The sequence below is a fragment of the Oncorhynchus masou genome, chromosome 32 (assembly GCF_036934945.1).
Source record: "Oncorhynchus masou masou isolate Uvic2021 chromosome 32, UVic_Omas_1.1, whole genome shotgun sequence".
NCBI lineage: Eukaryota > Metazoa > Chordata > Actinopteri > Salmoniformes > Salmonidae > Oncorhynchus > Oncorhynchus masou.
Genome location: NC_088243.1, coordinates 12,177,549 through 12,308,917, shown reverse-complemented (window position 1 = coordinate 12,308,917; position 131,369 = coordinate 12,177,549). Strand labels below are relative to the sequence as shown.

The following is a 131,369-nucleotide window of genomic DNA, read 5'->3' as shown; positions in this document are numbered from 1 at the left end:
TAATCATCCCAATATATTAATACAGTCAAGTGTTTGGATTTTGCTGCCTATATAGTCAGTGAGTAATTCATGTGATATGAACACAAAATGATGAAAGTGAAAATAACATCTTACATATTTGATATTCCATTTCCTCAGTTCAAATGGATAGTCTAACGTCCGTAAAGGCTGTCTTCCCTCACCAACCAAAGAAATAACAAGAGACATTGAGAATATTTGCACATCATGAAGTGGCACCCAGAGTAAGGCCAACGAATCTTATGATGTAATATTCATAGGCCTTGACTTTGACTTATAAATACACAAACAAAAACAAACAAAATAAGTTACTGTCGGAGTTGGTCGTTAGGTCATTGCCTATATTGCTCATTCCTGTTAGGCTACTAATACACTTGTATTTCAATGTTTTTTAAATATAAATTATCTTGTGTAAAAAATAGAATTTATATTCCAAAGTAGCCCAGGTCTTTTTTGATTGTTAATTTGTGTATGCTTTAACACATTTTGATTAATCTCTTTCCTCTTGCATAATTTTTCTATAATCGAGATACGAAAAAAAATGAATATTTCTAGGTTGTATGTTGATATTCAACTGAGTGTTTAAAAAAATATAGGTCTAATAAGTAATCTCAGAAAACTTGGCCTAGAGAGCAGACTATATGTTTGCTATTAATAGCTTGAATAAATGGTAGATTTGCATATTCAACACAATGTATTTATAAAATAAAACATGTATTTGAGTTACTTATAATTGCATGTTTCAAATACATTCTCAATTATTATGAAATATTTTATTTAAAAAAGGAATATGAAACAGTAAGCATATGGAGGTTTGCTGTTATGTCATGTTTATTTATTCAACGTATAGATGCTTACCATGAATGCGCTAGACTAACCCTACACCTATATTTCACTCATCTGACAGGCAATATAGAACGCCTTCCACACGTAGGTAATCGGACGCTTTGTTTCCTGTTTACAGGAGAAACTATAGCTCTTAAATTAAAGCGCTCGGTGGTTGGTTGACCTGTGCTCACGGTTCTCTTTCTCTTGTTGCTAAGGGTCACTTCACAACAGTAAGCTTAGTTTGCTCGGCATCTTAGAAACAGATTTCAGGGTATCAACACTAGCCTATATCGTCTATACACACATATACGTCGCTCAAGCTTATTCTGCAATGCATTTAGTCAAGATTGTCTTCGACTCTGTCCATCTTCTAACTGTCCGTTTCTTCCAGGGCCCTCGTATTTTATAGCAGCGATAGATTCCAGGTTAGTGATCACTGTACTCTAAAGTATTTCTCGCTCGTTTTCCAGCTGTTCTATTGGTGCACTTCCATACAGGATTTACCCCAGCGTTTTGCCCCAAAGTCTTAGACTTTTCTCTTTCCATCTATGCGGGCCGTACCCGTGTCTCACTGGGCCATGGCTCCGGCGGAACTGCTCTCACTTGGGTCCAAAGCCTGGCCACCGGTACTTTTCAGCTGACATTTAACCTATATAACAATGGCCAACTGTGAACGTATCACCTTCTCACAAACTGTTTTGATTATGCAGAGGTTCTTGATTCTGCTCTTCACAAGTCCGGACTGTCTGCCTTAGCTATGGAAACACTATGTCCCTAGTATAGCCTAGTGGAACACTGGCTCTAATGCGTAACACTGACGTTACAGTCGAAAAGCAGCATACGCGTGTTCCTGGTGTACGTATTTGTGCGGACCGGGCCGATTCCCCTGGCCCCCTCTGTCGATGGCAGCCACTAATGCCTTCAGGATCATGTTTACCGTTGGAAAACGTGCTCAACTTGTTTCCATTGAGGTGCTTCGGATGTCTGGAATAACAAACAGAAGTCTGAGGGATCAGAGGTCTCCGCTCAGCAATTAGTAGTGTAGATACTTTCATGTGATGGTATTTAAAAAGCCTTTCCCTTACTAACATTATACTTATATTATTTATTCCCATTCGGACCATGCATGGTGCAATGTTGATCAAGATTCGAAGTAAGCTTATTTATGTTTTTTTTTAACTATCCGTTGGTTCACGAGCAGATCCAGCCTCAAGTGCCAATTCAATTCCCCAGGGACGCGCGTGCATTGGGGCCAATCAAGGCATCGAGGGAATTCGCTTGCCGTCCATTCCACCTCCGTAACATTCTAATACGAATGGGTGTCTTGTGATGAGTCCCTCGGCTGTTTAGCTCCATTCTTCTTTCTGTCCACACGTTATCTTATCGTTGTGAGACATACATCTGAAGGGTAAATTGGGCATTGACAGATAAGTGTTAACGATGTGTGTAGAGGAATGTGAAGAGATATATGCGGTCTTTAAGTCTGCCTAAAGAGAGAATAATTATAATAATAATAATAATTCATCAGCGAGATTTAGGCTCAGATTGTATTACAGCCGAAACGATATATTACATCAGATGTTTGTATTGTTATAACTGTGGATCTATTCCTGAAAAATAGTATTATGTGTATAAAGGTGGTAGACCTATAGACCTATTATTAATATGTATTATTATATATTTTGTTATAGCCAAGCATGGTAGGAACTGACCATATAAAACATCGTTGTGTAGTCCATGTGCAGGCCTACTAGGCTACAGTAGACCTACATCCTCCTATATGTATCTCTATGCATTTTCCTGTAACCCAGACTTTTTGCCCCACATTATGCGTTGCGATCACCAAAATAGTTCCATTTGTAAATTCATGAATTCTGTATAACATCGCCTACCACTGAAGAGATTAAAGGTGATGAGTGATGTATCGATGGAGATCACATTAATTAGCATGGCACGTCATCTAATCTATCAGATCAGCAGGGGATCTTTTGATGTCTGTGTTGCCATGATTTGTAGCCTATTATTTAAACACGATATTTTCCAATATATTACACAGTTGACTAAATAGGTAGGCCTATACGTTTTGTGGAAATCTAAAATGCATGACTAACAATGAATTCAACTCTGCTCTCCATGCATGTCCTCAGTTTAGGACGATGTTCCTCGCGCATAGTATAGGCCTAGGTTTAATACTAGCGGTACTCTGCTTATTTGAAATAAAGGAATTTAAAGCATGCATCGTATAGTTGACTAAAACAGGATTAGCCGTGTCGAATGGTCCTAACCGCAAGTCAACGCATCGCATCCTTTCTGATCTGTAAAACACGAGTAACTGGTTTTGGGGGATACGGACCAACGGGACAGTCGACGTAATAACCCAATTTCAATTTTCGTTTCTGTCCATTGAGCTCGCTTGTAACCCATGTGGAAATCCTTAATTTTACGCTTAAAATGGTGCAAACATAATTTCAATTTCACGCACCAAATCCGGATTTTTTTAGGCTAAAAGAATGCAGCCATTAAATTATCAATATTCCGCTGCCAATTGCACATAGACATTAGCTACCTTACCTCTGTTGTAGGCCTATGCCATTTTAAGATAGCCATGCACTGTAAAACATACCTTTTTTTGTAATTATGTTGTTTTTTAAGGTCATTCAGTGGCTGCCAGTTACCTGTAAGTTACTGTAAAAAAAGGTACAGAATGTTACCGTAAATTAAAGTTTACAGTAATGTACTTTTAAACCAACGCTTTACAGTAATTTACAAGTAGCCTAACTGTGATTTATTTACAGGGGGGTTCTCATCATATGGCATGCTTGCTGCATGGTGATAAAATGATTTTATGTTCCTAGGCTACATGTATGAAGTATTCAACACATTGATTTAATTAATGGGTATACCTATGTTAAGATCAGTATTTTTTATTAACAGTTTTTTTTATTTGCACTGTGCAATCAATATGGTCCAAATAGCCTACAGGTTCTCTTTCTGTTGGACCTATTCCAATATTTCGACGAGACAAAAACGTAACAAGCAGTGGACATCTGATGCGCTGTTAGGGTTGGTTGAGCCAAACACAGAGCATATTGGACTGATCTTGGAGTTATTTATATGTGCCCTTATAAGGCAGACTAATGTCCCTTTCGGTAGGTAGACCTACTGTAAATTCAGGAGGATGTACCCGATCAAGGGTGGCTAGGATCGTATCGCCATAAAGGTAAGGATTAACCACTATCTCATTCTAAAACGATATTATTATAAGGCATGCTGATGTAGCCCTCTCGGTGAATCTAAACAGCGCGTGCATGATGTTCCTGGGGTGGCTCGTGACATTATTTTATACCCAAAGAGGAAAGGGATAATGCAGCCTCAGCCGTTCTAAATTCTAAAAGAGAATAGGCCTATGTGTGTTGCTTTTATTCAGGGCGTGAGGTCATGTTGGTTATTCCACTGTATTATAGACTGCATTGTCACCAGAGCAAGCCTACAGTATAGTTTAAACATTTCCTTCACCGCATGGACTATAGGCCAATATTGAGGTTGCCTAAGTGGGACAACACAATACTTTCTGTTCTCAACGGCCATGTTTAGATTTTATTGTCCAATTATTTTCTCAAATATTTCTGAAAAATATCTAGAACTGAATTTTCTACATGGTAATTTGTGGTTGTCTACGGTAAAGCCCTTGTAGAAAACTGTAGAACACGAGGGTTTGCCTGGTTCAGTATTTTTAGAGAGAGCGTAACGCAGCAGCAGCAGCGCCCCCCACCAGATTGATTGGGTATCTCAAGAGATTCTCTCCCCATTTTATTAACCTTTAATCTTGAATTTGACATATTTTGAAAATCCTTGAATTACCCTAGTATCCTCAAAATACCAATAAAGTTGATATCAATAATGGAATGATTATGCTTGACCAATACTCCTTTGACTGGAATTAAGTAAATCACTTCATAGATTATTTTTTAAATCTTTATTTAACTAGGCAAGTCAGTTAAGAACAAATTCTTATTTTCAATGATGGCCTAGGAACAGTGGGTTAACTGCCTGTTCAGGGGCAGAACGAAAGATTTGTACTTTGTCAGATTGGGGATTTGAACTTGCAACCTTCCGGGTTACTAGTCCAACGCTCTAACCACTAGGCTACCCTGCCCCGAAGATCTATTTTGAGGAATAGGCTATTATCGGCTTATGCACTTCATTTGTTTTGTGTTTCACCTATTTCTGAGTGACTCCCTCTATATCACATTCGCCTATATCATTTAGTGTACATGTTGTATGATATTGCACCATTCTAGGCTATGTCACATGATATCTAATTCACGATTTCCCTGCATTGCCCAGTTTATCCTTTATATTCCTGCCTGTATTACATATTTTTCAGACAATATCATTTTTATGTAACAGACTAATCTAATTCAGTGTAGGCCTATTTATGCTGGCTATACATTGCCTATCAGTTCTTAAACTATCAAGCAGTGGGATCCTTTTCATATACAATCTGATAAAGCCTAATGTTATTGCATAATCCGCTATGGGGGAGTCCAGCGGTGCTCGGCCCAGCGCCTCTGTTTTGATATCTCTTTGTGGAGTCTCTGAATTAACTTGAGACGTGCGCAGCAAGCAACATGTGTCCAGGTTGAACGGTTCCAAACAGAAGGCTATTTCATAATGTCCATGGTGAATAGCACTAAAACAACGTTACCACCAGGTCTTACACGTTGTGCTGTACACTTACTGCCTCAATGCTTTTTGTACATATTGATAAAACATATCATAATTCGACCAATTTCTTCAAACGTCAAAATCGTCGCTTCATATTTTCTATTTTGTAGCCTAATGTAATACATTCCTGGTTATTTAATTGCATATTTATTGTTGATAATGTATCTTAACGATATAATCCTTTATTGAAACAATAACAACGTGGACACATCGCCTCTGTTATGGTAAAAAGCTGAGGGATGCGCCTGGAGAAAATAATGTAACCACTCTCAAATGTATACAGAGCTATGGATGCAAGAACTGACCATCCACGACATCACAATTATAGTTTTAACCATGTTTTGAGGCTTTACAGTGTTTGTTTACATTGTTTACAAACATTGGCGTAAAACAAGCTTGGATTTTGGGTTCTGATGGGGGACGACAGTTGAATTGAAGCAAGTTATATCCTTAAAATATCAATGGGTAGCCCATATAGAATTAAATTATATGTCCAAAAATTGATGTAGCATCTAAGGATTTCAGATGTAAGATGGGCTTATGTAATAATATAACATTCATAATAATCAACTTTCCATGACAGTGGCGTTTTGTCCAAATTAAAGCCATTTGACGTTATTATAATGATGTTCTTCAAATTGCGTGTTTTGCGTATTCATAGCATGCCCATTTTATGAACAAGACTACGTGTAGGGATTTTACATTGAATGAACATTGATGTAGTGAATGGAATCTTCATTTGATACAGTATATGACCACTTTTTTAAAGAATAACAATCTCTCAACTAAATGTGAACCAGAGGATGAGGGCGCGAGCGTTCACTTAGAATTCCTCTGAGACTGATCCAAAGAACGTCTGAGAAGAAGTCAATGGAGTGGACTAAAGGCCTTTGCTCATAACAGACAAATGATTCGTCTATCAGCCATTGCGTTTTGGGGTACTGTATTAATAATCAAAGTAATTAGGATTCTCTTCATTTTTCTGTCTCGGGATAGCCTATACTGATCGTTGTTAAATGGATAAGTCCCGGACTCTAATTGTGTCTCTTTGCCAAATCAAACTATCATAGTTGAAATTGTGTGACAATCATTACTACAGTAGATTTAAGGAAGTGTGATAAATCGCCTATAACGTATCTGACGCTAATGGACTACTGGAATCAGCATCGTCTACTAAGAGAGATGGACGTTGGTCATGTTATTGGACAGACAGAAGCAGAAACATCAGAGTTCTGGTGTAAACGGACTTCTTTAGAATTGTTAGGCCTTATTTATAACGGAAGGCCAATCCTTTAATGTGAAATCGTGACGGCATGACGAAGTGGCAATATGAATCGAAGAGAATTCTGGGTGAATTTAAAGGTTGTGCATACAACCAGTGTAGATATAACTTTGTATTTTCTCTATGCTGCCCAGTGGAGAATGCACATGTTAAGACGCAAGGCAATAACTTGATATCAACGAATAATTTGCCCATTGCTAAAATATGATCGTTCCTTTTCAGAGTTTAACATTGATGCAACATAGTATGTAGACTAGGCCACTCTTATGCCATCTCTGTGAAATGTTTATTCCGGTCGAAAGGAAAAAGACTTACCCAAAAGGAAAATGGGTCACGGCAGGCCGTTTAGGCTTCACTACGTTCAGGTATGTGGTGACTGTAATTACCCCAGTAATAATGCCATAATATCAAATGGATCATGTCAAATAACATCCAAATGTACTTGGAGATAGAAAATTGTTGATCCAAAGTCTCATGATGTGAATTGAGCTTTTAGTCTGAAATTGTAGTTGGGATGCAAGGAGGGGATCATTTTAATGTGAATATTAATAGCAATGATTTGGACTAAATATGAATTATGCTATTTAAGTCGGTCTATAATCGAATATTTCTTAATGATCAGAATGTTTTGGGAATGTATAATTTTTCATGTTTAAGATTGCAGTGATAAGACAATTATAATATGTATTATTATGGCTATGATGATTGTGATCAGGCCTACTACTATCGCTATGATGATTGTGATCAGGCATCCTACTATCGCTATGATGATTGTGATCAGGCCTACTAATATCGCTATGATGATTGTGATCAGGCATCCTACTATCGCTATGATTATGGTGATCAGGCCTACTACTATCACTATGATGATTGTGATCAGGCCTACTACTATCGCTATGATTATGGTGATCAGGCCTACTACTATCACTATGATGATTGTGATCAGGCCTACTACTATCACTATGATTATGGTGATCAGGCCTACTACTATCGCTATGATGATTGTGATCAGGCCTACTACTATCGCTATGATTATGGTGATAGCCTACTGTAATTATTGTGATTATTATACGATTCGTATTAATTGTTAAGATAGTCATTATTATTCGTTGGTTGTCATTATAATTTAATATAACATTTGCCAATAATAACAACAACATCAGCAACATATTATTACAGGCTTTCATTGATGTTATCATGCTGTGACTGTGTATTGCTGGGTTATTTATTTGAATAGATGCGATGGTCAAAGGAACCAATTGGGCACAGAAGCCAATTTACATCTATTCCACGTACTTTCATTGAAATGACGTGGAAACAAGGTTGATTTAACCAGTGCGTGCCCAGTGGGAAGTTAGCCTTATTTGATATGCTTCTTGCTTGTAGTACAAGTCTCAGAGGCAAAATAATTGTCAAACTGCAATTTAGTGGGCCTAGTTCAGACAGTGTATTTAGGCTACTGATGTATTGAAGCCAACGACTAGACTAATATATAGTATGAAAAATGTCCTAAAAGTTGTACTCTGTATGGACCACTTTGGTCCTGATTTCTCCCCTGGCTACATGCGAATATTATATTGTACTTTCCCAGTGAAGATGGGGACGTGCATGACGACAGCATCTAAAAGCACGTCATCTGTGTTTTGGGTTGCTTGGGGTGCGAAGAATACTTCCTGGTCCTTGAGATTCTGACAAATCTGCAGAAATGGCAAATGAGTTAGAGTCCACTACAGTTTCCCACTTGCTATAATGACTGGATGGACTCCATTGTGGGAACTCAGCTTTCAACCCTAAATAGACTCTAGAGTCTAGAGGAAGGATAGTGTTTCTGAGTTGTTAGGAACATTTTGGAGCTATTAACATTAGTTTCTAACTAATTTCATGTATCACAGATGTGTTAAATATGAGTTATATTATATTGTATTATATATATATATATTATCTCGGGAGGGGTGTCTCTGCATGGTTTTAGCAAATGTATAATCGCAGCTTGGGACCTTTTTAAAGTGTCCCATTGATGACTCGAACCTCTCTCATCCGACACCATTAAAGCCCTTTACAGGTTAACACTTCTGAAAGGTTCGGAAAGGTTGAGTGCCCTGGAACTTTAGTACGGCCGTAATGAGGACGACTGCAGGTTAACGAGATATAGTCGTGTTTCAGAGGGCTAGGGCTGGATTTCACGTGAGAAGGACAAAAGAAACAATATTTACGACACTTTTAAGCATCCATCATTTTGACATCTGTACGTCTGGCACCTGGTCTTCATTAACATTAAGAGCAGAGCTCGGCCAATCAAAAATATTGGAAAATCTATTTTGCACAAGTCAAATGAGTGGCAATATACCATTTACATAATTTAGCAGATGCTCTTTTTCAGAGCGACTTACAGGAGCAATTAGGCTTAAATGCCTTGCTCAAGGGAACATTGGCTGATTTTTTTCACCTAGTCGGCTCAGGGATTCGAACCAGCACCCTTTCGGTCAGTGGTGCAACGCTATAAACCGCTTCCTGCCCCGAGGTACAGACGTTAGTTCAAGGCCTAGTATTGATTTAAATTTGGTTGAGTTGTCAACTAACGTGAAATCAAGTCATTGGATTTTCATTGGATTTTTGTCATTGGATTTAGGTTCAAAGTTAGCTGGAAAAAAATACGATTTTCCACATTTATTCAATGTAATCACATTTATGTTTTTGTTGAAATGACGTGGAAACGTTAATTCATTCAGTTGTTGCCAGTGGAATGCTTCGTTCATGTTGGGTAATTCTTCAAAACGAATTCATGTAAACATTGGTTCGTTTTAATTCAGCACTGTTGGTGAATTAATGTTGTTTGTTGATAGGCCTTCATTGTAAATAAGAATTTGTTCTTAACTGACTTGTCTAGTTAAATGAAGGTTAAATAAAAATTACTTTAAAAAACAATTACCATAATTTTTATTTTTACTAGGCAAGTACGTTAAGAACTTATTCTTATTTACAATGACGGCCTTATCCCGGCCAAACCCTAAACATGCTGGGCCAATTGTGCGCAGCCCTATGGGACACCCAATCGCGGCCGGATGTGATAAAGTCGGGAATCGAACCAGGGTCTGTAGTGACGCCTCTAGCAGAGAGATACAATGCCGTACACTGCTGCGCCACTCGGGAGCCCAATGTAGAATTGACCTATTGTAAATCCAAACCCATAACCTCAACCAAAACCTATAACCTCAACCAAAACCTATAACCTCAAACAAAACCCATAACCTCAACCTGAATTTTAAAACATTATCCGTTATTTTACCAGGTATATTTAAAACCAAATACTTTTAGACTTACGTAAGTACCGAAATTAAATGTAATTGCCCATGTACTTTTAAGCAACAAAACTAAAAGTATGAATAATTTCAAATTCCTTATATTAAGCAAACCAGGAGGCACAATTATATTGTTTTTAAATGTATGGATTTCCAGGGGCACATTCTAACCCACAGACATAAGCATTTGTGTTTAGTGAGTCAGCCATATCAGAGGCAGTAGGGCAGGGATGTTCTCTTGATAAGTGTGTGAATTGGACAATTTCCCTGTCCTGCTAAGCTTTCATAATGTAATGAGTAATTTTGGGTGTCAGGGAAATGTATGGAGTAAAAAGTACATTATTTTCTTTAGGAATTTAGTAGAGTAAAGTAAAAGTTGTTAAAAATATAAATAGTAAGGTACAGTTAGCCCAAAAAACAACTTAAGTAGTACTTTAAAGTATTTTTACTTAAGGACTTTACACCACTGCCTAAGAACACGTTGGCTAAGTAGGAGGTTGTGAACTAGCAAGATGCACAGGATCAAAGAGCAGCATTGTCGAGTTTATACAAAACATTAAAGGCCTTATGTAGCCTATCTATGGGACGAATATGATGAAGGAAGTGGACTCGTTGATTTCCATAGGTTGCCAAGTTTTCTAAGTAACTTTTTAGTTTTCTTATTCCAAAACCAACAGGAATAGAGGAATTCGTTTCACCAGATCTCCTGCATAGCCTACACCCCATACAAAAGAATAGCAATGGGTTCGATGAAACTCGGGTGCTGTCTTGTTTAGTTGTTTTATTAGCCTGTTAAAGTGCTTGCCACATCAAATGACTTTTTGCACCATCAGATGACAAAGGAAATTTTAAAGAGACATGGCATGTCCTCCACATGGTTTACTTTGCATGCCACCAACTTAGAATGTAGAGAATTATTGATATTCTACACTGGAATTCTATTCCACGATTATGTGGCGCCATCTGGTGGAAACATCCCCTCGCGTACAACTGACCACTAAGGCCTACGTTCTTACGAGTCTTCACAAGTAGGCTACCCCCTGTAGATAGGCCAGGTTCCCCCAGTTTGAGAACCCTTGAACGAGGCCAACTACAGTGTCTTCTTTAATTATTGGGACAGTGATGTTTTTTTCTTTTGGTTCTATACTCCAAAGGGTTGGATTTGAAATCAGCTTGTGACTCTGCAAATTTGTTGAGTGCATTTTCTCTTTGTTTTGGTTGTGTTTCAGATTATTTTGTGCCCGATATAAATTAATGGTAAATAATGCATTGTGTCATTTTAAGGTACTTTTGATTGTAAATAAGAATAGAATATGTTTCTTAACACTTCTACATTAATGTGGATGCTTCTATGATTACGGATAATACTGAATATAATAGTGAATAATAATGACTGAGAAAGTTACAGACGCACAAATATCATACCCCCAAGACGTGGTTGTGTTTCAGATGATTTTGTGCCAAACAGAAGTGAATGATAAATAATGTATTGTGTCATTTTGGAGTCACTTCAACATGAATGTGGATAATACCATGATAATGGATAATACTGAATGAATCGTGAATAATGATGAGTGAGAAAGATACAGACGCATAAATATCATACCACCCCCATTATATTTTTTTAAGTAATTGTACTTTTAATACCTTTTTGGAAAATACATGCAGTCATTTAAAAATAAGCTAAATTAGGTTTTGCATTTGTGTTTCATTATAGGCTGATGACGATATTGTGATATTTATATCATATTTTTATAACTGCCCACCAGATAACGGATATACTCTTTCTGGATTTCAGATTAGGCCTAATTGTTCATTTAGATCTATAGCAAATTAGACCTATAGTAACTAATTCTCCACGCTGCATTCTGGGTCTGGTTGAGACTATGGCCTCAAGAGGGCAGCATGTTACCACGTTGACCTCCAGTCCAATGACGGTGTTGGGAGTTCAACGCTCGTACTCTATTAGTACAAGCAGAGGTCATGGGTGGGCCCGTACAATAGGCCTATAGAAGTAAATGTTGGTGTTCGTTTTCGTTTTCTCGCCATGTTATTTGAAATGGTAAGAATAAGATTGGTTTATTTTATGTATTTAACGTTTATTTATCCAGGTTAGTCTCATTGAGATAAAAAAATACAAAATAAAAAATTCAAGAAAGACCTGGCCCAATCAAGACAGCAGCAGGGAGTAACATGGTTTGAGACAAATATCAACTATCAGACATACAGTATCAACGTACAGACTTAGATACACCATAGCTTGCCCAAGGACAAAACGGGTACACCACTGCCCATGTTATCCAGACTAGCACATTTGTTAATCATTTGTCAACTTGTTGTTTTAAGTAGCCTGTGATATATGGTTTAAATCGATAAATAGGCCCAAAAGAAAAGGGAATAGCACAATTTATTCAAACATTGTAGGCAGCCACGTTGATAATAAGCGTGCCCTCAATTCAGCTTTCATCTCTACACAAAAATAGATCGCCCTACTCTTCACGCAGTACTTAATCAGAGTAGCGGGTTAAGAGCACTTTTCTTTGGACGCTGATATCTTCATTGCAAATGCCCCAACAACACGCGTTGTTCCATTTATCGAATTACTTTACTTTTGGCACGATCTTAACTATGGCCGTGCGTTTTTAAACCGTTTTAGACCTATGGCAAAGAGGGCAATCGAAAGAAATGTACAGTGTAATTAGCGAATGCCAGAGGCATATAAATATGGCTCTAGGTGTAACCATCAATATTTGGGATTCGATTTGCGAATATCGTTGAAGGTTTATGCACACATTTAATTTAAAAAAATACATCGTTGTTTTGTGGTGGTATTTCTTAGATGCTTAGAATGAAATATTTTTTTCTTTACATTATCAACATATTTAGGACAGTTGCAGAGATCAAATCAGATAGGCCTAAATTGAGATTAAATAATATTTTCAACATAATTTGTTTAACTTGTATTATTACACATATCACATCATGTTTGTAATTAGATAGAGTAAGAAATAATATTTATTTTAATTGTCTTACCAAATGTGCCTAAAGGACTATACACTTCAAGTAAGAATATCTCAATTTTGTTGAGAAGATTTGGAACCAACCGAGAGTCTAACAAGCAAAGTAAATATTTGTCCGTAAAGAGCTCCAGTGGCCTCTCCTGTCCTCTCCTGTCCTGTCTGGCTGAAGCTGAGGTCTGAGGGCTCGCGAGGTCATTGTGGATAGAAACATTCCCGTTATCATGAACATGACTTATCTTTGCCTTACGATGTTTTGCACTTAAATAGAGAGTCCTTTTCAAACGCACCACTTGAGCCACCGTAGTAGGCCTACTTGCTTTCAGTAATCTGTTAGTTCTTGCGACCTGGCTGTAGTGTTTGTCAACATTATTTGAGCAGTTGTTCACTGAGTACCTTGATGCACAGATCTGCGTTTTCCCCTGTTTTTTTATAGGAGGACAATCCCTGTTTTTTATAGGAGGATAATCCCTGTTTTTATATGAGGATAATCCCTGTTTTTACAGGAGGATAATCGCTTTTTTATAGGAGGATAATCACTGTTTTTATAGGAGGATAATCCCTGTTTTTAATAGGAGGATTATCCCTGTTTTTATAGGAGGATAATCCCTATTTTAATAGGAGGATAATCGCTTTTTATATGAGGATTATCTCTATTTTTTAATAGGATGATAATCACTTTTTATAGGAGGATTATCCCTGTTTTTTATAGGAGGATAATCCCTGTTTTTTATAGGAGGATTATCCCTGTTTTTTATAGGAGGATTATCCCTATTTTTATAGGAGGATTATCCCTGTTTTTTATAGGAGGATTATCCCTATTTTGTATAGGAGGATTATCCCTGTTTTTTATAGGAGGATTATCCCTGTTTTTTATAGGAGGATTATCCCTATTTTTTATAGGAGGATAATCCCTATTTTTAATAGGAGGATAATCCATGTTTTTTATAGGAGGATAATCCCTGTTTTTTATAGGAGGATAATCCATGTTTTTTATAGGAGGATAATCCCTGTTTTTTATAGGAGGATAATCCCTGTTTTTTATAGGAGGATAATCCCTGTTTTTTATAGGAGGATAATCCCTGTTTTTTATAGGAGGATAATCCCTGTTTTTTATAGGAGGATAATCCATGTTTTTTATAGGAGGATAATCGCTTTTTATAGGAGGATAATCCCTGTTTTTTATAGGAGGATAATCCCTGTTTTTTATAGGAGGATAATCCCTGTTTTTTATAGGAGGATAATCCCTGTTTTTTATAGGAGGATTATCCATGTTTTTTATAGGATGAATATCAAACTATGATTAAACAAAAGTAGCCTTTCTCTTGATGTCTCTAGGGTGTGTTTTAGATCTAAATGAGTCTACATTTAGTGTTGTCGATTCTGTTTTTGTTACCAGGCTTGTTTTTAGAGTTGTATTCAGTGCATAAAGTTGCAATATCTTGGTGCGTAAAGATTAAAGCGAAATGAAAGGCCACTATTTTGATAAGCCATATGATCCAAATCATCTAGGTCAGCGACTCCGTTTGTGTGGTGGAAACTAAAAGGCTTTTTAATTCGTTTGGAAATGCATAAGTAATATTTCTGCTCACTATGAACTTGGCGGGTGTTCGACGTAGAGCAGCAGAAGATAGTACTGCACGCATCCCACTCCATTCAAAACCATGACAACAAGGAACAAGCTCGGATTTATTCTGGAAAGTTAAAGGACATTGTTGCAGGGCGTCAATCACCGTATTGCAGGACTGAACAAATGCAAAATCTCGAATGGAACAAATGCTTCCAACGGGTCTCGGACGCAGAGCTACATTTCCCTCCTTTGTTCTCGGCCTCTGGTTGGCGTGTATTTGTGTTCCCCCTCGGCCGACCACCCAGGACGACTTGAGATGGGAGGCCGATGCTTGTCCACTCTCCTCGCTAGGGTAGGCTCTGTCACCAAGGCAAGGTGCGCGGAGCAGAGCAGAGATGAGAGGGGCTGGCATGGGAACTAGATGGAACTCCACTGACTTGCCTGTGCAAGTATATCTGAAGTGTGGGACAAGAGCCAATATTAGACCTCTCTTCAGTCTGAAGTACAGTTTAACACACACTCCAAAAACGAACGGAAAAACGCAAACATGCATTATACGTTTATGCCTCATCTTCCCCTTACAGCACTCCTTACAGGTGCCCCAGAATATGAATGCGTCTTCTGGTGATTCTTGAACACCTTTATCAGCTGCCTCATTACTTCCTATTTATATCCCTTTATAAAACATGTGTTTTGACTGGGGGTGAAGGACACTTGTTCCGCCTTAGCGATATAGCATTTGACCCATCCAAGAAGGGCGTGCCATATCTTGGAATCAAAAGCACTCCTTTAATTCAAGTGTCATCTCTAAAATAACACTAATACTAAAATACTAACATATTTGTCTCAATTTATTTCACACTGTCCTTATGGCTAGCCTCTTAGAATTCACGTCTGTCACAAAATAAATAGCCATAATACGATTCTGTCTTCTCATTAGAAATTGTCATCTCTCCATTTTAGAGTGGTGCTCTATGTGTACCCTATACAGAAAAACGTCTTTTCCTCGGGGAAATAGAATGAGATTGATAGCGGAATAAATCAAATCAAAATCAAAGCGCAAGTTAAAGAAAAATAACCTAATATTGCATTATTTGAAGATGAAGACAATCCAAACAAAGTGTCCTTTAGAGGAGTTTTATTTTTATTGACCTGTATTGTTTTTATCTCGGGGACATTATTTACAACATGATTGTTCAAGTCTTTTCAAAATACCTGTAATGACTACGGGCTGCACACCCATAAATAAATTAGTTAAACCAACTCAGGGACATCTCACACTAATTGCTCACTTTGTATGCAAATATTGGACATGTTATTTCGACGGGGGGGAGTGACGGGGCTGGGCTCTGTTGTCACTTGCCACCCAAGATGTGATTCAGCTGCAACAATCACCATTATCTGGTCACCACTTTTAACGATACGGGACGAATCTGTAATGATGACGAGTGTTTCCTTCCGCCATTGTTGAGGCAACGGTGTTATTCTTCTGTGCGGGTTCACACCTACCATCATTGGATAACGGCACTCGAATCATTCAGGTACTTAGCATCCTGGAGGAGGATATATAAGCGGGCGAAGTACTGTTTATACAAACACTGCACTACCTCGTGTCCACACACAGACAGGGTATTCTAGGTCGTCTGTGACTCTGACAGCGCACGCTTAGCCATTTTTTGATACGTCGCTTTTACTCCTATATCAACGGTCTCTCTCCTTTGGATAGTTTTCACGCACAAGGATTCCGTTTTTTTCCGGAAGCAATGGCTGGTGCTGCAAAGTTCAGTTTTTCCGTGAGGAGCATCCTGGATTTGCCTGAAAATGACGCAGAGACAGTGCAGCCCTCCCCCGGTAACTCCTGCTCCAGCTCCCCTTACTCCTCCTGGATGGACAGCGACCGGACCCCTTGTCTCTGTAAGTCCCCCTGGTTGATACCTGAGCATAGAAACAGATAACACACATAACACATACTATCTTTCTATCTTGACTATCATACTATCTTGACTTTGTTGATAGCTATTTTATTGAAGAAAAATGTACTTAATATGACTGTGATATGTGGTTGTCCCACCTAGCTATTTTAAGATTAATGCACCAACCGTAACTCGCTGTGGCTTAAGAGCTTTTGCTAAATGTAAACATGTAAATATGGGTCTTGCCTAAATTGACACAATTTCATATAATCAATTACTGCGATTTCCAACATAGCTGTTTTATGAAATCCAAATTGGTATACAATTAATTAAGACTTATTGTATTTATTGGATACATTTTATAAGGAGACGTGTAGTCTATTAAAGCCTTCTATTATTTAAACATCTCTATATTCTGATATTTCTGGTGATATTGTATATCGTGAGTTGTTTATATGGTTTCTTGATCAGTGTAATAACATCATTTGTAATTCCTCAGCTTCAGATGAGAGCAGCCTGGAGACTGCCCCAGACTCAACCAAGTCAGATGAGTCTTCTCTGGACTCAGAGGCCGAGAAGAAGAAGTGCCGCGTGCTCTTCTCCAAGGCCCAGACCTTCGAGCTCGAGAGGCGCTTCTGTCAGCAGCGCTATCTGTCAGCTCCAGAGCGCGAGCAGATTGCCCATATTCTCCGCCTGACGCCGACGCAGATTAAGATCTGGTTCCAGAACCACCGGTACAAAATGAAGAGGTCACGAGCGGAGGGAAAGTCACAAGACATAAACCAACCGTCTATGTTGCGCAGAGTAGTGGTACCCATCCTAGTTCGGGATGGCAAGCCGTATCAGACCTGTTTCATTGACACGGAGAAAGGAGGCTGTCTTGGACCGACCACATTCCCGGGTACACCCTTCAATTTTGGGTACAAGTCTTTCCAGCATCCGTCGCCGTTCGCTCTACCTCAACAATACCAGCACTTTGCCAGCCCGGCAGCATCCAGACACACCTTTGCTTGGAGAGACTTTCTGAACGACTCAGCTCAATTCAGTGCTTTTACGTGACTATAAAATATAGTAGAGGAACACTTACAACCACTTTAAATGTTTTCTGAATTCTCTTATTTTTCGAGGTACTTAAAAGTGTACTAATAAGTACAGTAATATTTTGTTATGAGAAGTATTTTGCACATATTTTATTTTTGGTATTTTATTAAATGAATTGAATGATATTCTCGAAAGATTAGAGTCGTTAGTAGTTTCTTGTAATCTGATGGTAGGCCTATGGACATTCTACTCCTAGATTCGACCCCCCAATTCGATAATGTGGTGTGTGATTTGTGTGTAGGCTATATTTTATCAGTATTTTCAATGTTCATTTATTTGTATGAATTTCAAATCTACACAATGATATTTATCAAATGTACTAGGAAAGTAAAGGATTTCATTGATTTCAATATTCCGTTTCACTGTTGTCTGAAAATGTTATTGAACAAAATCGTTGTGTTGTTTGAATAACATGTTTTGTGTTTTTATAGAATTACGAATAAATAGTTTCTTTTATACATTTTTGCACATATTGTCAAGTATTTTTAATGTCATCATGCAATGAAATGTATTCCAATAAAACTATTTGGGGTATGAGAGGTACACCATCCGATAGGATAGATATAGGCCTGACACTATTTAGGATTATAGCCAAAACATAGTTGCATCTTACCAGTGCATGTTATTTTTTATTATTTTAGTAAAAATAGGAGAAAGTCTTATCTTAGAGGTACCCATAGGAATAAGAAATAAACACCAAGAAATGTGAGCTTTTATCATGTAAAAAGTCCCGAAACCTTAAAGCTGAGCAAACATAATCACTGTCTAAAGACTGGACGTCACTGAGCATAACAATACCTGGTATACATGCGACTATTTAGCTCATCTCCTTCTTGTTTCAAGAGAGAGCGAAAGTGCCATATGACTCGAAATAAACGCTAAAACTGAAAGTTGTTTTGGTCTAGCATACAAACGTGCAAGCAACGTGAAGCATAAATTGATCACATCCATAACTCTGCAACAATAGTTTATAACGAAGTTTGCAAACCGTTTTTGCAATGTTATATGTAAGTTATTAGAAAATAATAGACAATTTAACCGAAGAAGGTCTAGACTGGATGGCGACGGGCCTATTTAAAGAAGAACATGTCACTAATAATATGAACAATTTATATAGTAGACTTTTTCAGGGTATTGCACTTTTATTTCATAATTGGTTATTGGTTGGTAGACATTCACATAAATATGAAATTATGATGGTCACTTTAATTGGTCCTTCTCATTGGGAATTAGATGCACAATTTCATTGCTCCATAAAAAAATATAATTTTAGGAGGAGAAATCTCATGCTTTTAGGATTGGACCATTACACTGAAATATCAGATTTAAATTTCTTGATTCTAGAATCCATATATGTATGTAGTCAAAGGTCCCGAATACTTGTGAGGGGTAAAACACTTCACTTCATTCTCCCTCCCTATTTTCTTATTCCATTGATGGAAGTGAAATATAGCTGAGGGGTTGACTGGAATATGCGTTATTCTGTGGTAACATGGGTTCTTTTTCCACACTTTCACGACCCCATGATGTTGTTTTCTCGTCCTCCGCCCCAGTAGTGCATCGTCCCTGTCGCCAGGTCTATTGTCACTGGCGATCGGGCCACCTTGCCTCACATATGGAGGGGACTGGCCGAACCCCTCCGCGCGATACATCTCCCCTTAAACACTCTTTTTGTGCGGTTGTCTCCAGCTGAATGGACCATTGTCTGTCTTCCAAAAGGGACCCAGACAAAATCCTTAGTGTTTCAATTCGCGTGATGTTTAATCAGTGCCCGCGACAAATTTATGAGGTTTAACTGCACAATGGTGTTTAAGAACATGGCGGGTTTTAAGGCTGACAAAGACTGGCATTTAGGATGAGGTTGCCATTGGTTTTTAGAATTGGGTAGAAGAACGACTTCTTTGAGTAGGATGCTTGGTTAGATATTCCCCATACATCTGTCCTTGTCTTCTCCCCTCTTGACGAGAATGTCCATTTTTGAATACAAGTTAGTTCAAAATATAAGAACATTGACAATGGTAAACAAATGTAAATCGTAACTCAAAATATTGGATATCTTACCCTTGATTCTGTACTTTAAATATGAGACTCGTTTGAAATCCATAATTCAATTGCTGGCAGAATATCCTCTTTCATTAAATATTACAATAATAGATTTTTCGATCACAAGGATATTCATACATGTTCTATTGTTTTCTTTCGCGTTTTTCAGAAGATGATAGAAACACTCAAGCTCTTCTTGGCTCTTATTTAAACTACATTTGTGCAATGTTTCTCTATGGAGAAACAAATCTGCAAAATGTTGTGCGAGAAATTACAGGCCTAAGTATCTGCACCTACGTGTGTTGCACAACTGCACCCAAGCTTCTAATCTTAGTAATGCTTCTTATTCCGAAGATTCTAGTGTTTTATTTGGGAACCCTCGTGTCTATCATCAGAGATCATTTGAGGGTCATAAGGGTCATGTGACACTGATGGGCACATCTCACACAACAGAGGCAATCAGAGGAGAAAGTCAGGGATGCCAAGCTAAAGTGGTAGTAAATTGAATGCAGCTAACCGATATCTTGATGATGGGTTTATTGAATCAGGTGTTTTAGTGTGGACATGCAGGGTTCGAATTACATGCTGCACGCACATAAGACACTTGACATTCTCAAAATGTAACTATTAGAATATTTATGAAATAAACATGATATTATTATTTTTAAATATACGAGGACAAGAATGTAACACTAACATTCGATTAGGGATGAGGATTGCCATTTTATGACCCTTCGTGGAGTTCAGCAGGAGCCCCAGAGGTTCCCAAAGGCTTTTGGTCTGGGCTTTGGTGTAGCATGTCGTTATTCGCATCAAGGACCCCATCTTGAAGGGGTGAACTGATTCAGAGAGACGTTGCCCACTGAAATGCATGCAACCATTCAAGCCATTGGTGGTGTCACAGTCACTTGTTCTGACGGTATGATTACAGCTGGGGGCTTGTTGATGGGTCTTTCTACGCGGGATCCTTGGGACGTCCCAACTCTGACGTTGCCCCTTTGACGTTGACATTCAAAACGGTTAGGGTTATGGTCAGGGTTAATGTTGTGGTTAAGGTTGGGGTTAGGATTTAAGGTACGGATGTCCCAAGGAACTCGGATAGCGTTAACATTGTCGATGTGCGACGGCTATACCACCGCTAGATGGCAGGATAACACATGATATAGATTTCTCCATCCAGCTGACGTTCTCCTTCATCACGTGTATGAGGAGCGTCATCACTAATTTAAGAATGCGGTATTATGTGTGTATAGGCTGATGTTAGAGACCTTTTGAAAATACATGTTATTCACTCTGTAGACTTCACTGATGTGTATTGTGAAAGCAGGTTAAAACTGTTTGGAAAATGGAAAAAGGAAAGGTTGATTAGGTTGATCATTTACATTACACACACCTTTGGTATCCCGCTCATGAGTATCCCTGTATCCTTGAATAAACATAATATTTTCCTAATTTCAGTATGGGTTAAATGGAATAGTAACAGAAATATGGACACTGGCTGTAGGCATAGCCGCACGAAGATGTTTCCGGGTGGGGGTGCTGCAGATTTTCTAGCAGATATATCCTTCTGTAGCCCGGCTTTTCCCGCAGATATATATTTCTGTAACCCGTATGTAGCCAGCCTTTATCGCAGATTTATTACTCTGTAGCTCACCCTTTCCGCAGATATATCCTACTGTTGCTTACAGAAGGTTTTATTGGACAGCTAATACAGAACTAATAAAGGCCCTTTTGTGACGGTTTTTTCTTCCTCCCCCTAAAAATAAAATATATATACAGTGCATTCCTAAAGTATTCTGACCCCTTGACTTTTTCCACATTTTGTTAAGTTACAGCCTTACTCTAAAATGGATTAAATTGTTTTTTCCACTCATAAATCTACACACAATACCCCCATAATGACAAAGCAAAAACCTGTTTGTTTAAAAGTTAGAACATTTGTTAAAAATAAAAAACTGAAACATCACATTTACATAAGTATTCAGACCATTTACTCAGTACTTTGTTGAAGCACCTTTGGGAGCGATTTACAGCCTTGTGTCTTCTTGGGTATGATGCTACAAAATTGGCACATCTGTATTTGGGGAGTTTCTCCCATTCCTCTCTTCAGATCATCTCAAGCTCTGTCAGGTTGGATAGGGAGAGTTCCTGCACAGCAATTTTCAGGTCTCTCCAGATATGTTCGATTAGGTTCAAGTCCGGGCTCTGGCTGGGCCACTCAAGTACATTCAGAGACTTGTCCCGAAGCCACTCCTGCGTTGTCTTGACTGTGTGTTTAGGGTTGTTGTCCTGTTGGAAGGTGAACCTTCAACCTAGTGAGGTCCTGAGGTCCTGAGTGCTCTGGATCAGGTTTTCATCAAGGATCTCGCTGTACTTTTCTCCGTTCATCTTTCCCTCAGTCCCTGCTGCTAAAAAAACATCCCCACAGCACAGCATGATGCTGCCACCACCATGTTTCACTGTAGGGATAGTGCCAGGTTTCCTCCAGATGTGACTCTTGGCATTCAGACCAAAGTGTTCAATCTTGGTTTCTTCAGACCAGAGAATCTTGTTTTTTTATGGTCTGAGAGTCTTTAGCTTTAGCCTTTTGGCAAACTCCAAGCGGGCTGTTATGTGCATTCTACTGAGGAGTGGCTTCCTTCTGGCTACTCTACCATGAAGGCCTGATTGGTGGAGTGTTGCAGAGATGGTTGTCCTTCTGGAAGGTGCTCCTATCTCCACAGATGAGCTCTAGAGCTCTGTCAGAGTGACCATCGGGTTCCCGGTCACCTCCCCGACCAAGGCCCTTCTCCCCCGATTGCTCAGTTTGGCCAGGCGGCCAGCTCTTGGAAGAGCCTTGGTGATTCCAAATTTCTTCCATTTAAGAATGATGGAGGCCACTGTACTCTTAGGGACCTTCAATGCTGCAGCCTTTTTTGGTACCCTTCCCCAGATCTGTGCCACGACACAATCCTATCTCGGCGCTCTACGGACAATTCCTTCGACCTCATGACTTGGTTTTTGCTCTGACATGCACTGTCAACTGTGGGATGTTATATAGACAGGTGTGTGCCTTTCCAAATTAAATTCAATCAATTGAATTTGCCACAGGTGGACTCCATCATCATTGAGATGTTTCTACAACCTGATTGGAGTCCACCTGTGGTGAATTCAATTGATTGGATATTATTTGGAAAGGCACACACCTGTCTATATAAGGTCCCACAGTTGACAGGGCATGTCAGAGCAAAAACCAAGCCATGAGTTTGAAGGAATTGTCCGTGGAGCTCCGAGACAGGATTGTGTCGAGGCACAGATCTGGGGAAGGGTACCAAAAAAGGTATTTCAGTTTTTTATTAGTAATAAATTGGCAAAAAATGGTGTGGTATTGTTTGTAGATTGATGAGAATTTAAAAAAAAAATCAATTTTAGGTAACAAAATGTGGAAAATGTCAAGGGGTCTGAATGCTTTCCGAAGGCACTGTATATAATTGTTTTATTACGATTTTTCAGAGGGTGCTGCTACTTCCCCCAGCTATGCCTGTATCTATAACCTCTCATATATATCTTACTGTCATATTTACTCCTGCAGAATTAGACTATGCATTTCTTGCAGTTAAAATATACAACAAATGTTAAATTTGAGACATATTTATTTAACTGGGCATGTCAGTTAAGAACAAATTCTTATCTACAATGAGTTATATAAAAAAAATATAATTCTAGTGAGCGCTATATTTTGTCTTCTGGGCAACAAGGCAACAAGTTATGACAGCAGAGAAGCCACATGTAACAAACTACACTTGACAAACAAATGGCATACCAAATGTCGGAAATTATAAGCATAAACGTGTCTAATTTAGGGGTGAAAGTCGCCAGTAGTAAATTATAGTTGTCTAAATTATGTAATTATTATGGTGGATGGACCTGCACAGGTAGCCACTTTTTGAAGTGATTCGCTTGACAATCAGAAGAAACCATCATCACACAACACCCATGATATGTGAAATTGAGCTTGAGCACACCGCAAAAACAGTGAAAGGGATAATATGTTTACATGCCACAGTATCCCATCCTACATCAGTATATCCCAGGCATTTTATCCGGGTTGCTCATAACCGGGATACAAGCTTTTTTCGGGTTATTGTAAACGGGATATGATGTTTAAAAACAGAATAATTGAGTATCCCGAATAATAACGGGATATTGGTGTGCATGTAAAGGTTGTCAATGATCTGCAATCGTGATATGTGGGTATATAGGCCTATATGCTATTTCCCTTCTTGATACTGTTTTCAGTAGTATGACACCCCATGAACGATCAGTTCCAAAACAACAATGTGAACCAGGAACAAAGGTTTGGTGCCCCCTCCACGCCCCACTTCAAAGTCTGCTCATTATTCCAGAGGAATTAGCGCGAGCATTTGGACTAATTAACGTTAATTGACCATAATAGCCGTGTTCCAGAACAGAAAAGAGGTCCTGATTTAGATAATTAAGAAATGCTTTTGGAATTCAGCAATTAGTGACGGCATATATCCCAGAGGAAACGCGTTATGATGCTAATTTAGGGTAATTGCATGTAGGCCTCCTACGTGGAGCAGCTGAAGTATCACCGTAAAGTGCGCTCACCTGTCTATGATAAATTATTTATTGAGAGCACCTACGGGATATGAGATTATTGATTATATTAAAATGCGGTTCTCCTTGATAATAATTGTGAAGACGTACGCCATGACAATGGATGTTGTGGCCTACAGTGCCATTGCGGAGATGTTGATATTGGGATGAATTTGAAGAATGCATGATATACCTCTAGATTAGTTATGTATCCAATTGCTGTGGTGCACTTTGGGTAGAATCCTCACTTGATATGTGTGTGATTAATTAGTTTGTTAGGCATTGATATCAATGAGCGATTTGTGAGCGAAAGTGGTATTATGCACAATTCTCTTCACTTTGCAGCAAGCAAACCAAGAGGGAGAATCAACATAATTCAGCCTTGTTTCCTTTATTGTGATATTTTATTATTTACATTCAACAGTACACGTGATGTAGGCTCAATGCAATGCAACAAACTTTGAAATAGATGCGACCATGTTTTTCAAAATTGTGATTAAAAACTAGACTAAACTGTCTAAAGTTGACATGATGAGAATCACTGATAAGACATTCAATACTTAGTCCTATTTTGCATCATCGCCACCAGAAGACGCTGTCTTGCTGTCTTTCTTAAATCCAATGCATGTCCTGGACCACGATATCCAACATATACAGGCTTGCGTTCTAATCAACAAGACTGTACTGCTTTCCTGCATTTAACGATGTGTTCTGTTCGACATGACATCAAGGAACATTTTGTTGTCGTTTTATAATGACGGAGATTTAACTCCAGACTTCACTGCAGTAAGGACTGAGTGGCGCAGCAGTCTAAGGCACTGCATCGCAGTGCTAGAGGCGACACTACTGTCATGGGTTCGATCCCGGGCTGTATCACAACCGGCCGTGATCGGGAGTCCCATAGGGCGGTGCACAAATGGCCCTGCGTCCTCCGGGCTAGGGGAGGGTTTGTCCGGGGTAGGCTGTCATTGTAAATAAGAATGTGTTCTTAATTGCCTTGCCTGGTTAAATAAAAGGACAAAGCACTGACACGATGACTGCAATATCAAATTTACCACATCTGTCATCCTAAATATCTCGGAAATTAGTTTGTATCTAGTATTTATAAGGTAGGCATAAATAGCTAAATGAGATTTATTTTGCACTCTTAAATGTGCACCTACAAAGTGTACATCCATCCAACATTATATCATATCATAACATATTTCATATTTATCCTAAACTGCAGGCTTAAGCTGGGTCAACGGATAAATCTATAGGCCATGCACGCCCTTACTGACTGTCGACCAATTCAGGTTGAAAAGCCTATAGGAGAGTAATGATAACTAAAAAACGTTACAGTAATGACAATGACGTTATTAGCCTATAGTAAAAGTAGGTAATATATTAGTAATAATGATAACCGTATTTTTACTATTAGTAATGTTATTGATGTATACAGTAAAGTAGGATACTTGTTCAAAGAATTTGATAATTGTTATAAAAGTAAATAATAATAATTATTATAAGTATTCATAGTGGGTGATTTAGGTGAGTTGTGTATATTGTAGCGTGTCAAGTGATAAAAGTATCTACTCCTTGTAGCTATATACTTTAGTTATTCTACTTTCGTTTATCATTTTGTTTTTCCTTACTTAAATAATAAATATGAAAACATGTATTTGTTCATCTTACTAGCATAATAAAGAGGCAACCAAAAGCAGAGACATTACTTACAGTCCCAACAAAAGCTAAAAAAACAGTCTGTTTTTATTATTATTATTATCATTATAATTATTATTAGAATTCGTGGTGTTATATTCCATCTACATGTTCAATGTCCTTAACAATGCAAAATTAGCTACAATTAGCCTTTCTTTCAATAAATGTTGCTATAACATTTATGTCATGCTCCTTGAATAAAGCGAGCAAAATACTGACCTGTATAAAAGCGCGTGTAACTGGAACTATAGCAAATAGCAAATATTCCTTCCTTTGACATGAAAATCGTTTACCAAAATTCAAATTACGAGCAAATACGTTTAGGTCATGCCAGGATTGTGTTATAATAAAATTTAATTGGAAAGGTGAAGAGAAAACAAAGCGCATTTGACTTTTACGAGGCCAAGAGAAACCTGATTGAGTTAGAATATTATGTCTCCTTGAGCATCAGGGCGAGAGGCTGAGGAGGGTTACTTGGCCTGGTGTGGTTCTCCCTCCCTGCCTGACTTCTGTTGCAGAAGGAGAGTAGGCCTAGAGGTAGGCTACTTCAGTTGAGCGCCGTTAACTTTACCTTAGGGTCTCTCCTGAAAAGCATTATATTTTGACTGGCTCATGGGTTTCTGATCTGAGACGACAAGTGGAGCATCTGAATTTGGATTTGGGACGACACGCTGCTCTCACAGCTCTCTCTCTCTCCTCGAGCCCAAACAATGATATAAAATAGAAAAGGGGGTAATCATTCACGCGCTGCCACTTAACACGCGGATGTGTATTTATTTACTTATCCGTCAATTTTCCTCCCAAGTGCACTTTTACATGTCTGAGTACGATGCGAGCATAATGCAAAAACACGTCTGCAATCAACCAGAAGCCTCTTACGCCCATTAAAAGTCACTAGTTCAAGCTTTTCTCAGAGAACAGAGGCCGTGTCCTAAATGGCACGAACACTCCCTATATAGTGCATTACTTTTGACCAGCAACAGTGAAACATTATCAAAAGTAGTGCACCAAATAGGGAATAGAATGACATTTGGTAAGCATGCAGAGTGGGTTCTCCAGCTCTGAGACTCAAGTCCGTCTAGGCCCCTTTTCATCAAGAGGTCCTAGTAAACACCACTACAGTTAATAAAATGCATTGTGGTGCCTGTGCCCACTGCTACCATTATACTGTCAACGACAACACACGCACGACAGTATATATAACCCACCGACCTAATGCTATTACAGTAGCCTGATATCAATAGCCTAGCCTATAATACACATTAATAGCCTATGAGACACATGCATATACATGCAAGTTGGTTATGGTATTGTGGGAGGCTAGCTGCAGAGCTCATGTTGTACCTTGCCCAACACGTAAGTCAAATTATGACTTGGATGCAATGAGGAGGATAGAGCTGCGTTGTATTGTTGCCCTAGTTGGTGATGCCCCGCCTCTGGCTTAAACCTGGCACCCTGCTAAAACAAACGAAAGCCAGCAGCACCAAGCTCAGCCCAGCTCAACTCAGCTCCCACTCAATGCAATTAAGGCGGACTTCAGGCGACTCTCCTACCTACGTGTTCATCTAGCAAGGATCGACGTTGAGACAACAGGAACCAGAGAGAAAGAGGGGCTTTGGTCCAACAAAAAAAACAGGAGAGATTGCCTAGCCTTCTAATTTCTCCCCTCTCCAACAGCCCAAGAACAATGTCGATGAGCCCTAGGCATACGACTCCTTTTTCTGTTTCCGATATCTTGAGTCCTCTTGAGGAGAGCTACAAGAAAGTAAGTATGGAGAATAACAACTTGGGGTCACCTCTCGCGTCGTACCGGCAGCCGCAGGTGTCTCAGGCGATGATGCAGCAGCACCACATGGGCCATAACGGGACGGTGTCCGCGGCATACCATATGACTGCGACGGGGGTGTCCCAGCTGTCACACACCGCAATGGGGGGCTACTGTAACGGCAACCTGGGGAACATGAGCGACCTGACGCCCTACCAGGACGGCATGAGAGGCAGCGCCACGGCCGCTGGCTGGTACGGAGCCAACACAGACCCGCGATTCTCCACGAGTAAGTAGGCTATACCTTTGAGTTTTACTCTGCATGAAGCCGAACAGGTGAGCGTATAGCTTTTGTTAGCGCATTATCATATTAGCTCGTCTACACTAGATCCATACGCTCTGGTCTGTACTGAAGTGAGTCATGGAAATTATTACAACTTTTTAGTGTTTTTCTGCTTGTTTTTGCATTTATTTTTTTTCACCAAGAGGGAGTGATTTTATTTGTCAATTTAAAATAAACCTTGCACCTGGCATTAGATATATATTAGGCCTATACCTCGGTTTACCTTGGAGTGTTTGGTTTATTGAGTTTAGTCACCCAACGTGCTGTGCCTTTTTGCCAGTCTACCCAACACTACCATGTTTACCAGTGAATAGGGGACTGGATTCAAAGAAAGCTAATTAATTGAACTGTTTTAGTTTGTGATATATTCATAAAAATGTATTTTAATGTCACAAGGGTGTATGAAGATATAACAAAGACACCTGTTGCTGATTTGTCCCCTATTGTGAGTAGGCTACAGAGGTTTCATGCACCTGTCATGTGGGGTTGTATAATCGAATGATTTATTAGCCTATTATTCTTCAGATTGCAAGGTAAATTAATGGTAATCAATCATGCAACTTTTTTGTAAACTATATAATTCCGTTCAAATACAAATTATGGTTAAGTAATAGTTCCATTAGGAGACAGAACTATGATTACATGATCATGTTAGCCTTTGTTTTAAAGGAACGCTATAGACATATACGCTTTACATTAATTCACATTATGCATTGTTATGGTTAAAATATTGAAGCAGTGTAATTATTGTTTTATTATCATCATCTCAATGGCCTATTTCTGCTTTCAGTCTCGCGCTTCATGGGCTCTTCTTCGGGAATGAACATGGGCAGTATGGGCAGCCTTGGCTCGCTAGTAGACGTGGGGAAAGGCATGGGCCCGCTCTCGAGCACCCCGAGAAGGAAGAGGCGCGTGCTGTTCTCTCAGGCTCAGGTCTACGAGCTCGAGCGGCGATTCAAACAACAGAAGTACCTATCGGCGCCTGAGAGAGAACACCTGGCGAGCATGATCCACCTCACCCCGACCCAGGTGAAAATCTGGTTTCAGAACCACCGATATAAAATGAAGAGGCAAGCGAAGGACAAAGTGTCGCAGCAGCAGATGCAACAGGACAGTAGTTCCTGTCAGCAGCATTCCCCTCGGCGGGTGGCTGTGCCTGTGTTAGTGAAAGACGGCAAGCCATGCCAAGGCAGTGCACACACTCCCACCTCTACGGTCCAGGCCCACCACCAACAAGGTGCCAATGGTATGATCATGTCCAGTAACGGTTCAGGCCTAGGTCAGCACCAGAGCCAACAGGTGGGTAGTGCAGATCACTCACCAGACCTAGCACAACACTCCGCCAGCCCACCGTCTCTCCAGACCCAGGTAGCCGGCCTCTCTCACCTGAACTCCTCCAGCGCGGAGTACGGGACGGCCCTGCAGTGCTCTGCTCTGTTATATGGCAGGACATGGTGATCTGTTATATGGCAGGACATGGTGATCTGTTATGCCGCAGGACATGGTGATCTGTTATGCCGCAGGACATGGTGATCTGTTATGCCGCAGGACATGGTGATCTGTTATGCCGCAGGACATGGTGATCTGTTATACGGCAGGACATGATGATCTGTTATACGGCAGGACATGGTGATCTGTTATATGGCAGGACATGGTGACAGCCAGACAAACTATGATCACAAACACACATACAACACTGCTCTCAAAGCTTTTTCAGCAAAGTCACTCTACAGACACGCAAACAAACAAATTGTACGTTGTGTACATTTTGAACAACACCATTTGGTGAATTTTAGTTCATGCTCTTCTAAAATGTAATTGGATATGAGGACAGTAAGTGGAGACGAAAGAAACTCGACAGATGAAGTTATGAGGATATGCGAGTTCAATCTTCGCGTTGAAGGTGGATTTCTGTAAATTATACTGAAGCTATACAGGGCTAGTCCTACATCAAGAGGTCATAGGCCCTACTCCTGTGTGTTGGTCATTGGGCTAACGTTCTCAATAGAAAAACTGTGGGTGCTTTTAAATTTTTTTCACAGAAGGCTCTGGTTTATAATAGAATTTAATGTAAAACGTAGCTTGTATATTTCTGTAAAAGGTTTGAATTGAATATATAGTTTTTAGCAATCTGTTGTACAAAGTTTTTAGCGCTATTAATGGTTTGTGGTTGGTTCTTTGAGTTCCATCGGTATTTGTACGTTTTATTTACTTGTAACTTATATAGATAGATATTACTTAAATACAGCCAAACAATCCTATTAATAAATTATGGTAATAAAATTCATTCAGATCCATTTATTGAAATTGTTTTGTATACTGTTTCAGAGAATACATAGGCCTACGAGAAACCTTGTCAAATTATTTTCAGAAAACGAATAGGCCTTTACCTGTAGAAAAAATACTATTATAATAATAATTAAATAATACTATTATTATTATTGTAGTAGTAATAATAAATATGATTATTCTAATTATAATAAATCATGATCTTGTCTATAGTCCACTTTAGCTTGTCAATTCAGTAAGTCTCAATTTAGACCGAAATCATTTTTTGCTGTCTTATTATGTTAACTGCACACAATAATGGATTTTAAGCAATGCACGACTAATGAAAACCTGTTTTTGACCAGGTGTGATCGAAATCGTTGTTACTAAGTGTTGCAGTGTAGGTAGGCTAAATTGCTATTAGCCTAATGCTAACTTTTGCTTGAAAGAGCTTAACCCCAATTCCAGGCTCTTTGGTCACGTTTATTATAGCTACAATCAACGGTTGTCAGTAGATGTGGTTCGTGGTACTCTGTGGCCGTTCCTACAAAACGCGGCGCCTCACAAATCGTGTATTGTGTACACACTATCTCACTTGGATCACGCTGGGTAAACTCAGGCCAGGTCTTTGTGTGCACTCGGCGTCCCTTAGGTTGCTAGCGTTCTTACGTTCTCTGCCTGTTTCTGGTTTGGGTGAGTCATTTAGGTGAGGGTCTAGAAGCGTTCTTTTTAACACTGGAGATCAAACACGCGCTGACTAAAAGAACGTCTTATCGACCAAATCCCTTGCCAAACAACAGTAACTTCTCAAATAACTTCACAAGACAAATCGTCGTCTCTTATCAGAGGTAAGCATTGTAAGGTCTACACCTGTTGTATTCGGCGCATGTGACAAATAACATTTGATTTGAGCATACGTTTATCAATCGATAAACCAACTGGGGTTGAAATGAAAATAGCGTGCAGTCTTTCATTTTAGAAGTTTAATGTAATTTGCTTATATCAAGTGGGATGACACGGCCCTGGCTCGTCAAGTTATCATTTGCATGCGGTGGAGAAGAGATTTTGTGTTTTTTAATTGATTCGAGAATGTTTTAACATATAAATGGTAAATTTCAAATGAATTGTGTGGGACGGGCCCATAGGCCCATTGTGTGGGACGAACTCTGTTCTTGTAATTTAGTTGTAATGTAAAGGACTTGCAACTATTTTGATAGTATGATATTATACACTGAGTATACAAAACATCAAGAACACCTGCTCTTTCCATGACATAGACTGACCAGGTGAAAGCTATTGATTTTCGTATTGATGTTAACGATATTTAAGCCTTGACACAATTGAGACATGTAATTATGTACGTGTGCCATTCAGAGGATATATGGGCAAGACAAACGATTTAAGTGCCTTTGAACGGGGTATGGTGCCAGGCTCACCGGTTTGTGTCAAGAACTGCAACGATGCTCGGTTTTTCACGCTCAAAAGTTTCCCGTATGTATCAAGAATGGTCCACCGCCCAAAGGGCATCCAGCCAACTTGACACAACCGTGGGACGTATTGAAGTCAACAGACCAGCATGCATGTAGAACGCTTTCCACACCTTGTTCATGCCCCGACGAATTGAATTGTTCTGAGGGCAAAAGGGGGGTGCAACTTAATATCAGGAAGGTGTTCCTAATGTTTGGTATACTCAGTGTATATTGTTATATTTTAATAATTATATTATAATATTTATTATTATGTTACTGTGATATTATGGGAATTGCCAATATTTTGTAGTCTTTATGATTAGGCAATATATGAATAGCCATACGTGCTCCTTCCTAAGTCTGCAAAACATAAGCTATTGAACAACAACCAAAAGGGCTCTCAAAATACTTTAGTCTTTACTGCACCAGGCCCCTAAACTGTAATTATTTCAGTAGGAATATGACGCAAACGGCTACTCATTCGTGGTCTTTATTTTATGCATTAGGCCCACTTTAGACATTATATTTACGTTATGATATTTCACATATTTGTGACAGAAATTTAGTCCAAGGCTCCATGTTCATATACTGTGCATTTGACCTAAAAGGAATATTAAACCTAATATTTTCAGATTGTGTATGGTTATCTCAATTTATTATGTGCAATTGTTCATCGAAAAAATAATTGACTTTCAATATAGCTTATTGATTTTGACTTTAAGGGCCCAGGTGGTTGAGTGCAATCCCTCCCCTGGCTACATTGCATCGCGGGGTTAGTATGGCAAGCCATTGATGGAAGCACGCCCTTGGTCGCCATTTGTATTTTTTTATTTGAGCGCGAGCTTTCATCGAGAGGAGGTGACTAGTAGCGTCCCATTACAACGGCTGTACCATTATGGCATTGGTGCAGTGATGTTGCCCTGTCTGCAACAACAGGTCGCTGGTATCTATCTATTGGCTCAGTTACAGCCGTCATTGCATGTCAAATCTTAACCAATCAACACCGTTCACTCTATCTCCCTAAATATCGTTTTGAGTAAGCTTTGTTTCATACTAAGACTGAAATACGAATCGAAATTCAGAAATGGGCAACGCAATAACAGTACACCAGACGTCCAGTTTACTGTGGAGACTTTGCTCCACATAGCACAGCAGTGTGCGTGGATTTTTAAAGAGGCACTGATTGTAATGGCTCTCTACTTTTCATCTATAAGAGTCATTAAATCAATCGAGATTTTCGTCGATTATTCTCTATATAAACGATATTGTTCAGCTTCTGCAGTGCCTATTTGTTCTGCATGTGATGTTTGATATTATATCTTGCAACCTCTAGCCCCCAGAATTGTTCTTCCCCAATAGGCTACCTCCCTACAAGCGCTCTCATCCTTGTGCAGTGGCTGGCTGTGGCTGCCAGCCAGGCAAATATAAAGCACATGAGATGCATTTTCAACACACCTGCCGTTTTAGCCTATACCTGCGAAATGGGTAAAAGGAGAACTGGTGGTTTTCTGCAAAAGAAAGAAGTTTGCTTTATTACAATCCATCCATTTACCAATAATTTGATTATGTAGGTTACTTAGCATAGTCGTCTATCAATACTTGATTGGTCATAATGGTATTGTGTGAATACATGCCAATGTATTGTCAATTTCAATACATTATTTGATAGAGCTACTATTCAGTGATCACACTGGAGCACTCTTACAAATTATTTGACACAATTGTCGCCGATCACGGAATGGAAATTAATTTGGTTGAGATTTTGCACTGTTCATTTAAAGGGACGTCTGAATCTTTCACAAATACTTAAACGGATTTATGATTATAGCCCAATAAAAGATACATCTCCAAATTTCCTTAACTTCTTTCATTTACAGAGATTGAATCCTCTGTCGCTCTTATTATGATATGTTGCTATAGTCCTACCATTTACCTAAAACGTTAACTTAGTGACAATTCGGGACATTTTCAAGCGACATCTTTTCAGCAGCATCAGATAGAACGATGTTCTATTAGGTATTTGTTGGTGTGCTTTTGTTTTGTTCAGGAAGAGCCCCGAGAGGCTCAGGCTTACATTACCATATCTGTAGCACGGTGTGTGGTCTTTGTGTTGGGCTTGTAGCTGTTTAGAATGACTTTGTTGGAAGCGTGTGTGCTCTCATCGCTCTCTTTAAGGCTTGTCTTTAGACGGTCACATTGTACAACTCTGGCAAGTCCTCCCCACTTTATCGTCCCAAGATCTCCATCAACCCAAAAGCAATTAGTTCCTAATCTCAAGGCAATCATACACTAAATATACAAAAGTATGTGGACATGCCTTCAAATGAATGGATTGGGCTATTTCAGTCACACCAGTTGCAGACAGGTGTATAAAACCGTGCACACAGCCATGCAATCTCCATAGCAAACATTGTCAGTAGAATTGCCTTACAGAAGAGCTCAGTGACTTTCAATGTGGCACCATCATGGGATGCCACTGTTCCAACAAGTCAGTTTGTCAAATGCATGCCTTGCTAGATCTACCCCAGTCAGCTGTAAATACTGTTATTGTGAAGTGGAAACGTCTAGGAGCAACAACGGCTCAGCCGCAAAGTGGTAGGCCACACAAGCTCAAAGAACGGGACCACCAAGGGCTGAAGTGCGTACCGCGTAAAAATCATCTGTCCTTGGTTGCAACACTCACTATCGTGTTCCAAACGGCCCCCGGAAGCAACGTCATCACAACTGTTCATCTGGAGCTTCATGAAAGGGATTTCTTTGGCAGAGCAGCTGCACACAAGCCTAAGATCACCATGCGCAATACCAACCGTCAGCTGGAGTGGTGTAAAGCTTGCCGCCATTGGACTCTGGAACAGTGGAAACGCATTCTCTGGAGTGATGTATCACACTTTACCCTCTGGCAGTCCGACGGACGAATCTGGTTTTGGCGGATGATACCTGCCCCAATGCATAGTGCCAACTGTAAAGTTTGGTGGAGGATTAATGATCTGGGCCTGTTTTTCATGGTTTGGGCAAGGCCCCTTAGTTCCAGTGAAGGGGAATCTTAACTCTACAGCATCCAATGACATTCTAGATGATTCTGTGCTTCCAACTTTGTGGCAAAAGTTTAGGGAAGGCCCTTTCCTGTTTCAGCATGACAATGCCCCTGTGCACGAAGTAAGGTCCATACAGAAATGGTTTGTCGAGATCAGTGTGGAAGAACTTGACTGGCCTGCACAAAGCCCTGACCTCAACCCCATCGAACACCTTTAGGATGAATTGGAACGCCGACTGTAGTAAGCCAGGCCTAATCACTCCCAACATCCCACTAATGCTCTTGTGGGTTAATAGAAGCAAGTCCCTGCAACGATGTTCCAACATCTAGTGAAAAGCCTTCCCAGAAGAGTGGAGGCTGTTGTTGCAGCACAGCGGGGACCAACTCCATATTAATGGCCATTATTTTGGAATGAGATGTTTGATTAGCAGGTTTCTGCATACTTTTGGCCATGTAGTGTATTTGAGTTAAGTGTTTGTTTCCCTTATTTACTCTCATTTAAAATGCAACACTATATAATGAAATACTATATTTAAGACAGCCTATAAGACCTGTGTGGTAACCTCACTATTTCGAAATTGTCAGTGCACTATAGCCAGAAGATCACCTCAGTTGAGAATATTTGAGTTGAGTAACAAGAGGGAGAATGTTAGAATGGTTAACTTCAGACTAAGAAGTAGACCTATGATACATCCATCCAATGCTAATCAAGGGGGGTTAACTTCTGAGTGGAAAAGCATAATTGTCCCCCAACGCATCAAAGTTTTGCTCCTCAATCGATAATTAAATCAAGTGTTACAACTTTTGACCATTTTCACACGCATTTACAATCAGGGAAAGTTGAACAGAAAAGGTTTGGTAAACAAAGCTTTAACAAATTGGCATTTAAAATAAACCAACATAATTTTCACGTTCTGGAAAGTGCCATATACTATTTGGCCTAAAGCTCGATATTTTTACGCATTTGACTTCCGATATCTTTTAAAAGCTCAAAATCCAAGCTGGCTCAGAAATCAATCAGGAGGTGGATGTAAATAAGTGGGTTGATGTAGGTCCTGATGAGTGCAGGTACCCCAACCGGCCGCCCAACTTCTTAGGCGATGTCTACCTAGATTGTTTAGAACTGAGATCAATAACGAGTCTTGCTAGACACCGAACAATGTTTGTTTTTGAAGACAATTTAAACAAAAATTATAAGCCTACTCGTTTTTTGAAAATAATATGTTTTGTTATAGCCTTTTACTCATGCAGCCTACATAAACTCTGTTAGCCCAGTGTACAAATAATTGTACATTTTAGCCTACATCATATCAAAACTTCAGCATATGTGGGAACTCCTTCACGACTGTTGGAAAATCATTCCTCATGAAGCTGGTTGAGAGAATGCCAAGAGTGTGCAAAGCTGTTATCAAGGCAAAGGGTGGTTACTTTGAAGAAACAAAAATATGAAATATATTTTGATTTGTTTAACACTTTCTTGGTTACTACATGATTCCATATGTGTTATTTCCTAGTTTTGATGTCTTCACTATTACTCTACAATGTAGAAAATAGTAAAGGAAAAACCCTTGAATGAGTAGGTGTGTCCAAACTTTTGACTGGTACTGTATATACTCATTAAAGTATTTCTATATCTGTGCAGTGATGATTAACATTAATTTAATTAAAACCATGAAGACGAAATCCTCCTTCAGAATGCTACTTAAAATCTAAGCATATTTTGTCACTCCAAAGAGAGAATCTACTCAACTGTCATTAGGATCTAATAGTCTGCACATCCTGTCTACTGCAAATGGTGCTGTTCTAAAAACAACAAAAACTGCTATAGTAAATCATGAAGTCAATCTACTAAAATTATATTTGTAGGTAGACTATAGGCATCTGTATGGCAAGAGGAAACATTGGTCTGACTCAAATGTGATTTTTGACAAATCAGTGTTTTGAAGTCAATACATTTTTGTGCTGGTAAACAGCCAATCGATGTGCAAAATGGTTTATGGACACTTTTCTAGGGTTTAGGCCAGGGCTCTCCAACCCTGTTCCTGGAGCTATCCTCCAGTAGGTTTTGCCTCCAACCCCAGTTCTAACTAACCTGATTCAGTTTACCAAACAGCTAATTATTAGAATCAGGTGTGCTACATTAGGAAGGGAGTGAACCTGGACCGTAGCTCCCTATCAACAGGGTTGGAGAGCCCTGGTTTATGCAGATCTGATAAACAGATAATGTAGATAATAGGCCTATTAATGTGCGTCTGAGTTATTGTGTGGACAGACTGATGATTGATGAATGCAATGCTGTTGACGGTTTTGTAGCTCTGCTGTGCTTGTCTGCTATTCTGATAGACAGTTTTACACAATACATTTAATGTAATTCTGAATAAGGAAGGATTTGTAAAAATGACTTAATTCATGCCTCCTCGCTAAGTTATTCTAAATTAACATCACACCAAGCAAACATTCCTTGCTTACTGTGCATGACAAATAGGACAATTACACTGTAACTGCAATCACCTCCTCTCTGGTAAATCTTATTGCCAAAGTGGTAGCAAAACATCTTTAATTGTCCTGCATTTATCTGGTTTTTGAAGCAATTGTGTGAACAACGCACCAGAGGGACAATTGCGAAGTGAAATACAACTTGATTCCGTCCCTAATGGCACCCTGTTTCCTAAACAGTGCACTACCAGGGCCCATAGCGTTCTGGTGAAAAGTATTGCACTATGTAGGGAATAGGGTGCCATTGGGAAAGACCATTGTCATGCAAAGCTGAATACAAGATGCTGTACTTGACCTTTTCAGCATAATTGTTGCAGCAATGAAATGCATCGCAGAGCGCCTTTATAGCCCGGCTGAATAGAGCCCCCCCCTCTGACAGGAACAAAAACACACATTTTTATACCTTTTTGTTTTTCATTTTGGTTTTGTTTCTTCTGTGAACATTTATTATTTTAATGGCTATAGTCTAAGATACTCTAGCTGCAATCAGTCCAAATCCTGAATGGGCGAGGAGCGGAGGGAGAGGAGACATGAAATGTTAAGTCTTCGTTTTTTGTTGTATGGGTTAGAAAATGCATTATCCCGCAACTGACAATTCATGGTTTTATTTTCAAATGGCCATTAAAATGTACAGGGAAATGGCCCTGATTTCATGGGTCATTGTTGGAACGGAGCACTCGATTTCCTGCATGGACATACTCTTCTAAATATATCAGGAATGAAGTATCCTTTATATAAGCAGACATTAGGAGATACTACATTTAATATTATTTTATTATAATAATCATATTTTAATTTGCTTTGATTACCATTTAAGATGTTGTATTCCGTTGATAGTGAACATCAAGAGTGTTAAATAGGACTTATTTTTCGTTGGTTGCGAATGCAAAGCTACATCACTTGCTTAACAAACAGACACGAGCTACTGCTGCTCTTCAAGAGGTCCAGGTCAGGCAGGCGTGGCTGGCAATGAGGCTGTGGTCATGCGCAGAATCTCAATCACAGGCTTTCATTGATACATTCGTTAATTAGCCACATTTCTCTGTGGACCGGCAGTCCGACTGAGCTCACCTAAAGTCTGCTCTGAGACAGCTGAGAAGCAGCATGCCATGTGGGACTAGGCCCCTCTTCCATTCCACATCCTCCTTCTGAAGAGGCTCACATGGTGTGGTCTGCTGAGATTGGAATGACATTAAAGTTGTATAGAGTGGGGTGGGGTGCTGGGGGAATGCATGCTTGTAATTTTTATTACATTTGTTGAATTTGAGTATCCCTTTGGCATAGCTTTAAATGTGATGACAGACTAAGTATAAACTGGCTGCTAGGTATGGGAATGTTTTTATTAATAAGAGGTGAGTCAGCCCGCTCAAATTGGCAGGAGGCGCGTTGCCATGCATGGCATTGTACAGCCTGGTCTTAGAGAAAAACATTATGCTATACAATTCATGCCAGGTCAATTGCAACTACTGAGTACTTTTTTAACTACTTCTTAGGATGATAGCTTAGCATGCAACTACTTAGCATGTTAGCTAACCCTTCTAACCCTAAACTCAACCCTTCAACCTAACCTCAGCACAGTACCCTGCCCTGAACTTTGGTCACTATTAGTAGTATTACCCCTTACTCTACCCTGCACGTTAGAGACTGCTAGACTGCTAGCCCTTATACAGCCTGGAGGTGTTGGGTCACTGTCCTGTTGAAAAACAAATGATAGTCCCACTAAGCGCAAAGCAGATGGGATGGCGTATCACTACAGAATGCTGTGGTAGCCATGCTGGTTAAGTGTGCCTTGAATTCTAAATAAATCACAGAAAATGTCACCAGTAAAGCACCCTCACACCATCACACCTCCTCCTACATGCTTCACGGTGGGAACCACACATGTGGAGATCATCCGTTCGCCTACTCTGCGTCTCACAAAGACACAGCGGTTGGAACCAAAAATCTCAAATTTGGACTCATCAGACCAAAGAACAGATTTCCACCGGTCTAATCACCATTGTTTCTTGGCCCAAGCAAGTTTCCTCTTCTTATTGCTGTCCTTTAGCAGTGGTTTATTTGCAGTAATTGAAACATGAAGGCCTGATTCACGCAGTCTCCCCTGAACAGTTGATGGTGAGATGTGTTTGTAGCATTTATTTTGGCTACAATTTCTGAGGCTGGTATCTCTAATGACCTTATCCTCTTCAGCAGAGGTCACTCTGGGTCTTCATTTCCTGTGGCGGTCCTCATGAAGAGCCTATTTCATCATAGCGCTTGATGGTTTTTGCAACTGCATTGAAGACACTTTCAAGTTCTTGACATTTTCCGGATTGACTGACCTTCATGTCTTAAAGTAATGATGGACTGTCATTACTCTTTGCATATTTGATCTGTTCTTGCCATAATATGGACTTGTTTTTTACCAAATAGGGCTATCTTCTGTATACTTTGTCACAACAATTTGATTGGCTCAAACGCATTAAGAAGGAAAGAAATTCCACAAATTAACTTTTAACAAGGCACACATGTTAATCCAAATGCATTCCAGGTGACTACCTCATGAAGCTGGTTGAGAGAATACCAAGCGTGTGCAAAGCTGTCATCAAGGCAAAGGGTGGCTACTTTGAAGAATCTCAAATATAAAATATTTTTCATTTTGTTTAACCTCTCTTGGGTAGGGGGCAGTATTTTCACGTCCGGATGAAAAGCGTTCCCAAAGTAAACAGCCTGTTACTCTGGCCCAGAAGGTAGGATATGCATATAATTGGTGGATTTGGATAGAAAACCCTCTAAAGTTTCTAAAATGGTTAAAATAATGTCTGAGTATGACAGGACTGATTTGTCAAGCGAAACCCTGAGGACAAACCATTCAGGGGAGAAGAAAATTGAGGTCATAGGATTTTCTAATGGATTTCTATGGGATACCCTTATTATTAGGAACCTGTTTGCAGTTCCTATAGCTTCCACTAGATGTCAGTCTATAGAAACTGTTCGATGTTTTTCTTTTGAGAAATGAAGAAGTAGGGCTGTTCTTTGTAAGTGTCACTCCAGGTGGACTCTCCTGTTTCGGTGCGCGTGAACTGCAGCGAGCTTCACGTTTTTATTCCGTCTTAAATTTGATTGATTATTTACGTTTTAGGGTACCTGAGGTTGGATTAGGAACGTTGTTTGGACCAGGTTTACAGGTTACTTATTAGATACTTTGAAGGCATGTTGGGCGAGTTGCAACCGGTGTATTTCTGAATCAAACGCGCCAAATTAATGGACATTTTTGGACATAAAGAAAGACATTATTGAACAAAAGGACCATTTGTGATGTTTCTGGGACATTTTGGAGTGCCAACAGGAGAAGATCTTCAAAGGTAAGGCATTAATTATTTAGCTATTTCTGTCTTTTGTGGTGCACCTGCCTGGTTGAAATATGATTTTCATGTGTTTGTATGCGGGGCGCTGTCCTCAGATAATCGCGTGGTTTGCTTTCGCCGTAAAGCCTTTTTGAAATCTGACAGGGCTGGATTAACAAGAAGTTAAGCTTTATTTTGATGTATAACACATATTTTCAAGAATGTTAAATATTTGGTATTTTTGAATTTCGCGCTCTGCAATTTCACTGGATGTTGGCCGGGTGGGACACTACCGTTCCACCTGCCCATAAGAAGTTAACACTTTTTTGGTTACTACCTGATTCCGTATGTGGTATTTCATAGTTTTGATGTCCCCACTATTATTCTACAATGTAGAAATAGTAAAATAATTAAGAAAAACCCTGGAATGAGTAGGTTTGTCCAAACGTTTAACTGGTACTGTATATATTTATATTCCGGACTATGATATTGCTTGTCCAGATATTTCTTAAATCCTTTTTATTTTGGGGATTTGTGTGTATTGTTAGGTATTACTGCACTGTTGGAGCTACAAAGACAAGCATTTCGCTGCACCTGGGGTAACATCTGCAAAATGTGTATGAGACCAATAAGATTAAATGTTTTACCTTAACCCCTAACCCGACCTATCTAACGTTAGAATTAGCCACCTAGCTAATGTTAGCAACAACACATTGGAATTCGTTACATATGTATTGCAAATTCAGAACATTTTGTACAAATTTAAATTCGTAACATATCATACGAATTGGAATTAGTAACATAGGCTACTACACATCTTACAATTCGTACTGTATTGAATGACTGCTATTACATTGGTTGGCCAATTTAATGTAATGTAACTTAACATATCAGACAAAATAGAGTGACACGGATTTATGTAACATATAATATGTTTTGCTCCTAGACCAGGTTGCCTTGTAGGCTACTGTACCAGTGGGTGTCCTTTCGTAGCCACCGAGCCATTACTAACTGTGTTAACATGAGGTCTTTGGCATGTAATCGGCTCTTTCTCCTGTCTCACTGACAAACTTTGTTTTCTTACTCGTGCACCTTGTAATATAGACTGATTGCCTGCGCGCGTGGCGCAGAAAAAAGAACCCCGCAATCCACCACTAAAATAGCTGCGGCTATATTTCAAACGGCAAAAGGTTTAACATAATGGAACTTAATTGGAGGACATTGCAAGCCACCTACTGAGCTTCAGTCTGCTTTCACAACGGGTTTAGTGAACTGGATAAATGTATTTAGAGGAGTTGAAATGGATGCTCTCACTCCCCTGCCACAGTCAAACAGAGAAAACAAGAGTTATTCGGCTTTAATACAGCATTAATGACCCAACCAAGATGCACTGCGCAATTTTGCGCCTCATTTAAACAATACGCTATGAAAGTCCCGCCTACTTCCTGTTTCAGGTCCCGTACTGTTTTTGAATGGGATTCAAGCATATCATAAAATTAATGAAAACCTGGTCATTATATGTAAAGCTGTATTCGTGGATCAATTTATTTCTAGCTGATGCCTTTCATTAACATTTTCGATTACGTTATTGTATTTGTTTTAATCGAAAGGCATCAGTAAGTAAATTAATCCACGAATAAGAATATAATTTGACATATCATAAATGACAACGTTTTCACGAATTTGATGATAAGCCTGGTGCGTATTCAAAAACATTATGCGATTTACAACAGGAAGTAGACGGGAAGTTAGAGAAGTTGTTTTGACAGTTGCTCCTATTGACATGGAACAGCAACAGAAAACATCCGTTAAAATCCTCATTAGGACCAACGTGGATATCGAAATATCATGTGAAATCAACGACACATTTAGCAAAAAGCAGTGTTCAAAAGCACTCATCTGTCATGGTGAAATTATTAAATTAAAATCAGCTAAATATCTATTTTGTCATTTTTATATGTCAAAATAAAAATACGTCAAAATAGTGACATTTAACCATGCCACCTCTTTATCTTGCCTTGATAAGTTGTCCATTTGGCAGGCATTATGGCAACCTTATACCACATATCCAAAATGCAGTTTTCTGCAAGCCCTATAGATGGTGTTAAAATATTTTTTTATTATTGTTTTTTTAACAGTATTACAGGTATACGATAAAAATAACATCAAAGTACCATATAAATTCCAATTAATTGTTGGTTTAACATGACATTGATCTAAATAAGTACTGTATTTCAAATGGCACTGCAATTCCACCCTACAAAATACAGGTCCCTACTGTATTTTTAAAGCCCAAAAATCTTTTGATCAGTAGTGGGTGCATGTTTTTGTTATATCTGGCTCATTGACATATTTTGTAAGAGGCTACATTATTTGCACCAGTGAGTGGGAGTGCTGTACAAATGTAACTGATATATGGTAGTTGTACCCCAACAATTAAATGTGCATATTCAATTGTTAGGAAAAACGCAAACCTTTAATGGTTGAGTATTTGCCATGTCCTTGGCCTGTTTTTCCCTGTAGTCACTGCAAGTTTGGAAGCCTTTGTTAAGGCCTCTAGAAGTGCAAGTGATATTATAAAGACCAAATATGCATGTATTTGATATGCTGTAATCCCATGCAATTACTGTAAAATACAAACCCTGCCTCCCACCAATGAATTTCATTCATTCATCCATTCATTCATTACAATTGCAGAAAAAAAAACATTACAGTAAGAGTATTGGTACCATAAAACGTATTAAGGTAACATGCTGTACTGTACATTTACAGCATTATACTGTCAGCAGAGTTACAGTATTTAGCTGGCAACTCTGCTGCCATTATAATGCTGAACATTTACCGGGGAAAGTTTTATAGTGATAGGCACAAGTAGGCTATAGCCAAACCACAGTGCCCAACGAAGGGAGTGTTTTAAAAGGGGTGAACAAAACGAGGTAAAAAGGTTACTAAAATAACTAGCCTGTTGATAACAAGCCAAAATAACAAGCAATCCAATCAAGACACCTTATTCCCTAATAACCTCAGAATTACTATGACATGACAGCATGATGATTTCAGACTAAAAATAATCCCCCTAAGTATATGTTTGACCAATTCAATGGTCGGGGCTGAGAATGGCAAAGCACGTCTATTTAACTCACACCAAAATAAGCAAATGAAAAATACAGCCTAATGAAAAATACTGGGAGTGGTCGGTGTGAAGATGGCTAGGCTATAGCATTAGAACCTGTTGAGACGTTGGAAGGCGTTCGTTTTGTTCTTGAACCAATCGGGAGGGGTGCCATTGGCCCCCTAATGAAATATGCCATTATGACGAATTCATGCGACACAAAAGGCACGCCAGTCAAAAATTGCCCCACCACTGTTCTGTAATTATATAGTTTGCCCTGGCAGCGGGCCTCCTCGCGCGGAGGCAGGTGGCGATAGTCCATCATGCAAATAGCCTTGGCTATGTAGACATAATTAAACGCTGCGAGCCGTTTAAATTAACAATTAGCTAACATGAAATTCGGTCTATGTAACGTGGTAGTTCTACTTTGTATTGTATTTCCCGCCCAGCAGTTGAATGCAATGAACACTGTACCTAACATTTGTTTCATGGTCAGTAATAAGCCAAATCTGAAGGAACGAAAATCGGTGGTAGCCTAGGTCAAGGCGTATGGAGACAGTTGGAGCTCTCTGTTTGGAGGAGCTAAATATGTCTATAGAACCAAGTTTACAAGTTCAATAGGCTTACCTTTAATACTTCACACCCCATGGTCATAGAAACGTGTTCCACGTAACATTGACTGCACTCCGCTCAGGCTATTCTTTCAAATAACTGTTTGTTTTTGTTTTTTAATTATACTGCCAACGATGTGCACAGTGACGGCATATGTTCTCTATTGATTTATAGATAATTTTAAGTCATTTTGCGACAAAACGGTACGGGGCGGCATTCAGGCCACATGCTGCGCCCCAGTCTGTCTCAAAGGTGCTGATATTCTAACCTAACCGCTGATCCTCCTTAATACCCCACATCCAACACAATCCAATCCTGGCCCACCCACCCGTTCATTATCCCCGCTGCCCTCCGACATGACACGGGAACAAAGTAGACATTAAGGAACATTAAACACGGGGATGGGAGTAATCAGGACCCCGTTATCCGTTAATGAGGGGAAACACATGCGGAGGGATACACACACAGCCAAATCAATAGAAGCTCACAGACAATGCCGGTTGGGGTTCGAAGGGCGGAGCCCGAGCGCAAAAAAAAAAATGGAAAATGCAAATCAATTAGGCTGTTTGCTTTCAAACCGTCCATTCTATCTGTAGCAATTACTTGTTCATTAAATGTAATTTCGTTAGGTCTACACAGAAACAAGTTGTTTATAGCCCCAGAGCGTTTTAACAATAATTAATGAATGCCAGGATGGAAAGTTTGTAGTCAATGAGTTGACAATCTATTGAAGTCACAAAATGTGGTTTACAGATTGTATTTTTTAAGCTATAGTCCACCTCTTTATACATGTGTGGATTCTAAACAACATCATGAAGTTAAAAACATAGGCCTATAACGTACCACCAATTGCAGCCCACTGGCCAAAAGCTGGTTGAATCAACGATGTTTCCACTTCATATAAATAAATAAAAACACACCGTGAATCAAGGTGAAAAACTGATTGGATTTGGAGAGTGTCATCAAGGTGAGGGAATTATTGACTTTTTCTCACCCAACTTTTTAAATCTAAATCCAATTACAGGGTGATTTTTTTTTTCATGTTGAATTCAAGTTAGTAGTTAACTCAACCAGGTGTGAAACAAAACTAGATGTTATGTGTTTTTCTTGATTTTCTGTTTATAAATAATCTTTTGATCACCTTTGAAAGAAACAGGTGTGACTAAAGGGCTTTCATTTTGATCAAACAGGGCTGAATTTGACACACTTACATCATATATATTTAGTATTATCTTTTAGTGTCTTATCACTGTTACCATGACTTACTGCAGCTACTTTACTGTGGTTGTACCAGAGGCCTACCTCCCCTAGACTATGCCGTTGCTATAGCATTCTCAAGCACCATTCTACTAAATCCCCACCCCCACAAACCTGCTCTGTGCACTTGTCATAAATTAGCCTCAAGTGAAACAGCTCAATCGGTTTTTGGAGCAACTTGATCAAGCTGGACATGGCAGGGGCATACACTTTAGTGAATCGTACCTCACATACACACACATTTTAATGTTACACTGTGTATGACCCACAGAAGTGGCACCTTAATTGGGGAGGATGGGTTTGTTGTAATAGCTGGAGCGGAATTAGTGGAATGGTATCAAATAGATAAAACACATGGTTGACATTTGTGCCATTCTAGCCATTTTTATGAGCCATCCTCCCTTCAGCAGCCTCCACTGGTATGCCCCTGACCCAACCGATGTTGTCATATACTATATTTTATACACCTGGTGTGTCCATTTCTGTTATTTTTCTTACATAATCCCAGCTGTGGGTTTGCTGATGTTATGTTACATCTCTTGCATGCAGAGCCTCCACCTCACCCCCTATATTCCAGCCTGAAGTGCAAATTTATGTGAAGTCTAGGCACTATAGGCTACTGAGAGAAGTTCTAATTTGTTGACTAATTGAGAATGACCCTTCAAAATGGCCCATAAAGCGAACCACCACTGTAGCCAGGCACCTCCAGGTTTGGCAGTGAACAAGTGGAAATTTGAATCATTCAAGCCCCTTCTTCTATGAACCCCCCCCCATCTTTGCCAAATTGAATGCTGATTGAAAATCATTTTACAGCTCTTGACTTGTGCGATTCATTGACACTGGATTTGTTTATTGCTATCACATTAATGAAAAATAAAAGCAGTTTAGGCTTAAGTAAATGCTTCACATGATTTCTATGCATGGTTGCATGGTCATTTGTGATGCATATGAACAAGGTTGAGGTATAATGACTTCATTGAAATATGGTGTGTTTTTTTTCTATTTACTATTTTTTGGGAAGGTTTTGAATGAATAAATCCTGGGTTTTTATGTATGTTATATATTGACATTGATGTAAATAAAAAAAAGCATTTGTGATATAGTTAAGCGTGATAAATAGCCGGTAGATGTGAATCATTGAGTTTCCCTTCATACCTTTATAGAAGTTCATCTTAAAGGAGACATTGATAAGTGTTCAAATACTAAAGCCTACTGCACATAACCCCCCTTACTAGCTCCCCCCCATCCCAGCCCCTCCCACCCCACAACAGGACTAGGACCAATCCCACGCTGTGATTTGCCAGAAAATCAATAAAAGGGAAAATCTGTTCTAATCATCGGTACATTTACCATCACAATCAACAATCAAAGCCAAGACCCTGGCTCTTTATTTGTAGGCCTGAGCCGCACAATTTCCCCACTGTGAAAGGCAGGCGAAATTAGAACCCTTGGTTCCTGTAGCTGCTCTTAATGGCCCTGATTTGTGAACTGCTAAATGAGGTTATGTAAATGGTTCCTGAGTGTAGTGGAGGCTCGGCAGCAGAGGCAGACAGGCAGGGGCCCCCAGGTGACAGGTGCAGTCGTCCCAAAGTGGGGGCAGAGAGGGGAGTGGGAGAGAGTGGGGGGGGTGTATGCTGGTAAGAAGCCATGCAAGGCCACCGACTCAGTGAGGAAGAGAGAAATTTGTCGGATTGTATTGAAATTCCACAATACTGAAACAAATTCAAAACCATTTGTTTCCTCTATGAAAACATTGTTTAATAAAAAAAAAAATTGATACCTCAAATGGCAAAAAATGATGGTTGATATTGCTATTTGCTACCACTAGAGTCAAAACGAAAAACATGTCTTTGTCTATGCATTTGTCAATCTCTTCATCAACTGAATATAATTTAAGCTATGAATAATATCCAATAACCTTATAATCACATGTCCATCTATGGCAGACAGATTGGAGTGCTCCTTGTTGTGAGGATATAATAACCAGATAACCATCAACATGGTCCCTCTCTCCCTCTCACTGGAAGTCTGCCTGCAGAGTGATTGGAACACTCCTGCGATTCACTGCACTTCACTCCTGATCCCCGTTTTAGACTCCCCAGGACCCTGGTTACTGTCACAGCTGAGACGGGTGAGAGGGGGCTTCTTTCTCTCCCCTCTTCTGATTCTTCTTCCCTTGTTTAGGCAATAGGTATCGGGACTTGTGTTTTCCTAGCACTGTCACAGGACTGGGGTCAATTTCATGTCAATAAAGTAACATTTTCCACTAAAATGCCAATATCAACTCAACATTTTCGCATTGGGTCTGACAGTTTTTCTTCCGAAATGGTCAAAATTGAAATGGCATTGATTGCAACCCTGCTCTGCCATAGCTATTTTATTAAGTAGATCATCTGCTAGTGGAGATCAGACAGACAAAAAGTAGATTAAGTAAGAAAACTTTACTAAAGAAAAAAGGAGGAAAAGTCAGTCTGAAAGTCTGCCTGCATGTGAAACCGGATCTTTATTATATTAAGAGGTGCAATTGAACAGTCTGGGCTCTGATGTTAGCTACATCCTCTACTTCTGCTGATTGATAGGTGGTGGATAAGAACAGAACTAGAACTGACTGCTTTAAAAGCCTAATGAGTATCATCACCCTGTGTTTACTTATTAATGCTCTCAACAGCATGAAGACCTTTTAAGTAACTTTAACAGCAGATTAAATCAAATGTTTTATTGTTTATTGGTCACATACAAGTGTTTAGCAGATGTTTTTGCGGGTGTAGCTTGTTAATGCATTTTAATCATGTACTTTTTGTTGCCATTCTAATTGTTTAATTTTGTTTGAATAATGTAAAAGGCTATTTACCTGTGCCTGCTTCGCCTGTCTGGTGGTTTGCTGTTCATATTTCATGTACATTTTATTTTGTGCTGTCCAGTCGTTTTGAAAAGGCAAAAATAAAATGATTAAAAGATTTAAAATCTTCAAAAATATTTTTTTATATACTATATATATATATATATATATAGATTTAATTTTCCATGAGACAATGAGGTATACTATCATGGATTTTCTGCTGTGCAGTTTGCATTAAACGCTCACTCTGTGTGATATTTACATCAGTTTGCATTGTGCTTGTTCACCCTCATTGATTAGTCAAGTGCATGTTTAGAAACCTCGCTAATGATGAGCATCTGGTAAGCAAGAACTATAGGGCCTGGTATTAATACTGACAGTTTACACTTACTGTATTGCATTTTTCTTTTTTAAACTGTTCAATTGGAGTTGTTTAACACGAGTCCAGACACAGGACATTACATTATTTAGTTTTTAATAGGTGAAGTATAACTAGCACTTCTTTTGAGCTACGGAAAGAAGCTGAAGGTCAGAAATATCCCTGGCATCTCCAGTATAGGTGTGTACTGAATATTGCTCTCAAACTGAAACAGGAAAAAGTGGATGTCATAAACGCCCCAACAAAAAGACATTTCAGAAACCAACTCTGCTTGCCTTTCTCATTTCCTGCCTCTCTCTCTCTCCCCTCCCTCCTTTTCTGTTTCTTCTCTTTCTCTGTCAAGATCATCTGCTAGTGGAGACCAGACAGATGGGCTAAATAAGCAGCTTTTTACTGTGCTGCAGGTGGCTGATGGTGGAGCAGCAAGAGGCAGCCTCAATCCCTCTTCAGACCCCTCCACCACCACCCCATGACTGCCTCCTCCCTACTCCAACACAAAGTCTTTAGACCTGTAAAATGACCCAAATTCCTATTCCAAATCAAGCTAAAATAATGTATCATTGCCATAAAGTTATCCAGTTCATAATAACTAATAATTACAAGAAACTTGTATTTATTTAGCACCTTTCATACAATACGTTGCAGCCTAAAGTGCACTGGTTCGTGCAAAGATTGTTTCATGTTATTTCAATGATTGTTTATTTTGTTTTACAGCACAATTTCTAAGATATTTGCTGAGCACAGAATCAAATTTATAATCATATTTTATTTTGTATTTTTATATTAAAGGGAAGCCAGTTATTCAATCATACACATGCAGTCAGTCAGTCAGTAAATCAGACAAATGAAATGAGCAGCATTTAATTTTCTAGCTCCTCTCGGCGTGGGAATATACAACCACAGCTCAGCATGTCAAAAGATGTCAAGTGTTACAGTTCCCTTCCTGCTGCAAGGAGAGGAAAAATCCCCCTAGAAATGAATTAAAGTGAAAGGCAAGTCTCTAAACCCTTTCCTAAAATGATTAACCCGTCCACCAGGACATTGTGGATCAGCTCTGAGTTCTCACTGCTTTCTTATTGCTGTTAATTGTTCTTTTTCTGTTGTTGCCTTCCTTCATTAGTCTCCCCTCATTATATGAAAAGAGGGGAAAATGTCGACCTGAATAGGGGAAGGAGATTTTCCCACAGTCCCTCAACACAGAGAAATACACCATTGTGGGCCAGGCCAGGCAGGTTCCCATCCCTTGTGTGAGACACACACACACACACACACACACACACACACACACACACACACACACACACACACACACACACACACACATACATACATACATACATACATACATACATACATACATACATACATACATATATATATATATATATATATATATATATATATATATATATATATATATATATACACACACACTTGAATGACAAGTCTTTCACTTTGTCTAAATTGTAAAATGGTGAATAATATAGTCTGGGTAACAGGGTAAGTACCCCCAGTCTATCACTTTGTCTAAATTGTAAAATGGTGAATAATATAGTCTGGGTAACAGGGTAAGTACCCCCAGTCATTCACTTTGTCTACATTGTAAAATGGTGAATAATATAGTCTGGGTAACAGGGTAAGTACCCCCAGTCTTTCACTTTGTCTAAATTGTAAAATGGTGAATAATATAGTCTGGGTAACAGGGTAAGTACCCCCAGTCTTTCACTTTGTCTAAATTGTAAAATGGTGAATAATATAGTCTGGGTAACAGGGTAAGTACCCCCAGTCTTTCACTTTGTCTAAATTGTAAAATGGTGAATAATATAGTCTGGGTAACAGGGTAAGTACCCCCAGTCATTCACTTGGTCTAAATGGTAAAATGGTGAATAATATAGTCTGGGTAACAGGGTAAGTACCCCCAGTCTTTCACTTTGTCTAAATTGTAAAATGGTGAATAATATAGACTGGGTAACAGGGTAAGTACCCCCAGTCTTTCACTTTGTCTAAATTGTAAAATGGTGAATAATATAGTCTGGGTAACAGGGTAAGTACCCCAGTCTTTCACTTTGTCTACATTGTAAAATGGTGAATAATATAGTCTGGGTAACAGGGTAAGTACCCCCAGTCTTTCACTTTGTCTAAATTGTAAAATGGTGAATAATATAGTCTGGGTAACAGGGTAAGTACCCCCAGTCTTTCACTTTGTCTAAATTGTAAAATGGTGAATAATATAGTCTGGGTAACAGGGTAAGTACCCCCAGTCTTTCACTTTGTCTAAATTGTAAAATGGTGAATAATATAGTCTGGGTAACAGGGTAAGTACCCCCAGTCATTCACTTTGTCTAAATTGTAAAATGGTGAATAATATAGTCTGGGTAACAGGGTAAGTACCCCCAGTCTTTCACTTTGTGTCAAACTGATGGATCGTTCACTCAGGTAACACTGCAGTGTTTAATTGGTATTTTATATCACACCAACTGTGTCCCAAATGACACCCTATTCCCTAAATAGTGCAATGCTTGTGAATACTTTTAGCCCATAGGGTTCTATAATACATTAGGAAAATTGAGTGTCATTTTGTATTTGCCTTGGAATAGTTAAATGCACAAATACAACACATTTCAATAATAAGAAATACTGCAATATGTCAGCATAATATAATTTCTTTGGATTAGCGATGAATTAACTAAATGAACCCGTTTGGGGAATTGTCTGGGCAAAACACTATGTAACCTCTTGTGATTAAAAACAAAAAACAAAAACGGTAGCATTAACCATGTCTTAACAGCTAACACAACCTGTTTATTATACGGTCATAACACTGCCCTGACACATATTTAATACCTATTGTGACATATATTGTGTTATTTTATGACTGGTTATGACACCTACATAAGAGTGTCAAAACCTACCACGGTATTTATATTTTGTCTGGTTATGACACCTACATTAGATTTTAGAAACCCACAAAACCTACCACACAAGGCAAAATATTCCATTACACCATAGTCTAGGTGTCAGTGTGTTATGTTATATAATAATTTAATATGGTCAATATTTTTTTTATCATTGTAATTGTGCACACATTGATGTCAGACATGCACCTCCCCCAATGTTCTGTTGCTGATGACTGGGATGAATGCAGGAGCAGAGTTCAGGAGCAGGACAAGACACCCTCTTTTTGACTGATGACAGGCCTATCACGTGCATGCTCTTATGTCAATCTCGCTTATATGATTATGACGGTCATAATGCTTCATGACAGTGTCATAGAGTGTGTTTTCTACAAGTTCTTTAAAATATGATGAAAGAAACATGAGTGCAAAGAATTCATTACAATAACAACAAAGGACTTATTAAGAAACACACTTTCAAATGAAAGGAATCTTCTTGGCAGGGACAAAAACAAATTGGAATAAATGTGGGTTATGACATTCTGTCACAACCAGCCATAAAATAACACCATATATGTCACAACAGGTGTAAATATAATGGTCATGACCATATTATGACAGGTTATTTCAGCTGTTATGACATAGGTGTCAAATAAAGTTTAACCCAAAAAACTATTGTTTATACATGAAAGACATTCTGAGACTATTATTTGATTACCAGGTCTTTGCTACTAATTACATATCCCATTTGAGTGTGGGACATACATGTTAAGTGTTTAAGTGGTCTAGTCAAATATTTAGGACTTTAGTTCTGAGGACTGTTTCAGATATGATGCATGTTAAATCAATAAGCTGTAGAAAAAAAGGATGATGGGAAGCGCTGCTAAGGTACACAAAAGTAGGTTTTGGTAGACAGAATGTGCTCTTTGGTAAAAGGGGTAAATTAATCATCAAGAAGAAAGGAGGACCAAGGCACTCTTCATATAATTAATCAAAATGCCTTCATTTGCATGGCATGTTCAATGGTAACAAAGATTAAAAACTCTGACGCATTTCGATGCGGACGAAATGTGTAGGAGTTTTTAAACGTTGTTTCTATTGAACATGCCATGCAAATAAAGGTATTTTAATTAATTATATGAAGAGTGTTTGACTAACCAAGTCATTGGTTCACTTTGTTAGGCGTTTCTGACTTGAGTCCTTGCTGCTATTCTAAAAATGTATAGTCATTATCTATTTATTCCATAATGATTATATTTTCTCTACAAAGATAGTTGAGAATAGATTTTAAATGGGCATAATATAAACTCAGCAAATAAAGAAATGTCCTCTCACTGTCAACTGCGTTTATTTTCATGTGTAAATGTGTAAATATTTGTATGAACAGAACAAGATTCACAACTGAGACAAACTGAACAAGATCCACAGACATGTGACTAACATAAATGGAATAATGTGTCCCTGAACAAAAGGGGCGGTCAAAATCAAAGTAACAGTCAGTATCTGGTGTGGCCACCAGCTGCATTAAGTACTGCAGTGCATCTCCTCCTCATTGACTGCACCAGGTTTGCCAGTTCTTTCTGTGAGATGATACCCCGCTTTTCCACCAGGTCACCTGCAATTTCCCGGACATTTCTGGGGGAAATGGCCCTAGTTCTCACCCTCCGATCCAACAGGTCCCAGACGTGCTCAATGGGATTGAGATCCGGGTGCTTCGCTGGCCATGGCAGAACACTGTCTTGCAGGAAATCACACACAGAACGAGCAGTATGGCTGGTGGCATTATCATGCTGGAGGGTCATGTCAGGATGAGCCAGCAGGAAGGATACCACATGAGGGAGAAGGATGTCTTCCCTGTAACGCACAGCGTTGAGATTGCCTGCAATGACAACAAGCTCAGTCCGATGATGCTGTGACACACCGCCCCAGACCATGACAGACCCTCCACCTCCAAATCGATCCAGCTCCAGTGTACAGGCCTCGGTGTAACGCTCATTCCTTCAACAATAAACACGAATCCGACCATCACTCCTGGTGAGACAAAACCGCAACTCGTCAGTGAAGAGAACTTTTTTCCAGTCCTGTCTGGTCCAGCGATGGTGGGTTTGTGCCCATAGACGACGCTGTTGCCGGTGATGTCTGGTGAGGACCTGCCCTACAACAGGCCTACAAGTCCTCAGTCCAGCCTCTCTCAACCTATTGCGGACAGTCTGAGCACTGATGGAGGGATTGTGTGTTCCTGGTGTAAATCGGGCAGTTGTTGTTGCCATCCTGTACCTGTCTCGCAGGTGTGAAGTTCAGATGTACCAATCCTGTGCAGGTGTGTTACACGTGGTCTGCCATGGTGAGGATGATCAGCTGTCCGTCCTGTATCCCTGTAGCACTGTCTTAGGCGTCTCAAAGTACGGACATTGCAATTAATTGCCCTGGCCACATCTGCAGTCCTCATGCCTCCTTGCAGCATGCCTAAGGCATGTCCACGCAGATGAGCAGGGACCCTGGGCATCTTTCCTTTAGTGTTTTTCAGAGTCAGTAGAAAGGCCTCTTTAGTGTCCTATGTTTTCATAACTGTGTCTGTAAGCTATTAGTGTCTTATCCACCGTTCCACAGGTGCATGTTCATTAATTATTTCTGCATCATTGAACAAGCATGGGAAACAGTGTTTAAACCCTTTACAATGAAGATCTGTAAAGTTATTTGGATTTTTATGAATTATCTTTTAAAGATAGATTCCTAAAAAAGGGACGTTTCTTTTTTTGCTGAGTATTGGTTTAGGTCTATACTAATGCCAACTTGTTGAATGTTTTATGATCATTATGTCCCATTCTTTTACTACTTTGCGGTGCTTCATAATACAACTTAAGGTATTGAAGGGATCACTGTTAACCAATCAATGAGCACCGTGCCTGAGATGTGGTAGCGCAATGGCGGACAGGAAGAAGTTAATTGAAAAAAATGTTGTAGGCGATAAACAAATGGGAAATGTTGGCACAACGTCATCTAGCAAGGACATATGAAGATACAGAGACAACATTTGCATGATTTTGAATCTGCTCACAGACTTCAGGAGTGAGGTTGGTATAATAATGGTTTTACACACAATCTAATCCAGATACAGTAGTGTCGATCACTGCAAGATAGATGCCCACGAGATGTGCAGCATATCTGTTCTTATCAAATATTAAATTATACAATGTTCAAAGAATGGTTTCACTATATCTTGCTCGCTCCTCGGCAGCACAGTAGGCTGCTAGCTACAGATGACTCTACTGTTACACATCTTTACACTGAGCTGCACTGGGGTCGGAACTTAATCATGGTTACATTAAGACTGCATGGAGACGGTGGGAGATATGGATCAGAAAACGTACATCAATGCAGGGATGGGGAAATGCCACTGTACTCAAATTGTACCTTTATCCACCCGGCTCCATTGAGAAGATTGGAATACTGCTAGTTTCTTCTGGAAACTGCCATTTTGTTTTCATCCTAGCTGGCAGTAGCCACCTCAGCCTTTTTATCATCATTTTGGAATGGCAGTGTCAGACGATCAGCACCGTTGTTGTTCAACATGACGTGCCATTCCAAAATGGTACAATTTGGAGTACAGTGGCATATCCCATCCCTGCATTTGACGTACATTTTCCGGTCCATATCTCGCGCCTGTTCCACGGTGTCTTAATGTAACCATGATTAAGTTCCGACCCCAGTGCAGCTCAGTGTATACAAGCTTAGAGGTAGGGTCGGTATATTCTGCCAATGTTTACATATAGAGTACTAGCTGACTGTAGCAGTGTTTACATATAGACTACTAGCACTGTTTACATATAGACTACTAGCACTGTTTACATATAGACTACTAGCAGTGTTTACATATAGACTACTAGCTGGCTGTAGCAGTGTTTACATATAGACTACTAGCAGTGTTTACATATAGACTACTAGCAGTGTTTACATATAGACTACTAGCAGTGTTTACATATAGACTACTAGCAGTGTTTACATATAGACTACTAGCTGGCTGTAGCAGTGTTTACATATAGACTACTAGCAGTGTTTACATATAGACTACTAGCAGACTGTAGCAGTGTTTACATATAGACTACTAGCAGTGTTTACATATAGACTACTAGCTGGCTGTAGCAGTGTTTACATATAGACTACTAGCAGGCTGTAGCAGTGTTTACATATAGACTACCAGCAGTGTTTACATATAGACTACTAGCAGTGTTTACATATAGACTGCTAGCAGTGTTTACATATAGACTACTAGCAGTGTTTACATATAGACTACTAGCAGTGTTTACATATAGACTACTAGCTGGCTGTAGCAGTGTCTGTAGCATCTAGACTACTAGCTGACTTCACCGTCCCCTCCCCATAACACATTTCTTATCCTGTTTCCTTTCTTTACTGTGGGTATCACACAACCTGAGGGTATTGGTGGAGGCAGAAGACCAGTCCACATCTTCAAAAAAGCAACCTATCAGAGGACAACAAGAAATACACGATTACCACAGTCTCATCTGATAGGGAGATGACTGTAGACTCTGAGCTCGTTCTACCTGCATCTCAGCCAACCAGGCCAGAGCTAGAGGAGGAGGGCAAGTTACAAGTGATGGCCTCCTGTCGCAAGCTGATGATCTCAGGGTTCAGATCATAGCCAACAAATCAGAGGTTAGTGATGGTAGCTTTTGTCATTGGTCAGCTCCGCTCAGCTGTACTGAAGCTGCTATTTATACAGGAGTATTCCTATTCTCTGCTAAAGCTAATGAATAATGATAAGTAATCGCCTCTGAGTGTGCAGCACACTTTGCAATAACATAGTAGTGAATCAAATGCTTGATCAAGACCTCATGATATACCAGTTTAGCACAGAATAAAGGCCCATTCAGAGTGCTGCTGTCAGGGAACGTGTGTGTGCGTGTGTGGTCACCGTCTGCAGTGCGGTGGCAGGAGGACTTTGAGAGAGGGCCAGGCCATTCATAGATGATGAAGTGTATGCTCATTACTTTAAAGAGATTGCATGTGGATGACGGGCAAGAGGATGTCAGGGCTTGTATTGCATTGTGTATTTGTTTTGGTAGCCCCCAAAAAAACGGATTTGTAGTGCAATTTAACATTTTTGGTATTCCGAATGTGAATAAATGTCATGTGCTGTTTGGATGAGAAGGATCCTTCCCCCTTTGCTTGGCCCTTGCTTATTACCATTTGTATTTGTATTTATTATGGATCCCCATTAGCTGCTGCCAAGGCGTTTGTGCTTGAAACTGGATTTTAAAGAGTTAAACTTCACATAGACTAAAACGGACTGTGATTTGATTTCAATAGCTCATCAATCCAGCCCGGTCACCCCTCTCTCTCCAACTATGTCTCCTCTCCTCTACTACTATAGACTGATAGGTGGATATCTGCATTTATAGAGCACAAGCCACTGGAGATCAATGAAGACAAGGTGAGGGACTTTTGCAACGTGATCGACTGAAATCAGGGTAAGAATTGGTGTGAGTGTGAGATAGGGATGCAGCTTAAGCTCCACCCTCTTCAACCTACACTACCGTTCAAAAGTTTGGGCCACTTAGAAATGTCTGTGTTTTTGAAAGAAAGCACATTTTTTGTCCATTAAAATAACATCAAATTAATCAGAAATACATTGTAGACATTGTTATTGTTGTAAATTACTATTGTAGCTGGAAATGGCTGATTTTTAATGTAATATCTACATATGCGTACAACCATCTCGATTGTGTTACAATGGCACGAGTTTCAGAAGAAAGAAATTTGTTTCTGGCGATCTTGAGCCTGTAATTGAACCCACAAATGCTGATGCTCCAGATACTCAACTAGTACAAAGAAGGACAGTTTTATTGCTTCTTTAAGCAGTACAATAGTTTTCAGCTGTGCCAACATAATTGCAAAAGGATTTTCTAATGATCAATTAGCCTTTGAAAATGTTCAACTTTGATTAGCTAACACAACGTGCCATTGGAACACAGGAGTGATGGTTGCTGATAATGGGCCTCTACGCCTATGTACAAAATTAATTTACAACATTAACAATGTCTACACTGTATTTCTGATCAAATTTAAGTTATTTCAATGGACAAAAAAACATACTTTTCTTTCAAAAACAAGGACATTTCGAAGTGACCCCAAACTTTTGAACGAAAGTGTACGTACAGTTGAAGTCGGGAGTTTACATACACTTAGGTTGGAGTCATTAAAACTTGTTTCTCAACCACTCCACATATTCTTGTTAACTTCTTGTTTTTTTCACGTCCGGATGAAATGCATGCCCAAATTCAACTGCCTGCTACTCATCCCCAGAAGAGAAGATATGCATAAAGTTTCTAAAACTTTTTGAATCATGTCTGTGAGTATAACAGAACTTATGTAGCAGGCAAAACCCCAAGGACAAACCATTCAGATTTTTTTTTTTTTTTTTTTAGGTCACACTCTCTTCAATGGAGTTTCATTGGGAATCCAGATTTCTAAGGGACCTTCTTGCAGTTCCTATCGCTTCCACTGGATGTCAACAGTCTTTAGAAATTGGTTGAGGTTATTCCTTTGTGTAATGAAGAAGTACGGCCATCTTGAACGAGGGTCACTTGAAGTGTACTTTTAGATAGAGGCGCATGACCAGAAAGCATGCTACAGTTTGTTTTCTTCCTGTATTGAACACAGATCATACCGTCTTCAATTTTATCGATTATTTACGTAAAGAAATACATCAAATCAAATTTATTTATATAGCCCTCCGTACATCAGCTGATATCTCAAAGTGATGTACAGAAACCCAGCCTAAAACCCCAAACAGCAAGCAATGCAGGTGTAGAAGCACGGTGGCTAGGAAAAACTCCCTAGAAAGGCCAAAACCTTGGAAGAAACCTAGAGAGGAACCAGGCTATGTGGGGTGGCCAGTCCTCTTCTGGCTGTGCCGGGTGGAGATTATAACAGAACATGGCCAAGATGTTCAAATGTTCATAAAAGACCAGCATGGTCAAATAATAATAAGGCAGAACAGTTGAAACTGGAGCAGCAGCATGGCCAGGTGGACTGGGGACAGCAAGGAGTCATCATGCCAGGTAGTCCTGAGGCATGGTCCTAGGGCTCAGGTCCTCCGAGAGAGAGAAAGAAAGAATGAAAGAAAGAGAGAATTAGAGAGGGCACACTTAAATTCACACAGGACACCGAATAGGACAGGAGAAGTACTCCAGATATAACAAACTGACCCTAGCCCCCCGACACATAAACTACTGCAGCATAAATACTGGAGGCTGAGACAGGAGGGGTCAGGAGACACTGTGGCCCCATCCGAGGACACCCCCGGACAGGGCCAAACAGGAAGGATATAACCCTACCCACTTTGCCAAAGCACAGGAACCCAGACAGGAAGATCACATCAAGTTGTATTACAAAGGTAGTTTGAAATGTTTTGGCAAAGTTTACAGGTAACTTTTGAGATATTATGTAGTCACGTTGCGCAAGTTGGAACCGGTGTTTTTCTGGATCAAACACGCCAAATAAATGGACATTTTGGATATATATCGACGGAATTAATCGAACAAAAGGACCATTTGTGATGTTTATGGGACATATTGGAGTGCCAACAAAAGAAGCTCGTCAAAGGTAAGGCATGAATTATATTTTTATTTCAGCATCCTATGTCGCGCCCGCAGGGTTGAAATATGGTTTCTCTCTTTGTTTACGGAGGTGCTATCCTCAGATAATAGCATTGTTTGCTTTCACCGAAAAGCCTTTTTAAAATCTGACATGTTGGCTGGATTCACAACAAGTGTAGCTTTAATTTGCTATCTTGCATGTGTGATTTAATGAAAGTTTGATTTTTATAGTAATTTATTTGAATTTGGCACTCTGCATCTTCCCTGGCTTTTGGCCAGGTGGGACGCTAGCGTCCCACATATCCCAGAGAGAGGTTATTAACAAACTATAGTTTTGGCAAGTCGGTTAGGACATCTTCTTTGTGCATGACACAAGTCATTTTTCCAACAATTGTTTACAGACATATTATTTCACTTAGAATTCACTGTATCACACTTCCAGTGGGTCAGACGTTTACATACACTAAGTTGACTGTGCCTTTAAACAGCTTGGAAAATTCCAGAAATTATGTCATGGCTTTAGAAGCTTCTGATAGGCTAACTGACATAATTTGAGTCAATTGGAGGTGTACCTCTGTATGTATTTCAAGGGCTACATTCAAACTCAGTGCCTCTTTGCTTGAATTAATTGGGAAATAAAAAGAAATCAGCCAAGACCTCAGAAAAAAATAATCTGGTTCATCCTTGGGAGCAATTTCCAAACGCCCGATGGTACCACGTTCATCTGTACAAACAATAGTGCGCAAGTATAAACACCATGGGACCACGCAGCCGCCATACCGCTCAGGAAGGAGACGCGTTCTGTCTCCTAGAGATGAAAGTACTTTGAAGCGAAAAGTGCAAATCAATCCCAGAACAGCAAAGGATGTTGTGAAGATGCTGGAGGAAATGGGTACAAAAGTATCTATATCCACAGTAAAACGAGTCCTTTGTTGACATAACCTGAAAGGCCGCTCAGCAAGGAAGAATCCACTGCTCCAAAACCACCATAAAAAAGCCAGACAACGGTTTGCAACTGCACATGGGGACAAAGATCATACTTTTTGGAGAAATGTCCTCTGGTCTGATGAAACAAAAATAGAACTGTTTGGCCATAATGACCATCGTTATGTTTGGAGGAAAAAGGGGGATGCTTGCAAACCGAAGAACGCCATCCCAACCGTGAAGCACGGGGGTTGCAGCATCATGTTGTGGGGGTGCTTTGCTGCGGGAGGGACTGGTGCACTTCACAAAATAGATTGCATCATGAGGATAGAAAATTCTGTAGATATATTGAAGCAACATCTCAAGACATCAGTCAAGAAGTAAAGCTTGGTCGCAAATGGGTCTTTCAAATGGACAATGACCCCAAGCATACTTCCAAAATGGCTTTAAGGACAACAAAGTCAAGATATTGGAGTGGCCATCACAAAGCCCTGACCTCAGTCCCATAGAAAATGTGTGGGCAGAACTGACAAAGTGTGTGCGATCAATGAGGCCCATAAACCTGACTCAGTTCCACCAGCTCTGTCAGGAGGAACGGGCCAAAATTCACCCAACTTATTGTGGGAAGCTTGTGGAAGGCTACCCGAAACGTTTGACCCAAGTTTAAATTGTTTAAGGCAATGCTACCAAATACTAATTGAGTGTATGTAAACTTCTGACCCACAGGGAATGTGATAAAATAAATAAAAGCTGAAATAAATCATTCTCTCTACTATTATTCTGACATATCACATTCTTAAAATAAAGTGATGATCCTAACTGCCCTAAGACAGGGAATTTTTGCTAGGATTAAATGTAATGAATTGTGAAAAACGGAGTTTGTAAATGTATTTGGCTAGTGTATGTGAACTTCCAACTACAAGTGTATCAACAAATTGGCGAGGGCACGAGAACAGTCTGCTGCACCATGCCTTACCTTACTAGAATCTGGAGTCAATGATGATCTTTTGCTTCTGTCATCAACCAAGGAGGGCCTACAGCAGTACCTAGATCTTCTGCATAGATTATGTAAGACCTAGGTCCCGACAGTAAATCTCAGTAACACAAAAATAATGGTGTAATAAAAAAGGTCCAGTTGCCAGGACCACAAATACAAATTACATCTAGACACCGTTGCCCTAGAGCATACAAAAAAATGATGCCTAAATATCAACGCCACATGTAACTTCCACAAAGCTGTGAACAATCTGAGAGACAAGGCAAGAAGGGCCTTCTATGCCATCAAAAGGAACACAGAATTTGACATACCAATTAGGATCTGGCTAAAAATACTTGAATCAGTTATAGAACCCATTGCCCTTTATGGTTGTGAGGTCTGGGGTCCGCTCACCAAGAAAGAATTCACAAAATACTACAAACACCAAATTGAATATCTGGATGTAGAGTTCTGCAAAAATATCCTCTGTGTACAAAACAGCAAATAATGCATGCAGAGGAGAATTAGGCTGATACCCGCTAATTATCAAAATCCAGAAAAGAGTCAAATTCTACAACCACCTAAAATGAAGTGTCCCCTAAGCAAGCTGGTCCTGGGGCTCTGTTCACAAACAAATCCCACAGAGCCCCAGGACAGCAACACAATTAAACCCAACCAAATCATGAGAAAACAAAAAGATAATGACTTGACACATTGGAAAGAATTAACATAAAAAGTGATCAAAATAGAATGCTATTTGGCCCTAAACAGAGTTCACAGCGGCAGAATACCTGACCACTGTGACTGTCCCTAAACAGAGTTCACAGTGCCAGAATACCTGACCACTGTGACTGACCCTAAACAGAGTTCACAGTGGCAGAATACCTGACCACTGTGACTGACCCTAAACAGAGAGTACACAGTGGCAGAATACCTGACCACTGTGACTGACCCTAAACAGAGAGTACACAGTGGCAGAATACCTGACCACTGTGACTGACACAAACTAAAGGAAAGCTTTGACAATGTACAGACTTGGTGAGCATAGCCTTGCTATTCAGAAAGGCCACCGTAGGCAGACCTGGCTCTCAAGAGAAGACAGGCTATGTGCACACTGCCCACAAAATTAGGTGGAAACTGAGCTGCACTTCCTAACCTCCTGCCAAATGTTTGACCATATTAGAGACACATATTTCCCTCAGACTCCACAGACCCACAAAGAATGTGAAAACAAATCCAATTTTGATAAACTCCCATATCTATTGGGTGAAATACCACACTGTTCCATCACATCGGAAAGATTTGTGACCTGTTGCCACGAGAAAAGGGAAACCAGTGAAGAACAAACGCCATTGTAAATTACAACCCATATTTACAGTGCCTTCAGAAAGTATTCAGACCCCTTGACTTTCTCCACATTTTGTTACATTACAGCCATAAAGTGGATAAATAAATAAAATCTACAAACAATAACCCATAATGATAAAGCGAAAACAGGTTATATTATTTTCAGAAGTGTTCAGACCCTTTGCTATGAGACTCGAAATTGAGCTCAGGGGTATTCTGTTTCCATTGATCATCCTTGAGATGTTTGTACAACTTGATTGGAGTCCACCTGTGGTTAATTCAATTGATTTAGACATGATTTGGAAAGGCACACACTTGTCTATCTATATAAGGTCCCACAGTTGACAGTGCATGTCAGCGCAAAAACCAAGCCATGAGGTCGAATGAATTATCTTTAGAGTTCCGAGACAGGATTGTGTCGAGGCACAGATCTGGGGAAGGGAACCAAAACATTTCTGCAGCATTGAATGTCCCCAAGAACACAGTGGCCTCCATCATTCTTAAATGGAAGAAGTTTGGAACCACTGAGACTCTTCCTAGAGGTGGCCACCCAGTCAAACTGAGCAATTGGAGGAGAAGGCCTTGAGAGGGAGGTGACCAAGACCCGATGGTCACTCTGATAGAGCTCCAGAGTTCCTCTGTGGCGATGAGAGAACCTTCCAGAAGGACAATCATCTCTACAGTACTCCACCAATCAGGCCATTATGGTAGAGTAGCCAGACGGAAGCCACTCAGTAAAGGGCACATGACAGCCCTCTTGGAGTTTGCCAAAAGGCACCAAAAGACTCTCAGACCATAAGAAACAAGATTCTCTGGTCTGATGAAACCAAGATTTAAGTCTTTGGCCTGAATGCCAAGCGTCACGTCTGGAGGAAACGTGGTACCATCCCTACGGTGAAGCACGGTGGTGGCAGAATCGTGCTGTGGGGATGTCATTCAGCAGCAGGGACTGTTAGACTAATCATGATCAAGGCAGAGATGAACGGAGCAAAGTACAGAGAGATCCTTTATGAAAACCTGCTCCAGAGCACTCAGGACCTCAGACTGGGATGAAGGTTCACTTTCCAACAGGACAATGTCCCTAAGCACACAGCCAAGACAATGCAGGAGAGGCTTCGGAACAAGTCTCTGAATGTTCTTGAGTGGCCCAGCCAGAGCCCAGACTTCAAACCGATTGAACATCTCTGGAGAGGCCTGAAAATAGCTGTGCAGCAATGCTCCCCATCCAACCTGACAGAGCTTGAGAGGATCTGCAGAGAAGAATGGGAGAAACTCCCCAGATACAGGTGTGCCAAGCTTGTAACATCATATCAAAGAAGACACGAGGCTGTAATAGCTGCCAAGGGTGCTTAACTCAACAAAGTACTGAGTAAAGGGTCTGAATACTTATATAAATGTGATATTTTTTATTTGTAATAAATTAGTAAACATTTAAAAAAATATATATTAAAAAAATAATTGCTTTGGCATTATGGGCTATTCTGTGTAGATTGATGGGGGGGAAATGATTTAATCCATTTTAAAATAAGGCTGTAACATAACAACATGTGGAACAAGTCAAGGGGTCTGAGTACTTTCCGAAGGTATTGCATGTTTATTTTTTTCCTTAACTATTTGCATGTCGCTACAACACTGTATTGACATAGTATAACATTTTAAACGTCTTTATTATTTTGTAACTTGTGTGAGGGTAATGTTTACTGTTAAGTGTTTATTTCACTTTTGTTTTCCATTTCACATGCTTTGGCAATGTAAACATATGTTTCCCATGCCCATAAAGCCTCTTGAATTGAATTGAGAGAGAGTTGGGTGCCTGGTAGTGAGGCTGTGACAGCACACAGATTGGCAATGTTTGGGAGAGTGCTGATTTCCACAGACAGAGAGGTGAGAGGCCAGACTGAACTGTTGTAATAGTGAGACTGAAGTAGCTAACACCCTCCTTAGCTGGCCCCAAAATAGGACCAGCTTTGTCCAGCTGCTTTGAACATTAGAGACAAGTTTGTTGTTGTTTTCTTTGGCAATCGATGATGTGAAATGACGGTAACAGAAGTGAACAAGTCACATGGCCAGTTCAAATCAAATTGTATTAGTCACATGGCCAGTTCAAATCAAATCAAATTGTATTAGTCACATGGCCAGTTCAAATCAAATTGTATTAGTCACATGGCCAGTTCAAATCAAATTGTATTAGTCACACGTGCCAAATACTAGAGGTGTAGACCTTACAGTGAAATGCTTACTTACGAGCCCCTAACCAATAATGCAGTTGAAAAAAGACAGATACGAAATAAACGTAACAAGTAATTAAAGAGCAGCAGTAAAATAACTATAGCGAGATTATACACAGGGGGGGTACCAGTACAGAGTCAATATGCGGGGGTACCTGTTATTTTTGTTACCTCTACTCTAACTTCCTGTCTACCCAGATCTAGGGATCTCTTATGCTTATTTTGGAACAAAATCCTCATCGTCTAAACCATGGGTCAAATTACCACTCTCCGCATACTCAGGTAGGACGTGCTGTATCAGGAATATGTCCCCCACGATAAGACAGCTCAGACGAACAGCTTCCATGTGAAGCCCCACCCTCTCCCCGAGAACACATCACTAGCAAGAGCCAGACACACCTTCACTTCTATGAACAAAAACAGAGGTGATAGGACAGGTAGGATTACTTCATTCGAGAGATGGCCCCCGGAATTCTGTTAATTCCAGTTCTCCTCTCGAACACTGTTTACTGTTTGACAGTATTAAGGTGTCTTACCCTCCCGCCGTGCGATATGAATCCGGGCAGCTCTTTCAGCTAGCTGTCACCAGGAGTCCTTGGTACGGTCCCCCCAACAAGCCTCTGGGACTGGATTGAGTGACTTCACCTGTAGTTCACCTGTAATGCATAAAATCCTGGACATACAGGCTTGGTTAACAAACAGTTTCTCATATGTTTTATCTGATTATATCTTTAACTTATATGCCTATTTGTTAGCTAAAAAATGTTTTTTAAATGTTTTTATTATTAGTTTCTTATCCAATAGGCCACTAACTTACCCACCCCCCTTTTGATACCTGGCTCTGCGCAGGTAACAACCTTATACACCCTAAATAATGACTTAGGTAGGATTAGTAAATTATCCTTATTTTCTGACATTATCATGTATGTCCAATTCTCCCTTTTGTCTCCATTCAGTAACTGTTATCTACACATTCTGTATCTTTGCTCGTCCTGGCTCGCCTTCTAAAACTTCTCCTCTCTGCTCTCAAAATGCCACTAAGAGTTTCACTGCTTGACTATTTAAAATCATTGATTTATAGAAAAAAACATATTGAAATCCTTCCTACACTTTACAAGCTCTTTCCTTCAGTGATCCTCAGTATCCTATCTGACAATAACATTAATTTAATATATGTCGCATAGTGTGGAATACCTTATCTACAGTAATTTATCACCCCTATTTATTCTCAATGATAGATATAACTATTTTCTGTTGTAATATCAAATCCATAATAGCCAATTCAAAAACTTCACAGCTAATATTGTAAATCAGCTTCAGTGACTCAAACAATAATTCTAAATCCCAAACTAACACTCCATTATAACTAATTTACCTTAAAATTAGTAACCCAACTGACCACAATTCATTATGCAAATGGCTCTCCCCCGGGGCTGATCAGACCCCAAAAGATAGCCACGATAAGGTCAAAAGGTCATACCACCCTTTTATAGTCATGTTCCATACCATATTAGACATATTAAAGAACCCTTTATCCTTAAAATAAAAAAAAACACTTGTGTAATTAAAACTCATAAAATAAAAACTCATAAGGTTCTATATGTGAGCGTGCCTCTTTAAAATACCTTTGCACGAAAACAAATAGTCCTAACATATGTTTTATGTGAATATATTTGCAAACCTTAATGGATAATCAAGACTTCCAGACCTTTTTCAATTTGGTCGTTTATGGCCGCTCTCTCCTCCACTCTCCCCAAGATTATAATCCCAGGAGGCTTCTAAAAGGGAGACACAACACGCCTAACTAGCATTCACTATGCTACTTCGATTCAGAAACTCAATAAGTGAATTATAACTAAACCTCATGATAATTCCCCTTTGACTCAAATCATTAATCATAAGTTTTAAACATCGTCTACGTATATGTTTACTTAAATGAACATGCTACCCTTAGATACAATTAACCTGATAACATTATTATCCAATGTATTACTTTTTCCCTTTGCCGCAAATGTCGTACATTTCTCAGTGTAAGAAATCCGTAATTTAATCCCAGATATCTCCCATGGCTCCTTTTAATTTACTTATTTTAGATAACTTCCATCCGTCCCGGAATAAAGAATCCTACTTAAACACGCCAGAACACAATGTTTAATTAAGTTAAATCAAACCCTAAAATTGACCACAACCAGTAAACAAATAAACCAAACACTTTTACCAGCAAAAAACAAACTATACGAAAACTCACTACTATAATGCTTCAGATGGCAAAATTACTCAGAGACTCACGTTTACATCTGTTAGTTCCTCAAGAAGAAAAAAACAACTTGCCCCTGTTACAGATGTCTACGTATCAGGGGAAAAGCTTGAATAACCTAATTCAACCTAGCTAATTTCCCGAAACATATGCAGTTATGTTTTTCTATAGAGGTTGCTTTTCAAACTTTAAATACCCTAACATGGTTCCACACAATGGAAACAGAGCTCAAATTCACTGGTGTTACATAAACAATCAAACCTGGAATCGACAACCATCGGAATCCATTATCACAATGTTTTACGATTCAGACATCCTGTCTCCCTCTCCCATAGCCTAATCCAATCCAAATAAACGCCACAAATCTTATGATGCCCACCTAGCGTATCAGCTGCTAGTTTTTAGCATCTTTCCTGACTATCCTGGCGACTCTCGAATTACTTTAAAAAATGTATTTTGTAATTTTTATCAACTTCTGAAAAGTGACTCGAACCAATAATGCACACATTTTCCTTCTAAAAGACAAACAATTTTCTCCGTTACCCCCAGTCACAACGTCATTTCAGTGGCAACCAATAGTGCTTTGCTAGTGACGTCATCAACAAGCGCTCAACCTCGGCCCAATTCGTAGTGACTTTCAATGAATTGTAAATAATTGTTGTTCGATAAACCAAACCTAATTTATCACATCTGTTCAAATCTTGAATTATAATTTATCACCCCAACCAATATCTCTAAATTCGCTAATTTTATAAAACCTTTCGATGGGTATAAATCGTAATTGTCTCTTCGTTATTATTTAGAATTCATTTTGATCTAGAAACTGTCTCGTCTTTGACTTAGTATTTTAATTACGACTCTATACGTTATTCACTTGTCTAATTAAAACTCATAATAATCCATATGTGAGTGTACCCCTTTAAAATACCTTGTCACTGGGAACAGGGAAATCCCCTTAACCCAAACTTTTACTACAACAACGAAACCCAATAATTCTGATAATCCCTTCACATTGTTTGTTTTAAATCTCTCGATGTTTCATGTAACTCATTCAGTCTATCTTCAAATTGTCATCCCAAAATATTTTATACACTGTCATACCCTCAAACCACTGTGATAAACATGCACTCTCCCTTTAAGATAATACATTTACTTGTTCCCCGTGAAGAAAAACTGATAGTATTTTTAGAATACGTTAACTTCTTGTTCGAATTCACTGGCGTTACCTAACCAAAAATCAATACTCGGAAAAACAATCACAACCTTTTACGATTAAACTATTCTTACCTATTTTATAGTCCAAAGCGTTGCACTATATAGCCTCATTGAGCGTCTAGCAATTCCGTTGCTGGCTGTAGCATCTTTTCAGAAAACGACGCCACAAATCTGCCTGCCTCTGTAAAATATATATTCCCTATTGAGATTGAGTTCAGTTTTAAATTCTAATCATCAGAGTAAAACCAACCAAACTTCTCAACTTACTATACCCTAACATTTAAACGTACCATGTTTTGTGCTAAATTTATCGTATGTCAGTCGATTCATAAATAGCTATAACATCCGGATAGCACGAAATTGTATCGTATCTCTCCGTTATTCCCTACATTTAACTTTAGGTGACTTTCTCTTCTATGATACATTTATTTAAATACGACTCCCATCTCAATACATTATTCCACCAGATCATTTTGGGCAAAATAGCGTATTACCTCGAAATTGTCACGCCATTATTTTTAAAGCCTTCTTTTTTCAATTCAATCTAAAACACATAATAAACGTTCAGTTAATTTATACAAACAATGGCGACCGTATTTTTCCGGCAAAACATGCAAATAGATGAATTACAATCTAATATCAGTTTTAGTTAACCGCCTCGGCTGGGAACCGAACCGTGGATTGCCGTTGGTAAGACTGCTGCGCTCATCACTATACAACCAACACTAGAACTGACTAAGATTCTCCGCAAATAGACCCATCTTCTCTGTTTAAATTTGTAACTCCGGCCTCTGGACAACAGAAAATAGCCCTAATTTAACGACCAAAATTTTTCCCTCAGTTAGGATTCTCCTTAATTTCGCTGTCTTTGTATCTGACCCTTCCTTTTTTTTACCCGATTGTCGCCTCTGACCTTCCCCTCAGTTAAATTACAACCTTGTTGACGACGTTTGCAGGGAGTGTTACAATCCCGGGCGAAATGTCCAATTTCGTTACAATTAAAACATTTAATATTTTTCTTTTGACTCACCTTGTCCACTTTTCTCGACTTTATTCCCTTCTCTAACTCCATTATACTTCCCTCGGTTTCAGCGGGATCCACATACATGGGTGGTAATTTCACAGGTAGCTTCTGCAGCCGTATTCTTACAACCACTATTTCGTCGATTGGATTATCTCTGTATTGTTGGTATAATCGAGGAAGATATAGTTTGTTACCCTCACCCCCACCCAATTGGTTAACTTTTTCATCTGCGGGAGCAGAGGGCAGTGCCTCTTGAGTCTTGTCAGATTTAACCTTTTTTCCAGCATAAGGCGGAGCTTTACCTAGCATGGACTTGTAGATGACCTCGAGCCAGTGGGTCTGGCGACGAATATGTAGCGAGGGCCAGCCGACTAGAGAGTACAAGTCGCAGTGGTGGGTGGTATAAGGTGCTTTAGTGACAAAACGGATGGCACTGTGATAAACTGCATCCAGTTTGCTGAGTAGAGTGTTGGAAGCAATTTTGTAGATGACATCGCCAAAGTCGAGGATCGGTAGGATAGTCAGTTTTACTAGGGTAAGTTTGGCGGCGTGAGTGAAGGAGGCTTTGTTGCGGAATAGAAAGCCGACTCTTGATTTGATTTTCGATTGGAGATGTTTGATATGAGTCTGGAAGGAGAGTTTACAGTCTAGCCAGACACCTAGGTACTTATAGATGTCCACATATTCAAGGTTGGAACCATCCAGGGTGGTGATGCTGGTCAGGCGTGCGGGTGCAGGCAGCGAACGGTTGAAAAGCATGCATTTGGTTTTACTAGCGTTTAAGAGCAGTTGGAGGCCACGGAAGGAGTGTTGTATGGCATTGAAGCTCGTTTGGAGGTTAGATAGCACAGTGTCCAAGGACGGGCCGGAAGTATATAGAATGGTGTCGTCTGCGTAGAGGTGGATCAGGGAATCGCCCGCAGCAAGAGCAACATCATTGATATATACAGAAAAAAAGAGTCGGCCCGAGGATTGAACCCTGTGGCACCCCCATAGAGACTTCCAGAGGACCGGACAGCATGCCCTCCGATTTGACACACTGAACTCTGTCTGCAAAGTAATTGGTCTGCCGATAAGAATATGGTGATTGACCGAGTCAAAAGCCTTGGCAAGGTCGATGAAGACGGCTGCACAGTACTGTCTTTTATCGATGGCGGTTATGATATCGTTTAGTACCTTGAGCGTGGCTGAGGTGCACCCGTGACCGGCTCGGAAACCAGATTGCACAGCGGAGAAGGTACGGTGGGATTCGAGATGGTCAGTGACCTGTTTGTTGACTTGGCTTTCGAAGACCTTAGATAGGCAGGGGAGGATGGATATAGGTCTGTAACAGTTTGGGTCCAGGGTGTCTCCACCTTTGAAGAGGGGGATGACTGCGGCAGCTTTCCAGTCCTTGGGGATCTCAGACGATATGAAAGAGAGGTTGAACAGGCTGGTAATAGGGGTTGCGACAATGGCGGCGGATAGTTTCAGAAATAGAGGGTCCAGATTGTCAAGCCCAGCTGATTTGTACGGGTCCAGGTTTTGCAGCTCAATGTTTCTCTTGTCTCTCTGTTCCATATAACGCTCGTCTCCCGTTAGTCCCGGCGCTTCTTTTGAGGCATTTCCACCCATTCTTAATCCTTACCGTTACTAGTAGCTATGGTATTTAATCACTTATCTATGCCTTACTATATTTAATTTTACATTCTATGTGCGTGTCTTTCTACGAATTAACAATTTACTGTTACTTAATTACTTTATTATGTGTGTGTCTCTTTAAAGATTGTCAGTATTTATTTTCCTTCCTGTGAACCGCGTCCATAGAAGACTTTTGATCGGACATCACATTTCACCCATAGGATATTCTTTTTGGGACGTTCAACGTTCAACGTTAATATCTCATATCTCACTACTCTAGACTAAGTTAACCTCTCCTGTGAACCACGTCTATAGAAGACTTTTGATCGGACATCACATTTCACCCATAGGATATTATTTTTGGGACTTTCAACGTTAATGTCTCATATCTCACTACTCTAGACTAAGTTAACCTCATCCTTTGATGTTAATTTCTTTCAGCATTGTACAGGTTCAATTATTCTGTTCGCCTAGATTTACCCTGCCTTCTCACCAAGCCTAATTTATCCTCACCTGTTTTATATATATATTATCTGCTACTTCTTGATAGTCTGACTACTTCCCATATACAGATAGACTACTCCGGTTCAAACTTTATTTAGGTATGTTTTTTGAATTAATGGCTATCCTATTTGTACGGAACAAGCGTCCTAATTCTCCAATGCGTACTATATCTTTCCTTAAACCTCTTGATACTCCCCACCCCGGATCCGGTATCGTGAATAAAGCCTCAGGCTCATTAGCATTCTGAAAATCGCAAATAAAATGAAAATAATGCACCTGCTCTCAAGCTTAGCCTTTTCTTAACAACACTGTCATCTCAGATTTTCAAAATATGCTTTTGAACCATAGTAAATCACTAATTTGTGTAAGAGTATGCTAAGCTAGCTTAGCATTTTGAGTAGCATTTAGCACGCAACATTTTCACAAAAACCAGATAACCAAATAAATAAAATCATTTACCTTTGAAGAGCTTCGGATGTTTTCAATGAGGAGACTCTCAGTTACATAGCAAATGTTCAGTTTTTCCTGAAAGAATCTTTGTGTAGGAGAAATCGCTCCGTTTTGTACATCACATTTGGCTACTGAAACGAGCCGAAAATTCAGTCACCAAAACGTCAAACTTTTTCCGAATTAACTCCATAATATCGACCGAAACATGGCAAACGTTGTTTAGAATCAATCCTCAAGGTGTTTTTTCACATATCTCTTCATTGATATGCAGTTCGTGGAAGCCTGCTTTCCCCTCAGAATCGCATGGAAAAATACCAGCAGCTGAAAAAGACGCACCAATTTCGACGGAGGACACCGGGCGGACACCTGGAAAATGTAGTCTCTTATGGTCAATCTTCCAATGATATGCCTACAAATACGTCACAATGCTGCAGACACCTTGGGGAAACGACAGAAAGGGCAGGCTCATTCCTCTCGCATTCACAGCCATATAAGGAGACAATGGAAAACGGAGCCTCAAAAATCCTGCTGGTTTCCTGGATGCCGTTTCATCTTGGTTTTGCCTGTAGCTCCTGTTCTAGGGCACCCACAGAGAATATCTTTGCAGTTCTGGAAATCTTTGCAGTTCTGTTTTCTTTCCAAAGCTATCAATTATATGCATAGTCGAGCATCTTTTTGTGACAAAATATTGCGCTTAAAACGGGCACGTCTTTTTATCCAAAAATGAAATAGCGCCCCCATAGCATCAAGAGGTTAATAACCTTCTGGCTTGCAAAACCAGGATTTATTAAGCTCTAGTTTATTTATGGTAGTGCACCTTACCACAGGTCAATTTCAGACCTGTTTCCTTCCTATCGATTTTGGTTAAAACCCAAGGTAGAAACCCATTGTATTTGTTCAGAATATTCAAGCACCTATTATTGATCAAATCCAACTCCTATAACATTTTAATCAATAATATCCTAAATAATCCCTCCCAAATTCAAGAATAAAGGCTACTGACCTGCTGCCGACTGGGAAAAGCACTGTTCGTTTGGATCTGTCACCGTATCTGCCATCTGGGTTAAACACCGGCCTGTTTTTGACCTCAATCCCGAAGCCAGGTCTTTTTTTTTTAAACGTGCACGATTTTTCCGGCATACGACCTCCAGATGGCAGGGACGGATTTTTAGAAATACGGCTCGAAGGACCAATTGTTGAAGGAATTTAATTCCTCTGTTTTAATACCCAATTAAATTAAACACTGTCAATTCATAAGGATTTGTAAGACCCTTATTTTATAGGAATGGACAGAGTCTGGTCTTAAAAGCCAAGTAACAGCCTTTATTCAAGAGAGTACTGAGTAAATACACATTTTACCACAGGTTATAAACTGAAAATGACGTCAGCGTTTTCTAAATGTTCCGTCTCTTCTTGACACTGGTAGAAAGGCCCTATAGCTCTCAAGCCTTCCCTTCTCGCCTAGAGCCAAGGTCAGTCAGTGTAGGTAAGCATTCTAAACAGTCTGGAGATAGTTCATTCATTTGTACCAAGGAACAGACCGTCATTGTTCTAACTTTTGCCCACGTTCACACACACACACATTATTTTCAGTACTGGGATCAAGAATGAAAACTCATACATATACAGTAACATTTAGTATTCTGATTAGTACATGTATAGTAACATAATAGTATTCGGATTAGTCAGTCCTGATTGAAATGTATACATAATTAGTCATCATTGATAAAAATTCCCTTAACACTCATGAAGCTGGTTGAGAGAATGCCAAGAGTGTGCAAAGCTGTCAACAAAGCAAAGGGTGACTACTTTGAAGAATCTAAAATATATTGTATTTATGATTCCATGTGTGTTATTTCATAGTTTGTCTTCACTATTATTTTACATTGTAAAAAATAAAGAAAAACCCTTGAGTACACATTGAAAAGATTTTCAAATGTGGAGGGTGGATGAGGGGATGGTTGAGGATGGGAGATGTTGCCTCAGTAATGGCCAACAGTGCATTCGGAAAGTTTTCGGACCCACATTTTACAGCCTTATTCTAAAATCATTTTTTTTCCCTGATCAATGACAAATCCCAAAAAGTTTTATTTATGTATTACAAATAAAAGTACATTCAGAGACTTGTCCTGAAGGCACTCTTGCATTGTCTTGGCTGTGTGCTTAGGGTCGTTGTCCTGTTGGAATGTGAGCCTTTGCCACAGTCTGAGGTCCTGAGCACTCTGGAGCAGGTCTTCATCAAGGATCTCAATGTACTCTGCGCCGTTCATCTTTCCCTCGATTCTGACTAATCTCCTAGTATCTGCCGCTGACAAAACATCCCCACAGCATGATGCTGCCACCACCATGCTTCACCGTAGCAATGGTTTTAGCCAGGTGATGAGCAGTGCCTGGTTTTCTCCAGACGTGATCCTTGGCAATCAGGCCAAAGCGTTCATTCTTAGTTTCATCAGACCAGAGAATTTTGTTTCTCATGGTCTGAGAATCCTTTAGATGCCTATTGGCAAGCTCCAAGAGGCCTGTCATGTGCCTTTTACTGAAGAGTGGCCTACTTCTGGCCACTCTACCATAAAGGCCTGATTGGTGGAGTGCTGCAGAGATGTGAGAACCTTCCAGAAGTACAACCATCTCCTTAGATGAGCTCTGTCAGAGTGACCATTGGGTTCTAGGTCACCTCCCTGACCAAGGCCTTTCTCCTCCAATTGCTCAGATTTGGCCAGGCAGCCAGCTGTAGGAAGAGTCTTGGTGGTTTCAAACTTCTTCCATTTAAGAATGATGGAGGCCACTGTTCCTGGGGACATACAATGCTGCAGACATGTTTTGGTTCCCTTCCTGAGATCTGTGCCTCTATGGAGAATTCCTTTGACCTCATGGCTTGCATTTGGCTCTGACATGCAGTGTCAACTGTGGGACAGCTCTGTTCCTTCCCAAATCATGTCCAATCAATTGAATTGACCACAGGTGCTCTCCAATCAAGTTGTAGAACCATCTCAAGGATGATCAATGGAATCAGGATGCACCTGAGTTCAATTTCGAGTCTTATAGCAAAGGGTTTGAATACTCATGTAAATAATGTTTGTCTGTTTTTTTTATACATTTGCAAACATTTCTAAAAACCTGTTTTCACTTTGTCATTGTCAGTGGTGTAAAGTACTTAAGTCAAATACTTTAAAGTACTACTTAAGTAGTTTAAGGGGGAATCTGTAATTTCCTTTAGAGTGCTAAAGCCACGCTCAAGGTACTAAACGATATCATAACCGCCATCGATAAAAGACAGTACTGTGCAGCCGTCTTCATCGACCTGACCAAGGCTTTCGACTCTGTCAATCCATATTCTTATCGGCAGACTCAGTAGCCTCGGTTTTTCTAATGACTGCCTTGCCTGGTTCACCAACTACTCTGCAGACAGAGTTCGGGGTGTCAAATCGGAGGGCATGTTGTCCGGTCCTCTGGCAGTCTCTCTGGGGGTGCCACAGGGTTCAATTCTCGGGCCGACTCTTTTCTCTGTATATATCAATGATGTGCTCTTGCTGCAGGCGATTCCCTGATCCACCTCTACGCAGACGACACCATTCTGTATACTTCTGGCCCTTCCTTGGACACTGTGCTATCTAACCTCCAAACGAGCTTCAATGCCATACAACATTCCTGCCGTGGCCTCCAACTGCTCTTAAACGCTAGTAAAACCAAATGCATGCTTTTCAACCGTTCGCTGCCTGCACCCGCACGCCCGACTAGCATCACCACCCTGGATGGTTCCGACCTAGAATATGTGGACATCTATAAGTACCTAGGTGTCTGGCTAGACTGTAAACTCTCATTCCAGACTCATATCAAACATCTCCAATCTAAAATCAAATCTAGAGTCGGCTTTCTATTTCGCAACAAAGCCTTTTTCATTCACGCCGCCAAACTTACCCTAGTAAAACTGACTATCCTAACGAACCTCGACTTCGGTGATGTCATCTACAAAATAGCTTCCAGTACTCTACTCAGCAAACTGGATGCAGTTTATCACAGTGCCATCCGTTTTGTTACTAAAGCACCTTATACCACCCACCACTGCGACCTGTATGCTCTAGTTGCCTGGCTCTCGCTACATATTCGTCGCCAGACCCACTGGCTCCAGGTCATCTACAAGTCCATGCTAGGTAGCTCTGCCTTATCTCAGTTCAATGGTCACGATGGCAACACCCACCCGTAGCACGCGCTCCAGCAGGTGTACCTCACTGATCATCCCTAAAGCCAAAACCTCATTTGGCCGCCTTTCGTTCCAGTTCTCTGCTGCCTGTGACTGGAACGAATTGCAAAAATCACTGAAGTTGGAGACTTTTATTTCCCTCACCAACTTTAAACATCTGCTATCTGAGCAGCTAACCGATCGCTGCAGCTGTACATAGTACATTGGTAAATTGCCCACCCAATTTACCTACCTTATCCCCATACTCTTTTTATTTTATTTACTTTTCTGCTCTTTTGCACACCAGAATTTCTACCTGCACATGACCATCTGATCATTTATCACTCCAGTGTTAATCTGCTAAACTGTAATTATTCGCCTACCTCCCCATGCCTTTTGCACACAATGTATATAGACTCTTTTTTTTACTGAGTTATTGACTTGTTTATTGTTTACTCCATGTGTAACTCTGTGTTGATGTCTGTTCACACTGCTATGCTTTATCTTGGCCAGGTCGCAGTTGTAAATGAGAACTTGTTCTCAACTAGCCTACCTGGTTAAACAAAGGTGAAATAAAAATAAAATTAAAATAAAACACTATATACAGTGGGGAGAACAAGTATTTGATACACTGCCGATTTTGCAGGTTTTCCTACTAAAGCTCTCATGGCTAATTTAATGGCTGGAAAATATTTGTTAATTCTGTCTCTGACCCTGTGGCAGGAATGTTGCAAATGCCCACCTTATCTCTTTCTCGGTACTCTGCTCTCTCTCCCCCAGCATTACCTACACTGCCTAACCTCTTGCTCCTCTATCTCTGTGTTCTTTCAGAGTTACATGCACAAGTGACCAAAGACATCAGTGTCTCAGGTGAGTTGTGTTATAATGCCTTTCCTATGTCTCATACATCCTCCATCCATTACATTCAAGTTCCGAGCAGTGTTTCTACCTCCTAGTCCAAAAAATATATATATAAACTGAAATTGAAAATGTTCACTTCAATGTCAAGAAATTGCCTGGACTAAATAGTTCAAAATTCTAATTAATTTGTTTGGAGGCAAGTGATGCTCATTTACCGTGTAATTTATCTCACCTTTTACAGAGTAAAAATAACAATTCAACCAGTTTCAACCACGCATTGATGTGGCCAGAAGCCACCTTATGATTTAACGGTCAAATAGCTAGCAACAACGACAAGAAGCTGTCATGTGGAGAATCATAGTGGGCTTGTTGTATCTCGTTATTGATACCGTGTCGTGTTTAGATTTCATGTCAATGCTAATATGGCTAGCTAGCTAGCTAGCTAGCAAGTGCTCGTTGTGCAAATGTATTTATGTTTTCAAAAAACATTTGGAGACTAAATATATTTTACATGTCGTCAACATTGTCTGTTTTGCCCCATAGTTGCATACGTGCCGGTTTAGTTGCTAAACAACCCGTCTATTACACTCCATTGCCACCCTTGCACTTTACAATCAGTGGAGGCTGCTGAGGAAGGACATCAGATAATAAAAGCTGGAATGGAGCGAATAGAATGGCATCGAACACATAGACACCATGGAAACCATGTGTTTTGATGAATTCGATACCATTCCACTCCAGACGTTACCACAAGCCCATCCTCCCCAATTAAGGTGCCACCAACCTCCTGTGGCGCCAATATATTTGACCGTAACTGTATGTGGATATACTTGTAGGCCTATGAAGAGGTGCACCAGGAATGACTGTTCTTGTTCTTATCTCCCATGTTGGCAGCCAGCAGTGTGTCAGAGCTGGATGGGAAGATCAGTGCGGTCAAAACAGCCCTACTGAAAATGATGGGGGAGTTTGGGCTGGTAGCGTATGTCACAGTGTCCCCTCTGATCCCCAACCTTTACCCTTCACACACATACCACCACTTCTGGGAACAGACTAGAGGAGTAGCATCAAAGCTTTTTTTATCTTTTTAGAAGACCTGTAGATCCTGCCTTGTAGAAGACCTGTAGATCCTACCTTGTAGAGGACCTGTAGATCCTACCTTGTAGAGGACCTGTAGATCCTACCTTGTAGAAGACCTGTAGATCCTACCTTGTAGAAGACCTGTAGATCCTACCTTGTAGAAGACCTGTAGATCCTACCTTGTAAAAGACCTGTAGATCCTACCTTGTAGAAGACCTGTAGATCCTACCTTGTAGAAGACCTGTAGATCCTGCCTTGTAGAAGACCTGTAGATCCTGCCTTGTAGAAGACCTGTAGATCCTGCCTTGTAGAAGACCTGTAGATCCTACCTTGTAGAGGACCTGTAGATCCTGCCTTGTAGAAGACCTGTAGATCCAACAATTGTTTACAGACAGATTAATTCACTGTATCACAATTCCAGTGTGTCAGAAGTTTACTGCCACCCCCAACCGTGAAGCATGGGGGTGGCAGCATCATGTTGTGGGGGGTGTTTTTCTGCAGGAGGGACTGGTGCACTTCATAAAATAGATGGCATCATGAGGTAGGAAAATTATGTGGATATATTGAAGCAAGATCTCAAGACATCCGTCAGGAAGTTAAAGCTTGGTGGCAAATGGGTCTTCCAAATGGACAATGACCCCAAGCATACTTCCAAAGTTGTGGCAAAATGGCTTAAGGACAACAAAGTCAAGGTATTGGAGTGGCCATCACAAGGCCCTGACCTCAATCCCATAGAAAATGTGTGGGCAGAACTGAAAAAGCGTGTGCGAGCAAAGAGGCCTGCAAACCTAACTCGGTTACACCAGCTCTGTCAGGAGGAATGGGCCAAAATTCACCCAACTTATTGTGGGAAGCTTGTGGAAGGCTACCTGAAATGATTGACCCAAGTTAAACAATTTTAAAGGCAATGCTACCAAATACTAATTGAGTGTATGTAAACTTCTGACCCACTGGGAATGTGATGAAAGAAATAAAAGCTGAAATAAATCCTTCTCTCTACTATTATTCTGATATTCCATATTCTTAATATAAAGTGGTGATCCTAACTGACCTAAGACAGGACTTTTTACTAGGAATAAATGTCAGGAATTGTGAAAAACTGAGTTGAAATGTATTTGGCTAAAGTGTATGTGAACTTCTGACTTCAACTGTATTTATCTTTCATGACTTAACTTTTAGGATCTTGTACCTGCATTCATCTGAACTGCATATTGTCAACCGGAAACCCTGAAATTATCAAGGTGGGAGAACAGTTATTCTAGTACTTATACATTTTTCTTTCCCTGTTGTGTTAAGTGTGTTTTACAACGGGTGGGCCTAATCCTGAATGCTAATTAGTTCAAACTGCTTTCCAGCCGGTGTCTATTCCACAAGTTACCACCAGCTAAATCTATGATGTTAAAATGCCTATTTACTCTACAATCTGACTGTGGAATCCACCGTCTCATCAACCCTGTAACATTATTTTTAAATTTAAATGTTTTATTTAACTTTATTTAACTAGGCAATGATTGTTTTGTAAATAAATTATATTTTGGCAAACATGTTCACTTTGATTCATGGTTCTAATCACACACACTGTACATGAAAGTGTAACAACAGCCTGGTCACCCATGAGACAGGTCAGTGTTCAATGTTTATCCATGTCTGAGGACATCGGGAGAGGCTGTGGAAACTGGCCAGTAGGGGCAACAGTGAGCGCTGTTACCTTAAAAGGTTTCAGTTTTGGTCAGGCTTTGTGGAGGGGGATGGTGGATGGTTGTAAACATCTCCCTCTGATTCTAAAGGTTGTGAGTTCGAAACCAGTAATGAAAAGCTTTTATATAAAAATATTTATTTTAGTTTTAAGCCTGTTCCAAACCTTAACCATTCAGAGTTGATGCATCACCTTAAGAATGTTGAGTTGATGCCTAAATGTAACCTTAAAAACATCAGCATTTGACATTTGGAACAACTTTGAAATTTGATGTTTGAGAAACATGGGTTGAACGTCTAATTCTGACGCAGAGCTGGTAGGTTATATATATATATATATATATACACACACACACACCGTGTTATACACACACACACACACACATACACCGTGTTATACACACACACACTGTCTTAGACACACACACACCGTGTTAGACACACACACACACTGTCTTAGACACACACACACACCGTGTTAGACACACACACACTGTCTTAGACACACACACACACCGTGTTAGACACACACACACACACACCGTGTTAGACACACACACACACCGTGTTATACACACACACACACCGTGTTATACACACACACACACACACACACACACCGTGTTATATACACACACACACCGTGTTATATACACACACACCCCATGTCAGACACACACATTGTACATGAACAGTGTTCGACACAAACACTCACAGTACATTAACAGTGTTAGTCATACACACAGTTAATCAGTTCGCAATTAATTTTCCTTTTCTAAGTTATGTTGTACATAACTTAAGAGGTTTAAATTGGCCTCCGTGAGGTAATTCATATAAAAGGGTGTCGGTGGGAATCTGCAAACTCAATAAATGATTTTGCAGGGGGCCACCTTAAAACCTACATGCTCTGCTCACTGGGAACTTTGAATCAACAGCCCATTTTAAAGTACAATAGTTTATAGTTAGGAATTCAGGTTTGGCATTTGTGAATCTGTCCATATATAATGAGATGTTATGTACAGTGTGTGTATGTGAACAAGTCTATTAAGGTGTGTGTACACATCTATTTAGTTGCGTGTGTATTGAGTTGCGTATTTCGGTGTGTGTGTGTGTGTGTGTGTGTGTGTGTGTAATTGGGGTGTGTCAGAGATGGAGTGCACCTGTATCAGCTGGCTGGCTGTCTGTCTGCTTTGCTGTGAAGCTGAGGATCACCATGATGTCTATCATTATAACAAATGATTACTAGATCTCTGTCTGCACAGCACAATGCATGGAACCCTGAGGCCTCCCAGACACACAACACAGTTATGGAAATTGCTCTCTGTACCTGCAGGCATAAATCGATGTGTGAAAGCTAGATTAGTGTTCACAGCCATACGACTAGACAAGCTTATCGCAGGAAATAGAATTACTATTGATTGTCATTAAATCTGCAAAATGTATCTATGGCTTGCAATGATTGGGTTTCAAAAAGCAATAGGATGTGTAACATCTTGTGGAATTTAAATCATGTATTGTACAGTAATCCTTATTTTCTGATTCTAATTTTACATTTCGTATTTCACCCGGTTCCGTAACCCTGCAACCTAGACGCTGCTGCTCCATATACATAGACTTGAAATCACTGGCCACTTTAATAATGTAACACTAGTCACTCTAATAATGTTTACATATTTATGCTTTACTCATCTCATATGTACATACTGTATTCTATTCTGCTGTATGCCACTTCGACATTGCTCATCCTAATAGTTATATATTCCTTAATTCCATTGTTTTACCATTTAGGTTTGTGTGTATTGCTGTGAATTGTTAGATATTACTGTTACATATTACTGCACTGTTGGCGCTAGAAACACAAGCATTTTGCTGCACCCGCAATAGCATCTGCTAAACATGTGTATGTGACCAATAACATCTGCTAAACATGTGTATGTGACCAATAACATCTGCTAAACATGTGTATGTGACCAATTAAAAATTGATTTGAGTAAAATGGCACATCGTCAACATTCTATGACGTTCTATTGTGAGTGGTGCCTGGACATTGATTCATGTTATTTTGTGTCCGTCTTGTGCAGTCAGATAATATTCCGTTATTTCTGTGGAAATGGAGAAACCTTTTCATCTCATTCCTTTTTCAGGTGTTCCTCACATTTTCCGGTCTCTCCCATTCTGTCACTCTCTTATGCTTCTAAACGTTCTGAGTCCAAGGCCCACACAGCACTGAAGGGAGGTACTTGAGCACTGTGACAATGAGAACAGGGGGTCTCTGTATTGTTCTCCTGTGGTTCTTTGTCTCAGATTCAGAACCCTTATAAGGTTAATGAGACCTGATTGGTCTGAGTGTAACAAACGGATTAAGGAGGAGGACAAAGGGCTTCAATGGGAGGTCTGTCTGTGGGGTTGTGTCCTAAATGGCACCCTATTCCCTATATAGGCCCATAAAGTAATGCACTATATAGGGAACTGTGTGCCTATATAGGGGACGTAACCTGTCTGTCTAGCTAGGATGGAACCACCCATGACTTGTATTTGTATTTATTAAGGATCCCCATTGGCAGCTGCCAGGGCAGCAGCTACTCTTCCTGGGGTTCAGCAACATTGAGGCAGCTACTGTATATACAGTTTAAAATATGACACGACATTGCATGATGAGGCTATTGAACTGATTATACAGATTATAGCCAGGTGATGCTGTAACTACAAAGCTCAAAAAGGTTATTTCACTTCATGAACTAGAATTAGAAGCAGGAGCCACAACAGTCACATTGACTAGAATTAGAAGCAGGAGCCACAACAGTCACATTGACTAGAATTAGAAGCAGGAGCCATAACAGTCACATTGACTAGAATTAGAAGCAGGAGCCACAACAGTCACATTGACTAGAATTAGAAGCAGGAACCACAAGAGTCACATTGACTAGAATTAGAAGCAGGGGCCACAACAGTCACATTGACTAGAATTATAAGCAGGAGCCACAACAGTCACATTGACTAGAATTAGAAGCAGGAGCCACAACAGTCACATTGACTAGAATTAGAAGCAGGAGCCACAAGAGTCACATTGACTAGAATTAGAAGCAGGGGCCACAAGAGTCACATTGACTAGAATTAGAAGCAGGAGCCACAACAGTCACATTGACTAGAATTAGAAGCAGGAGCCACAAGAGTCACATTGACTAGAATTAGAAGCAGGGGCCACAACAGTCACATTGACTAGAATTAGAAGCAGGAGCCACAACAGTCCAATTGACTAGAATTAGAAGCAGGAGCCACAACAGTCACATTGACTAGAATTAGAAGCAGGAGCCACAACAGTCACATTGACTAGAATTAGAAGCAGGAGCCACAACAGTCACATTGACTAGAATTAGAAGCAGGAGCCACTACAGTCACATTGACTAGAATTAGAAGCAGGAGCCACAACAGTCACATTGACTAGAATTATCCAAATTTGATTTATTTTAGAATTCTTTGTGGGTCTCTGTAATCTGAGAGAGATATGTGTCTCTACTATGGTCATACATTTGGCAGGAGGTTAGGAAGTGCAGCTCAGTTTCCACCTAATTTTGGGGCAGTGTGCACATAGCCTGTCTTCTCTTGTGTCCGTCTGTCTTTCTCTCTCTCTCTCTATTTCTACTCCTGTGATTAAGTCTCTCTGGGAACCTTGAGGGAGTTTTATTCTGGTCTTGTATCAGGGTCCCTCTGCATGATATCAAGGCCAGGGAGGAGAGATTCATATCCATTCACAACTCTCCAGCTCTTAATGGGGTCGGCCACTCCAGAGAGAAGCTCTTTCCTGTGACTCGTCAGCTCCAGTCTTCATTCAGCCCTGTAGCTCTGTGTCAAAAAAGACTGTTGCTCGTTTGTCTCCTGAACAATGAGGAACAAGTCTGAATCTCTGGCCGGGGACAAAGGGGAGAAAACAGCCTTTTCATTCTGTAGAACATTAGATTCTGACACATTTTGCCATGGCAGGGTTTTCTTCTTGGGTCCTGAGTGCTGCAGGGTGTGGGTCTTTAAAAGGACCACCTGTTGGTTACCAGCCGGGTCTTCATTACGACTATTATCACAGGGTGAGGAGCGCACCACGGGGGTTTCTAAAGTTAACCCTGTTGATCAGGAACCAGGCTGGAAGGAACCACGTTCCACTGCCATGCCTTTAGGGGGAAATAGGCCTACATAACCAACTCCAGTCTCAAGTCCAATTCTGTTTCATCACTTTCTGGATGTATATATTTTTGCGGCTTTTTGTGGATCAAGAAAAAGGGGAGTATTCATTCACAGTTGTCACTCACTCACAAATGACTCAAAAATACAAAAATGTTACCAAATAACCATAGTTCAAGACACTTAATTATAGATAACTTGTTTTTCATTTAAGTGTAGACTTCAGAAACCAAATGTTTATATGCATGCATTGCTAAATAACACACATCTGTGCAAAAATGATTACTTTATTATTATATTTCAGTATTAACAATACGTGATGCTCCACTACTTCAGTCAATTATTTTCACATCTCTAAGGCTGCCGGCAGAGAGAGTTTAATATTTGTACTTTTTGAATGGAAATTGGACCATTTTCTTCCCCAAAGCCATAATCAGAGCAAGAGCATAACCCCCTCGAATTTCTGTGAATGTGTTCATGCCTCAAAATACCTATTATTTACATTTATAATAGTCTGAGAGAGCATTGGAGATTGAATTTGACAAACTAAAAGACGACAAATAACGTGGCAAAAATACTTGGCATTCAGATGATCTGTATTAAATATATCTGAGGCTGCTGTAGATGCTGAACCAAATACCCATACAGTACCAACTATCACTTTGTATGTCAATGTGTATGCAATATGTTGTCATACAGATTGTATTCTAAATCACTCTGAGACGTTCATACACCTCTGATCTCACTGGACTGTGTGTGTGTGTGTGTGTGTGTGTGTGTGTGTGTGTGTGTGTGTGTGTGTGTGTGTGTGTGTGTGTGTGTGTGTGTGTGTGTGTGTGTGTGTGTGTGTGTGTGTGTGTGTGTGTGTGAGATGCTCTCTGTGTCCCTTTCTGCCTGCTGTATTCTGCCAGTCTGTGTGGAGTTAACATGTGCCTGTGATATTGCCAGGCTGGATCAGCGGGAGCCGAATTCAGGCAATTACAATCAAGTCAGGGCATAGTTAGTGCGTGGGCCCAGCACCTGAGCTGGATGCTGATGAGACACTTAGCCCCAACCAAACCCCCAACCTGCCTCCATGCATTGGCCCAGACGCAGCTTAGTGCCTCAACCCCCAACCCCCTGGTGGACAGCAACTGTTCCCTTCACCTCATTCCCCCTCCTCCATGATAGTCTCTCTCTCACCTCTCTCTGTTCTTACTGCACTATGCATATGCTCTGGGCTGTGATGGTCGTCCCCATTTAAAGAGTTTCGTTCCAAAATGCTTTTTCCATCACTTTTTCACATTTGTGTTTTTTCATCAGAAATGAATGCTTATAGGGACCTTCATGTGTCAATATTACTGTTCTCAGATCTCATATGACCGTATTCATGAATTTAAAATGAATATGAAAAAAGTAATATTGATGTCATAAAGCTATCATTTGGACAGTTCTTTAAAACGAATGTAGTTATTTGTTCCATTTGACAGTGTAAAACCAAGCAGTACTACTTATCTCTCTGAGACTGAGGTGGATATACAGCGTTTGTCTCTGAAGTGAAACCAAGTGATAGATTTCAAACAAATACATATATGTCATTGTCTTAATTAGATAGAGATAAAACACACCAATCACTTTCATAAGTTTTAAACAATAAAAGCTAATTTACCAACATTTCTGAAAATGTATATATGGCATTTTGGAATGAAACTGTTCATTTACTATTGGTTCACACTGTAATACCACACACCCATGTTGTCATAGTCTCCGTGGTACCTGTGTGTGCTGAACATTGACTGAGGCTCTCTATTCAATCTGCATCACGAAGGTTCAGCGTGATTTAAAGGCTTGTTCTTGCGTTAGTGGAGTCTGCAGTCACGGGGAACGCTTAAGCGATACAGGTTGAATAAAGCCCTGAATTGCTCACGGTACAGCACATATCTGTGAAACTAAATCAGAAAATGGTCAGGGAGGTGAAAATAGTAAGAGAAGGGAAAGAGGGGAAAAGCAAGTTGGTCAGATAGAGCTCAAGAATATGGAGTCAAGAGATAGCTCTCCAATCATTCTTAGTGCGCTTTTTCCTACGTGATGCTCTTTGGAAAGGTAAGGAAAGCCAGCAGGCTAGTCACCCTCACTCAGGTGGGCAGGCAGCACACTTTGCTGAAGGGTTGTTGTGATTCTACAGATCAGGTTACCCACTACTAGCTACACTACTCACACTGCTGGTTGCTCCGAAGGAGTCCCTGTAAATAAAACACCTATATCTCTCAATGTAAAGACCTGAAAGCAGTCTCTCCTGAAGGGCAGCATGAAATGTTCTCTCTCTCTCTCTCTCTCTCTCTCTCTCTCTCTCTCTCTCTCTCTCTCTCTCTCTCTCTCTCTCTCTCTCTCTCTCTCTCTCTCTCTCTCTCTCTCTCTCTCTCTCTCTCTCTCTCTCTCTAATTCATGAGCATGCATCTTTCATCTGTTGTTTTGAAGTGCACTGACAGTCTGTTTTGGCAGATTACTAGTCTTGATCCTCATTCCATTCAACCCTTTAGAGCCTGTGGCACCAACATATCTTCTAAGATTCCTCCTTGTGTGCTTGTGGTAGTTTGGTGGGGCGTGGTGCTGATGTTGAACACATCTATGTCGCCAAACATTTAGATTACACCAGTACTGTTTGAGACAGTTGCTAGTTTGGTGGGGTGTAGGGGGGAATTGGAACACCATCTTTCTCCCAATTTTTGCCATAATGCCTTTTTTGACAATGGTTTATTTTCCTGAGGCTGTAGATGCCAGGCTGCTGCGGGTTGTCTCTGTCAAATTATTGATGCTTAAATATTCCTTCTGTGTGGGTGTAGGGGTGAAGTTGAAGATCCATCTCCTTTTCCAAATTTTTGCCATAATGGTTGTTTTTTGACTCCGTTTTATATATATATTTTTTCTTCTTCAGGCTTTCTTTTTGTGTGGTTGGATACCTACCACCAGCCCAGACAACCAGGGTTGTCTCTGTCAAATTATTCCATCTTGGTCGAAGAAAAATAAATTGGATTGTGTTGATCCTGTTCTGTTCCTGGGAGGGCGGCAGCGGCATTATCCTCGGCTGACACCGCTGTCCAAGAAGCAATCACAGAGGCCTTCGCCTCATTCCCCTCGCCTCGCCTCCATGTGACAAAAACACTCCATCTGCTAGGAGAGGAAATCACACCACAATGAGGTCTCACTCTCTGAGACTGCTGCTACGGTGGTATGACCTGCCTGGGCTGACAGCTGGGCCCTGAGAGAGAGGGATGTATACTAACCGACCGCTAACGACACAACGCATCGTACCATACCACAGAACTCCACACAACAGCAGCCATATGTACTCCACAAATACTCTGCACCTGTTCACACACACAGAGCAGTTTCCTTTTTAGTTTCACGGTTCCTCAGTTAACAAATAGGCTAGAAATCACTGTTAAAATCTAAATCAACAAAGATGTAAAAATGTCAGGAAATGTTGTGCAGATGACTTTATGTATTTGTCGATAAGAAAATAAGCTACAGTGAATATACTTTCTCCTTGCTTATGGAATGAGAAGATGTGGCTGCCCCACTGTGGCACAAACTATTACACTCAATGTAGAACACATTTAGCTTTTCTGGTTTATAAAACACTTGTCGGGCCCACCTAAAACATCCTTCACAAATCATTCCTATAACCACAATCCTCCCACAGTAATGCTAGCATACAGAGTGAGAAAATACATTGACGGAAATACTAGCATTAGTTCAGCAATCTGGGATAGGGAAAAACCACACACTTTTATGGAAATAACTGCCACCCTTTATGGGTCGCCCCTTTTTAGTATTGACGAGAGTCACCTCTCCCCGCTCCCTGGTGTCTTACCTGGAGATCAAATGCACCTCTCCCTGCTCCCTGGTGTCTTACCTGGAGATCAAATGCACCTCTCCCCGCTCCCTGGTGTATAACCGGGAGATCAAATGCACCTCTCCCTGCTCCCTGGTGTCTTACCTGGAGATCAAATGCACCTCTCCCCGCTCCCTGGTGTATAACCGGGAGATCAAATGCACCTCTCCCTGCTCCCTGGTGTATAACCGGGAGATCAAATGCACCTCTCCCTGCTCCCTGGTGTCTTACCTGGAGATCAAATGCACCTCTCCCTGCTCCCTGGTGTCTTACCTGGAGATCAAATGCACCTCTCCCTGCTCCCTGGTGTCTTACCTGGAGATCAAATGCACCTCTCCCCGCTCCCTGGTGTATAACCGGGAGATCAAATGCACCTCTCCCTGCTCCCTGGTGTCTTACCTGGAGATCAAATGCACCTCTCCCCGCTCCCTGGTGTATAACCGGGAGATCAAATGCACCTCTCCCTGCTCCCTGGTGTATAACCGGGAGATCAAATGCACCTCTCCCCGCTCCCTGGTGTATAACCGGGAGATCAAATGCACCTCTCCCCGCTCCCTGGTGTCTTACCTGGAGATCAAATGCACCTCTCCCTGCTCCCTGGTGTATAACCGGGAGATCAAATGCACCTCTCCCCGCTCCCTGGTGTATAACCGGGAGATCAAATGCACCTCTCCCCGCTCCCTGGTGTATAACCGGGAGATCAAATGCACCTCTCCCTGCTCTCTGGTGTATAACCGGGAGATCAAATGCACCTCTCTGAATTCATCCCAAATGGCACTCTATTCCCTAGGCTCTACTCCCCCCCCCCCCCCCCCCACACACACACACACTATTAACACACAGCTGACACCACCTCTTGAGATGTACCATGTAGACAGAGGCCTGACATTACAGACAGGCAGGGAGACAGACAAGCAGGGAGACAGACAAGCAGAGAGACAGACAAGCAGGGAGTCAGACAGGCAGAGAGACAGACAGGCAGGGAGACAGGAAGGCAGGCAGGGAGACAGACAGATGTTAACAGATGTTAACCTGCTATCTGAAATATATGTTAATCCCCTATCTATGAAATATATGTTAATCCACTATCTCTGGAATAGAAGTTATTCTGCTATCTCTGAAATATATGTTCATATTTTATATCTGAAATAGATGTAGATCTGCTATTTCTGGAATAGATGCTAATCTGCTATCTCTGGAATAGATGGTAATCTGCTATTTTTGGAATAGATGGTAATCTGCTATTTCTGGAATAGATGCGAATCTGCTATCTCTGGAATAGATGTTAATCTCCCAGTCAAGCGGCTGCCACTGTGAACTGGTTGACATGTACAACCATTTCGGAGACACAAGCACGCATGCACACACACACACAATGTTTAACCAATGGACTGGAGACATAGAAGCCATGTGATGATTGCTCTGGAAGATTAGAATGAGATTTTTCCCCTCTTGAATAAAGTGGAGAGAAGACATTGGAATAAGTGAAAATATTAATTTGTTGTGAGAGAGGCATATCAGCATGCATTTGTGAGGGTTTTACATAGCTAATTAACAAACCCTCATCTCAAACTCCCTCATACTACATGCACGTTTATACACTTCAGAACACACAAACTCACGTACGACATGCATCCTTGAAATCATTCTCTCTCTCTCAATATATATTATTTCATGCACACATACACACACGGTATCTCTCTCACACATGTACACAGACCAATAAAAAACTAAAATTGTATTTCTAGAGGCAGACATCAATCTCACATTTCTTTAGTTAATCCACAAAGGCTCTCCAAAGATCCTGCCACTAATAACGTATTGAGCAGGAGAGTGGGAGGCTGGGGAGGAAGGAGAGGGGGCAAGGAAGGGGATGGTGGAGAGGAGAGGGAGAGGAGGTGAGAGAGAATTGAGGGGCCTGTAGTCTGAGGCTGGCTGGCTGGCTGGCTGTTCCAGTGTAATTATGGGACTTGTGTATAAGAGAGGAGAAGGGTGCAGGAAAAGATGGAAAGAGGAAGAGAGCAAAAGATAGATGGGGAGAGAGAGGGGGAGAAGGGGAGAGAGGTGGGGATGGGGAGAAGGGGAGGGGGAGAAGGGGACAGAGAGGGGGAGAAAGAGGGAGAGAGGTGGGGATGGGGAGAAGGGGAGGGGGAGAAGGGGGAGAGAGAGGGGGAGAAAGAGGGGGAGAGAGGTGGGGATGGGGAGAAGGGGAGGGGTAGAAGGGGAGAGAGAGGGGGAGAAAGAGGGGGAGAGAGGTGGGGATGGGGAGAAGGGGTGGGGGAGAGGGGGAGAAAGAGGGGGAGAGAGGTGGGGATGGGGAGAAGGGGAGGGGGAGAAGGGGAGAGAGAGGGGGAGAAAGAGGGGGAGAGAGGTGGGGAGGGGGAGAAGGGGAGGGGGAGAAGGGGAGAAAGAGGGGGAGAGAGAAAGTGGTAGAGCGAGAGCAACTGAGAAAGAGAAACCGAGAACAAGAACCGAGAAAGAGAAAGAAAGAGAGAGACGGGAGACAGAGGGGGAGGGTAAATATCGATCCCATCTGTGGTATGATGGTTAATTACCGCATCTGTGAATGAGAGGAGAGAGAGCAAAGCAGCAGTCATGTAAAGATGATGAGGAGGCCTCCCAGAGCCTCAGCTCTGATTACTACAACAGAATGAAGGGTTTCTGAGCAATGAAAGAAGGCCAGGGGCTGCCTGGTAGAGTGCACAGAGATTGAGAGAGAGACTCGCATTCTCCACACACACAGATGACACAGACACACACATGTCACACACATATGCATACACATACATGTCTGCAACTATGCACTACTCACACGCACGCACGCACGCACGCACACACACACACACACACACACACACACACACACACACACACACACACACACACACACACACACACACACACACACACACACACACACACACACACACACACACACACACACACACACACACACACACACACACACACACAGCCATCAACAGTTTAAGCTTATTAGATTCTCAAGTTAATTTTACACATGGTCACACACACTTCAGAAAAAGGATGAAATAGGACAAGAAATGCACAGAAACACACAGAGTAACAACAGACAGATACAGAGTGACAACAACAAAAAGGCCTGATGTAATGCTACTGCAGACAGATGGAATGTCCAGAGCCTCAACTCAGGCCTCTATTGATGTGCTTGGTCATATTTTTGACCTCTTGACCTATGTTTGACCTCTCTTTTTCCACTGAACAATTATTCCGCAGCACCTTCTGGAAACTCTGCATGGACAAAGGCTAGCTGTGAGAGCTGACCAAAGCAGAGCAAGGGGGGAAAGATGAAGTAGGGAACGAGAATGTACTTTGTAATATGTATGTTTTAGTGTCAACTATTACTTACAGACAAGCATGGCTATGATGGAGGGTGCTTCTTGCATTTTTAGATAATCCCATCCCCAAGCTCACTAGATTTGGATATTAAAGGCCCTCTAGTGTGACCCCACCCCCTTATGGAGAGATTGGGTATTACAAGTAGTAGTAGTAGTAGTAGTAGTAGTGGTGGCAGTAGTAGTAGTAGTAGTAGTAGTAGTAGTGGTGGCAGCAGTAGTGGTGACAGCAGCAGTAGTAGTAGTAGTAGTAGTCACAGTAGTAGTAGTAGTAGTAGTAGTAGTAGTAGTGGTGGCAGCAGTAGTAGTAGTAGTAGTAGTAGTAGTAGTAGTAGTAGTAGTAGTAGTCACAGTAGTAGTAGTAGTAGTAGTAGTAGTAGTAGTAGTGGTGGCAGCAGTAGTAGTAGTAGTTGTAGTAGTGGTGGCAGCAGTAGTAGTAGTAGTGGTGGTGGCAGTACTAGTAGTAGTAGTAGTAGTAGTAGTAGTAGTGGTGGCAGCAGCAGCAGTAGTAGTGGTGGCATTAGTAGTAGTAGTGGTAGTTGTGGTAGTAATAGTTGTGGTAGTGGTGGCAGTAGTAGTAGTAGTAGTTGTAGTAGTGGTGACAGTAGTAGTAGTAGTAGTTGTAGTTGTAGTAGTGGTGGCAGAAGTAGTAGTAGTAGTAGTTGTTGTTGTATTAGTGGTGGCAGAAGTAGTAGTAGTAGTAGTAGTGGTGGTAGTAGTAGTAGTAGTAGTAGTAGTTGTAGTAGTGGTGGCAGCAGTAGTAGTAGTAGTCGCAGTAGTGGTGGCAGCAGTAGTAGTAGTAGTAGTAGTAGTAGTAGTAGGTGGTAGTAGTAGTAGTAGTGGTGGCAGCAGAAGTAGTAGTGGTGGCAGCAAAAAAATCGAATCAAATCAAATTTTATTTGTCACATACACATGGTTAGCAGATGTTAATGCGAGTGTTGCGAAATGCTTGTGCTTCTAGTTCCGACAATGCAGTAATAACCAACAAGTAATCTAACTAACAATTCCAAAACTACTGTCTCATACACAAGTGTAAGGGGATAAAGAATATGTACATAAATATATATGAATGAGTGATGGTACAGAGCAGCACTGGCAAGATACTGTAGATGGTATCGAGTACAGTATATACATATGAGATGAGTATGTAAACAAAATGGCATAGTTAAAGTGGCTAGTGCTACATGTATTACATAAAGATGCAGTCGATGATATAGAGTACAGTATATACGTATACATATGAGATGAATAATGTAGGGTATGTAAACATTATATTAGGTAGCATTGTTTAAAGTGGCTAGTGATATATTTACATAATTTCCCATGAATTCCCATTATTAAAGTGGCTGGAGTTGAGTCAGTGTCAGTGTGTTGGCAGCAGCCACTCAATGTTAGTGGTGGCTGTTTAACAGTCTGATGGCCTTGAGATAGAAGCTGTTTTTCAGTCTCTCGGTTCCAGCTTTGATGCACCTGTACTGACCTCGCTTCTGGATGATAGCTGGGTGAACAGGCAGTGGCTCGGGTGGTTGTTGTCCTTGATGATCTTTATGGCCTTCCTATGACATCGGGTGGTGTAGGTGTCCTGGAGGGCAGGTAGTTTGCCCCCCCCCGGTGATGCGTTGCGCAGACCTCACTACCCTCTGGAGAGCCTTACGGTTGTGGGCGGAGCAGTTGCCGTACCAGGCGGTGATACAGCCCGCCAGGATGCTCTCGATTGTGCATCTGTAGAAGTTTGTGAGTGCTTTTGGTGACAAGCCGAATTTCTTCAGCCTCCTGAGGTTGAAGAGGCTCTGCTGCGCCTTCTTCACGATGCTGTCTGTGTGGGTGGATCAATTCAGTTTGTCTGTGATGTGTATGCCGAGGAACTTAAAACTTACTACCCTCTACACTACTGTTCCATCGATGTGGATAGGGGGGTGTTCCCTCTGCTGTTTCCTGAAGTCCACAATCATCTCTTTAGTTTTGTTGATGTTGAGTGTGAGGTTATTTTCCTGACACCACACTCCGAGGGCCCTCAGCTCCTCCCTGTAGGCCGTCTCGTCGTTGTTGGTATTCAAGCCTACCACTGTTGTGTCGTCCGCAAACTTGATGATTGAGTTGGAGGCGAGCGAGGCCGCGCAGTCGTGGGTGAACAGGGAGTACAGGAGAGGGCTCAGAACGCACCCTTGTGGGGCCCCAGTGTTGAGGATCAGCGGGGTGGAGATGTTGTTGCCTACCCTCACCACCTGGGGGCAGCCCGTCAGGAAGTCCAGTACCCAGTTGCACAGGGCGGGGTTGAGACCCAGGGTCTCGAGCTTGATGACGAGCTTGGAGGGTACTATGGTGTTAAATGCAGAGCTGTAGTCGATGAACAGCATTCTCACATAGGTATTCCTCTTGTCCAGATGGGTTAGGGCAGTGTGCAGTGTGGTTGAGATTGCATCGTCTGTGGACCAATTTGGGCGGTAAGCAAATTGGAGTGGGTCTAGGGTGTCAGGTAGGGTGGAGGTGATATGGTCCTTGACGAGTCTCTCAAAGCACTTCATGATGACGGAAGTGAATGCTACGGGGCGGTAGTCGTTTAGCTCAGTTACCTTAGCTTTCTTGGGAACAGGAACAATGGTGGCCCTCTTGAAGCATGTGGGAACAGCAGACTGAGATAGGGATTGATTGAATATGTCCGTAAACACACCAGCCAGCTGGTCTGCGCATGCTCTGAGGGCGCGGCTGGGGATGCCGTCTGGGCCTGCAGCCTTGCGAGGGTTAACACGTTTAAATGTTTTACTCACCTCAGCTGCAGTGAAGGAGAGTCCGCATGTTTTCGTTGCAGGCCGTGTCAGTGGCACTGTATTGTCCTCAAAGCGGGCAAAAAAGTTATTTAGTCTGCCTGGGAGCAAGACATCCTGGTCCGTGACTGGGCTGGTTTTCTTTTTGTAGTCCGTGATTGACTGTAGACCCTGCCACATAACTCTTGTGTCTGAGCCGTTGAATTGAGATTCTACTTTGTCTCTATACTGACGCTTAGCTTGTTTGATAGCCTTCCGGAGGGAATAGCTGCACTGTTTGTATTCGGTCATGTTTCCAGTCACCTTGGTAGTTGTAGTAGTACTACCACCACTACCACTACTGCGACGACTACTGCTCTTTCTACTACTACCACTACTGCGACTACTACTGCCACTACCATTACTACTACCACTACTGCTCTTACTACTGCTCTTACTACTACTACCACTACTGCTCTTACTACTACTACCACTACTGCTCTTACTACTGCTCTTACTACTACTACCACTACCACTACTACCACCACTACCACTACTGCTCTTACAGCAGTAGTGGTAGTAGTAGTAAGAGCAGTAGTAAGAGCAGTAGTGGTTGTGGTAGTAAGAGCAGTAGTAAGAGCAGTAGTGGTAGTAGTAGTAAGAGCAGTAGTGGTAGTAGTAGTCAGAGCAGTAGTAAGAGCAGTAGTGGTAGTAGTAGTAAGAGCAGTAGTGGTAGTAGTAGTAAGAGCAGTAGTAAGAGCAGTAGTGGTAGTAGTAATGGTAGTGGCAGTAGTAGTCGCAGTAGTGGTAGTAGTAGAAAGAGCAGTAGTCGTCGCAGTAGTGGTAGTGGTGGTAGTAGTAAGAACAGTAGTGGTAGTAGTGGTAAGAGCAGTAGTGGTAGTAGTAGTAAGAGCAGTAGTGGTAGTAGTAGTAAGAGCAGGAGTAGTAAGAGCAGTAGTGGTAGTAGTAGTAAGAGCAGTAGTGGTAGTTACGGTAGTAGTAGTAGTAGTGGTAGTAGTAGTAAGAGCAGTAGTGGTAGTAGTAGTAAGAGCAGTAGTGGTAGAGGTGGTAGTTGTAGTAGTAAGAGCAGTAGCGGTAGTGGTGGTAGTAGTGGTAGTGGTAGTAGTAGTAAGAGCAGTAGTGGTAGTAGTAGTAAGAGCAGGAGTAGTAAGAGCAGTAGTGGTAGTAGTAGTAAGAGCAGTAGTGGTAGTAGTAGTAAGAGCAGTAGCGGTAGAGGTGGTAGTTGTAGTAGTGGTAGTAGTAGTAAGAGCAGTAGTGGTAGTGGTGGTAGTAGTGGTAGTGGTAGTAGTAGTAAGAGCAGTAGTGGTAGTAGTAGTAAGAGCAGGAGTAGTAAGAGCAGTAGTGGTAGTAGTAGTAAGAGCAGTAGTGGTAGTTACGGTAGTAGTAGTAGTAGTGGTAGTAGTAGTAAGAGCAGTAGTGGTAGTAGTAGTAAGAGCAGTAGTGGTAGAGGTGGTAGTTGTAGTAGTGGTAGTAGTAGTAAGAGCAGTAGTGGTAGTGGTGGTAGTAGTGGTAGTGGTAGTAGTAGTAAGAGCAGTAGTAAGAGCAGTAGTGGTAGTAGTAGTAAGAGCAGTAGTGGTAGTAGTAGTAAGAGCAGTAGTAAGAGCAGTAGTGCTAGTGGTGGTAGTAGTAGTAAGAGTAGTAGTAGTAAGAGCAATAGTGGTAGTAGTAGTAAGAGCAGTAGTAAGAGCAGTAGTGGTAGTAGTAGTAAGAGCAGTAGTGGTAGTAGTAGTAAGAGCAGTAGTAAGAGCAGTAGTGCTAGTGGTGGTAGTAGTAGTAAGAGTAGTAGTAGTAAGAGCAATAGTGGTAGTAGTCGTAAGAGCAGGAGTAAGAGCAGTAGTGGTAGTAGTAGTAAGAGCAGTAGTAGTAAGAGTAGAAGTGGTAGTAGTAGTAAGAGCAGTAGTAGTAAGAGCAGTAGTGGTAGTGGTAGTAAGAGCAGTAGTAAGAGCTGTAGTGGTAGTAGTAGTAGTCGCAGTAGTGGTAGTGGTGTTAGTAGTAGTAAGAGCAGTAGTAGTCGCAGTAGTGGTAGTGGTGGTAGTTGTAGTAAGAGCAGTAGTAAGAGCAGTAGTGGTAGTAGTAGTAAGAGCAGTAGTGGTAGTGGTGGTAGTAGTAGTAAGAGCAGTAGTAAGAGCAGTAGTGGTAGTAGTAGTAAGAGCAGTAGTGGTAGTAGTAGTAAGAGCAGTAGTGGTAGTGGTGGTAGTAGTGGTAGTAGTAGTAAGAGCAGTAGTGGTAGCAGTAGTAAGAGCAGTAGTAGTAGTGGTAGAAAGAGGAGTAGTGGTAGTGGTAGTAAGAGCAGCCGTAAGAGCAGTAGTGTTAGTAGTAGTAACAGCAGTAGTGGTAGTGGTGGTAGTAGTAGTAAGAGCAGTAGTAAGAGCAGTAGTGGTAGTAGTAGTAAGAGCAGTAGTGGTAGTAGTAGTAAGAGCAGTAGTAGTAGTGGTAGAAAGAGGAGTAGTGGTAGTGGTAGTAAGAGCAGTAGTAGTAAGAGCAGTAGTGGTAGTAGTAGTAAGAGCAGTAGTGGTAGTGGTGGTAGTTGTAGTAAGAGCAGTAGTAAGAGCAGTAGTGGTAGTTGTAGTAAGAGCAGTAGTGGTAGTGGTGGTAGTAGTAGTAAGAACAGTAGTAAGAGCAGTAGTGGTAGTAGTAGTAAGAGCAGTAGTGGTAGTGATGGTAGTAGTAGTAGTGGTAGTAGTCGTAAGAGCAGTAGTGGTAGTAGTAGTAAGAGCAGTAGTGGTAGGGGTGGTGGTAGTAGTAGTGGTAGTAGTAGTAAGAGCAGTAGTGGTAGTGGTGGTAGTTGTAGTAGTGGTAGTAGTAGTAAGAGCAGTAGTGGTAGTGGTGGTAGTTGTAGTAGTGGTAGTAGTAGTAAGAGCAGTAGTGGTAGTAGTAGTATGAGCAGTAGTAAGAGCAGTAGTGGTAGTAGTAGTAAGAGCAGGAGTAAGAGCAGTAGTGGTAGTAGTAGTAAGAGCAGGAGTAGTAAGAGCAGTAGTGGTAGTAGTAGTAAGAGCAGTAGTAAGAGCAGTAGTGGTAGTGGTAGTAAGAGCAGTAGTAAGAGCAGTAGTGGTAGTAGTAGTAAGAGCAGTAGTAAGAGCAGTAGTGGTTGTGGTAGTAAGAGCAGTAGTAAGAGCAGTAGTGGTTGTGGTATTAAAAGCAGTAGTAAGAGCAGTAGTGGTTGTGGTAGTAAGAGCAGTAGTAAGAGCAGTAGTGGTAGTAGTAGTAAGAGCAGTAGTAAGAGCAGTAGTGGTTGTGGTAGTAAGAGCAGTAGTAAGAGCAGTAGTGGTAGTAGTAGTAAGAGCAGTAGTGGTAGTAGTAGTAAGAGCAGTAGTGGTGGTAGTAGTAGGAAGAGCGGTAGTGGTAGTGGTGGTAGTAGTAGTTAGAGCAGTAGTTGTCGCAGTAGTGGTAGTGGTGGTTGTATTGTAAGAGCAGCAGTAGTGGTAGTAAGAGCAGTAGTAGTAAGAGCAGTAGTAGTTGCAGTAGTGGTAGTGGTGGTAGTAGTCGTAGTGGTGGTAGTAGTAGTAAGATCGGTAGTAGTCGCATTAGTGCTAGTGGTAGTAGTAGTAAGAGCAGTAGTGGTAGTGGTGGTAGTAGTAAGAGCTGTAGTGTTTGTAGTAGTAAGAGCAGTAGTAGTAAGAGCAGTAGTGGTAGTAGTAGTAAGAGCAGGAGTAAGAGCAGTAGTGGTAGTAGTAAGAGCAGTAGTAGTAAGAGTAGTAGTGGTAGTAGTAGTAAGAGCAGTAGTAGTAAGAGCGGTAGTGGTAGTGGTAGTAAGAGCAGTAGTAAGAGCAGTAGTGGTAGCAGTAGTAGTAGTCGCAGTAGTGGTAGTGGTGGTAGTAGTAGTAAGAGCAGTAGTGGTAGTGGTAGTAAGAGCAGTAGTGGTAGTGGTGGTAGTAGTAGTAGTGGTAGTAGTAGTAAGAGCAGTAGTGGTAGTGGTAGTAAGAGCAGTAGTGGTAGTGGTGGTAGTTGTAGTAGTGGTAGTAGTAGTAAGAGCAGTAGTGGTAGTGGTAGTAGAAGTAAGAGCAGTAGTGGTAGTAGTAGTAAGAGCAGTCGTGGTAGTAGTAGTAAGAGCAGTAGTAGTAAGAGCAGTAGTGGTAGTAGTAGTAAGAGCAGTAGTAGTAAGAGCAGTAGTGGTAGTAGTAGTAAGAGCAGTAGTAGTAAGAGCAGTAGTGGTAGTAGTAGTAAGAGCAGTAGTAGTAAGAGCAGTAGTAGTCGCAGGAGTAGTAGTAAGAGCAGTAGTGGTAGTGGTGGTAGTAGTAGTAGCATTTGTAGTGGTAGTAGCAGTAACAGTAGTCGTAGTGGTGGGAGTAGTAATAGTATTAGCAGTGGGAGTAGCAGTAACAGTAGTGGTAGTTGTGGTAGTAGTAATAGCATTAGCAGTGGTAGTAGCAATGGTAGTGGTAGTAGTAGTAGCATTAGTAGTGGTAGTGGTGGTAGTAGGAGTTGTATTGTCAGTAGTAGTAGTATTAGATGTACAGGAATGTCAATTTAGTAATTACATTGATCTCTTGCAGTTTTATTGATATGTGTCTGGATTCGACTTCCTTCTAAAAGTCTGTGAATTCAAGCCAAGCGATAGCCAAAGGAACTGAGAAAGGTACTGAGAAAGTCCCAGACCCATAGGGATGATGATACAGACAGAAAATACATCTCAGCGGGCCTCCTGCGTGGCTCTGGCCAGGTGTCCCATAGGACGGCTCACAATTGGCCCAGCATCGTCCGAGTTAGGGGAGGGTTTGGCTCATCGTGCTCTAGCGACTCTTTGTTGCGGGCTGGGTGCCTGGGGGCTGACCCCGGTCGCCAGTTCAATGGTGTTTCCTCCGACACATTGTTGCGGCTGTCTTCCAGGTTAAACTGGCTGGTTAAGTTAACTGGTTAAGGAGCGCGGCTGGGCGGGTCATGTTTCGGAGGACGCATGACTCCACCTTCGCCTCTCCCAAGGCGGTTGGGGAGTTGCAGCGATGAGCCAAGATCAAAAATGGGGGAGAAAAAAAGGGGGTAAAATACACAAAAAAATATAAAATATGAAACTAAATCTTGGTCTTATGAAGTAAAGTGTAACAGTATAAATGAATGTAAGTATAATCATACTGTCAGTGCCAGAGAGAGGGCGTAATACATCTGAATTACATTCCGTCTCAGCTGGATGCATTATGTATAGCTGTGATGATATGACGGCTGATTGTATAACCACTCAGAGTGAGTCAAATAAGTGAGTAGCTGATTGGAATCCTCTACCACGGTGCTTCACGCATCTGTATCCACCTCAGTGTTATGTGTTTTTTTATATCTGAGGTCAGAGCCCCGTGCTAATTGGTGGAGGGAACCCTCAACAATTAAATTAGAAAATGGCCCCTTTTAGTACGGGAGAAATCTTTTAGTAAGGGAGAAATCAACAGCAGTTCTTGGGGATCCATGTCGCTGCTGTGTGTTCCTGGATTAGAGAGGCTAGCTGCTGTGTGTTCCTGGATTAGACAGGCTAGCTGCTGTGTGTTCCTGGATTAGAGAGGCTAGCTGCTGTGTGTTCCTGGATTAGACAGGCTAGCTGCTGTGTGTTCCTGGATTAGACAGGCTAGCTGCTGTGTGTTCCTGGATTATAGAGGCTAGCTGCTGTGTGTTCCTGGATTAGACAGGCTAGCTGCTGTGTGTTCCTGGATTAGAGAGGCTAGCTGCTGTGTGTTCCAGGATTAGAGAGTCTTGCTGCTGTGTGTTCCTGGATTAGAGAGGCTAGCTGCTGTGTGTTCCTGGATTAGAGAGGCTAGCTGCTGTGTGTTCCTGGATTAGAGAGGCTAGCTGCTGTGTGTTCCTGGATTAGAGAGGCTAGCTGCTGTGTGTTCCTGGATTAGAGAGGCTTGCTGCTGTGTGTTCCTGGATTAGAGAGGCTAGCTGCTCCTGTTCTGTCTTGTCTGTGTGGCTAGCAGGCTAGACTGTCTCGCAGTAGACAGAGCTGTGTGTGGACCTCAGGATTCAGAGAGAGTGCAACATAGCACACCCTTCGAGACACATAGGTAGGGTTGAGGTCAAATCGATTTTAATTCAGTAAATTCAGGATGGAAGCTAACGTTTCAATTACAATGATTCTTAATGAAAAGTTTTAAAAAAGGAATCCTGAATTTTACTGTAAATAATAATAATAATACAGTCCACTTACCGTGGAGACGTTTGATGAAGAGCTCTGCGATCTGGAGGAGAGAGCAATCGTCCTTACATTTACATGACACGTTAGTCATTCAGCAGACCCTCTTATCCAGAGCAATTTACAGTTATTGCATTCATCTTAAAATAGCTCGGTGGGCACGTCTTTATGAAGATCGATTGGAGACATGGACAGATGTGACACGTGCACGTCACAGAGAGAGTCCAGAATGCTCCACACTTCCATCGCTCTTTTTGCTGCTCACAACCACATTCATGATGATCACCTTTGTTAAGTTTAATTGTCAAGTTCTCCAACCTCCCACGTCTTGCTCTTTTAATGTGCTTCCCATCCTGATCCTTCCCACTTACACACATTCCTGCCGGCTGCCAAGATGACGACTCACAAGTGTAGAAGAAAAATGGAAATCCTCAGCAACAACAAGACCACTTCAACCCCCGTCCCACTACACACACACATATCCCACTACACACACACATATCCCACTACACACACACACATCCCACAACACACACCCCATCCCACTACACACACACATCCCACTACACACACACATCCCACTACACACACACATCCCACAACACACACCCCATCCCACTACACACACACATCCCACTACACACACACACATCCCACAACACACACCCCATCCCACTACACACACACATCCCACTACACACACACACATCCCACAACACACACACATCCCACTACACACACACACATCCCACAACACACACACATCCCACTACACACACACATCCCACTACACACACACACATCCCACAACACACACACATCCCACTACACACACACATCCCACTACACACACACCACATCCCACTACACACACACATCCCACTACACACACACATCCCACTACACACACACATCCCACAACACACACACATCCCACTACACACACACATCCCACTACACACACACCACATCCCACTACACACACACATCCCACTACACACACACATCCCACAACACACACACATCCCACTACACACACACATCCCACTACACACACACATCCCACTACACACACACATCCCACAATACACACCCCATCCCACTACACACACACATCCCACAATACACACCCCATCCCACCTCACACACACATCCCCCTACACACACACATCCCACTACACACACACATCCCACTAAACACACACATTCCACTACACACACACATCCCACAACACATACCCCATCCCACTACACACACACACATCCCACTACACACACACATCCCACTACACACACACATTCCACTACACACACACATTCCACTACACACACCCCATCCCACTACACACACCCCATCCCACTACACACACACACACACATCCCACTATACACACACATCCCACAACACACACCCCATCCCACTATACACACATATCCCACTACACACACACACACACACACACACACACACACACACACACACACACACACACACACACACACACACACACACACACACACACACACCATCCCACTACACACACACCATCCCACTACACACACACACATCCCACTATACACCCCATCCCACCTCACACACACATCCCACTACACACACACATCTCACTACACACATACACCCCTACACACACACACCCCTATCCCACTACTCACACACAAGCCTACACACACACCCCCATCCCACTACACACACACCCCACTACACACACACACACCCCCATCCCACTACACACACACACCCCCATCCCACTACACACACACACACCATTACACACACAAACCCCACCCCACTACACACACACACACACACACACACTACAACATAACAATGTCTAGATATGTTTATTTGGCTGTTACACAGCGCACTACAACATTACAACAGAGTAATGATACATCAGACATATTTGATTCTTTATGTGCTATATTGACACATTTTTCTGGGCTTCTTTTTCTTCAATGACAGGCTACTTCAATGACAGGCTGCTTCAATGACAGGCTACTCTGGCTACACCTAAGCCAAACCCACATATAATAAGTGAAATCGAAACATTTCTCCATTGGCCTTGTGTATTCGTTTGCTCCACAAACACCTCGCTGTGGGTTGAATCTTCACATCAAATAACTACTGAGAAAATGATTGACTTCCAACCAAAACATTCCTCCATCCACTTCCCTGCCATGTGTCAGTCACACCTTGCCAACAAACAAACAAACATCACAGTGAACCAACAAAGCTCTGAATTACCCCCATTTTCTTTCATTTCTTTCTTTCTCTTCTCTTCCAGGTATTCTCTCTCTCCAGACTTTTTTGGTTGTGAAAGCAGGTAATCGAGAGTAAACATCATTAACGGTTTGCTCATATCGCCCTCTTTGTGTTGCAGTAAGTTGTTTAAAGAGGTTTTGTGCTGTAATGGCGTGGTCAGGCCGGTGCACACGGTGCCAGGAGGCTCTGAAGTACCGGTTGGCTGGAGACCTGGAGACCTGTCTGGACACAGAACAGACCTCTGGTCAACTGGACTCACTAGAATAATAATACTGCACAAAATGTCAGTGCAGGTCCATTTCCTGGGCATAGAGAGGGAACAAATCTGTACAACTGGATGCACTAATACTGTATTATAGCAGCACACAACTGATACACCTGCCCTTCAGTAGCAGATTCAGACACTGATTTCACCATTTCCTGGCGATCAGACCTGAGATCTGGACAAAGATGGGTGAGGAGGGGGCATACTGTATATCCACCATACCATACGTGCATTCACATCTGATACACCTTTTCTTACTTTTGCTATGTACTCAACTACAAAGAGGTTAATGGAAAGTGTGCATATCAGGGAAACCATCTCCCTGGAAACATTTTTATTTGACCTTTATTTAACTAGACAAGTCAGTTAAGGACAAATTCATACTTTCAATGTCGGCCTAGGAACCGTGGGTTAACTGCCTGTTCAGGGGCAGAACGACAGATTTGTACCTTGTCAGCTCAGGGATTTGAACTTGCAACCTTTCGGCTACTAGTCCAACGCTCTAACCACTAGGCTACCCTGCCGCCCCATGCCCCATAAATACATTGACAGAGAGAGAGCTCGACAGATACAAAGACAGAGATATAGAGACAGAGAGATACAGAGAGAGACAGAGAGAGAGAGGTCGAGAGAGAGAGAGGTCGAGAGATACAGAGACAGAGATACACAGAGAGAGAGAGAAAGAGACAGAGAGATACAGAGAGAGAGATACAGAGAGAGAGAGATACAGAGACAGAGAGAGAGAGATACAGAGAGAGATATAAAGACAGAGAGATACAGAGAGAGCGATACAGAGACAGAGAGATACAGAGAGAGAGAGATACAGAGACAGAGAGAGATTGAGAGATACAGAGAGATATATAGATACAGAGAGAGAGAGATACAGAGACAGAGAGAGAGAGAGATACAGAGAGAGATATAGATACAGAGAGAGAGAGATACAGAGACAGAGAGAGAGAGAGATACAGAGAGAGAGAGATACAGACACAGAGAGATACAGAGAGAGAGAGAGATACAGAGAGAGAGATACAAAGACAGAGAGATACAGAGAGAGAGAGATGCAGAGACAGAGAGAGATTGAGATATACAGAGAGATATAGAGACAGAGAGAATGCAAAAATCTAAGAAAGAAATTGAGAAACCTGTCCAACCAAAAACATAGAGACCCGGAAAACCTGAGTCTACGCCTTCACTATGGTGAATCACTAAAACAATACAGAAATACACTACGGAAAAAGAAGGAACAGCATGTCAGAAATCAGCTCAATGTAATTGAAGAATCCATAGACTCTAACCACTTCTGGGAAAATTGGAAAACACTAAACAAACAACAACACAAAGAATTATCTATCCAAAATGGAGATGTATGGGTAAACCACTTCTCCAATCTTTTTGGCTCTATAACAAAGAATAAAGAGCAAAAACATATCAAATACAGATCTTAGAATCAACTATTAAAATACTACCAGAACCCACTGGATTCTCCAATTACATTGAATGAGTTACAGGACAAAATAAAAACCCTCCAACCCAAAAAGGCCTGTGGTGTTGATGGTATCCTCAATTAAATGATCAAATATACAGACAACAAATTCCAATTGGCTATACTAAAACTCTTTAACATCATCCTTAGCTCTGGCATCTTCCCCAATATTTGGAACCAGGGACTGATCACCCCAATCCACAAAAGTGGAGACAAATTTGACCCCAATAACTACCGTGGAATATGCGTCAACAGTAACCTTGGGAAAATCCTCTGCATCATCATTAACAGCAGACTCGTACACTTCCTCAATGAAAACAATGTACTGAGCAAATGTCAAATTGGCTTTTTATCAAATTACCGTACAACAGACCATGTATTCACCCTGAACACACTAATTGACAACCAAACAAACCAAAACAAAGACAAAGTCTTTTCATGCTTTGTTGATTTCAAAAAAGCCTTCGACTCAATTTGGCATGAGAGTCTGCTATACAAACGGATGGAAAGTGGTGTTGGGGGTAAAACATACAACATTATAAAATGTACACAAACAACAAGTGTGCGGTTAAAATTGGCAAAAAACACACACATTTCTTCACACAGGGTCGTGGGGTGAGACAGGGATGCAGCTTAAGCCCCACCCTCTTCAACATATATATCAACGAATTGGCGCGGGCACCAGAAAGGTCTGCAGCACCCGGCCTCACCCTACTAAAATCCGAAGTCAAATGTCTGCTGTTTGCTGATGATCTGGTGCTTCTGTCACCAACCAAGGAGGGCCTACAGCAGCACCTAGATCTTATGCACAGATTCTGTCAGACCTGGGCCCTAACAGTAAATCTCAGTAAGACCAAAATAATGGTGTTCCAAAAAAGGTCCAGTCACCAGGACCACAAATACAAATTCCATCTAGACACTGTTGCCCTAGAGCACACAAAAAACTATACATACCTTGGCCTAAACATCAGCACCACAGGTAACTTCCACAAAGCTGTGAACGATCTGAGAGACAAGGCAAGAAGGGCATTCTATGCCATCAAAAGGAACATAAATTAAACATACCAATTCGGATCTGGCTAAAAATACTTTTAATCAGTTATAGAGCCCATTGCCCTTTATGGTTGTGAGGTCTGGGGTCCGCTCACCAACTAAGATTTCACAAAATGGGACAAACACCAAATTGAGACTCCGCATACAGAATTCTGCAAAAATATCCTCCGTGTACAACGTAGAACACCAAATAATGCATGCAGAGCAGAATTAGGCCGATACCCACTAATTATAGAAATCCAGAAAAGAGCCATTAAATTCTACAACCACCTAAAAGGAAGCGATTCCCAAACCTTCCATAACAAAGCCCTCACCTACAGAGAGATGAACCTGGAGAAGAGTCCCCTAAGCAAGCTGGTCCTGGGGCTCTGTTCACAAACACAAACACACCCCACAGAGCCCCAGGACAGCAGCACAATTAGACCCAATCAAATCATGAGAAAACAAAAAGATAATTACGTGACACATTGGAAAGAATTAACAAAAAATGCTATTTGGCCCTAAACTTAGAGTACACAGTGGCAGAATACCTGACCACTGTGACTGACCCAAACTTAAGGAAAGCTTTGACTATGTACAGACTCAGTGAGCATAGCCTTGCCATTGAGAAAGGCCGGTGTAGGCAGACATGGCTCTCAAGAGAAGACAGGCTATGTGCACACTGCTCACAAAATGAGGTGGAACCTGAGCTGCACTTCCTAACCTCCTGTACATATTAGAGACACATATTTCCCTCAGTTACACAGATCCACAAAGAATTCGAAAACAAACCCAATTGTGATAAACTCCCATATCTAAGGTTGAAATTCCACAGTGTGCCATCACAGCAGCAAGATTTGTGAGCTGTTGCCACGAGAAAAGAGCGACCAGTGAAGAACAAACACCATTGTAAATACAACCCATATGTATGCTTATTTATTTTGCCTTGTGTACCCTTAACCATTTGTACATCGTTGCAACACTGTATATATAAGTAATATGACATTTGTAATGTCTTTATTGTTTTGAAACTTCTGTATGTGTAATGTTTACTGTTAACTTTTATTGTTTATTTCACTTTTGTATATTTTCTACCTCACTTGCTTTGGCAATGTTAACACGTTTCCCATGCCAATAAAGCCCCTTGAACTGAATTGAATTGAGAGAGAGAAGGAAAGAGCCAGACAGTCAGAGAGAGAAGAGGTGAGGTGAGAGATAGAGAGAGAGAGAATGGATTAGGAGAGAGAAATAGAGAGAGACTCAGTGAGCATAGCCTTGCTCAAGAGAAGACAGGCTATACTGCCCACAAAATGAGGGGGAAACTGAGATGCACTTCCTAACCTCCTGCCAAATGTATGACCATATTAGAGACACATATTTCCCTCAGATTACACAGACCCACAAAGAATTTGAAAACAAACCTGATTTCGTTAAACCACAGTGTGTCATCACAGCAGCAAGATGTGTGACCTGTTGCCACAAGAAAAAGTCAACCAGTGAAGAACAAACACTATTGTAAATACAACTCATATTTATGCATACATTATTTATTTTCCCTTTTGTACTTTCACCATTTGTACATCGTTACAACACTGTATACAGATATAATATGACATTTGAAATGTCTTTATTCTTTTGGAACTTCTGTGAGTGGAATGTTTACTGTTCATTTTTATTGTTTATTTCACTTTGTATATTATGTTTCCCATGCCAATAAAGCCCCTTGAATTGAATTGAATTGAGAGAGGAGAGGTCATGAGCAGATGAGCCTCTGCATTTTTCAGCATGTTCTTAAAAAAAGATAGATTTAGAGTTAGATACACTGGGATTTGTTGTCATATACATATAACAGGATGCTACCCTCTACAACATAACCTTCACTCCAAATCAAAACTCAAAACATACAACCTGATTTTGGACAGAATTACGGAATCACCTGGAAGGCTTACAGCGACCAAAGATGATTATTACAAAGCTATACAGCAAATACACCCGCCAACCCCTCTTTTACGCTACTGCTACTCTCTGTTCATCATTTATGCATAGTCACTTTAACCATATTTACATGTACATACTACCTCAATCAGCCTGACTAACCGGTGTTTGTATGTAGCCTCGCTACTTTTATAGCCTCGCTACTGTATATAGCCTGTCTTTTTACTGTTGTTTTGTTTCTTTACCTACCTATTGTTCACAATACCTTTTTTGCACTATTGGTTAGAGCCTGTAAGTAAGCATTTCACTGTAAGGTTGAAATACCTGTTGTATTCAGCGCATGTGACAAATAAACTTTGGTTTGATTTGAAATGCTCTGGAAAACAACAAAAACCTGAAAACACCATCCAACCTTGAACTGAGTGAGTAATGTTTAGTCTGAAGCTATATTTTATTTCCAAAAGCCAAGAAGAAAAATACATTACATTACTTCATAAGGACTGAATACTAAATTAAGGCTGCCAAGCTTGATCAACTTCAATTAGCACTGACGTGTCAAGTGAGAGGTGTCAAAGCCCTTTTGCCCAACAATGGCAGGAGAGTCTACTCCAACCAAATGGAGAGGCCGTAGAAGCTGCTTCCCGCTGTTCAGAGGTCATTAAAATACAGTAACCTGTGTATGTAAAGAATAAGACAGAAAAAGAGCAATAAATGAAGCTCCTTATGGAAAATCAAGAGACACTTTTTGCTGACTGTTATAAAAATGGGAACATGAAGAACCTCATCTTACACACAGACCATCCCCTGGCATGGCGCTATATCAGCACACTACCCCTCTGTTAAGAGGGGTGGAAATTAAGAACAATGAGGACTCTCAGCTAATATAAATCTAATATTTATTTTATTTAACTAGGCAAGTCAGTTAAGAACAAATTCTGATTTTCAATGACGGCCTAGGAACTGCCTGTTCAGGGGCAGAACGACAGATTGGTACCTTGTCAGGTCAGGGGTTTGAACTTGCAACCTTTCGGTTACTAGTCCAATGCTCTAACCACTAGGCTACCCTGCCACCCCAATATATATCTCTATAAGTCTGGAACAATATTGGTACATGGCAACCCCAAACAGTTTCAGCTGGACTTTCACCTAATCAGACCACAGACACCTAACCCCACAGACGAGCAACCCCAAGCAGAAAGTCAACCTCCCAGCACAGAGTACTACCCCCTCATTGAAATGGGGATACAGGATACATTTACCCACCTAGATGTAAGGCAGGTGGAGCTGGAACAGCAGGTGATTACACTCCAGACAGCACAGACCCAGACAACAGTCCAGCACAACAACACCCCCTTAACCAGACCCGTAGAGCTGGAGGTGGAGAGAGACATATCTGCACTCTGGACTGTGGTGAGACAACTTCAACAGGAGAAAGAGCAGGAGCAGGAGAAGAACAGAGCACTAGAGGAGAGGATCAGACTGCTGGAAGAGAGGGTGAGGGGGATGGTGTGTGACAGAGAACAACCCACTAGAGAGGTGGCCACCCCCGCAGAGAAGCCAGCAGAACAGCCCACCTCAGCTCCCGACAAAAGTCTCGACACCACAGCAGGACAGTCCACACCAGACCCTGACCACATTTGGAAAGGGTGGCCACAGCACTCAAGGGAGTGATTGAAAAAGCTTATTCTACTTTCCCCAACGCACAAGTGGTTACATCCACCCTGCTACCACAAAAGTACTTCCACCCTGCTACCATACAACAGGGAAACACAAGTATTTCCTGTGACTGTGCCTCAAAACCAAATGTTTACCTGGTCCACCACTCTACCCTGGACTTGAACAGCCTCTATAACCAGGTCTACCCTGGACTTGAACAGCCTTTATGACCAGGTCCACCTATACAAGGCAGCAGTGCCCACCACTCTACCCTGGACTTGAACAGCCTTTATGACCAGGTCCACCTATACAAGGCAGCAGTGTCCACCACTCTACCCTGGACTTGAACAGCCTTTATGACCAGGTCCACCTATACAAGGCAGCAGTGCCCACCACTCTACCCTGGACTTGAACAGCCTTTATGACCAGGTCCACCTATACAAGGCAGCAGTGCCCACCACTCTACCCTGGACTAGAACAGCCTTTATGACCAGGTCCACCTATACAAGGCAGCAGTGCCCACCACTCTACCCTGGACTTGAACAGCCTTTATGACCAGGTCCACCTATACAAGGCAGCAGTGTCCACCACTCTACCCTGGACTAGAACAGCCTTTATGACCAGGTCCACCTATACAAGGCAGCAGTGCCCACCACTCTACCCTGGACTAGAACAGCCTTTATGACCAGGTCCACCTATACAAGGCAGCAGTGCCCACCACTCTACCCTGGACTAGAACAGTCTTTATGACCAGGTCCACCTATACAAGGCAGCAGTGCCCACCACTCTACCCTGGACTAGAACAGCCTTTATGACCAGGTCCACCACTCCACCCTGGACTTGAACAGCCTTTATGACCAGGTCCACCTATACAAAGCAGCAGTGCCCACCACTCTACCCTGGACTTGAACAGCCTTTATGACCAGGTCCACCTATACAAGGCAGCAGTGTCCACCACTCTACCCTGGACTTGAACAGCCTTTATGACCAGGTCCACCTATACAAGGCAGCAGTGTCCACCACTCTACCCTGGACTTGAACAGCTTTTATGACCAGGTCCACCTATACAAGGCAGCAGTGTCCACCACTCTACCCTGGACTTGAACAGCCTTTATGACCAGGTCCACCTATACAAGGCAGCAGTGTCCACCACTCTACCCTGGACTTGAACAGCCTTTATGACCAGGTCCACCTATACAAGGCAGCAGTGTCCACCACTCTACCCTGGACTAGAACAGCCTTTATGACCAGGTCCACCTCTACAAGGCAGCAGTGCCCACCACTCTACCCTGGACTAGAACAGCCTTTATGACCAGGTCCACCACTCCACCCTGGACTTGAACAGCCTTTATGACCAGGTCCACCACTCCACCCTGGACTTGAACAGCCTTTATGACCAGGTCCACCTATACAAGGCAGCAGTGCCCACCACTCTACCCTGGACTTGAACAGCCTTTATGACCAGGTCCACCTATACAAGGCAGCAGTGTCCACCACTCTACCCTGGACTTGAACAGCCTTTATGACCAGGTCCACCTATACAAGGCAGCAGTGCCCACCACTCTACCCTGGACTTGAACAGCCTTCATGACCAGGTCCACCTATACAAGGCAGCAGTGTCCACCACTCTACCCTGGACTAGAACAGTCTTTATGACCAGGTCCACCTATACAAGGCAGCAGTGTCCACCACTCTACCCTGGACTAGAACAGCCTTTATGACCAGGTCCACCTCTACAAGGCAGCAGTGTCCACCACTCTTCCCTGGACTAGAACAGCCCTTATGACCAGGTCCACCTCTACAAGGCAGCAGTGTCCACCACTCTACCCTGGACTAGAACAGCCTTTATGACCAGGTCCACCACTCCACCCTGGACTTGAACAGCCTTTATGACCAGGTCCACCACTCCACCCTGGACTTGAACAGCCTTTATGACCAGGTCCACCTATACAAGGCAGCAGTGCCCACCACTCTACCCTGGACTTGAACAGCCTTTATGACCAGGTCCACCTATACAAGGCAGCAGTGCCCACCACTCTACCCTGGACTTGAACAGCCTTTATGACCAGGTCCACCTATACAAGGCAGCAGTGTCCACCACTCTACCCTGGACTTGAACAGCCTTTATGACCAGGTCCACCTATACAAGGCAGCAGTGCCCACCACTCTACCCTGGACTAGAACAGTCTTTATGACCAGGTCCACCTATACAAGGCAGCAGTGTCCACCACTCTACCCTGGACTTGAACAGCCTTTATGACCAGGTCGACCTATACAAGGCAGCAGTGCCCACCACTCTACCCTGGACTAGAACAGTCTTTATGACCAGGTCCACCTATACAAGGCAGCAGTGCCCACCACTCTACCCTGGACTTGAACAGCCTTTATGACCAGGTCCACCTATACAAGGCAGCAGTGCCCACCACTCTACCCTGGACTAGAACAGTCTTTATGACCAGGTCCACCTATACAAGGCAGCAGTGTCCACCACTCTACCCTGGACTTGAACAGCCTTTATGACCAGGTCCACCTATACAAGGCAGCAGTGTCCACCACTCTACCCTGGACTTGAACAGCCTTTATGACCAGGTCCACCTATACAAGGCAGCAGTGTCCACCACTCTACCATGGACTTGAACAGCCTTTATGACCAGGTCCACCTATACAAGGCAGCAGTGTCCACCACTCTACCCTGGACTTGAACAGCCTTTATGACCAGGTCCACCTATACAAGGCAGCAGTGTCCACCACTCTACCCTGGACTAGAACAGCCTTTATGACCAGGTCCACCTCTACAAGGCAGCAGTGCCCACCACTCTACCCTGGACTAGAACAGCCTTTATGACCAGGTCCACCACTCCACCCTGGACTTGAACAGCCTTTATGACCAGGTCCACCACTCTACCCTGGACTTGAACAGCCTTTATGACCAGGTCCACCTATACAAGGCAGCAGTGCCCACCACTCTACCCTGGACTTGAACAGCCTTTATGACCAGGTCCACCTATACAAGGCAGCAGTGTCCACCACTCTACCCTGGACTTGAACAGCCTTTATGACCAGGTCCACCTATACAAGGCAGCAGTGTCCACCACTCTACCCTGGACTTGAACAGCCTTTATGACCAGGTCCACCTATACAAGGCAGCAGTGTCCACCACTCTACCCTGGACTTGAACAGCCTTTATGACCAGGTCCACCTATACAAGGCAGCAGTGCCCACCACTCTACCCTGGACTTGAACAGCCTTTATGACCAGGTCCACCTATACAAGGCAGCAGTGCCCACCACTCTACCCTGGACTTGAACAGCCTTTATGACCAGGTCCACCTATACAAGGCAGCAGTGTCCACCACTCTACCCTGGACTTGAACAGCCTTTATGACCAGGTCCACCTATACAAGGCAGCAGTGCCCACCACTCTACCCTGGACTTGAACAGCCTTTATGACCAGGTCCACCTATACAAGGCAGCAGTGCCCACCACTCTACCCTGGACTTGAACAGCCTTTATGACCAGGTCCACCTATACAAGGCAGCAGTGTCCACCACTCTACCCTGGACTAGAACAGTCTTTATGACCAGGTCCACCTATACAAGGCAGCAGTGTCCACCACTCTACCCTGGACTAGAACAGCCTTTATGACCAGGTCCACCTCTACAAGGCAGCAGTGTCCACCACTCTACCCTGGACTAGAACAGCCTTTATGACCAGGTCCACCTCTACAAGGCAGCAGTGCCCACCACTCTACCCTGGACTAGAACAGCCTTTATGACCAGGTCCACCACTCCACCCTGGACTTGAACAGCCTTTATGACCAGGTCCACCACTCCACCCTGGACTTGAACAGCCTTTATGACCAGGTCCACCTATACAAGGCAGCAGTGTCCACCACTCTACCCTGGACTAGAACAGTCTTTATGACCAGGTCCACCTATACAAGGCAGCAGTGTCCACCACTCTACCCTGGACTAGAACAGCCTTTATGACCAGGTCCACCTCTACAAGGCAGCAGTGTCCACCACTCTTCCCTGGACTAGAACAGCCCTTATGACCAGGTCCACCTCTACAAGGCAGCAGTGTCCACCACTCTACCCTGGACTAGAACAGCCTTTATGACCAGGTCCACCACTCCACCCTGGACTTGAACAGCCTTTATGACCAGGTCCACCACTCCACCCTGGACTTGAACAGCCTTTATGACCAGGTCCACCTATACAAGGCAGCAGTGCCCACCACTCTACCCTGGACTTGAACAGCCTTTATGACCAGGTCCACCTATACAAGGCAGCAGTGCCCACCACTCTACCCTGGACTTGAACAGCCTTTATGACCAGGTCCACCTATACAAGGCAGCAGTGTCCACCACTCTACCCTGGACTTGAACAGCCTTTATGACCAGGTCCACCTATACAAGGCAGCAGTGCCCACCACTCTACCCTGGACTAGAACAGTCTTTATGACCAGGTCCACCTATACAAGGCAGCAGTGTCCACCACTCTACCCTGGACTTGAACAGCCTTTATGACCAGGTCGACCTATACAAGGCAGCAGTGCCCACCACTCTACCCTGGACTAGAACAGTCTTTATGACCAGGTCCACCTATACAAGGCAGCAGTGCCCACCACTCTACCCTGGACTTGAACAGCCTTTATGACCAGGTCCACCTATACAAGGCAGCAGTGCCCACCACTCTACCCTGGACTAGAACAGTCTTTATGACCAGGTCCACCTATACAAGGCAGCAGTGTCCACCACTCTACCCTGGACTTGAACAGCCTTTATGACCAGGTCCACCTATACAAGGCAGCAGTGTCCACCACTCTACCCTGGACTTGAACAGCCTTTATGACCAGGTCCACCTATACAAGGCAGCAGTGTCCACCACTCTACCATGGACTTGAACAGCCTTTATGACCAGGTCCACCTATACAAGGCAGCAGTGTCCACCACTCTACCCTGGACTTGAACAGCCTTTATGACCAGGTCCACCTATACAAGGCAGCAGTGTCCACCACTCTACCCTGGACTAGAACAGCCTTTATGACCAGGTCCACCTCTACAAGGCAGCAGTGCCCACCACTCTACCCTGGACTAGAACAGCCTTTATGACCAGGTCCACCACTCCACCCTGGACTTGAACAGCCTTTATGACCAGGTCCACCACTCTACCCTGGACTTGAACAGCCTTTATGACCAGGTCCACCTATACAAGGCAGCAGTGCCCACCACTCTACCCTGGACTTGAACAGCCTTTATGACCAGGTCCACCTATACAAGGCAGCAGTGTCCACCACTCTACCCTGGACTTGAACAGCCTTTATGACCAGGTCCACCTATACAAGGCAGCAGTGTCCACCACTCTACCCTGGACTTGAACAGCCTTTATGACCAGGTCCACCTATACAAGGCAGCAGTGTCCACCACTCTACCCTGGACTTGAACAGCCTTTATGACCAGGTCCACCTATACAAGGCAGCAGTGCCCACCACTCTACCCTGGACTTGAACAGCCTTTATGACCAGGTCCACCTATACAAGGCAGCAGTGCCCACCACTCTACCCTGGACTTGAACAGCCTTTATGACCAGGTCCACCTATACAAGGCAGCAGTGTCCACCACTCTACCCTGGACTTGAACAGCCTTTATGACCAGGTCCACCTATACAAGGCAGCAGTGCCCACCACTCTACCCTGGACTTGAACAGCCTTTATGACCAGGTCCACCTATACAAGGCAGCAGTGCCCACCACTCTACCCTGGACTTGAACAGCCTTTATGACCAGGTCCACCTATACAAGGCAGCAGTGTCCACCACTCTACCCTGGACTAGAACAGTCTTTATGACCAGGTCCACCTATACAAGGCAGCAGTGTCCACCACTCTACCCTGGACTAGAACAGCCTTTATGACCAGGTCCACCTCTACAAGGCAGCAGTGTCCACCACTCTACCCTGGACTAGAACAGCCTTTATGACCAGGTCCACCTCTACAAGGCAGCAGTGCCCACCACTCTACCCTGGACTAGAACAGCCTTTATGACCAGGTCCACCACTCCACCCTGGACTTGAACAGCCTTTATGACCAGGTCCACCACTCCACCCTGGACTTGAACAGCCTTTATGACCAGGTCCACCTATACAAGGCAGCAGTGCCCACCACTCCACCCTGGACTTGAACAGCCTTTATGACCAGGTCCACCTATACAAGGCAGCAGTGCCCACCACTCTACCCTGGACTTGAACAGCCTTCATGACCAGGTCCACCTATACAAGGCAGCAGTGTCCACCACTCTACCCTGGACTAGAACAGTCTTTATGACCAGGTCCACCTATACAAGGCAGCAGTGTCCACCACTCTACCCTGGACTAGAACAGCCTTTATGACCAGGTCCACCTCTACAAGGCAGCAGTGTCCACCACTCTTCCCTGGACTAGAACAGCCCTTATGACCAGGTCCACCTCTACAAGGCAGCAGTGTCCACCACTCTACCCTGGACTAGAACAGCCTTTATGACCAGGTCCACCACTCCACCCTGGACTTGAACAGCCTTTATGACCAGGTCCACCACTCCACCCTGGACTTGAACAGCCTTTATGACCAGGTCCACCTATACAAGGCAGCAGTGCCCACCACTCTACCCTGGACTTGAACAGCCTTTATGACCAGGTCCACCTATACAAGGCAGCAGTGCCCACCACTCTACCCTGTACTTGAACAGCCTTTATGACCAGGTCCACCTATACAAGGCAGCAGTGTCCACCACTCTACCCTGGACTTGAACAGCCTTTATGACCAGGTCCACCTATACAACGCAGCAGTGCCCACCACTCTACCCTGGACTAGAACAGTCTTTATGACCAGGTCCACCTATACAAGGCAGCAGTGTCCACCACTCTACCCTGGACTTGAACAGCCTTTATGACCAGGTCGACCTATACAAGGCAGCAGTGCCCACCACTCTACCCTGGACTAGAACAGTCTTTATGACCAGGTCCACCTATACAAGGCAGCAGTGCCCACCACTCTACCCTGGACTTGAACAGCCTTTATGACCAGGTCCACCTATACAAGGCAGCAGTGCCCACCACTCTACCCTGGACTAGAACAGTCTTTATGACCAGGTCCACCTATACAAGGCAGCAGTGTCCACCACTCTACCCTGGACTTGAACAGCCTTTATGACCAGGTCCACCTATACAAGGCAGCAGTGTCCACCACTCTACCCTGGACTTGAACAGCCTTTATGACCAGGTCCACCTATACAAGGCAGCAGTGTCCACCACTCTACCATGGACTTGAACAGCCTTTATGACCAGGTCCACCTATACAAGGCAGCAGTGTCCACCACTCTACCCTGGACTTGAACAGCCTTTATGACCAGGTCCACCTATACAAGGCAGCAGTGTCCACCACTCTACCCTGGACTAGAACAGCCTTTATGACCAGGTCCACCTCTACAAGGCAGCAGTGCCCACCACTCTACCCTGGACTAGAACAGCCTTTATGACCAGGTCCACCACTCCACCCTGGACTTGAACAGCCTTTATGACCAGGTCCACCACTCTACCCTGGACTTGAACAGCCTTTATGACCAGGTCCACCTATACAAGGCAGCAGTGCCCACCACTCTACCCTGGACTTGAACAGCCTTTATGACCAGGTCCACCTATACAAGGCAGCAGTGTCCACCACTCTACCCTGGACTTGAACAGCCTTTATGACCAGGTCCACCTATACAAGGCAGCAGTGTCCACCACTCTACCCTGGACTTGAACAGCCTTTATGACCAGGTCCAACTATACAAGGCAGCAGTGTCCACCACTCTACCCTGGACTTGAACAGCCTTTATGACCAGGTCCACCTATACAAGGCAGCAGTGCCCACCACTCTACCCTGGACTTGAACAGCCTTTATGACCAGGTCCACCTATACAAGGCAGCAGTGCCCACCACTCTACCCTGGACTTGAACAGCCTTTATGACCAGGTCCACCTATACAAGGCAGCAGTGTCCACCACTCTACCCTGGACTTGAACAGCCTTTATGACCAGGTCCACCTATACAAGGCAGCAGTGCCCACCACTCTACCCTGGACTTGAACAGCCTTTATGACCAGGTCCACCTATACAAGGCAGCAGTGCCCACCACTCTACCCTGGACTTGAACAGCCTTTATGACCAGGTCCACCTATACAAGGCAGCAGTGTCCACCACTCTACCCTGGACTAGAACAGTCTTTATGACCAGGTCCACCTATACAAGGCAGCAGTGTCCACCACTCTACCCTGGACTAGAACAGCCTTTATGACCAGGTCCACCTCTACAAGGCAGCAGTGTCCACCACTCTACCCTGGACTAGAACAGCCTTTATGACCAGGTCCACCTCTACAAGGCAGCAGTGCCCACCACTCTACCCTGGACTAGAACAGCCTTTATGACCAGGTCCACCACTCCACCCTGGACTTGAACAGCCTTTATGACCAGGTCCACCACTCCACCCTGGACTTGAACAGCCTTTATGACCAGGTCCACCTATACAAGGCAGCAGTGCCCACCACTCCATCCTGGACTTGAACAGCCTTTATGACCAGGTCCACCTATACAAGGCAGCAGTGCCCACCACTCTACCCTGGACTTGAACAGCCTTTATGACCAGGTCCACCTATACAAGGCAGCAGTGCCCACCACTCTACCCTGGACTTGAACAGCCTTTATGACCAGGTCCACCTATACAAGGCAGCAGTGCCCACCACTCTACCCTGGACTTGAACAGCCTTTATGACCAGGTCCACCTATACAAGGCAGCAGTGCCCACCACTCTACCCTGGACTAGAACAGTCTTTATGACCAGGTCCACCTATACAAGGCAGCAGTGCCCACCACTCTACCCTGGACTTGAACAGCCTTTATGACCAGGTCCACCTATACAAGGCAGCAGTGCCCACCACTCTACCCTGGACTAGAACAGTCTTTATGACCAGGTCCACCTATACAAGGCAGCAGTGTCCACCACTCTACCCTGGACTTGAACAGCCTTTATGACCAGGTCCACCTATACAAGGCAGCAGTGTCCACCACTCTACCCTGGACTTGAACAGCCTTTATGACCAGGTCCACCTATACAAGGCAGCAGTGTCCACCACTCTACCATGGACTTGAACAGCCTTTATGACCAGGTCCACCTATACAAGGCAGCAGTGTCCACCACTCTACCCTGGACTTGAACAGCCTTTATGACCAGGTCCACCTATACAAGGCAGCAGTGTCCACCACTCTACCCTGGACTAGAACAGCCTTTATGACCAGGTCCACCTCTACAAGGCAGCAGTGCCCACCACTCTACCCTGGACTAGAACAGCCTTTATGACCAGGTCCACCACTCCACCCTGGACTTGAACAGCCTTTATGACCAGGTCCACCACTCTACCCTGGACTTGAACAGCCTTTATGACCAGGTCCACCTATACAAGGCAGCAGTGCCCACCACTCTACCCTGGACTTGAACAGCCTTTATGACCAGGTCCACCTATACAAGGCAGCAGTGTCCACCACTCTACCCTGGACTTGAACAGCCTTTATGACCAGGTCCACCTATACAAGGCAGCAGTGTCCACCACTCTACCCTGGACTTGAACAGCCTTTATGACCAGGTCCACCTATACAAGGCAGCAGTGTCCACCACTCTACCCTGGACTTGAACAGCCTTTATGACCAGGTCCACCTATACAAGGCAGCAGTGCCCACCACTCTACCCTGGACTTGAACAGCCTTTATGACCAGGTCCACCTATACAAGGCAGCAGTGCCCACCACTCTACCCTGGACTTGAACAGCCTTTATGACCAGGTCCACCTATACAAGGCAGCAGTGCCCACCACTCTACCCTGGACTTGAACAGCCTTTATGACCAGGTCCACCTATACAAGGCAGCAGTGCCCACCACTCTACCCTGGACTTGAACAGCCTTTATGACCAGGTCCACCTATACAAGGCAGCAGTGCCCACCACTCTACCCTGGACTTGAACAGCCTTTATGACCAGGTCCACCTATACAAGGCAGCAGTGTCCACCACTCTACCCTGGACTAGAACAGTCTTTATGACCAGGTCCACCTATACAAGGCAGCAGTGTCCACCACTCTACCCTGGACTAGAACAGCCTTTATGACCAGGTCCACCTCTACAAGGCAGCAGTGTCCACCACTCTACCCTGGACTAGAACAGCCTTTATGACCAGGTCCACCTCTACAAGGCAGCAGTGCCCACCACTCTACCCTGGACTAGAACAGCCTTTATGACCAGGTCCACCACTCCACCCTGGACTTGAACAGCCTTTATGACCAGGTCCACCACTCCACCCTGGACTTGAACAGCCTTTATGACCAGGTCCACCTATACAAGGCAGCAGTGCCCACCACTCCACCCTGGACTTGAACAGCCTTTATGACCAGGTCCACCTATACAAGGCAGCAGTGCCCACCACTCTACCCTGGACTTGAACAGCCTTTATGACCAGGTCCACCTATACAAGGCAGCAGTGCCCACCACTCTACCCTGGACTTGAACAGCCTTTATGACCAGGTCCACCTATACAAGGCAGCAGTGCCCACCACTCTACCCTGGACTTGAACAGCCTTTATGACCAGGTCCACCTATACAAGGCAGCAGTGCCCACCACTCTACCCTGGACTAGAACAGTCTTTATGACCAGGTCCACCTATACAAGGCAGCAGTGTCCACCACTCTACCCTGGACTTGAACAGCCTTTATGACCAGGTCCACCTATACAAGGCAGCAGTGCCCACCACTCTACCCTGGACTAGAACAGTCTTTATGACCAGGTCCACCTATACAAGGCAGCAGTGCCCACCACTCTACCCTGGACTTGAACAGCCTTTATGACCAGGTCCACCTATACAAGGCAGCAGTGCCCACCACTCTACCCTGGACTAGAACAGTCTTTATGACCAGGTCCACCTATACAAGGCAGCAGTGTCCACCACTCTACCCTGGACTTGAACAGCCTTTATGACCAGGTCCACCTATACAAGGCAGCAGTGTCCACCAATCTACCATGGACTTGAACAGCCTTTATGACCAGGTCCACCTATACAAGGCAGCAGTGTCCACCACTCTACCCTGGACTTGAACAGCCTTTATGACCAGGTCCACCTATACAAGGAAGCAGTGTCCACCACTCTACCCTGGACTAGAACAGCCTTTATGACCAGGTCCACCTCTACAAGGCAGCAGTGCCCACCACTCTACCCTGGACTAGAACAGCCTTTATGACCAGGTCCACCACTCCACCCTGGACTTGAACAGCCTTTATTACAATGTCCACCACTCTACCCTGGACTTGAACAGCCTTTATGACCAGGTCCACCTATACAAGGCAGCAGTGCCCACCACTCTACCCTGGACTTGAACAGCCTTTATGACCAGGTCCACCTATACAAGGCAGCAGTGTCCACCACTCTACCCTGGACTTGAACAGCCTTTATGACCAGGTCCACCTATACAAGGCAGCAGTGTCCACCACTCTACCCTGGACTTGAACAGCCTTTATGACCAGGTCCACCTATACAAGGCAGCAGTGTCCACCACTCTACCCTGGACTTGAACAGCCTTTATGACCAGGTCCACCTATACAAGGCAGCAGTGCCCACCACTCTACCCTGGACTTGAACAGCCTTTATGACCAGGTCCACCTATACAAGGCAGCAGTGCCCACCACTCTACCCTGGACTTGAACAGCCTTTATGACCAGGTCCACCTATACAAGGCAGCAGTGCCCACCACTCTACCCTGGACTTGAACAGCCTTTATGACCAGGTCCACCTATACAAGGCAGCAGTGCCCACCACTCTACCCTGGACTTGAACAGCCTTTATGACCAGGTCCACCTATACAAGGCAGCAGTGCCCACCACTCTACCCTGGACTTGAACAGCCTTTATGACCAGGTCCACCTATACAAGGCAGCAGTGCCCACCACTCTACCCTGGACTTGAACAGCCTTTATGACCAGGTCCACCTATACAAGGCAGCAGTGCCCACCTTTGCCCAGACCCTAAAGGATATCGCTCTCAAATGCAGCCCCAACACTTCACAAAGGACAACAGATCAATAGACACCCCGCCCAGACCAGCGAGACACTCTCCCAGACCAGCAAGACACTATCCCAGATCTGCGGGACCCACAAGTCAACCATGCCCACAACCCATTTAGGTCCCCTCAGATCAGACCAATGCCCCTCCTGCCCACCCCATGCACCTCGCCCCATGCCCCCCACCCCATGCACCCCACCCTCAAGCCAATAACATGTATCAGATGCTCAGCAGGCTCTGCTCACACTTACTGGCCTGAGGCCAAACCACACGACCAATAACATTCAACACTTTATGGAACACAAAGCCTTCACTATCTCATCCTGGAATATCCCATACCTGATGTCATCTGCCTTTGGCCTAGAGAGCAGGAACCTGGACCTCATCAAAGAAATCGAAAATATAGACATTGTCATCCTACAAGAACCCTGGTATAGAGGAGATGGACCCACTGGTTGCCTTCTAGGTTACAGAGCTGGTAGTCCCAACCACCAAACTACCAAGTGTGAAACAGGGAAGGGACTCAGGGGGTATGCTAATTTGGTATAGAGCAGACCTAACTCACTCCATTAAATTAATCAAAACAGGAACATTTTTCATTTGGCTAGAAATTCAAAAGGAAATTATTTTAACAAAGAAAAATGTCATCCTGTGTGCTAACTATATCCCCCCACTAGAATCCCCATATTTTAATGAAGACAGCTTCTCCATCCTACAGGGGGAAATCAATCATTTCCAGGTCCAGCGACATGTACTAGTCTGTGGAAACCCAAATGCCAGAACCGGACAAGAACCTGACACCCTCAGCACACAGGGGGACAAACACCTGTGTCACGACTTCCGCCTAAGTCGGCTCCCCCCATGAATCCCACACCACCCATGGAGTCAGCAGGAGCAGGTACCCCGGATAGAGGAGTCGAGGAACGCGTCCGAGAACACTCGGCAATGCTGCAACATCTCGGCACCACGATGGTCTGGACCGTTGGGAGAGACAGGGAGTCTCTCCAGCACCTCGACCAGCACAACCAGGGGTAGCTCTACCCATCTCCCCATCCCTCCCAGTGGGATGCGTCTCTCCCTTCCCAGGGAGTATGATGGGACGGCAGCACGGTGCCAGGGGTTCCAATTACAGCTGGACCTATACCTGGCCACCGTTCACCCAGCTCCCTCGGGGAGGGAGAGGATGTCCTCCCTCGTCTCATGCCTCTCGGGTAGAGCTCTGGAGTGGGCAAACGCCGTGTGGGGAGAAGGAGATGCAGCCTTTGACCATCTGCCCGAGGGTAGAGTGGCGGGAGAGCGGCTCTTCCACCTGAGGCAGGGGATGAGGAGCGCCCAGGAGTTTGCCCTAGAATTCCAGACGTTGGCAGCCGGAGCAGGATGGAACAACAGGGCCCTTATCGACCACTACCGATGCAGCCTGCGCGAGGACGTCCTGCGGGAGTTGGCCTGTAGGGATGCCACCATCACCTTTGACCAACTGGTGGATCTGTCCATCCAGGTGGGTTAACCTGCTGGTCACCCGCGGACGCCCAGAGAGGGCTCAGTCGGTTCCGTCTTCCAGCACCCTCGCTCCGGTGCCCATGGAGCTGGGAGGGGCTGCGCTTAGGGAGGCTGGAGGAGGGGCCTTCATGTGCACCATCTGTGGCCGCAGAGGGCTCGTTGCCAGGTTGGTCCCTCTGGGAGTCGAGGCAGCAGGCAGGGCTCTCTGGCGTCACCCCAGGTGAGTCTGCACCACTCTCAACCAGAGTTTTCCCGGCATTCCCAGCATAAGGCACTCGTCGATTCAGGCGCGGCTGGGAATTTTATCGACAGACGTTCGCCCTTAGTTTAGGGATTCCCATTGTTCCTGTGGTTAGACCTTTCCCGGTACACGCTCTGGAGATTCGACCATTAGGGTTCGGGTTAATTAGGGAAGCCACCATCTTCCTGGCCATGGCGACGCAGGGCAGTCACGAGGAGAGAATCAGTCTCTTCCTCATTGACTCTCCTGCGTTTCTCGTGGTACTAGGCCTTCCCTGGTTGGTTAGTCATGACCCCACCATTTCATGGCAACATGGCTCTAACGGGGTGGTCGCGAGAGTGCACGGGAAGGTATGTAGGGGTTTCTGTTGGTGCTACCATGGTGGAATGTCCAGACCAGGTCTCCACCGTGCGTATCCCCTCAGAATATGCCGATTTGGCTCTCGCCTTCTCCAAAAAGAAGGGAACTCAATTACCACCCCATCGACTGGGGGATTGTGCGATAAATCTCCTGGTAGACGCTGCACTTTCCAGGAGTCACGTATATCCCCTGTCACAAGCGGAAACGGTGGCTATTGAGACATATGTCTCTGAATCCCTGTGTCAGGGGTACATTCGGCCTTCCATTTCACCCGCCTCCTCAGGTTTCTTTTTCGTGAAGAAGAAGGAAGGAGGTCTGCGCCTGTGCATTAACTATCGAGGTCTCAATCAAATCACAGTGAGGTACAGTTACCCGTTACCTCTCATTGCCATGGCAATTGAGTCAATGCACGGGTTGCGCTTCTTCACTAAACTGGATCAGGAGCGCTTACAACCTGGTGCATATCCGGGAGGGGGACAAGTGGAAGATGGCGTTCAGTACCACCTCAGGGCATTATGAGTACCTTGTAATGCCGTATGGGTTGATGAATGCTCCATCAGCCTTCCAATCCTTTGTAGCCAAGATTTTCAGGGACCTGCATGGGCAGGGTGTAGTGGTGTATATTGATGACATTCTGATATACTCCTCTACACACGCCAAGCATGTGTCCTTGGTGCGCAGGGTACTTGGACGACTGTTGGAGCATGACCTGTACGTCAAGGCTGAGAAATGCCTGTTCTTCCAGCAGGCCATCTCCTTCCTAGGGTATCGCATTTCCACCTCAGGGGTGGAGATGGAGAGTGACCGCACTTCATTCGTGCATAATTGGCCGACTCCCAACCCGGTAAAGGATGTGCCGCGTTTTTTAGGGTTTGCCCATTACTACCGGAGATATATCCGGGGTTTTGGCCAGGTGGCTGCTCCAATTACCTCAATGCTGAAGGGGGGTCCTGTACGTTTGCAGTGGTCGGCTGAAGCGGACAGGGCTTTTGGTCACCTGAGGGCTCTGTTTACCTCGGCTCCCTTGCTGGCCCATCCGGATCCCTCTTTGGCATTCATAGTGGACGTGGACGCGTCCGAGGCTGGGATAGGAGCCGTGCTCTCTCAGCGCTCTGGCACGCCACCGAAGCTCCGCACCTGTGCCTTCTTCTCGAAGAAACTCAGCCCGGTAGAGAGGAACTATGATGTGGGGGACTGGGAGCTGTTGGTTGTGGTTAAAGCTTTGAAGGCGTGGAGACATTTGCTTGAGGGAGCTAAACACCCTTTCCTCATCTGGACTGACCACTGCAACCCGGAGTACATCCAGGCAGCGAGGAGACTGAATCTTCGTCGGGCAAGGTGGGCCATGTTTTTTACCCATTTTGTGTTTACCCTGTCCTACAGACCAGGTTCCCAAAATTTTAAGGCAGACGCAGGTAGCGCCAGTCATGTGGGAGCTGGATGCAGTCTTTACATACAGAGCCCGCTCCCCTCCAGTGTCCCATCGGGCATCTGTACGTTCTGTCTGCTGTCCCTGACCAGTTGATCTATTGGGCCCACACGTCACCCTCCTCTGGTCATCCGGGGATCGACCGTACGGAGTGGGAAGTTCTGGTGGCCTACCTTGGCAAAGGACATGAGGGTTTATGTTTCCTTCTGCTCGGTGTGCACCCAGTGTAAGGCTCCTAGACACCTGCCTAGAGGTAAGCTACATCCCTTACTCGTTCCACAATGGTCTTGGTCACACCTGTCGGTGGATTTTCTAACCGATCTTCCTGCCTCACAGGGAAACACCACGATCCTGGTCGTTGTGGATTGTTTCTAGTCCTGTCGTCTCCTCCCTCTGCCCGGTCTTCCTACGGCCCTACAGACTGCGGAGGCCTTGTTTACACATGTCTTCCAGCACTACAGGGTGCCTGAGGATATAGTGTCTGACTGAGGTCCCCAGTTCACTTCGAGAGTCTGGAGGGATTCATTGAACGTCTGGGGGTCTCGATCAGCCTCACCTCAGGGTTTCACCCCGAGAGTAATGGGCAGGTGGAGAGAGTGAACCAGGATGTGGGCAGGTTTCTGCGGTCTTATTGCCAGGACCAGCCGGGGGAGTGGGCGGGTGTTCGTGCCTTGGGCCGAGATGGCGCAGAACTCGCTCCGCCACTCCTCCACTAACCACTCCCCCTTTCAGTGCGTATTAGGCTATCAGCCGGTTCTGGCGCCACTGCATCAGAGTCAGACCGAGGCTCCTGAGGTGGATGACTGGTTCCGGTGCGCGGAGGAGACATGAGAAGCTGCCCATGTTCACCTCCAGCATGCCGCGCTCTGCCAAAAAAACAGTGTGGACAGTCACCTCAGTGAGGCCCCGGTGTTCGCACCGGGTCTGGCTCTCAACCCGAAACTTGCCCCTCCGCCTGCCCTGCCGGAAGCTGGGTCCGTGGTTTGTGGAGCCATTCAAAGTCCTGAATAGAGGGAATGAGTTGTGTTACAGGTTACAGCTTCCCCAGGATTACCGCATTAACCCCTCCTTCCATGTGTCTCTCCTCAGGCCGTGGTGGTGGTCAGCTCCAGGAGTCTGAGGTGCGGGAGGTTCCTCCGCCTCCTCTGGACATCGAGGGGGCCCGTACTCTGTCCTTTCCATCTTGGATTTGAGGCGTCGGGCAGGTGGCCTTCAGTACCTCGTGGAGTGGGAGGGGTACGGTCCGGAGGAGAGGTGTTGGGTTCAACCCAGAGACTCTCAGAGTGTTCACAGTCAGCCCACTGACACCCCTATCAGACCAGAGCAAAATCACAGTCTACTTGAACAGAGCAATACTCAATCATGAGGCATCAAGCCAATGGAACTGAGTAATATTAAGAAATGCTATAGATGGAAGGAATGTAGTGTGGAAACCTACGAAAAAAACAATTAGGCAGCAACAAATTCAAACCCTTTTAGACAAATTCCTGGACAAACAGATACCAAACAGATAACTGGAAAAAATGAACAACAATGACAAATGGTTTGATGAAGAATGCGAAACCTAAGAAAGAAATTGAGAAACCCGTCCAACCAAGAACACAGAGACCCAGAAAACCTGAGTCTATGCCTTCACTATGATGAATCGCTAAAACAATACAGAAATACACTACGGAAAAAGAAGGAACAGCACGTCAGAAATCAGCTCAATGTAACTCAAGAATCCATAGACTCTAATCACTTCTGGGAAAATTGGAAAACACTAAGCAAACAACAACACAAAGAATTATCTATCCAAAATGGAGATGTATGGGTAAACCACTTCTCCAATCTTTTTGGCTCTACAACAAAAGCAAACAGAAAAACCATATACATGATCAAATACAAATCCTAGAATTAACTATTAAAGACTACCAGAACCCACTGGATTCTACAATTACCTTGAATGAACTACAGGACAAAATAAAAACCCTCCAACCCAAAAATACCTGTGGTGTTGATGGTATCCTCAATTAAATGATCAAATATACAGACAACACATTCCAATTGGTTATACTAAAACTCTTCAAGACCATTCTTAGCTCTGGCATCTCCCCCAAAATTTGGAACCAAGGACTGATCACCCCAATCAACGAAAGTGAAGACAAATTTGACCCCAATAACTACCATGAGATATGCGTCAACACCAACCAAATCCTCTGCATTATCATCAACAGCAGACTCGTAACATTTCCTCAGTCAAAACAAATTACTGAGCAAATGTCAAAGTGGCTTTTTATCAAGTTATCGTACGACAGACCACGTATTCACCCTGCACACCCTAATTGACAAACAAACAAACATAAACAAAGGCAAAGTCTTCTCATGCTTTGTTGATTTCAAAAAAGACTTGGACTCAATTTGGCATGAGGATCTGCTATTACAAATTGATGGAAAGTGCTGTTGGGGGAAAAACATACAACAATATAAAATCAATGTACACAAACAACAAGAGTCCCATTAAAATAGGTAAAAAACACACACATTTCTTCCCACAGGGCCGTGGGGTGAGACAGGGATGCAACTTAAGCCCCACCCTCTTCAACATATATATCAACGAATTGGCGCGGGCACTAGAAAAGTCTGCAGCAGCCGGCCTCATCCTACTAGAATCTGAAGTTAAATGTCTACTGTTTGCTGATGATCCGGTGCTTCTGTCACCAACCAAGGAGGGCCTACAGCAGCACCTAGATCTTCTGCACAGATTCTGCCAGACCTGGGCCCTGACAGTAAATCTCAGTAAGACCAAAATAATGGTGTTCCAAAAAATGTCCAGTTGCCAGGACCACAAACACAAATTCCATCTACACACCGTTGCAATAGAGCAAACAAAAAACTATACATACCTTGGCCTAAACATCAGCGCCACAGGTAACTTCCACAAAGCTATGAACGATCTGAGAAACAAGGCCAGAAGGGCATTTTATGCCATCAAAAGGAACATAAAATTCTACATACCAATTAGGATCTGGCTAAAAATACTTTAATCAGTTATAGAACCCATTGCCCTTTATGGTTGTGAGGTCTGAGTTTCGCTCACTGACCAAGAATTCACAAAATGGGACAAACACCAAATTGAGACTCCGCATGCAGAATTCTGCAAAAAATATCCTCCGTGTACAACGTAAAACCCCAAATAATGCATGCAGCACACAATTAGGCCAGTCCTCCCTATTGATCATAATCCAGAAAAGAGCCATTCAATTCTATAACCACCTAAAAGGAAGCGATTCCCAAACCTTCCATAACAAAGCCATCACCTACGGAGAGATGAACCTGGATAAGAGTCCTCTAAGCAAGCTGGTCCTGGGGCTCTGTTCACAAACAGACCCCACAGAGCCCCAGGACAGCAACACAATTAGACCCAACCAAATCATGAGAAAACAAAAAGATAATTACTTGACACATTGGAAAGAATTAACAAAAAAACAGAGCAAACTAGAATGCTATTTTGCCCAATCACATGCTGGTATTGTCAGTCAGGCTCTCTCTCTCTCTCTCTCTCTCTCTCTCTCTCTCTCTCTCTCTCTCTCTCTCTCTCTCTCTCTCTCTCTCTCTCTCTCTCTCTCTCTCTCTCTCTCTCTCTCTCTCTCTCTCTCTCTCTCTCTCTCTCTCTCTCTCTCTCTCTCTCTCTCTCTCTCTCTCTCTCTCTCTCTCTCTCTCTCTCTCTCTCTCTCTCTCTCTCTCTCTCTCTCTCTCTCTCTCTCTCTCTCTCTCTCTCTCTCTCTCTCTCTCTCTCTCTCTCTCTCTCTCTCTCTCTCTCTCATTCGTAATCAAATGAGAGAAAGGGATTGGAATGTAATGGCGTACTGTTCTGATGAGAGAGAGAGAAAGAGAGAGAGATCTGATCCCAGCCCCTGCTGTGCTGAGTTAATACAGTCTAATGGCTTCTGATTAATTCTCATCGTGCCATTATAAAGAGATGTAATGACCTGCATTTCTGCCCCCTGCAATTTCTCGCTCTCGCTCTCCTGCTCTCTCCTCTATCTTTCTCTCTCTCCATCTCTCTCCTTTTTCAGTTTTTGATTATGAATTAAAAGGATTGTAATGTAATGGCGTACTGTTCTGTTGAGAGAGAGCGATCTGATCCCAACCCCTGCTGTGCTAAGTTAATACAGTCTAATGGCTTCTGATTAATTCTTATTGGGCCAGTATAAAGAGATGTAATGATCTCTCTCTCTCTCGCTCTCTCCTCTCTCTCTCTCTCTCTCCCTCTCTCTTCTCTCTCTCTCGTAGCATTTGAGCGGATCGCTTTTGTGAAGTTGTTGACCACCACCCTTCAAAGTGTGTTGCATTATGGTTATAGAAAATGTCAGATGTCGGCTGGATGAACTTTACAAAAAGCTACAGGATCATTTCAACAGACACACTTCTATAAACAGTAGAAGCTATTGACTGCCATGTTGATCTGAGCCTTGCTGTTACAATGTACGACTTCCGGCTGCCGCAGATGAACATCCCCGACTTCACGCACTTTCATTTACAGTCAGCTTTTTTAATTTATTTTTTTACCCCTTTTTCTCCCCAATTTCATGGCATCCAATTGTTTAGTAGCTACTATCTTGTCTCATCGCTACAACTCCCGTACGGGCTCAGGAGAGACGAAGGTTGAAAGTCATGCGTCCTCCGATACACAACGTGCACTGCACCTGGCACGCCAAAGGAGTCGCTGGTGCACGATGAGACAAGGTCATCCCTACCGGCCAAGCCCTCCCTAACCCGGACGACGCTAGGCCAATTGTGCGTCGCCCCACAGACCTTCCGGTCACGGCCGGTTACGGCAGAGCCTGGACGCGAAGCCAGAGTCTCTGGTGGCACAGCTGGCGCTGCACTACAGTGCCCTTAACCACTGGGCCACCCAGGAGGCCTACAGTCAGCTTTTTTAGGCTTACTGCTCTCTCTCTCTCACACATTCTTTCTTTCTCTCTCTCTCACTCACTACTCTCTCTCTCTCTCTCTCTCACTCCCCTCTCTCCATTTCTCTTTCATTTTTCCAGTTTTTGATTATGAATTAAAGGGATTGTAATACAACGGCTTAGTGTTCAGTTTAGTCTCCTGATTGCCGTATTAGATTAAGAAATGTCAGTGTGCATGTTTCCTCTTCCCTGCTCTCTGTTCAACAATACCATTCTACCATCACACACAATGGCCTCCAATTCCACCATGATTCTTCACAGAACATCAAACCTAACGCTAATCAAACGCATTCTTCCACCGCTTTCTTTCTTCTCTCATGTTTTCCTTTTGACGAGACTTTGTGGTGTTTAGTGTAGGAGACAGCAACAAGTGAAAATCAGGTTTAATCACAGTCTCCACTTGTCTTATCCTTCAAGATGTCTTGAAGCTCTGGACCAGGGCTTTCTAACTCAGCTTTCTTGTAATCTTGTTATCTTAAACACTGGGAACTTCTGGTGACAGTAGTTAAGCAAAAGTAAAAAAGTATACACAATTATTTATGTTCCTCTTGGGTTGTAGATCTTTGGACCCAATTCTGTTCATTTCACTTCTATGACATTCCTGCTCTCAATTCCAGAACATGTACTCAGCCCCCCCCCATCCTAAACCTCAATCACAGAGCAGACAGCTATAGTCCATGTTATTCTCCACACCGACCCCCCCCCCCCATCCTAAACCTCAATCACAGAGCAGACAGCTATCGTCCATGTTATTCTCCACACTGACCCCCCCATCCTAAACCTCAATCACAGAGCAGACAGCTATAGTCCATGTTATTCTCTTCTCCACACCGACCCCCCCATCCTAAACCTCAATCACAGCGCAGACAGCTATAGTCCATGTTATTCTCCACACCGACCCCCTCCCATCCTAAACCTCAATCACAGCACTGACAGCTATAGTCGATGTTAACCTCCACACAGCTGAGCCCCCAGTATACCTCTGTGCTGCAAAGCTGTGTGTGTGTGTTCGTTTGTGCATGCGTGTGTGCTTGCGCACGTGTGTGTTCACATGTGTGTGTGTGTGTGTGTGTGTGTGTGTGTGTGTGTGTGTGTGTGTGTGTGTGTGTGTGTGTGTGCGTGTGTGTGGACAGGGACAGAGACCGGGACAGGGATAGGGATAGGGACAGGGACAGAGACCGGGACAGCCACAGCCACAAGGACAGGGACAGAGACCGGGACAGCCACAAGGACAGGGACAGAGACCGGGACAGCCACAAGGACAGGGACAGAGACCGGGACAGCCACAGCCACAAGGACAGAGACCGGGACAGCCACAAGGACAGGGACAGAGACCGGGACAGCCACAGGGACAGAGACCGGGACAGCCACAAGGACAGAGATCGGGACAGCCACAAGGACAGGGACAGAGACCGGGACAGCCACAGCCACAGGGACAGAGACCGGGACAGCCACAAGGACAGAGACCGGAACAGCCACAAGGACAGGGACAGAGACCGGGACAGCCACAAGGACAGGGACAGAGACCGGGACAGCCACAAGGACAGGGACAGAGACCGGGACAGCCACAAGGACAGGGACAGAGACCGGGACAGCCACAAGGACAGAGACCGGAACAGCCACAAGGACAGGGACAGCCACAAGGACAGGGACAGAGACTGGGACAGCCACAGGGACAGAGACCGGGACAGCCACAGCCACAAGGACAGAGACCGGGACAGCCACAAGGACAGGGACAGAGACCGGGACAGCCAGAGCCACAGGGACAGAGACCGGGACAGCCACAAGGACAGGGACAGAGACCGGGACAGCCACAGGGACAGAGACCAGGACAGCCACAAGGACAGAGACCGGGACAGCCACAAGGACAGGGACAGAGACCGGGACACCCACAGCCACAGGGACAGAGACCGGGACAGCCACAAGGACAGGGACAGAGACCGGGACA

At 42.8% G+C, this 131,369-nt stretch overlaps 2 protein-coding genes across 7 annotated transcripts; both read left to right on the top strand.

Annotated features, from left to right (window-relative positions):
* The first annotated feature begins 15,873 nt into the window (after window positions 1-15,873).
* LOC135526899 (homeobox protein Nkx-2.8-like) lies at window positions 15,874-17,714 on the top strand. Its single transcript, XM_064955566.1, has 2 exons — window positions 15,874-16,656; window positions 17,155-17,714. The coding sequence occupies exons 1-2, from the start codon at window positions 16,506-16,508 to the stop codon at window positions 17,712-17,714; spliced, it is 711 nt and encodes a 236-aa protein (XP_064811638.1). The 5' UTR covers window positions 15,874-16,505.
* Window positions 17,715-27,510: 9,796 nt separating this feature from the next.
* Window positions 27,511-81,864, top strand: LOC135525594 (homeobox protein Nkx-2.1-like). Of its 6 annotated transcripts, none has more exons than XR_010453189.1 (6): window positions 27,511-28,153; window positions 28,998-31,323; window positions 77,072-77,110; window positions 77,996-78,075; window positions 79,358-79,419; window positions 81,021-81,864. XR_010453189.1 is itself a non-coding variant. In XM_064953313.1 (2 exons), the coding sequence occupies exons 1-2, from the start codon at window positions 27,787-27,789 to the stop codon at window positions 29,663-29,665; spliced, it is 1,035 nt and encodes a 344-aa protein (XP_064809385.1). In that variant the 5' UTR covers window positions 27,511-27,786; the 3' UTR covers window positions 29,666-32,575. The 6 variants fall into 6 exon arrangements, 1 of the variants encoding a protein (XP_064809385.1); XR_010453190.1 differs by having other exon boundaries at window positions 77,996-78,080; XR_010453191.1 differs by lacking the exon at window positions 81,021-81,864 and adding an exon at window positions 79,534-79,681.
* The last annotated feature ends 49,505 nt before the right edge of the window (window positions 81,865-131,369 follow it).

Bases quoted from the DNA above. Each gene is read 5' to 3' on its own strand.
- LOC135526899 (XM_064955566.1), top strand. From the start codon at position 16,506: ATGGCTGGTGCTGCAAAGTTCAGTTTTTCCGTGAGGAGCATCCTGGAT. The intron at 16,657-17,154 runs GTAAGTCCCCCT...GTAATTCCTCAG, and splicing joins CGACCGGACCCCTTGTCTCT to CTTCAGATGAGAGCAGCCTG.
- LOC135525594 (XM_064953313.1), top strand. From the start codon at position 27,787: ATGTCGATGAGCCCTAGGCATACGACTCCTTTTTCTGTTTCCGATATC. The intron at 28,154-28,997 runs GTAAGTAGGCTA...TTCTGCTTTCAG, and splicing joins AGACCCGCGATTCTCCACGA to TCTCGCGCTTCATGGGCTCT.